The sequence below is a fragment of the Colletotrichum graminicola genome (assembly GCF_000149035.1).
Source record: "Colletotrichum graminicola M1.001 genomic scaffold supercont1.5, whole genome shotgun sequence".
Lineage (NCBI taxonomy): Eukaryota > Fungi > Ascomycota > Sordariomycetes > Glomerellales > Glomerellaceae > Colletotrichum > Colletotrichum graminicola.
Genome location: NW_007361009.1, coordinates 397,064 through 534,229, shown reverse-complemented (window position 1 = coordinate 534,229; position 137,166 = coordinate 397,064). Strand labels below are relative to the sequence as shown.

Here is a 137,166-nt window from a genome sequence, read left to right as displayed (position 1 = left end):
TGCGCGTGTCCTGTCCAAGTCTCGCTGACTGGTGTGCGTGTAGCTTGCATGGCGGAGTCTCAGACTACTGTCGAGTAGCCGTCAGTAATGGCTGACTGCGTCTCGACTTTGACGAGTCGACCAAACTGAAGGGGGCATGTCGCTTAATCCAACGTCAGCAGCGAGGAGCCCACCGCCTGAAACCAAGGCCTCGAGTCTCACGACATACACTTTGGTGGTGGTGTCAGTCACTTCAATGGCACCTTGACAACGCAGCCAGCCTTACCAGTACACCGACAAGTTAGGCTCGTCTCGGAGATGATGCCTTTCGGTGTGCTCCGCATCGTATTTACCCCAGGATTCAAAATCCCCCACACGAAATTTTGAGTGCAACGCCCTGGGAGGGGGAGAAGGGGGGGAGGCCTCCGCAAGGTTCCCAGACGGACTCCGCCCGCCGAATCGAACTGGTTACGAACACGCCTAAGCCGGAGGGGAACATGGGCCTGCGCAGAGCCTATTTCTCCGTTGAACTCGTTGAAAGGCTTATAAACTTGCCTTGAACATCCAGGCAACGCATCCACAACCTCACCCATGCCGGGGGGGGGGGGAGACTTCAGACGAAGACGGGTGGGGGGGGGCTTTGCCGCCCTTCAGATTATGGGTACATCTGCTTTTCTTGAGTAAAATGGGACGGAGTACTGAGGATAGCGAAGGACAAAAGTTTCTTCTTGTCAGCGTATGCTGGGGTACGAATACGTAGCATTCGAAGAAAGAGCGCGCAAATCAGCGTCGGTCTTTTTCTTGGCAGAGCATCAAGATGGTGAAACCCAACGGCTGGCATCGTAGCAATGGCTGGTGATGATGGCCGGCGCACCGCCGTCTCTGGCACTGCCATAAGCGCTCAAGTCTGGGGGGGGTGGGGGGCGAGGAGGAATTAAGGTTAGCCGGCATCTCCCCGAATGCGACTTGCTGCCGGGATGCATCCTGTCCCGCACCCCCCGGCATCGAATTTGACAGAATGACCGTCTGGGTTCGGGGGTTACGGCGGGTGCTACCTTGGTCTTTTTTTTTTTCGGTAACCTGTCCTACATACAGGGTGGTAGGGGTAAGTTTTATCGTCCTAGTGATGTAAATCTCCACACAGGATTTGAGCATCCTACCTATCTCTATAGAAATCTATGGTGGTGGTGATAGGTAATGCGTAATAGCTAGATGGCTTTGACAGCTGGCGGGCTGGAGGGGGGGTACCTGACAGGGGCGATAAAACTTCGGCCGGATATCATAGTATATCACTGGCAAGCCGGGATTCGGGTTGCGGGAGCCGCATCGATCGGCCACACGGTCTACACCTTTGTCCGCTCTCTCCCTCCAAACCTGACGTAAACTACATCGGTCAAGATCAGCACAAATGGCGGCCGGCGGGAAGTTTCACGAGGTTTCGCAAGGCCGTGGTACGGAAGAAGTCTGATCGGCGAATGCCGGGACCCTTGAAGCGTAGGTTTGTACGACCTGCGTGCATGGCCTTGCTGCCTCCGAGGAGTTGGCGAACACGGCCTCCAGACCGCTGGGAGTACAACCGTACACGCCCTTACGCTACAACAAGCCTTCGCCGACTGTACAATGGGAAAAGTGAGTTTGCTTCTTCGGCCGAATCCGTTCCGAAAGTTCCATAGCAGTGTGGTTGAGACGATCTACGCCGTGTTAACTCTTACTGGTTCGGCACTGTGGATCATCCGAGTCGAGGGAACTTTTGGGCAAACTTTTACCTTTCCAATTACAAGGTACGTGGGGCACGCCGCACGACGAGTCGTTTCGCTGCCCTTTACTCTGTACAATAAACCAGCCAAGCGCAAACAGATGGAGAAGCGGGCGGTGGCTCTGTACAAGAGCCCGCTATCTACATCGCCCACCCCTTTTCCGGACCCGCTGCTGCAGCACTACCAGGATACCCTCTCTTCGGTACCGCTGTCGTTTCTTCGTTCCCAGAGCTGAGCCCCCCTGTGTAACTAGGCTGAGGCGGAAGGAGGATCGCCGTTCGCGGGAGGGCTGTCAGCAAGACTATAAACGCGTGGTTGGGTATCTAGTCGCTTTCGCTTTCGCTTTCGCTTTCGCTTTCGCTTTCGCTTTCGACAACACAACCGTTCTGGTTCGACGAGGTCCATGCCACGTACTTATTCTTTCCAGGGTCCATGCCACTTTGTCCATGCTGACGCCAAGGCTCTGGGCGTAAGAACGCACTGTACCCAGGAGCATGCATGCCGGTCTGCCTTGTCGGCGGATGGCCACTAGCAGCATTCAGAGTTCATCTCGTGGTTACTGGACCATGCTATCTGGATCTAGACTCTACACAGACTTCTTGGCAGCGGGGTCGAGATCGGGGAAGACTTGCTGAGGGGGGGGGGTCTGACGGACTTGGGGGAAAGGACAGCTAAGAATATGGGCCAACTACCGCGGTTCCACTGTCACGGACTCGGCCCAGGGGATCGGTTAACCTTCCAGGCCTCTCCTTGTGAGTGACTATAGAAACAACTACCGCAACAGTGGCTCTATGCTTGTCATATTGAGAGGCAGCTCGGAGCCAACCATGACGGGCAGGTGAACTGTTGCGCTGCCGCATGGTGTTTCCAAGACTGTGTATAGAATAGTAATCCAGGGCCATGGGGGCGCAGTTCCGTCTACCTAAAAGATAACCTGTCAACAGTCGAGAACTGCATGACCCACTAGATGTACGGACATCGCGAAGCGGCTTGCTACGGATGTTGCGTAACGAATGCAATACACGAGGGAGCTTAACCTTTCTGAGCGGCACAGACCCTCTCTCATACTCGACCGGGTCTATGTTTGGCTGGTGGCTTCAGCGTCGGCGCTGTTTTGTTGCCCTCGAAGGTAGAGGCTCCGACTTTCCCCCCCGTTTTACCTGTTGAATATCTTCGACTCCATTAGCATCAGAGTGCGGCCTCCATCTAAGAGCCTATACAACTCTAGCCTGACAGCGAAGCCTTACTCTAACCGGCTAGCACATACATATCTTTGCCCATTGGCCCAAGGTCGTGGCAGCATTCATGGGGACGGGAGGCCACGCATCGAAGACGTCGCTCAAATTCATCAAAATGCTATAGAGTCGAAATGATAGCCCAGCCATCTAGAATCCTGTCGCCGACACCGCGATGAAGCCGGTGGCCTTGCCCTCGGCTGCCTGCCTCATCAACTCCTGGTAAATGGGATCTTTCGTCTGGTAGTACTCCATATCCCTACACCAAAGTTGTCAGTCATCAACGTGCAGATACACACCCGCTCCAAGCCATATGGGCTGGTTTTTTTTGGTTTTTATTTTTTTTTTTTGGAAAAAGAATGGGAAAAGAGGGGGCTAGGATAACACTAACGCCTCGTTCGCAAACGTAATCTCGTAAACCACAGTCCACGGCTGCGAGCCCGGAACGTCCGTCAGAACCTGGCACTTGCTCGCCTTGGAAGCGACGATGTACGTCTGTCCGTCTTCCTATGGGTCACGAGAGCATCAGTCTCCGCACATTGCCTCCTTGACAGGGGGAAGGGGGTGGGCTCTCATCCGGCATACCTTCTTGCAATCGTTTGCAAAGTTGCTGAACCTCGTGATGGCCTCGTCCCGCTTGACGTCGTCGGCGAGAGCGATGAGTCCGATTCTGGTGAAGGCCATGTTTGCGATTGCTTTTGCTAGTGGTGATTCGTGCCGGCGATATGTGAGGTCTCAAAGATGACGATTGGACGGGTGTGAGATGGATTTGGATGCTTGCTACGTGGCCAAGACCACTCGAATTCAGGGCTTCTCTTCGTTCTTATATGCGTTCCCAAGCTTGGCACCCTCCCGATATGGGAAGTCGTCGCCGGCTCGGCGGGCAACCTACGTCTCATCATGCCGGAGGGACAACGGAGCACGCTTCCCATTCAAGGCCGTCCTCCACTCGAGCCAAAAGTGCAAGCCAGGTGGCCGAGCCCGCGAAACGTCAATCAGCCGAGTTCTCCCCACAAAGCAAGTTTGGTTCAAACTCACCGACGGACACGTAGGGGGTGAGAGAACTCCACCGATCTCTGGGGGCCGGTGAATACGTTGGTTGCATGAACGCACCGCCGGTCGAGACTAACCGAAGGGCGGAACCATCTACCGAGGCATGAATAACAATGCCAGCGCAGAGCCCCTTTCGCCACTCATGGGCCAAGCCAAAGATCGGTAGCGATGGGAATCTGCCCCTCCCTCCCCCCCTTTTCGCCCCTCAAACTGCGAAACGGTGGCAGGCGGAGGAGACCTCAGACGTCGGTTGTAGTCAGGGATCGGCAGCGGAGCATATGCCGATTCGGGTCGCGGGTTTGCTTCAGTTGACGTGTGGGGAAGTGGAAAGTGCCGGGCAAATCCCGGTCTTCCCGCGGGCGGGGGAGGCGCAGTCCGGGGCCCGTGCATGACTACCCCGGCCTCCGGCCCCCGGTGACACGATCGTGGCCGGCCGGTCAGTCCAGAAGGCGCCGCCGACCGAGATCTAGCTTTTTCCCTGGTCCATCCGACGAGAGTGGAATCGGCGCCCGTTCTCATACCGCCTTCTTCCTCATAATCGGTTTGCTCAGTTACCACAAAAACAGACAAGTTACTGGTCAATCTTTTGTTAATACTAAATTAAATGTAAACATCTTGCTTTTTGTAACCATCTTAACAACGCCCCAAAAACAGATATCCGCCAAAACACTGGACTCATTATATCATACATACCCCCCTCTCCCCTCTCCCCATACATTTGCTTGCACCACAATCAATGTACCATCTGATTTTTTATCATCTCCGAAGCCATGGTAGACCGCTGTGCTCTAAACCAAGAACTGGATGTAAAAACAAAACGGCCTCGTCCCATTCTGTTGAACTTGGGGGGGGGATTGGAAATGTAAGAGCTCAAACTCTTACGTGAAGTCCAGCGGCCAAGGAGACCTGGGAATCCCTCCCCTCCGCTCTTGGGGGGGAACAAGGTAGGAAGAGCAGAAGAAACGCCGAGTTTTGCCGCTGAGAAAACGCTTCGTCAAGAATGATGCAGTGGGATATCAGATACTCGCTAAATCCAAGCCGAAACGAAAAGGTGTCGGATAATCCCTGCGCAGTCGACGCGAGGAAACAATGTGTGCACGTGCACGAGAGCGAGACTAGGGCCACGAGGTCCGGCCATTACTGGCTTCCTCTACGCCGTCTCTGGTCTCTGTAGTTGAGAGAGTAAGGGCCAGGACGTTCCTGACGAATCGTTCTTCGGTCCGGAAGCGTGGACCTCACGTCTTGATAGTACCCTGGGTGAGCCGGGGCCGGTCCCGGCTGGAAAGACAACGGGGACCGCGGGGCGTAAGCCGCCTGCGACATATCTGCTCCGCTCGAGGTGTAGAGGCCGTTGGGTGGGTTCGGACGCAGATAGAATGATGTGTCTTGCTGAGTGGTGTAATGATGCTGAGGGGGCATGCTCGGGACAGGCTGCATCGGACGCATCATCTCCACCGAGCTCGGGGGTGGGTAAGCCTGCATCGGGCGAGACTGTATCGACGTGCCAAAGTCCGGCACCTGCATCGTCTGCTGGAGAGGGTTCGGAAGAGACTGTTGATAGAAACCGTGCCCACCGGGATGCTGAGGCTCGGCGGGCGCAGCGTGACTGGCCATCGGAGAGTGGATTCGAGATGTGGGTTGACTGTAGCTTGTTGGAGGGTAAAAGTCCGAACCAGTGCTGATGCGAGGCTCCGGACGACGGCCATGAGCATTGGCCATGTCACGGAACATGCGCGAGCGGTCTCGGTTCTGTGCGGACGATCGGTCTGGTGGCGGAGTAGCTTGGCCATCAACCCAGCGGCAAGAGTCAGACTCGTCTGCTGCTTGCGAAGAGACCGAAGCAGGAGCCGACGGAACTCGGCCAGTGTTGGCGACTGAGGCGTTCTGCGCCTTCTCATTGGCAGCAGTAGCAGCAGGATCCTGTAGGCGTTTGACCACTTCTGGGTGAACACCCTCGACGTACTCGATGAAGTCCTTGAGGTTCTGCACCTTCTGGCCCAGCTTCTGGGCATGTTGCTCAGAAGCGTCTGAAGCGCTTGGGAGCAGCTCCCTCATCGCGGCAACAATTTGATCAACCAGAGACTGGAGTCTCTTCTCTGTGCCTTTCAAAGGAATGCCGGTGATCGGTTGCAACAGGTTGAGGAGCTGCAGAGAATCGTCTGTGGTTCGGCGGACAGTTAGCAACGCCTCGCTAGCCCGTCGAAGCTGGTCATCGCCGGCTGGGTTTTGCTGTAGCTGCTCATAGAGCTTTTCCAATTCACTGGTGTGCGCCTGCGCGCTCTGGCGGAAGGAATCTATCAAGCCGGCCGGCGAAAACGTATGAACGGACTGTGCCGGTGCTCGGCGAGCCATGACCGGCGTGCCTCGCGCGCTTGACGCACGTGACTCCTCGGGCAGAGGGCTGCGCCGCAGCTGCTGAGTAGAAGATGAAGGCAGAGTTCCCTCATGCACCGGACTGTAAGAGTTGGGGGCCAGAGAATGAGACTGGCGAGGGTTGTGGCGGTTGCTCTGGATGATATGTACCTCCGGAGCAACGAAGGAGCTCGTTGGGGCGCCCGGAACTGGTAACCGGCTAGCCTGCTCCTGATGCTGCGACTGCATCCTGAACCCTTGAATAGGTTGAGGGGCAGTCGCCGGAGGTTGTTGAGATGGTGCATAACCAGCGCGGGGATCGTTCGACATATGTGAGGCTTCTGCCTGATGAGGGTGGTGGGTAGCAGACCCGGAGTGCATATGAGAGCTGGCCTGACCATCCGCAAGCCGATACGGCTCGTAATAGTCCGTTTGAGTTCCCTGCCTCGCGGGCACGTGTTGCTGACGCTGAGGCATGGGGAGTTGCTGCTGCCTCATCTCCGACGCATGTTGCGGCGGCATCTGCAGAGGATCCCAAGCATTCTCAGAACCTCCCGGGATGTTATGCGTGGGCCACAGTGGTTCTTGAACGTTGCCATCTGTCCGTTCTTGTTCGGGATGCCCAGATGCAAAGTTGTCGCTTTCGTTCTGTGGCATAAAAACAAAATTGACTTGCAAATCATTGTCCGCCATCATGTCGCCAAACTGAGACTCGTTGATGCACAGGTCGATGTTGTCGGGAAACGCGTGTTCGAAACCGAACGCCGCATCAACATTGAAGCCGAAGTCATCATCGGATCCAAGATCTGACCACGCAGACGTGTTGGATTCGTATTGTACACGCTTGGGCGAGGGGAGTTGCTTTGCGATGCGGTTGCTATGTTTTGGCGCAAAGGATGCAGTGCGGATGAAAAAGGGTTTGGGCGAGATCGACTGTTCACGAACCGTCAGCTTGGGCTTATAATCTCATGTGCCGATTTTCTACAATAAGCTTACCTTTCGTCCAGTAGAAGACTTGTAGATCGGAGATTCGGGGTCCCGGATTTCAATGGCAGAGTCTCTCCGTCCTTGAAGACGGTAGAATAGGGGAGGTGGAGAGTCACCTCCGGCCTCGGAGGGGCTTCTCGACGAAGCACAAGATGAGGCAGAGGGAGTCAAAACCGGGTGTTGCAGCTCTGTGTGAACTGACAGCGCCTCCCATTGGGCTGTGAATAAAGAAACTCGGCTTGCGGGGTCCAGATTGACCCTCGAAAGGTTGCCTTCTAGCACGACCTCACGACCAACGTAGACGCAAGAGCCAGAAATAGTTGCGATGCCACGATACCCCATCTGAGGAGGTTCGGAGTGGGAGTGACGGAAGTCCAGGTTGGGTCCGTACAGAGTGAGCAGAAAGGTTGTGCCGGACCGTTGCTCGCTGTGAGTGGGAATCCAGCACACTGCTTTCAGTAGCACGAGCATGTACTCATTGTTTCGAAGGTTGAGAATCTGAATTGCATCTGCGAGACTCTCTCGTCCACCGTCATCGACGATCGCCACCAGGTCTCCACGCTGGTAATCGCGGCCGTCCAAAGATTGTCCATCATTGAGGAGCGTACCATGAGCTGGCTGTATGTTGGTGTTCGTGGGCTCGCCGGCCATGAGTGTGTGCCTTGTGGACTCCGTGGACATTGTGCTTTCGATTGTCGTTGCTGACAGATTATGTACTTGGATTTGGTAAAAGTATAAAGACTGAATGAGCCTCGAACCACGAAGACTAGCACCACCAAGAGTCAAGTTGACTTTCGGCCTGGCACATTGCTTGACAAGTTTCGGCGTCGGAGAGTGCGTCGAGGTGGACCTGTACTTGAGCTGGATAGAAGAGGTTTCCGATGAAAAAAGATAACGACAGGTGGCGAAGCAGTATGCTATTGTTGAAGAAATATGTGAGGATTGTGACAAGAGGGACTGTTGAGGAAGTGATCAAGTTTATAAGATAAATGGAAACAAGAGAGAGCCGTGAACACCCTACCGCCTGGTGGACTGCCTAGAACCAGATACTATACTTGGCGTCGATTCGGGTCCGATACCCAGAACATGGATCATGGATTATAGCTGCAGCGGAAGCCTCTCTGCATTTCCGATTGTACTATGTATGCTTCCGTCTGCCAACCCTGGTGGACGCCCTGCCAGTCCTTGCGTCCGTAGGGGACAGGGGTATGGGGGTGGATTCTCAAAAGTCCAGAAGCACCAAAAGGCGATCTGCTAGGTACACAAGTAGGGCCGTAAGACACGAATCCTTGTCGACAAGAGACCAGGGATGGTGACGGGGCATGTCGGGACGACCAGGGTATCAATGCCACGGGTTGTCTCGGACCCTTTCTCCACACCCAAAGCAAAGTCGTTCGCTGCGAATGTAGTCTGCCTGTGCCTCGATGCTGCGTACCCGGCCCCATCGTAGTGGAGCGTGGCTTTTCAGCCAACTCGTATCATACACCTTTTATTTTGTCGTTTGCCTCCCAGATCATCGATAATGGTGGACATAAGAAAGAGCTTCAAGTCAAACGTCTCGGGAGAGGAACAGGCGTCATCTGCGTCAACCGCTCCGGCTTATTTGGCGCCATTGACACGGTCCCGGGTGGTGAGAAAGTCTTCGTGACAGCTCACAAAGCACTTGTTCAGTTGCAGACAGAGACTAGATTCAAAAGAAAAGTCAAAAACATAAAAAGGATAATTCTGAGAACTGATAGGGCAAGACATGCTATTGGCTGTGGATCATACTTGACGGCGCGGGCATGGAGAAGCCGGACGCCTGCCAACCCTCCCGGACCACTAGCTTCTAATCGGCGGCCCCGCCAGAATCACGAGGGGACATGCGTCTAACCCTCCTGTTCCCCTTTTCTTTTTATGAAGTTATCGGGGATGCACGCGGCTGGCTTACCGGTAGCAGATCGGCGTATGGCGCTAGCACTGTCGCGATGCAGAACTCCAATGCTTTTCCGTGGTAGGACGGGAAGACTGGCGTAGATGATCACGTCGCCGTCCTGGGCTGAAACCGATGCTGGCATAGCCATCTTGTGGCTTCATCATTTCCCATACTGGCCACTCCGGTCTCGCTCCTTCATGATGGCCAATAATTTTGCTGGTGTGATGAAATCCGCGCCTGCTCGTGCTCTTTGTTGAGTCGATTCATAGTGAGAGGTGTATCAAAAGCGGTCTGTGCCTTATATAATTGTGTACATGCTGTCGCATCGCAGACGGTGTGGCAGCATCCGTATGGAGGCGTGCCCAGAGATCGTCTTTACTCGCGACAAGAAAGACGAGAAAAAAGAAGGGATGTTGGTCTAGCTGACTATTGCCACCTCACCGTCCCTCCTTGCCTGTCTTGGAGTCTGCCTCACTTTTGTCCTTGTTCGCTACTGCGCCGTCATCGGGCATCTTGCCGAACTTTGTCAGAATTTTGGCAGCCCATTCTTCGAATTCTCGCTCAGCAGCCTCGTCCGTCTGAGCAGCTGCTCCGCGAAGGCTTCTTCGGGCCATTTCTCTCAGGTCGTCAACCGAAGAAACATCAAGTGCCCACGAGGCGCCTCCTGTCATCATCATGGCAAAACTGACGACGTTGAGTGTGGCCAGATTCAAGGCCTCAAATGCAATCATGCCTCCCTCAGGGTTCCCTTGCTTGCCTGCCGCGTAATGGCTGGGCTGGTAGAATTTGGGAAACGCGGCGAGCTGTTTGCGTACCACGGCACGCCGCGTGACCATGGTTGAGAAGAGGAAGAAGCCGGCGCCGGCGAAGAAGAGGCCTAGTTGTTTCGTCGCTCTGGCCTGGAAAAGGGAGGATGTTGGCTGAAGTGGTGACCTCGCCGACCGAGAGTCGGAGGACTCGTTGCTGGAAGCCATGGCTGTTGGAGAGTGTTGGGCGAGCATCGAATCTTGTCCCCTAGATTGCACTAACGTGTGTCAGACAGAGCATCCACAGTGGCCTTCACAAGAAGGCTTACCGGGTTAGAACGGCAGGGACCAGCCGGTCAATTGATCAAGACAGGAGTCGATGGAGTCGCGGTTCCTCGGGCAGCTGAAGTTCGCGTGCTGGGAAGAGGTAAAGCGGAGCTGTGGGAAAGGAAGTTCCCGCCACTAAAATTTTGGATCCTTACGAAGAGTGGGCCGCGCCATCTTATTCGACAAGCGAGGTGTCCTCTTGGCTAAGTGCATACTTTGTTTAATCAAATAACACCCCACCGAACGGATGCATCACCGGGGCTATCTGACTTATCCGACTTCACCTTGTTTTCGCATTATCACCAAAACGCTTCTACTCTTGGTAACGCATATCCTAGTCGTTCCAAGTCCGGTGGGGGGTTTTTTTTTTTCATTAAACCCGCATCGAAACCTTTTTGAATGCTGGCAATTGTGCACTATCAACGCTGTTGAATTGCTAAACTTAGGTGATTACGGACGAAATGCATGTCGGCCCACTGTCGACACTACATTACTTGCAGCGGAAGATGCGCTTTTGACTAGCCGCCCTGGAAATGCAGCACGACGACAGCTACTCAATGGATCACACCACAACGGTAGAACGGGAATCTTGACTGCATCCGCGACAGCCAACCGTCGTCATGACTGCATATGACATGGGGAGCATGATGGCGGCCAACTCAAATATCCTGCTCCCTCCTTGGCGCCAAATGCAGCCACTTGACTGAAGCCCTGGTCGAGCAATGGCACACGCCGCTCTGCCCCCCCCCCCCCCCTGGTTATCATGTCCAATCAGCATCTATGACAACAAATACGACAAGCCTCCTCATCTTCAGATGGCATACCAGTAAGATGATCGGATGGCTTCCCCGGGGCCTGTCCACCTACCTTTATGAAGACATCTAGCGAATGAACTGGTGTTGCCATCTCATACTCCCATTCACTCAGCACCAGAGCAGTAAAAACATGTGCGAGACAATCAAAATGACACATCAGACGTCAGTTTTCGGTTACATAAACTTGCACGCCGTCGCCGCCCTTTCGGCCTGCTACCTCCACAGCTCGTGACCTGTGCTGTCCTCAGAGTGGCTATCTGCAAACAGGACATGACACAATGCAAGCTTGTCTCGGCAGCGATCAATTGTCCGAGATCTAGATTGCTAGATCGTCGATGGCATTTGACAATGCTTGAATGCTCCATCGGTTCTCCATCTCACCATGCCATGGGGTCCCGACCATACGTGCGCGATGAGGTATGCCAGATCCAGGCAGGCAATCGATCAAACATGATCAATGTTTGCTAACAAACCTCCTGAGCGGTATCTGTGAATGGCTTATCGCGTCGGCTAAGATCAGAAACTGTCTGTACCAGCTGCCTGACGCGGGCTTACAACTGTCCATTCACTTGGGCATAACAGAGCTTCTCGGTCCCTGTCAGAAAGAACAGTGAGATGACAGTGAGCTAAAGCATACTCGAAATTACCGCACCACTTCCGCTGGCGTGACGATGACGAGATGATGAGGTGGTCTTTCACAATGTTGTTACGTAGCGCTTGGCAGGCGTTGGAACAAACAGTGCACGAATTGACTCAGGTTCCAGCAGATGACCAAAATACCGGGCCGGTACCGTGTGGCGTCACATGGTTGGTCGGCATCATGGACGGTTTAGGGAGGTGGACAAAGTCTGTCGTAATCACCTTGGTGAGAAGTGACATTAGGGTGAGTCGCGGAGTAAGATGCAGCGCACCACAAAAGGAATTGTCGGCGGGGAGTCCTCGGGCTTCGCATATAGAGAGTGCAGCAGGCTTGCCTCTTCTCAACATGCCCTGTGTTGAAGAGGGCGCTGTCCCGATAATCAGGCACTTGGATCGAAAGTTGAAAACCAGGAACAGCAAGCCACAGTCGGATTAGATGAGAGACATTTGTTGGCACACAGCTATTGACGAGTTCCAATCCGCCCAATCTGTCTCACATCACAAACCCAATCTCGTCAGAAGGCCATTGTCTTCTTCATTGTCAGGGGTAGATTCGGACGATCTTCCATCATGGGAAGGACGACTTGCAGCAGAAGGTCTTTTACATGTTCAAGCAAGGATGAGAGTCCTGCCCTGCGGTGTGCATCCGATCGTAGAGATCTCAGCAGGCGGGCAGCTGTGGGACCTACCAGAGTTGCGACTCCGAAGTCCCGTCATATATCACATTTTCCCAAGATCTAGTAACTCAGCCAGAAAAGGCAATAGTCACGAGTCAAAAACCAATGACAATGCAATCCCGCAGCTAGCATGATGTTTCTCCACCTCGGTTCGAGGAACACACTCCCTCCCCACCTTTGCTGAGAGTTCCCAGCGGCTGAGGGATTTGAACAGGTGTCTGCGAGTCGTCTCAACGTGCAGCGCATGTGGACATTTCTGCGATCGCCAAGGCGCGAGCTTAGAGGTTCCGCGATCGCTTTACCACATTACTGGGTCACGGATCTGATTGCATTGTGCAAGATCAGTGCTGGTGGGCCAATGCGGCCTTTGTCCTGGATTGGCAAATGACGCCGGCCAGCAACTGTTGCTTGAATGCCTCAAACTATTCGTGGTACGGATACCTTGTACAGAAAACGGTTGTGTTTGTGTGGCACTTTTAGCAGCAATTCTGGGGTTGTAATCGGACGCGGGAGCAACCGCGTTGCCGAAAGAAATTTGCTGATATGGTTCCCATCCGGCCGGAACGGCTTAATTGGGTACTCATCGGACATGCAATCACGACTCAGCATCGTGCACAGATTCAACAAGCAGTTTCCGAAGCGGCACGACACCACCCAACTCGGCGGCACTCTGTGCACGGACTGGAGTACAAACGGGAGGAAAGGGATGGATGGGTGCGGAACTAAGTCGCATTTGTTAGAGACACGCCATGGGACCGCACTGGATCATAAGCAACCCCTGAGGTCCAGGAGGGGAAACAGAAACTTCGTCAACTGTCATTTTCCGGCGGCAAGAAAAACAAACGAGTACGCAAGAAGAGAAGCAGGCTGGCTGGCTGGCTGGCTGACTGCTGAGATGTGATGAAAAAGAGGGACCAGGTAAACAGTGAGACCAGACGTCAGTGAAAACCGCGGTTCCAAGATCGAAACAGACCAGTCCTTAGCGTCACAGACCCCTCCCCTAACCCCGCCCTGGCGCCGGCGGTGGGAGCCCCGGACCCCCGGATACACAGACCCGCTTTTATATCATATGGGTCAACGGAGGTGTCAAATCAGCGGCTCGGGTCGGGTGGGACGGCGCGGCTTCCAAAAGCGACGTGCACACGCACACGCAACACAACACACACGGTCTCAGCACTGTGTGCACTGTAGAACCACACAGTAGCACTACCTATGGTACGGTACGGTACGGTATCCGTACCTACCTCCTCCTATGCAAGCAAGCACGCGCCACCCATGCCTACCTAGCCTAGGTATGTCATCCAACCCCCACTTCTAGTCATCATCAACAAACACAGCGCGACTTCATCCCAATCATTTCCCCAGCCACCAACTCGCAATTACCCGATACCATACCATACCTAGGCACCAACTCTATGGAGTAAGTAGATCGGCCCTGAGCTTGAGCATCATGATCATACTTTGGCCATCTGAATCTTAGCATCCCCCCCACTCTGGCTGTTCCACGCCCGCGTTTTTCACACGTCCATCTCAAGGACCCTGACGACGTCTCTCAACTCCAAATACCTGCCAGCCGACGGACCATCCACCTGACCCAACTCAGACGCAAGCCAACTTCTCGCCACAAGATTAAACCCCTGCTGGTACTCTTCTTGGCGGGGACCAGTCAGTCAGATCATACCTCTCCCGTGTGCCACGCCGCTTTGCAACACGCTAGCGGGGGAGCCTCAGCTGTGTTCTAGACAGCCGCCAGGAACCACAACCCACCAGTTATTACTTGGATCGCTGCGCATCATCCCGAACCACGTTACATCCTGTACGGCGCAGCCAAATCCTCAAGCCATGGGTAAACCAAAAAGCGGTAACGCTGCGAAGACGAAAGTCGGGGTTGGGACCAATAATAGCAGCAACACTAAATCAGCCACGCCCTCGACCCCCGGTGCACCACCCGCTTGGCCCCAGTTCAAGCCACCACTGCCAGTTACCCATCTGGTTCCCGACAAGCTTGGCCCTTGCCCTGATAAGGTTGTTCTGATCCGCAACTTCTGGCCAAAATCCCTTTGCGCTTCCTATGTCACCTTCCTCAGGGGCCTGCCACTCATCACTACCCCCGGACGGCCCAAGCGGGGAGATGCGGTGAGGGTAAACGACCGTTTTCAAGTGCAGGATGCTGCCTTTGCCCGGCGCCTTTGGGACGAGACTGGGCTGCGCGAATCTCTGGGTCAAGAAGACGTTCAGGGTTTATGGTGAGTGCGCTGCCTTCTCTTCCTTGCCTTTCCTGCCTCTTTTGGCTCTCTTGCCCTAGACAATGCGTCCCATGCGCTTCCGGCCAGATCAGCCCGCGTCAGCCCGCAAGCAACAAAAATACTTCCAAAAAAGTTATAATAAACATGAAACTGATACGGATGAAAAACCACATCTGCGCCAGAGCATCCTCGTGACGGGATCGCTGTGAGACTTGCTGACAAGGGTTCAATCTTCTTAGGGGCGGTGAAGTCGTTGGTTTGAACCCCAATATCCGCATATATCGCTACTCCAAGGGCCAGTATTTTGATGCACATTGTAAGTCTCATAAACCCTATCGTTGACCTGTCATACGCCACACGCGCCCCATGCGCCCAAGGCCATGAATAATCTGCAAGCTACTGGGCAAGGCCTCCGTTATTGCCTAGCTACATTCAAGAGCAGTGGCCGACTTCGGCCAGTGTGCCACCAGCAAAAAGCCACGAGCATCTGTTTCTCTCCCTCGGATGGTTGAACTCGAGCGGTAATTGGCAATGGAGGGACAGAGCTCGCCGGCGTTTCCATCGCGTCGTCCATGATGACATTACGCCGTACCACTTTGTCGTGTACCGACTCTTCTGAGGCTAGCAATGCCGGTGTGCCTGAAGATCGTTGCAAGACATCCGGTTTCGTTCAAGCGTTCGGCCCTGAACGGTGTTGCACACCAGCTTGCGCAAAAAGGAGCTCGCTCGGTCCATATGTTTCCTCCCTTTTCGTCACGGTTGCCTTCATCGACCCGTCCATATGGACGCCGAACTCGGAGCGATATCCGAGTCATGCATGTCTTAATCTCCTCAGGCCCGGGACAAAGGTCTCTTGAAGACGATCATGACTTACAACGCCCCGTGGAGAAATCCTGCAAGAATCTGAGATCTGTACTCATTATTCCTTGAAGACGATGTTGGGCCCCACAGCAAGTAGCTGAGCCATTGATTAACCATGCGATAGTCATATTTGATATATGACATCTCATCCCCTCCGCTCAGTCCTCTTCGTTTACACTCATCCTCACACCGCGGGCTTTTATCCTAGTATCGAAAGAACCAATCGATGTATGGTACAGACCCAAGCCCTGCGAATCGGTCCATGTCGGTCCACCCAAAGGCGTTGTCCTTTCGGGTCATGGCGGAGACTATCCGGGAGCTGCGAGTCCGATCCAGTGAAGCCACTCGGCATCTCGTGTCGCCCTCTCTCCAAACAAGAAACTCAGCAACAAGCGTTCTGGGGCTCACTCTCTTTGACCTACGGTACCGAATGGTTCTCTGGTCCCTCGGCTCAGCCTGCTTCCTTCTACATCCTTCACTTGTCTTCTGTGCAGGCTTCCCCTTCATTTGCAACATCGTCCCAGCTAATTTATGAACCCCCACGCAGATGATGACTCCAACAACGTCTCGCTCACACCCGACCCGTCGGCTGGGCCTGTCACGTGTAAGACAACCTGGACGCTGCTACTTTACCTCACGTCCTCCGTTGAGGGCTGTGTCGGCGGCGAGACCGTCTTTTTCCCCAACGACCGCCGTTCCGCCAAGGAAGAGATCCCGGTCGCCCTCGAGACGGGAATGCTTCTTCTTCACAAGCATGGCGACGACTGCATGCTGGTAAGTCTCGTCTTGGGCGAGAAAAGAAAAATCCTATATCAACATACGTACTCGTAATAAGCCTGTGCGGCCTCGACCGTTGCCACCATAGTCTCTGCTGTAGCATTACCTATCCTGTACTTTTCCCTTTGCTTTTGGTGGCGTGAAACATGGATCAATCGCGGCCATCGCAGCTGTGGCCTCGCCTCCCCCAATCACACTTCCCGATCCAGCCCACCAACCTGTCCAACCCCCTCTCCGCGTGCCGAACAGCATTACCCCCCCTTCCCCTCCAACCCGACCCTGTTATTTTTACCTTCTTGGCGGCTCTGCATACTGACACATATCCCACTCATCAACAGCACGAGGGTCGCGAGGTCACCGCTGGTGAGAAGTGGGTGCTGAGGACGGATCTGTGCGTTAGGAAGTGAAGGGCTTCGGCGATCTACGCCAGGCATCACGCAACACGGGTGGTCTTCCCCATTGCCTGTTCCGCCTTCTGCCCGCTCAGACGTGGAGAGAGATTGCAATACATTGATTGCCGGTTTCGTATCCGCTTCTCTGGTACGCCACCCGACCCCCCTTGGATCACGACGTCGGTCTGTTCCCCCCTCCCCTGTTTGCCCGTTTGTTTGATCGACCATAATCGACGGGAACTGAAAAAGAGGCCTGGAGGATTTGGAAGACGTGTTCTAGAAGAGGGAAATGAGTTTCAGGTCGAGCTTTTCCACCCCCCGGTCCGCAATGCACACCATCAAAACAAACAAGGGCTTAACGAGACGTTCCCCATCGCGTGAGTGCAAAGTAATATAGACAGTCGTTCGAGTGATGATGCGTTGACATGGGAAATCCCGTGCCAGGAAGAAGTCTTCCCCACCCTCTACCCCCCCCCCCCCCCCCCCCCCCACCCCCAAAATCTGCCTGCCGGCCTTCCAATCCTGCCGCCGCACCGGTCGTGGGGCATTCCTTTTTGATCGAAGTGCGTGCCGCGTCGATGGGCTTGACCCCGGCATGCGCTCCCGGGTGGTTTTTTTTTCTCCCCTGCTGATGCTGCCAATACTGGCCGTGGCTTGCGTATTCTGTTGTCGTCAGTTCCGCTCCTCTCCTTATTCAAGGCTTGCCCCTCGTAGGGGTCGCACAGGTACACGATTTCCTCCCACTCAGCACTCGGAAATGCCGGCTCGAATGCGGTCGCTCCGGCTACCTCCCGTCGGTTCCCCGGGCGGGCGCCGGGTTTTGGGAGGGGGGGCCCTCCCGTCGAGACGCAGCGCGGTGTGGACTTTCTGTCCAGCAGCTCGAGCACGAGGGTGGCCTCTGACGACGCCGAACGGTGCTTCTCAGGTCACGTTGGCATGGGAAACGGGCCAATGCCGCGTCACGAAGCATGTCTATTGTGCAATTTGCTATTTTCCCGTGTCTCGTAAGAATAGGTTGCCTAGCGGTGTGCGGGCATCAAAAGCCTGGGCGGGCGGCGCCCCCATCCCCTTATCACCCTGTCTCCTTCCCAACTTTCCACGATTAATCAACTGGGGCCGCGGGAATGACCTATCGAACGCCCCTGTCGCAGTAGAAAAAGCTCTCGTTGTTGCGCCTCCTTAGCCCATGGCGCCGCTCATCAGCCGGTCCATGGCATCCATGGCACTCTCCTCCTCAACATGTATCTCCTCTCCACCAGTAGCGGTGGCGTCCTCGGTTGCTGCTTGTGAAACCTCGCCATCGTCTTCCTTCGTGGGGCTCTCGAACACCTCCAACAGGTCACCCCGGTGGACCACTCTTCCCCCGTCCAGCTGAGTCTCCTGCTGCACCATGTCTCCTTCGACGCGGCGAAAGGGGTAGGCCTTCTTCGTCATCGGCTGAGCCTCGGGGTCGATGGTCGGGTTGATCTTGACGTGTCCGGTGGCGATGCGGCCCATGATCCAGTGGAAGATCCAGGGGAAGCTAATCAGGGGCATCGATTGTCGCTTGTGTTCCTCATCTTCGTACTCCTTTGCGAGTGCTGCATTGACCTGCTCCTCGGTGACTTTGTACATTGCAGCCACAAACGGCGCAAAGTCGTCATAGTTCCTGCTACCGGCCTCATTATAGCAAATCTCGCGGAACCTCTGTTTCAGTGCCGCCGACTCCCGGCCAATGTCCTCTTGCTGCTTGTAGTCGCTGCCAACTCGAGGTCTTGACAGTACGAAGCCGGTCCAGGCTTCGAACTCGGTTTTCACGTCGCGATAGCTCATGAGGCGACGCATGGAAGTGTCGTATTGTCTCTTGACCTTGCGCGCTTTTTGGAGTAGATCGTCTGTAAGCGTGAAGCGATTCAAGATCCTGTTGTCGAATTTCTTCTCGTACAGTGGGTCAAGCGCCTGGTCTTGAATCATGTCATAGATCTGGCCGATAGGGCTTAGTGACTTGTAGGTATTCTTGCGGTTCATAAAATGAGGCCATCTCTTGGGTTGAAGGTACGGCGGAAAGTCCGCTGGGTCTGCAGTCTTGACATAGTCAACAGCCTTGGAGTGTAGCTCCGCTAGCTTTATGCCTGTTAATCTAGTTTAGCATCGTATATGTTGGCCTCGAGGGAAGGACTCACATTTGCCATCTCGTGCCCCCGCTTGGGATTGATCGGCCTGTGCCAAATGCGCAACAGCAACCAATGCCAGGCAGTCGTTCTGCATATATCGAACGAAGAAGGTCCTCAGGTCCGATACCTTGACGAACCCGCGCTTCAGCACAGGGGCCTTTGACGCTACATAGTCCATTGGCGGCTGGTGCCACTGCGGGGGTATGAGAGCCGGGTTCCAGATAACAAAGAAATCGTCGCCGTCGAGGTCTCCCCCTGAAAGCATGCTGGGCACATCTCGGTCACCGATACTGGGGAACACAACGACATTCTTAAGGTGACGGAGGGCGGGAACATCAACCGCTTCCACGACTCGAATGTCCCCCGGGTGGAGAGATGGATTACGCCCGACAATGCACACTCCGGTGACGCAGTAGAATTTTCCATCGTCGGGGTTCGGGATCTGTAAGAAGATTTGGGGAATGTCTTCAATATTCCGTGTCTCCCTCCCTTCTGTTGCTTTTGAGTGACCTCTCAGAGTTCCGGTCTCGTCGAGACATCCAAGAAGGAAAGCGCTCTGCTCAACAATCACCCGGGCCTTCTCCTTCAACAGCTTCACGGACCAGATTCTCCAGAGGTTTAGAATCGTGAGAACAAACGGCTCTTGCACCTCCGTATCCATGAAGCCCCAGCAGACGAGGTCCTTGATTGTCAGCGATGTCATGTTCTCGTCGACGTACCTTCCCAGTAGGCCAGCAGCCGCAACCCGGTCACGCATTGCTTTCTCGTAATTCTGAACCTGCTGTTTAGCGAGCTGCAAGATGGGCTCGCTTTCGACCCCGAGAGTGGCGAGAATGGTGATTGTCTGACGATTCAGTGTGGCAACTGAGTACTGCGCAAACCTGATGATTTCTAGTCCGTTGAACTGCGCCTTGAACTTTTCTTGTGAAGGTCTAATGTGGACTTCGAGACCCTTCGCATCTGGCCAGACTGCTAGCATGCCTTTGCAACCACCCATGCGGAATTGAAAAGCTGACGGTATGCCGACTGATTCCTGGCCCATCTCGTTGACAACCATCTCCGCCAATAGTTTCGAGATCTTGCCTACGCCATCGCTGAAGCAATATCCGCCCCTTTCAATGTCCTCTGCTTGTACAATCCGAGGAACAGTGACTCCTCGTATCTCTCTTGTCGTCGAGAAACATTGACCGATGCGTGCGGCGTATTTCGCGACGTTTCTGATGTGACTGAATTCGCCCATCCATTGCCGAATATCATCGCAAGTAGTGTAGGCGGTCGGGCAAAAGAAGTAAACTGCGCATTCCCGAATCTGTGAGTTTCCAAACGCCAAGAACTCGTAGACACGGTTGCCAATTTTAATCCCTTGCTTCAAGACGCGGTAAATTCTGTTGAATATCTCGGTGCCGGCATTGTTGTAGACTTTGCCCTTGTAGAGCTCATCCGTGAACTGGACTCTGAGGAAACGATCCTGATAGGAATTGTATTTCCGGAGGACCCTGTTTGAAGACTCGACGTTTGGCGAGCAAAAATGCATTGTCGATGGCGTAACCGTGATCTTCCGGATAGTCGTGCAATAGTATGGCATACTAGCATTGGGAAAGAAGAAACGAGCGTCTTCATCTTCAAACATTTTCATAGGGTCCCATACCCTCTTTGCAAGGTCTGCGAAATATTCGAGCATCCACTTTGCCCTGTCCTTGTCCATACGAGACAATTCATCGATGAACGCCTGAGTGATAGAATACTCCGACAGAACGCCGCGAGAGATGCAGACTTCCAGTTGGTAGTAGACTTCGAAGTTTAGATGATCAGAGGTTGCTCCTCGAGACAGCAGCGAGTAGTTGGTCGATGACTTATCAGACGTCAGCGTTGGTGTTGGGAGAAGCGTACCCAACAAGGGGAGGCGCGGCGGAACGGATCTAAAGTGGCTCAGGACTGTGGTTGCAACGTTGTAGGCCTGCAGCATCTCCAGTACTTCATCAACAGGGTTTCCAGTGTTCTGGATGACGAATCTGAAAGTGGTCCAACGGCCGATGTTGATGAAGTTCGGGTCGTCAAAGTCGGCCTGGAGAGTCACAGGAAAATCTCGAGGCAATTGCTCATCATCTAATATAGCGGTTCGTCGCTCCCACATGTCCAGGCTTCCCCAAGAAGACGTTCCCGCGGCTATCTGGCTCCGCTTACGCCTGTTCGCTTTGGTCCAGAACATCGGGGGGAGCTCTAGCGGAATTACTAGTGTCGTTTCGTTTCCTTCAGTGGCTCGAAGTATTCCTGTGAGGCGAGCGAAGTCAACAGAGCACTTGTGGTGACTGGCGTCATCGTCTTCGAGGTTTTGGCCACCCTGGTTTCCAGCAACCTGGGTAGGTTCTTGTTCCCGAGTGTAAGTGTCGAAATAGATGGAGAGATTTTTCTTTGAGAGATTTACGTCGATTCTTACACCAGAAGTGACAGACTTGAGCACCACCATCTCGTTTTCCTGAAGTCGTGAGCCGAAATCCATGCGATCTGCCTGTAAAGAAATCCTGGACTTGAGCCATATGTCGGGATTGGAGGGACTCTTGACCAAACCCTCGTACGTCTCATGGGGTGTCTTGAATTCTCTGAGTGAGACCTGCACACTCTTGCTTTCGCCATATCTGACGGTGTAGGCTTTCGAGGACCAGAAATCAAGCTTGGGTGGAGGCTCGAAGCGGACTTTGGCGAATCTGTTTCGATCACCATTGCGGTTCTCGTCGATCTGGAGCCATGATATATTTCCATGCCGTGCGAAAGAATCGTAGAGCTCGGCAAGGGTCAGAGCAGAGGGAAGGCGAGAGATGATGATAGTGAAGTCCGGCCTTGTTCTCCAAGGCTCTTTCTCAGAGGCGTTCATGATTTGAGGATTCATGCTTGCTGTTCCAAGTCAGAGACGCCAAGTAACGCGGGTGCAATGAAGTTGAGGAGAAGGTTGTCTAGGATTTGGAAGGTGTGAGTTGGATTCATTGATTGGGGTAAATGGATGAGAGGTGAGAAGTAAGGGATAGAGGTTGAAGTGCGGAAGGAATGGGGTGAAACAAGATGAGAGTAGCTAAAGATGGAAGGTTGAACGAAGGTGAAGTAAGCACCTGCCGTAGATGGATCGACAACTTAAACGCATATGCCAATGAGGATTACCTCTCTGATGGGAAGAAATGGGACGAGCCAAAATGTTATAAGTGACGCCAGTTTCTTACCAGGTACAGGTACGTACTTGATAAAGACTGACTTTTCTTCTCCCTCCCCTCTGTCTCTTTTCTACCTAGTTGCCTAGTCATACAAAATAATGGATGGCCGTCGTTGCCCGTTCCAGGGTAGCCGTTTCCCATGCCAATGCAGCTAGCCGCATACTATCTATCTGGCACTTTGATTGCCATCATTCACCGCCTCGAAAGTATCTGCAACACTACCTACCGCCGGATGCCTGCTTTTGAGTGCGGCAAGTAATTTTAATTGCCCAAAAAGCTTGTCAATCAGTTTTCCTTCGTATTAAGCCCTCCTGGAGCCTAGTAGATAGACCTGCAGTGAAACGAGGCTTCTTAGTAGATGGAGCATTGCCAAGCATCGTCTGAGCAGAACAGTGTCCAGATGGAGTGCCCACTTCATATTGAGAATGAACAAGCATGAAAGGTTACTTGCTATGAGTATCGATACCGGAAACAGAACAGATGGCCCCCAGACTTTTGTTACCCGTTTCCCTATGCTTCTACCCCCGCTGGATGCACCGGCCATGAAAGGCATGCAAGTATGTATTGTGCACTCGTCCCCTTTTTGCACACGGACCGCTGATGGTTTATGATCTTCGTCCCTAAGGACCGAGTACATGAGGCAAGCCCCTTGGTACTCCTTCCCCCCAGATCGTCGATCCAGCTACCACCAACAATGCTTACGATATTCCGGCCGCGGCCATGTTGGGTGTAGACCAAAGACAGCGCGACGGAGCCATCTCGTCTAGGAGCTCAAGTTCGTCCTTGAACCGGGGGGGATATCCATGATCTTACCAGGGTTCATTATCCACTTTGGATCCAACGCCCGCTTGATTGACTTCATCACGTCGAGCGTGTCGGGACCAACCTCGAGGAGAAGCGAGCCCTTCTTACCCCAGCCGATCGAGTGCTCGCCGGTACAAGTTCCCTCCATTTCAATAGCCCGCTTCACCATGTTGTGGACGCACTTCTCGACCTTCTCCCTTTCTTCGGGGATCGTCCGGTTGTAGATGATGCTCTCGTGGAAGTTGCCGTCCCCGATATGGCCCAGGATGCTCGCGAACAGCCCCATATCGTCCATCTCTTTCTTGCTTACTTCAATTAGATCGGCCAGACGGCTGAAGGGAACCGCAACATCCGTGCTCCCTGCGAGCTGTTAGTCCACGATGCCTTTGCGAACTTCAAGCCCGACGACGAGACTCACAAACTTCTTCGCCATCCTTTCGCAGCGCCAACATCGACCATAGCGACTCTTTGCGCGCAGACCACAGCAGCTTCTGCTCCAGGGCATCCTTGGCGAACTCAAAGTTGCCACCCTTGTGGTTCTTGGTGATCTTCTGGACGAGGCCGATGTTCTCCTTGACGCCGGCCTTGGTGCCGGAGAACTTGAAGAACAGCGTCGGGAGCTCTTTCCAGACGCGGGGAGCCGTTGCACCGCCCATGTTGACAACTTTCATCTGGACCTCGTCCATGATTTCCATGGCCGCCACGGGAATACCGTTGCGCATGACCTCGGCCGCGGCAGCTGCGGCATCTCTGATGCTGGGAAACGTAACCACCGCCACAGAAAAGTCTTCGGGTACAACCGTGAGCTTGAGGGTTGCTGCGAATATGTCAGTACCTCGATAAGGGGATTCAGGCTGGAAGTTGCATCGGCAAGTGCCGGCCGCGCAAACGGGAAGGAGCAACGCACCCTCTGTTACCAGTCCCAAAGTGCCCTCGGATCCAACGAACAAACTGTTGAGGTTGTAACCCGCCGACGACTTCCTCGGCCGTCGTCGCGTCTTGACCACAGTGCCGTCTGCCAACACAACAGTGAGGTTGATTACCCAGTCTTTCATGGTTCCGTATCTGACCGCATTAGTACCCGAGCAGTTAGTACCGATCATTCCGCCAATCTTAGCACTCGGGCCTTCCCAACGGGTCAGTCATCGCGATCTCGGTATCAGGAGCACGGCGTCGATCCCTTCTTACCTGGGTCGATGGGAAAGAAGAGGCCGCTCTCTAGTTCTGAGAGTTTCTCGTTCAAATCCTGCCATCCAATGCTGGGCTGCACGACGATATCCATGTCCTCCTTGTTGAACGAAAGGATCTGGTCCATGAAGGCGAAGTCAACGCTGATTCCTCCGTAAGGGGCCGAAAAGTTTCCTTCCAAGCTAGAACCTCCCGAGTAAGGGATGATGGGAACGTTGTATTTGAAGCATACTCGGGCAATCGTCGACACCTGCTCTGTCGAGCGCGGGTACGCGACGGCGACGGGCAGGCCGTCAGGGTTGGATGATGACCACTCTGAATATCCGTGAGCGTGCAAGTCTTCCGGATCGGTGGAGATGATGTCCTCGCCGCCCAGCTCCTGTCGAATTTCCTTCAAGGCCTGTGCAGAATGTCAGCAGCCGTGATGCGCTACACAGTACAGAAAACAACCAACCTGTTCCATCTCGTCTATCGTGGCGTAGTTGATTGGACGAGACTGGCTATCTGGGGAGAGCAGACCGCCGCCGCCCAGGGGGAAGAAGCCAGCACCGACGGAGTTGTTCTTGATGGAACTGGCGAGACCCCATCCGACAGTGCCTGTGGCCAAAGCGACTGCCAAAACTGACCTCCCACTCCAACCGGGTGGCGCGTTGTTGGCCGAACCGCCGGCGTTGGCCTGAGAGCCGCTCCGATGAGTGGCCGTCGCCGAGAAACTCCGAGCGGCACGGGCGGTAGGCCACGCGAGCTGGCCCCTCAAGCCATGGTCTAGAAGGGGCCTCGCAGCGCGCCTGGCCGACATGCAGGGGACGAAGGACATTTACACCAACCAATGCAGATGCGGCTGCTGCCTGTTATTGGCTTGCAGACTGACCGGGGTACGGTGGGTTACGCCGAGGGGTCGCGTGTGTAAGATGGGTTGCGTCGGCGTTGGGATTTATGCAGACTTTTTGGTCTTGGTGATGACAAGAGCCAGATTTGGAATGTCGGGGTCCGATCACCGCGAGCCTTTGATTCCAGCCTTTTTGAGACGCCGTGACCTAGATATATATGTCTGGAAAACGAGTCCGGTGGCAGTGCGCCGTAGCTGTCAGGCGGGTGTACAGTTGAGTTTGACCTGTGCCGTCGATGTAGAGGTGCGAGCTCGGTAGAGAGGAATAGAGGGAGGGCAAGAGAGAGAAGACGAGGGAGGCGTTTAAAGGTGTTGGGAAACGAGGGTAATCGTCTACGATAAGAACCAAAGTCTACGGGCAATGTCGCAATCGAACATGGCGGAGGCTACGCAGCCAAAAGGTTGGGGCAAGTGGATATGATGAACAGCGACGGGGCCCTTCTCTTTAATAACGATGCTTTTTGCCCTCTCTTCCGTGGCAGGAGTCGAGAGCGTGACCAAAACATCAAGTATCTAGGGGTACTGTTTCCCTCATTCGGAACATGGTGCAGCAAGGGTAGATGTAGCGTGCGGACAGACGACCACATATTAGCCAATCAGCACACCGGACGGGTAGGGTATTGGCCCAAAAAGTCAAGAAGCAAGAAGGCGGAGGGGCCCGCAAGGCATGATGAAGCACGGCCACCAAGCAAGCAAAGGCGACATGCCTGAGTCGTCAGCGAGGGTGTGGAATACTGAGCTGGTGCTCAACCGAGTAGGTACCTGGGAGTACATAGTTTAGTCTGCTAGCGTGCCAGCCTAGCTTGTAAGCTCTCGGGGTGGAGCAACCAACTCTGGATGGTTTCGTTGCAACTTGCTGGAGACACAAGAAACGATATCGGGCCTGGTCGCTTGAGTGCTCGTGCAGTCGAGAGGAGGGCGGGTGGGGACAGTCACAAAGCTGGAATATTCCGAAATCGTTGTTCTCCCCGGCGAACCGTCCATCAACCCGGTCTCGGCAGAGACGGCGGCGGCGACAACGGCGACACCGACGACGACAGAGTGGGCTCAAAACCGCCTCAAGCTCTCGCTTACCTACCCTCTGCCACTGACCAGTTCTCGATGACGATGAGTGGCGGCTGCTATGACCCCAAACCCAAACAGGGGAGAAACAAACAGAGGGAGGGGGGCGGGGGGCTGTCGGAGTTGATGCGGGAAATATGGCCAGGCCTAAAAGACCAGGAGGCCAAGGGACGATGGCAATGGAAAAAGAAGACGACAGACGACATAGGCTTTCATGTCATCACCAGAAAGCGATGCTGGGTTGCGGTGCAGGTGTGAACCCCCACTGGTGGGGTGGCTTGGGAGCTTTGGGCACACACACAGCCTTTCACAGTTTACTTTCGAGAAGTCAGCCGACCCGGAGTCAGATTACCAACGACATCCCACCCTCTCGGCCGACCTTCACATCAACGTGATCAAGGCCTCGGCAATGCTATCCCGACAAAGGAACCAACTCGAGAGAGACTCAAAAGTCTGGTTGTCCCGAGATGGCATCGGCATTGTTGCTCTGGGCATTCTTGCGCTGGTGCCAGGCAATCAGACGCAACCTCCGTACTTCTTCTCAATCAGCATAGTACCACCCCTCCCTCCCAACGGCGAGCCAAAGGGTGGGACAGGGGCCTAGAAAACCCAGACTCTTCCCGTGACCACGGGTTCCGACTTTTGGTGAGCGACAAAAGGGCCCTGAGTTTTGATGAAGCACCGGCCTTATCGGTGTAGACTCGGCAGTGGGGCGGGCTCGCTTGCGCTTGAGGGGTAACAGCCAACGGTGGCCGCCGCCGACTCGAGGAGGACGCAGGCCCGTTGTTGGTCTCCGGTCGAGCACAACAAAACCCACTGACCATGGTTGCTGTCTCGCGGCACTGGGGCAGGCGCGAAGCTTACTTGGATTGTCGGAGTCAGCTGTCCACTGTCCACCGCAGCTTTCTGCGCGATGCTGGCGGAGATGGACTATCCCATCGGGCATTAGTGAACACGGCGGCTGACCATGCCTGCGAGGCTCCTCCTGCCGGCGGCCACCTGGTCAGGGAGAACAATCTTGCTGCTGGCTGCCGCCCACTGGTAGCATCCAGGAATTCCGCTTTCCGGCAGAATGACATAAGCTCAAGAATGTTTCTGATATTGCGAAAAGAGGTGGTAAGCAGCATGGTCGCTTTCTGACCACAGAAAATCGCTGCATGTTACCCTTCCGAAGTCGGTTTACCCAGCGAGGCGCCCTCAGTTGCATGCGACGTGCGGAACAGGTCGCACACAATCGATACCCCAGACTGGCCGTCATACATACGCTGCTGTAAGACAAGTCGATGCAGGTTCGGGTCTCACAAAGTCAAATGACCCGTTGAATAGGCGACGCGACTTCTCGAGCAGCACCCTCACTGGCCCCCATAGCACCGCATCCAACGTGTTCGACCGCGACGTTTCGTTCCAGAACTGTGCGTCCTCTGATAGTATGAAATGCTACAGCAAGCTGGTCCAACGCCCGCTCAGCCCTCCCGACGACCGACCTGCCCAAAGGATTTTCAGTGCGTCACTAGGCGCTTGCCTCCCATGCTGCAGCGTAACCCTCCCTTGCTCCGCGTCCTGTAAACCCCGACAATCGATGAGATTCGATCATCGGCGGCCAGGCTATGCAGGTTAGAAAGTTGCTACGCAGGTGGGCCTCCAAGGACTAACATTAAGACAAAAATCGAATGGCCAAGTTAGGAAAGCCGACGAGGAATCTCCCAAGTTGCGGTGACGAATATTCCTTCGGCTCCTCTGGCTCGTGCGATTCTCCAGGCTGAAGCAGCGGTTCGATACCCCCCCCCCCCCCCCCCCCCCCCCCGGCTCTAATTGGAATTCGTTGCCCAGAGAGGCCGCAATAAGCGTCGAGGTTGGCCTACGCATAGCCAATGGCGCGCCGTCACCGTGGGACGAGCGTTCCTCGTATCTGTCGACCATACGGATATGGATATGGCTTACACATCCACTAGCTGCACGCCGACGAATCTTTTCACGGCTCAGAGACCTCCTGAGCAGGACACCACCAAGCGACCCTTTTGTGCGACGACACAAGGACTCTTGGCCCCTTTGGCCCAGCTCTTCACTTCTTGGTGGCTTTCCGGCCTTCGGCCAGATGCATCCCTCCCGTCAGGCTGAGAAGAACCTGCTGGCAGTCGCGAAACATCGGGTCGTCTATGCTGACCATTGCTACAAAAGTGCTAGACAAGCAGCTCCCGAGTTCCAGGCTAGGCCGCAATCGAGGGTTTCCAAGCCTGCAGCACCCCCGCCCCCGCATGCTCCGGAACGAAGAAAGAAAGAATGGGCATGTCTGGGGCACCGGCACTGGCGTCCCCCGGCGCGCTCTCACTGGCTGCCAATGTCTCAAGTGCGGCGGTAAGATGCACTCGAGGAGTTTTCACGGCGTGGGGTTGGTTGCCGGCGCAGAGAAGCTCAATGTCCGGCGGGGGGGGGCAATTATTAGCGCCAGGCGGCCCCGTCCTCACCGGAAACACCACGCGGCTAGCAATGTTCACCTGAGGACCTACGGAGTATGTATTGAGATATTCGTATGGAGAGCATGGCACCAGTGGCTGTCTACTGGTAGTGGCTATCTACTAGTAGTGGCTTTATTAGGAACGAGGGACAGACAACAAGGGTGACCGTTGTCAAAATAGCGCATGGCCATAGCACAGCAGAAAGCGTCATCTCTGCTGAGGGCGTTTTGGTAGTGTGGGTGACACGGCGGGGTTAGGGGACCACAAAGGCGGGGTGTTCCAACGTCACGCCAACCCTCCGCGCTGAAGCATCCCGAGAGGCTCCTCGGTAAGTGCCCCAATATCCGATGTGGTCCGTGTCGCATAGAGACAATGGATATAGACAGGCCAGTAAACAAGACCATAAGAGTCCAACATCACGAGCGGCTCTTTGTAACCCTGCCGACCGTCCCAGAGCTACGGACCAGCCGTGTGTTTGCCCAGGCACGGGAGAGGGCTTCACCACGGCACAGGCCGATTTTGATTTGTGACGACTTCCGGCTCCGCAGATGGAAAACTCGACAGCCGTCAAGAAATCCTGGGGAGGGGGGAGGAACTGAGGCATGTCTCGAGCTGATGCATCACGAGGAGCTGCTGCCGCCACCACCACCACCACATCAGGGGCAAGCGGCAAGGGGCAACGGCGCTCGACCCCTCACCCGAGGTGAGGCAAGTACCCGGGGACATCGTAATGTAATGACCAATTCCGGCGGGGGAGGGGGTGGAGAGAGGAGAAAACCCCAATGACTGACAGTTTCGGAAAAAAAGAAAGAAAACAGCTGGGTGCGCGAGCTACGGACGTAAGTACTAGGTCAAAAGTCTTGTTACAGCAGCATTAAAAAAAAGCAACCCAATCAGCAGCTAATACTATCAGCCAGATCCATCAATCCAAGGCAGAATGAGTGGGGATATCCTGATTCATGTGACAATACTTTTGACCTACATAGTACTGTAGGAAGGCGGCCATGCGGACTGCCGGAGCAAGTCGGCGTCATACCAGCATGCATCAACGGGCACGAGACCGCCTGGTATCCCCCTTCCCCCCGCGATGGACGCGAGGCGGGCGATTTCAGAGGGAGGGGGGGAGGGAGGGCAGGATGTGGCCTCGTTCCCGGCACGATGTAACTCCAGCCCAGTTCAGCCCATGAGCCTGCTGGCTTGCAAATTTTTACCTTATTTTATTCTCTTTGCTGGGCACTGTCATCGATTTGCTAGAGTACCGCCAGGTTCGAGGCCGCGGGGCGGTGCGCTTGCCGCTATTGCGCGGGGGAGGAGTCACAAATGTGACCGGCGTCTGGCCCTCGATGGCCCGGACGGGTGGCTTCCCCGGGAGAGAAAGCATGGAAAGCGACTACTGCACGATGCGGAGTCGTCCAGGAGAAGGGGAGGTCTTGGGAGGCGAACGGACCATTCTGCCACGCCCCCCCTCCCCGCTGGGAACAAGGAGGAAAAAGCAAGCCGCGCGCCGTCGGAGGCTCACCCTCCCCCAAGGCCGCTGTTTCCTCGAGGGCCTAGGCTCGGAGGGCGACAGTTAAGGGCGAGGAGAGCCAGCAGGGGCCGATTGGGATGTCGAGTCGACACGAGTGGCGGGCCACGTTCCTGGCGCCCGGACCTGGGGCGGTGATCCTTCCATGCAGGCCGGGGAAGGGTGGATGGTGGGCTGGGCGGGCTCGGTGTGGCTGGAGGAAAAGATCCGGCCGGGGTGCCGTGTACATGATGACGGAAGACGATGCCCCCCTGTGTAGACACCAGAGGCCCGCCTCTTAGAGCCACGGGGTCTAGTCCCCCCCCAATCGGCGGAATAAGCCACGCTAGTCATTCAACACACAAGAACATCACGTCCACCAGAGACATGCATATATGTGGGAACTCAATAATTGGGCGGAAGAGTGACCTTCAATGGCTTGGTATTGGCCGCAATACAGCTATCTGCCGGGTAGTCAAAGCCGACAACTCTAAAATCAGCCCTGGACTCCGTTAATTTTTTTTTCGATCATGCACAATCCCATTTGCCCGACCCAAATAACCGTTTTCGTCCTGGACAGACATCACGAAAATGCGTCAGGCGGCCCCCATGCCCATCTACGTATTGACGACAAGGGGACCCTGAACGCACGCAGCACCAATCACTCTCATAACTCTCTTGAGAAGAGAGAGCTTAGTTGCCGGCGAGGGCGTTGGCGCGGCGGCGGTCACGCTCCTCGGCGATGGTGAGCTTGACACCCTTGCCCTTGGGCAGGGAGATCCAGGGCTTCTCGGAGCCGATGACGAAGACGTTGGACTCGCGGGTGGCGAAGGTGTTGTCAATGGCGTCCTTGATGTGGACGATGTTGAAACCTCCGTCGTGGCGCTCACGGTGGGTGATGACACCGACACGACCCATGTTGCGACCACCAGTGACCATGGCGATGGAGCCAGTGTCGAACTTGATGAAGTCCTGGATCTTGCCAGTCTTCAGGTCAATCTTGACGGTGTCGTTGACCTTGATGAGGGGGTCAGGGTAGCGGATGCTATATTCGAAAGGGGCACACGTCAGCAAAGGGGGGGCTCCGTAACGGGGGCGATACATTACAGCCGTCGGATATTTGCAGCTCCAATCTCTTGTTCGTTATCGGCCAATCTTCTTCTTTTCAACGTTGCTTCCGCTTCCTCCCGCGAGGGGGAGTGAAGACATGTTTCAGGAAATAGACGCAACCAAGAGTACTTTGGGGGTGATAGCGAATCGACCAAAGCTTGATCCAACGGCTGAATGATGTCTGACAGAACAGGTGATGACTCACGTTCTCGCATCGTGCGTGACCAAGAATGGGATTCCACCGCGGCCGAGCTGGACGCGCTTGACCTTGCCGAGCTTGTACTCGGCCTCCTCGGCCTGGATACGGTGGACGGTGAAGCGGCCCTTGGTGTCGTAGATGAGGCGGAAGTTCTCGCCCGTCTTCTCGATGGTGATGACATCCATGAAGCCGGCGGGGTAGGTGATGTCGGTGCGGACCTTGCCGTCGACCTTGATGAGGCGCTGCATCATGATGGATCTGGTCTCGCGGAAGTTGAGCGCGTACTTGAGGCGGTTACGCAGGAAGACGATGAGCGGCAGGCAGTCGCGGAGCTTGTGAGGACCGGCCGAGGGGCGGGGCGCGTAGGTTCCGGACAGCTTGTCCAGGAGCCAGTGCGAAGGCGCGCTAAGGCGCTTCTGGTGCTTCTTGCTGTGAGGGCATTGTCAGAATTCTTGTTCGTTGGATTCCTCGCCGGCGTCGTCGAGATTCTACAACCCTCCCCCGTACGGCGGCAGGAATATTGGTCTCGCATTCGACATCGCCATTGAATCGGCGTAAAAGGGATGAGGAAGGGGATAGGCTTGATCAGACTTACAGTCCCTTGCCCATCTTGTCTGACTGCCGGTTAGTCTATGGGGGTATCTGGTCGGTGGGTGTGAAGGTCGAAGTCGAGGATACTCAAAATTTCGATCTCGAGACTTGAGAGTGCAGCGACGAGAACGCCAAATTTTCTCTCGTGCTAGGTTTTTCGAACCCTACGGCCTTCTGTGGGCGGCAGGTGGGTCACTGGACGGGCGGGGCTTCGATAATCCGGTGCTGTTCAATAGCCGGGCTAAGCGAGGTGGTCCGTGCTCATGAGTCTCAATCAATCCGCGCCTGGAGCACTGTCGAAGGCCGCACCGAGTTGGTTGTCGGCCGTGGTGGGGCAGGAACCCTTTGCAGGAAACCGGGACAGAGGGGGAAGGAGCGGTTACTACACACATATTCCCTTCACCGTACCAGCTTTGGTGGGCGACTTACTCATGGGTTTTGACAGGGGAATAACAGCAGGGGAACACGAGTGTCAAGTACAACCATCTATCCGTAGCGATTGGTGCTCTAGCTCACAATGGCTTTATCGACACTCTCCACTCGAACAGCCGATTCAAAAGCCCTGGAGCAGTGATAATGCAAGAACTCACGCTCTTGCATAGAAACGACTGTGGTCTTTCTAGTATCCCAAATCTCTTTTTTTTTTCCTTCTTTTTTTTTCTCTTTTCCCTCAGCCCTTGCCCCGAGGTAACTGATTATGCGCCATGTCTCCGTAACGCGGGTAAGGAGATCCCAGTTTGGTATAAGTTATATGTCCAGAAACGACCGTTGAGGAAGCAAAGCGCCCTCTGTCCCCCATATACGCCACGCAAAGCAAACAATCCGCGACGCTTTTGATTCTAAAAGTTCCATGTAAAGCCCGGCGTCTCAAGAAAAAGAAGAAGAGAAAAAAAAAAGTCCAGACGGATGCCTGGCATATGTGCAAGGCATGTAGCTGGACCAAGTAGGTAAGGATAACTCCAGTCATCCAGGAGATTCTTCGAGTCATCGCACGGCGGAAACCGCAGAAGATCCCCCATCCCCGATTTCCGATTCCCGGTGATGTTCAGGGTGACGTCGAGTCTGACGTCTGATCAGGCGCATACCGTGCCGAGTTGCCAACCTGCGAGTCGTCCAGCAACAAGCGGGAAATGTCCATCTCACCCGCGCTGCCCATGAACGCGACTGTTGTGGTTTCGCCAAAGTCAAAGACCTGCGGAACAACAGGCAGTTCTCCGTTGTCGAGGACGGACAGTGGCCACCTGGGCAAGTCCTCCTTAGAGTTGACTCGGTTTAATGTCGCCTCCATTGGGGGAGGCCGGTTCGGCTGTAAGTTGTTGGTGATGCTCATGCTGACCGTAGGCTCAAGCGTGTCGCCCCCTCTGCCATCTTGGGGTTGGAACAGACCCTTTTCAATCTTGGCATACACACTAGGGTACTTGTTCCGCACTCTGTCCCTGAGATCCGTGGGTTGCCGCCCTGAGAGGCTGAAGCGCTGATCTCTCTGGATCTTGGTCCAAGCAGGCCCGTATTTGTCCAGGCCTTCTAGTATCTGTTTATCATCTTGGTCTGTGAATGGTCGCCTTTCGCGCCTATGAGACTTCTTAAATGGCCCATGAATGCCTAGCTCGGCCAAGTCTTCCAGCTTCTTCCTGTGCGCCCTGCTCTTTTTCATTTTGGGGAACGCGTCAGAGTCGGCTTGTGGGATCTGCAACTGGTCCCCCAAGGCGGGTTCTTCCTGTGCAATGAGTATGTTTTCGGACAAGAGCCCGGTCTTCGCCTTAGCCTTGGCCTTCGGTTCCATCGGAGTTGTCGGCGGCACGGCAAGAGACGCAAGCTTGGGGTCGCTGTTGCTCCTACGCAGCTCGTTTGGACAACAGGTGCGGAAGCGGTCCTTGAGATCACCAGCGGTGCGGTCGTTGAAATTGAAATCGGGATCCGCGAGGATGTCAGTCCACTTGCCAACGCCATGGCGATTGACTCCCAGAAGCAAGTGATTCGTCTCGGCTTCGGACCATTTCCTCCTCGGCTTCATGGCCTTTTTCCTGGTTTTGCTGTTGTTGGCTTTCGCATTCTTGCTTGGCGCCGGCTCGGTCTCGGTGGGTTTCTCCGTCTCCTTGTCTTCCGGCACAGGCGCGAACTCCCGCATGGGCTTCAGCTGATTGCTCTCAGGTTCGTTGAAGTCGTTGGAGGCAATGGGTGGGAAGAGAGCAGCGTCGGGAGGCGGTTCGTGCAAGCCGTTGATGATGGGCGGCATGGCCGGCATGACTTGGGGCTGGATGGGCTTCTGCTTCTTGACCGGCTGTGGAAGTTGTACAAAGTCGTCCTTGTTTGTGATAGTGCGGTGTCTCTTCTTGGTGGCCGTGTCGTCCTTGCTGTCGGGCACCTCATCGAGAATTTTGCTTATAGAGAAGGAGGAGTCTGCCGTGTCTCGATCTTCGCTGAGGAGCAGTCTTAGCTGCAAGTGCGCAGTGCCGTTGAATGCGCCCCGATCGAGCATGAACTCATCTTCCTTCCTCTGCTCCCGTCCCAGAAAGCCGTCGTCGACAGCTCCGTGACTGGTGGCGAGAGACGGGGCGTTGGACTGATCTTCGCGATGGCTCGTGTCAGGCTCGAGAGGAAAGGGTCGCTCGGAGGGACGGGAGAAGGCCAGGCGAATGGGCGGGAGATCAGCGTGAGCGAGCTGCGGCGTGGTGGAATCGTTCAGCAGGTGGATGAGGCGTGGCTCGATGTAGGCCATCGTGGGCGAGAGGAGCCGGAGTGGGCATTTGGGTTGAAATTGGAGGCAAGGGAATGGCACTGGCGAAGGTATGGGAGGAAGCAAAAGGGGCGAGGAGAAGGAGAGAGAGAGAATTCCAGTGGTGTCGAAAGTGGAAGTAGGGCGTGGAAAGCTTAGAGTGGTGAAAGAGGAGAAGACGAAGAGGAGGGCTCAAGCGGAAGAGACGCGGAGTCCAAGAATCGAGTCTTCAACAAGTGCAAAAAGGTAGGTAGGTAGGTAGGTAGGTAGGTAGGTACTCAATCAGGTAACAGAGAACCTTCGCAATGACTGACCGAAAGGCGGAGGCAAGGGTACAGCAGCTAATAAACCGGCATGCAACCATTCCAGCGGGCGGCTTCACTAACACGCCAATCCCACACTGAACAGCAAAGATCCAGGGCCCTTCCCGGAGAGGGCATATGCCTGCCTGCGATGGGAGGAGTTCCACGTGAAGATTTCTCCACTACCTACGGATACTCTGTACCTACGGTACAAGAGCGGCAAATGAGACTAGCGCGGTTGGGTAAGCGGTATCTACTGCTACGGTCTGGCGGCGACGCTGTGTGTGCCAAGGTGCCAAGTAACTCTTCTACCACCTTGGGTACTTTGAGAGTATCGTTGGCTAATACCCCGTTCGCATGCTACCACGAAAGACCAAACGGCTTGCACTCGCCTGGAAGCTTTCAAGACAACGCACTGATGTCGATAGCCCCTCTCCAGTCACCTCCTCTCCCCTCAACCCCAAACGAAAGCCCCTGGGCCGGATGGCGAGCTTCTTGCAACCGGCGTCTGGCCAAAAGCATCGGCCGACAAACATTTCGAGGGACGGTAGCTGCCTAAGCAACCCAACACGAACTTTGCTCTGAGCAACCTGGAAGTGACACTGATTGAATGGCTCACCGTGCACACCTCTCGTCCCACCTCGGGTTCATCGCACTGGGCCAATCCCCCCCCCCTCTCTCTCTCTCTCTCTCTCTCTCTCTCTCTCTCTCTCTCTCTCTCTCTCTCTCTTTCTCTCCCCTGAGCCTGATTTGGGTCACGCACAAGCACAACCTCAACCCGGCCCAGGGGGAAGGTTCAGCAAGGAAGGTATCAACTACATGCGCCGAAACCCCCATGTCTCAATGAGAGTTGCAGCAGCGCTCGACTTACTCCCAATACGGATGCAAACATTCTATACAAATCATCCACCAGCCTGCCGCTGAGTTAAAATTTTGACAATTTATCGGGGCTGGATTAACTGTGCTGCTTATTGCCCTCCACATTCCTTTGGCTTGTCTCGTCCAGGGAGTATTCGCGACTGCACAGTTCTGATCTACCAACTTTAGTTCCTCTGTGGATCACTCGACCATCCCGGGCCATCATCTCCAACCAAGATTTGCATTTGTGGTTGTTGCACCACTCATACCTGTCCATCTGCCCACCAACCTTCGTTCACAAACACCATTCAGCTGTTTCTTCATCATGGCATCTGCTCTTCCAGCCTTCCCCCGGCTGGTGTTCACCATCTTCGAGCCCATCTCACTGTACGTATCACCCGTTCTTCTCACGGCGCCGTCAAGCTGAAGGTGCACATGTTTCAAGCGTCGGTGGCTTCTTGGGACCAGTGATCAATCCGGATTGGTTTATATCCGAGCAGATCGTTGGGAGCGCGGGCTCGGTCGTTCCGCCCATTCCGGCGTCTGATAATGACCGTCTCGTGGCACTCCAGCTTGGCAACCTCTACCTACTCCTGGCCATGATCGGCCTTGCCGTGCTCAATCTCACGAGCGAGATCAAGGTTGTGCGCGGCTACCTCGTTGCTCTCTGGGTAGCCGACATTGGCCACATCTACGCCTGCTACCACTTCCTGGGTCTCGACCGATTCCTGGACGTTACGCATTGGAACGCCATGACTTGGGGCAATGTGGGAGTAACGGTGCGACCACCTGCCGACCCTCCATGAGCTGCCTTGCTAACCACCGTAGGCCTTCCTCTGTCTAACAAGGACAGCGTACCTTCTAGGGCTCTTCGGCCCGGATGGTTATGCGATGAAAGCAGCAAAGAAAAACCAATGAACATGAATGAATGGATTGCGGAAGGTATGTTCTCCGGGATACCACGGTGTTCTGAGTTGTATGTGTAACCTTGTTTCTGAAGAAGAAAGCAGAAAAGGCAGGGATGTGGGAGGGGTTGTCGATATGAAGCGGTCGGTCCGGCACCACGAGTGAGCCGCCGAAGGAATAGATCTAATCAATCTAAAATCTTCTGATGCTCCGTCTCATATCGTGTAGGCTGTCTTTGCGTCATGGAATCGGCGACAAAGTCAAGAAGACAGCGTGTGTGCTTACATGGCCAGCCATTCCTATTGGGGTAACCCGCCGGAAGAGGCAATAGCTTCCAACGGCCCACGGAAGAACCTTAGACAAACAATGAAAGACCCAATGGCAAGGCGAGTGCATTGGCAAACTCAAATTCATTTTTTTTTTTACCTTAATAATCAAATAACCACTCACTGGCATTGTGTCTATGATGGATAGACAAGAAGCGTGATTGATGCCCACCCAACGGAATGGGCTCAGTCTTGTTTCAAGTAAGAATCCTCCCACAGGAGGCGCCAACCGCCAGGTTCCACCTTCAACGGCCGCCTAATTGGACTGATAGCAGGCACGACAATTCAAAAAACAATTCAAAAAGAAGGCGGTGTTCTCTCCGGAACATGATGCGTTCAATCTATTCGGACCAGATACCCTGTGCACCTGTTGCGTCAGAGAAAAGAGAAAAAAAAGTGCAGAGGGGTTCTGCAGAGTTGAGAGCCAATTGGTTATTCAAACCTTAAGCCCCTCCCTCTCGAGCTAAGCATTGTGGATACCTCAGGCAGGGATGTCAACGCACACCTCCAGCGGCTGCCAACACCTGAATGCGCAAGGGTTAGGGTTAGACCACAGGGGAGCTTGTTTACCTTGACAGATATTCACCACCGCGTTGGTGACGCGACTCCTCTGCGATATTTCTTGCACGAGCAAACTGAAAGCCCAGAAATGGTCCAGACGAGAGCGGGCCGCGGTGCCTTGGACCAAAATGTTATCGACGTCGCGCCTTCGGCAAGGTTGACACGACGCCGTGCAGGTGTTGACGAGACGGCGGGGGGACGCGCACCGGCCATCAACACCACCATCATCGCCGAGGCCGCAGGCGCAGGCGTGAGCGCAAAATCCCGGCTGACTCGGGACAAGAGCAGAGCAGAGGTCCCTTCGAGCGTTACTGAAGAGGAAGTGGAAGAGGAAGAAGACGTAAATGGAGAAGAAGAAAACGACGACGACGAAGAAGAAGATGGGAGGGAAGCAGACGAAGGAATCGAAGTCAGGAACGAGCCGCCGGCTCGTTTCAATGCACAACATCGTGTCCAGGGCAGCATGAGTCCGCCGCCGAGTGAAAGTGGTGGGTCGTCCGTCATCTGTTGCACTTCTCATCGAGACGTTGTGAGACGCTGTGGTTGACGGCTGACTGACGCGGTGACAGAAATGGGATCGCAGAGCGTGGTGGGGGCTCAGAGTTATATGACGCCCAGATTCGCCAATGCGGAATACACGCGGTATTCAAGTCCGTTTGCACACCCCTCTTCTCATCCTCACATCACGAACGCTCATGCTGTCTTAGGTGTCGCCCACCCACCAGACCCGGTGCCACAAGGCCACGACGAAGGCAAGATGAAGCCGCATGGCGTCCAAAATCTTGCCGGCGCAGCAATGACTGACCGAGTCTTAGATGCAGTGCGTCTGCCAGGAATAGAAGACGATGGTGTCGACGACCCGTCCGAGATGGGCGACATGACGCGCCTGTCCCAAGAGGAGGTCAACGAGAGCCAGTACAGAGAGGAGGCGGAACTTAAGGAGAACGCCCTCGATGCCCTTTGGCACACCTCCGAGGGGCTTGCGAAGCTGCTCCGGGATCCGAAACCCAAAAAGCAGTCCTGGCACAGGCTGGTCGACGTGCTCCGCCGGAACTGGTTCAGCACCAGGGTCTTCTTCGCGGCCGAGGACAAGCTGTTTATCGACCTGCCCCGGACCGTCCGGCACATCAGCGAGGAGAATGAGACCAAAGCGCGGGCCGTCATCGTAGGGGCCAACGCAGCGGCGCTGTTGAACGCGCTGTTAGAGGCGGTGCTGGATGGCCAGGAAGACGACCTCTTTGAATTGCTCGAGCTATTGGACGGAGGTTTTCCGATACCATTCTGTCCCAACGATAACTGGGACCATGACATCGCCGAGAAGGACGTCGAGCTCGCGCTTGACATCCGGACGCAGAGACTCGTCAACAGGCTGAAAAGCCATCGAGACGAGCGGCAGAACCCCGCCGACGTGCTGGCGGATCTCTTCTGCACCGCCGAGGCTTCGGACGATGCCGAGGAAGCTCTGCATAACGGACCCTACAAGGGTATCGAGGGGCGCCTGGCAGACCGTTTTGGTGAGAGGGCCAGGGCGATCCTTAAACTCGTCAACGGGAAGGACCTCGCAGAGGCCATCCAGACCCTAGAGGAGAGGTTCCCTCTCGGAGGACCGCTCGACGGGCCCCATCAACACCGCGACGTCGCGGATGGTTTCGTCACCAAGATCTCAGCATGGTGCGGCAAGATCATTGACGATATCGATCAGGGCTTGCGGGGTTTACCGTCACCGCCGAGGCAGTCTTCGCCAACGGATTCCCTGGCCTCGTCTGCGGCGCAGGAAATAGTCCGCAGAGACGTGTACGTCGTTTCCTATCCCGTCCACCCCGACGACCTGAAAAGCTAACGTGCCCCGCAGACACGAAGACATACTCTCGCGGGCAAACGTGCACCTCCTCGCAACGCTCTCCCGACAAAGGCAGCTCTCGCAGGCGACACGCTCATCCCCGGCCTCGACGAACCCGCGGCGAGGCACGACCCGTGAACCGACCGTCAATGGCGGCGGCGGCGACGGCGATCACGAAGACGACCGTCGCCGCGAAGCGTCTCTCGCGCCCACTGACATTGAAGGTATTCTTGCGGACCTCCCCAGCACCGCAATCTCCCGCAACAACAACACCCAGTCCTCGTCCGCCGAGGCCGCTCGTAGAAGCAGCCCCGGCGCCCCCGCCCCCGACCCCGTCAACGCTCCCTTCGTCCGCTCCAGCTTCACCCCCGTCAACGGCGCCAAACGTGCACGCACCCAGGTCGACGACGCAGAGGACGACTTCGAACAAGATGATCGCGAGCCTGACCCACAACGCCGCGCCAGACTCGACCGCGACCGCCGCGACATGCCGCCGCCCCCGTCCCGCCCGGAGAAGCGCGTCCGTCTGCCGTCCACCGCGCCGCTTCCGTCGTCCTCCGCAGGACACGCGGACCGCGCGCTGCACCAAAACGGCTCCGCGCCCCTCCTCCCGCCCGCGTCCTCGCGCGGCTCCCCCCCCAGCAGCACCAACAGCAGCGTCGGCTCGTTCCGCGAGCTCAGCGAGATGAACCGCCGCGCCTCCTCCCGCGGCCCGCAGCAGCGCGTCCCCTGGTCTGAGCGCGACACCCGCCGTCTCATCCGCCTCATCGAGTACCACAACTGCCTGTGGGCGCGCATCGCCAAGCGCCAACTCCCCGAGCACCGCCTCGACGACCCGGGGCCCGAGGTCCTGGAGGACTGCATCTTCGACCACCCGCGCGACCAGCAGGCCATCCGCGACAAGGCGCGGAACCTCAAGGTCGATATGCTAAAGTACGTGCCCCTTCTCTCCATACCCCCCCGATTTCGGCCAAGGTCGTACTGACGCATCCCGCAGAGCCGACCTCAACCTCTACCCCGGCTTCGACGGCGTTGCCCTCGGCAAGAAGGAGCGCCAGGTTCTCATTAGCCGCGGCAAGAACCCGGACCGCACCGAGGCCGACGTCGACGCGGACGGCAACCCGACTCACACCGAGTACGTGCCCCTCGGCGGCGACTACGAGGGTGACGAAGGGCAAGGAGAAGCGCTCGATGCTTGAGGTGGCTCGCCCGACGGCTTCCAGTCGTCTCTTTGCTACCTCCGGCCCCCCCGCGTCTTCGTGCACCTCCTCCGCTTGCCTTTCCTGTTGCGAAGAAGGACGCGGCGGCTCGTCGGAAAGGCAGTAGGCGACGGGCGTAAATAGGCAGGCAGGAATTTGACGCATGCAAAGGGTGACAGGATCGGGAATACAGGAGCTTCGCTCGGCTCCAGAGACGTTCTCCCCGGGGGGGGGCATGGAATGGCTGATTCTAGCATCACTCAGAGCGAAGCCAGCATTGTCAAGCATCGAGGTTATTGTTCCCCTTTTCAAAGTCACAGACTGTTGGCTTGGGTTGTGCAGCAATTTAGGGGGGGGGAGACACGTCCACTGTGAATGAGAAAATCAAACTAAACGGAATATCCGGTCCCTATAAAAAGGCTGCTTTACAGATATCAACCGGCGTATCTTGCTTAAATCGCCGTTGCCAATCTCAACCCATCTCTACTGCATCTCTCACGTCCACCCGCTGATATGAACACAGGACTCTCCCCGTCAACCTGCTTTTCAACCAAGCTTGGCTGATTCCAGAACCTGCTAGACTCCGTCTACTCTTTCTGTCCTCGGGGTCTCGAAGGTCGTTAAAAAAGAAAAAGAAGAAGCAAAGCAAGACAGGAAAGAAAAAAAAAAAGTCTGGTAGAAATACCACCGCTGCTGACTCGGGAGCGGGGCGACGTATTTTCGGTGTGCCAAAAAGTACAGTGAACCTCTCTTTCGTGTAGAACCAGGCGTCTCGGCGGTCATCATACCACCCCCTCCCAGGTTCTCGCTGTAGAGTCGGAAGCGCTCATAGACCATGCCAAGCGGTCGGACAAGCAACGTCATGGCAAGAAAGCGTCCGAGGATATCAAAGGGTTTTCGTCATGCGGGGCCGGCCTGAAGATACTGTCGTTTCGCCGTATTCTTTTAGGTGCCTTCCAACCGTAGAAGTTCGTAAAAGTATGTGACAAAAAACGGGGGTATGCTGCGCGGGGCTCTCGAAATCTCAATAACAATGACAACGACAAGTGCACAAAAGATGCGCAAGGCCAGTATCGAAAAGACTGGCGCATGTAGAAGAGAAAGGGTATCTATCACGTGACCACAAGGAGACCTTGCGGGTCGGTTCGAAAGCATTCTATCGTCGACGGGCATTCGGGCTGTTCTTAAGTCGCGAAGTACGCCAACCTTCATACCACTGCTCCCTGCTGGCTTCGCGGAGTTCAGCCCTCCACTCGCTGAAGACGGCGTCCTTGAGTCTGGTGAAGTCGCAGTGCTCCTCGTTGTAGGGGTCGGCGAAACCCCAGGGGAATCGGCGCCCCAGGACCTCGGGCTCGTATAGATCAGGACTGATGATGGAGAGCGGAAGGAACGGCACCTCGTCGGCTTTCGTCTCTTGCTTCGCTTTGTGCTGGCGGATGGACGCGGTGGAAAGTCGGTTTGAGCAGGGCGAAGCAGGTGTGCCTTCGCGTCCCTGAAGGGGAAGTAAGTCCTCGTCGTCGGAGCCAGCCCGCTCGTCCTCCGATGCAAGCTCTTCCTCTTCCTCAATTCTGGTCGAGTCGTCATCCTCGTCGAGGCCCAATGCTTCGAGAGGGTCCAGGCCCGACTTCTTGATGGTATCCCAGACAGTCTTCTTGAGGATGTTCATATGCTTGGTGGTGATTGTGTCGGACTTGGCAATGACAGGAATGACAGTCGTCTTGCCGTGGAGAGTGCGAAGTACTTGCAGATCCAAATCCTCGTCCAGGCCGCCCTGGATGCGATCGAGAGGTGTATACTTGCCGTTGTGACCATTGGACACAACAGCGCCCTTCCCCGACGCCAGGTTGCGGTCGAGGCGGGCAGGGTCGAGAACCATGAAGACGGCGTGGATGTGGGTATCTTGTACACCAGGCGATCGGATCACCTTCATCTCCTCAGTGAAGGTCTCTTCGAACTTGCTCTCCAGGAAGGCCGACATCTCCCTAAGCTGAAGATCGACAACGTTCTTCTCGAGGCCTTCCGAATCCCAGAGCGTAAGGCCGACTCGCTCGCCGTCAATCTCAGTCTCGAGGTAGTGAGGGATGAAGTTGCCAGAGGGTGGTGACCTAGGAGTCGTGTCCTCCTCGATCTCGGTCCGGCGAGATCTCTTCTTGGGCGGAAGTGCGAGGGCAGTCTTGAGAAACTCGAGGAACGAAGTCTTGCCAGCGCCGCGGGTGCCAATGACGAGGATGCTACGGGCGAGTTAGCAGGCAAGCTAGAGCGACGAGGCACGCATGGCCATGTCTCACGTCTCGGGGGTTGGGGGGGGGCGACTCACTTGAACGGGGTGGGATCCTTTCTTCTCCGGACCCTTCTAGGGCTGTTGATGGTGCTGATGGCGCTGCTAGCGTAACTGTATCGGCCGCGGTGCGTCATGCTCTCGGTGCGAGCGTACGGGTCGTAGGCGCTGTCGGGAACCGGAGGCATTGGCGGGACAGATCCCGCAACGCTGCGGCTGGGCTCGATGGACGGCCGGGTGGAATAGGCGGTGCCTATGGTGTGGTCGGGCATGATGTAGCCCCCTTCAGAGCGGAGGTCAGAGGGAATCGAGTTGGAGAGCTGGTCATTGGCGTTGTAGAACTCGGGAAGCTTGGGAGGAATGCGAGAGACAGCAGCCAGGCGCTGACGTTCGAGTTCGCGTTCCTGCTGTTGGCGCTGGGCCTGGGCCTTCTTACCACCCTTTCCCAAGTCGCCGGACTTGGAGCGTCTGAGAAGCATACCGAAGCTAGAGCGATGGGGCTGGCTCATTATCTGGGGTCCTCGGCATAAAAAAAAACGTTTCAGAGTTGGAAACCGCGAACGGAATCGTTGAATGGTATGCGCAAGTACACGACCAGCTGCACCGTCAGTCGTGCTTGTTCTTTTGGTTAGGGGTTTCTGGGTATGTTGCGTGCGAGCGGCTCCCAAAATGGTGTAGTCAAGAGGATCGATCAGTTCGCTGTGTCGGGTAGCGAAGCTGCAGGTCGACAATTGACGTGTCCGGGAGAGAATACGCTCGGTCTTGGTTCGTTTTTTGGACGCTCGTGCTCGATGCAAGTGAAGAGATTGAGGTTTCCTTGGGAAATAGTGCAAAGGGGGGGGGGGGGCGATGGCTGAATAAGGCAATAGCGGGAAGTAAGAGCGTCTAGTACCTAGATCGAGGTCAGCTTCCAATTGACGACAAATTGGGCCGGACGCAATTGCCAAGCACGCAGACGCCCTCCTCTCTCTCTCGGCCAACCGCAGGAAGTGAAAGCGGGAGGTGCAGGGAGTTACAGCGGGTGCCTCTGGGCGGCGTCTGCGAGACGAGACGTGGCAGGGAAATGGCAGCGGGAGGCGTTTAGGGGTGGGAGGGAAGCCAATGCCAGCCAGGACGGAGCAGAGAAAGGGGAGAGATGGAGCAGGAACTAATGCGCAAGTCAAGGCAGCTCCGAAGTCGAGCTTCAGGGAGGGGGCGTGGGTGTTCCCAGTGCCCTTCTTCCTCCCCGCGTGGCTGGGTTGCGATGCACGACCGTCTTTTAGGCAGGAGATCTGCCGTCCAGGAAGGGCGTGAAGGAGGGGCGGGTTCGCAACAACAAGAACAAGAACAACAACAACAACAACAACAACAACAACAGAGGTGGGGAGAGGAGGGCAGGAGGATGGTGGTGAGGGAGGAGACGGGCGCGAGATTATGGCCGTGATGCGCACTTACCCAAGAAAACAAGTGCCGGGTTGATGAAGAAGGCAGGCAGGCTAGTGTGGATGCGAGGTCGCTATTGAGAAGCTATAGACGCAATGGGCGCGAAAGCAGATGCAAGTGGTTCGGTCCAAGAAGCAAAAGCCAGACGTCAGACGAATGAATGGGCGAGGGGAGCGAGTGTTTTCTGCTCGAGCGATGGATGAGGAAGATGGGATGAAAGATGGGTGGCGGCGTGGGGAGGATCGTGTGTGGGTTGGGTTTGCGCGGGCGCGCGTGCAAGTGTGAGAAGGCCGGGTACCTCGCACGATGCCGAGGAGGGATGGACAGAAAGTTCGGGCTGGATGTCGACGAGGGGGAGGGACGGCGTTGGATAAGTAGCTTGGTACGGAAAGGAAGTATCCGTAGGCGGGTGAGGGAAGGGAAACGAGCAGATAGGCATGCCAGAGGCCAGGCGGGTCGTGGGATAGGAAAAGAAACAAGGAAGAGTCAGTCTCGTTGGTTCACAAATGGCAAATGGGAGACAGTCTCCAGATGGATGCGTAGTCGAGACCTCCTGGACCTGGACCGGGGGATCGGGGAGCGAGTGGGAGTGGAATATGACGGATGGCCCAATGCAGCCGCACGATGGGCGATAAGTGGGCAGGGCGAGGGGAAGCGGGCGGGTTGGATGGGGCGCCGCGACCAGCGCAATTATGCCAGTGGAGGTGCACTACATATATACGTGCGCAGTATACCAAGTACACGTGTAAGTAGGTAGGTATGTAGGTAGGTATGTAGGTAGGTGGCCTACATACAGCCGGCACAGATGGAAACGGGGGTCGGTGACTGGCCTTTGGTTACCTAGGGAGTATTTGTACGAGGTGAAGCAAGATTACGTGGTTGGAAAATTGCCAATTGCATCGACGGCCTTTTGTTGCTTCCTTCACCTGTCGGGTTTTGTTTCTTTTGTTGAGGCATGACAACGACAGCCAATGACATGTGAGGTGGTTAAGGGAACGGGAAAACAGCAGCAGGGCAACTGGCTGATGACATTACCTAGATCGGTAGGTAGGTCCCCCCATACTGGATCCAATGTCCCGTCCAATTTGCGCCGGCGACAGACAGACAGACGCCTGCCTGCCTCTCGGTCGGGATGTGCTCTGCTCTCTGAAGCAACACCAATCCGATCCTCTCATTGGCCGGCGTCGGGAAAGTAGTCCGCACGCAAGCACAAGCACCCTGCAAGTGGCGCAATTCCCCCGACGCAGGTACAGACGGGGCAGCGCCAAACTGGGTCGAGGCCGATGTACCTACCCGTTCTCCATCAGCCTCTGGGTACGGTACGGAGTAGTTTACCTACACTACAGTCCCTACCTACATGTACTACCTAGGCACGGTACGTAGCCTGTAAGGGTACCTAGGACTGTAATGGATGGACCACGGAGCAAGGAGAGAGCCCCTCAAACCTCTCCGCATTGCGTGTAACGCCCCCTTTCCCAGAGGACCCTCCCCTGTGAGAGCCAAACTACTCCGTAGTAGGTAACGCAATCGGGGGTCAGGGTCGGTGACAGTGACTCCCCCCTCCCCCCCCCCCCCCAAAAAAGGGCTGGTCTCGCCAAGAGCCACTCACTACGAGCCACCCCCCTTCCCGCCCCTCTCCCAGAAACACCGTTTGAACTCTGCTGGCTGGCTGGCTGGCCTGGCCGCCTTGACGCAGAACTAACTGGTCGAGCCGCTACTACCAAGTATGACACGACTTTGGACCGACATAGTGTACGGTAGACCATTGTCTGCTAGCCGGAGCCCAATACCCAATAGGTACCTACGCTAGATGACATGGCCATGGGCATCCGTGTAACACCGTCCAACAGATGCCGAATGCGATGCGATGCGACGCGAAGCCTTCGTGTTCAACCGGACCTGTCCCCGGGGCCCGTATGGCGGTGACCAAAGCCCTCGAAATGGGTGATTTATCGGACGACGGCCAATACATGAGACGGGGTCATGTCGGGGCCGGCACATGGAGGGACGGTCCGTCTGGTGATGGGAATGACGATGATGATGATGATGATGAAGAGCCCGCCTGACTTTCCCACACCGTCCTCTCATCTCAGATTGACGGCCAGAACCGTGTCACTCCCAAACATGACTTGCTGCAGCTGGGCAATCTTTCCCTGGTAAAGAAGAAAAGAGAGAGTTTTGGGTGCACATCTCGGATGCAGATACCTACCTACAGTGGGGTGCCACAAGTCCTATCTGCCCTACCCATACCGAGTACATATTACTATGTATGTAGGATACCTGCCTGCCTGTCTAAGCTGCAGGGCACGGATGCTATTGTCTTGTCTCCCGAATACCCACCGGAAAGGTTGCATGAGACTGACATTCCCAACTTTGCGGTGCAGTCATGGCCATCATCCATCCCATCACGACACCCAGACTGCCGCTCTGCTAATTGTCACGGTCGGTCCTTCATTGTCAACAAGGCTCACTCACAGCCTCCCTCTCCTCGACTCGTCCCCGTAATCTCTCACTTGCACCCCCCCCCAAAGCCGTGACATGATCTCGCTCACCTCCCCATCCGCCCTTTGTCGGTTCCCATTGCCCGTGGACCGGACCGTGGATCGCCGACGCCGAAATAGCCCTTGTTTCATATTGACCACGCCTTTTTTTTTTTTTTTTTCAATACCCTATCATCCCAGAAAGATTTCCTTCCAAATTGTCCGAGATCGATCGTCGCTCCAAATTTTACATTGCCCTAGTCTGTGGAACAATGCATGCACATAACCTCGGTTCACTGGCCCCCCTTGTTCATGCCAACTTCCCTCATTTCCCGCGCGGGGCCTTCTGTTGGTGGCCTTTGACGGTGCTTCGCCGTATCCCATGAGCTGTGAGACGAGCCATGGCTAATCACCTTCACACAGGCCCAAGCTTAACCCGACTTCATGCAGGTCCAGGACATGGACGGAAAGTGAATATCGAGATCCCTCCCCCCTTCTCTCTCAATCCCTCCGTTACGCAGCTTACCCAGGCGGCGCCCTCCTCGGCCCGATGTCATGTAAGATCGACTCGAGGTTGAGCTACGACGGCCTGGCCAGAGATGCCATGCCGCGTTGCTGTGTCCACGTGGAATCCACGAACCAGCTGTCCAGGGCTTGGCGGCGCCAACCTCTGCACCCGCTGGCGAGTAACACGGCCACACAATGTCTCGAGGCGCCGCAAGCTAGCCAACCACCAGGGCCGGGCCGATCGCAGCGGACGTGCTGGCTCAGCTCAGCCTTACGCAGATGAGCCCGCTGACGGTGTCGGACAAGGTACAATCGGCCCACGAACACCGCCTGCCTGTCTTGCTTTTGCCAGGGTGATGTTGCCCAATATGCAGAATGTTCCGCGGGCCTCCTCTACTGTGAAGCCTCGCCGCCGCCGCACTCTCACTCGAGTCTGTAGTTCAGTCTCGTTCCAGCCATCGCGTCGACGCCATATTGCATGATTGTCTATTATTTCTCGAGGCCGGACTGCGGCTCCTCTCTTCCGTCTATGCTTTCAGCACGGCCAGAGGTGTTGGTTAGTCAATGGTACGTTGTGGGGGCCATATCTGCCTACCTCTATCATATCAGCGGCTGCTATACTCCCGGCGGAACGCAAAGTCTTTCCCCTCTTGAAGACTGCCACCTGGGGCGGTTTCAAGACACATCGCGTGGGGTTCTCGTTTTGCACCCTTCCAGACTGCTTCTTCTCTCGGAAGGACCGGCAAGCAACGTGACCATGGATCCGCGCCTCTCGACATCTTTCCTGTCTATCTCTCGCGATTAGGGATGCTCAGTGTCTCGGAGAATGCGATCCCGGCATATCCCCAGAGCGGAGGGTGGGCTCGCCTGCTCCGAGATGTTGGTACCCATTCTCTTGCGGCTATCCCCAGGACCCTGAGATAGGGATCGAGGAGCCCCGCTGAGCCGCAGACGTATGACGTATGCTCCTGCGAAGATGTGAAGAAAGCCCTGGTCCACCAGGGGCGGATCGTGTATCCGTCGCTAGCAGACGGGCCGGAGAGTAAGCACGGTGAGGCAGGCGAGTCAGGAACGTATGCCAACTCTGTTCCGCGTCGCTTTCACCGCTGGGCGCTTCTCCAGTTCCAGTAGGCGAGACTCCTCGTCTTCGTTCGTCTGCCGTGGTTGTGGCTGGGGTTGTGCCCGGAGAGCGGGACCATGAGCCCACACGACGACGACGACGACGCCGTCGTCCAGCCTTGTCCAGCAAACACCTTTGTCCACGATAGCCCATGACGCATCACGCGACCGCCGTGGCACCCAGGGCCTTCATGGACACAAGGTTGCAAGAAACAATAGCGAAGAAGAGGCGATTTCGGTGGTTTCATGTGGGGCGGCAGTGTGTCGGCCTCACCGACCCGTTGTGGTTCCGAGGGCCCGGTGCCCAATGGGCAACGGCGTCGGGGCGAGAGTTTGCTGATGCTCTCCTGCCTAGCATCGGTGTGTGTGTGTGTGTGTGTGTGTGTGTGTGCGTGTGAGTGTGTTATATTCCTCTACCGTCCCTCGCATAGAACATCCCCGTATACCAATGCGTGTTTAGAGACACGAAAAACGGCGGAGCACTCAGGGAAACGTGCATCGTCTGCTGTAAGTCGTTCGAGCTGCCCCCCGGGGTGATACTTCTCCATACTACTGTCGTGTATGACTCCAAAGCGGGAGTGGCCAAAAAGGCCAAGTATGTACAATCCTCATTGACGGAGACCTTGCTCCTCGGCCCTTACTGATACCCGTCCGACGGCGTGTTCACTTGTAGGCTGTCCGGTGCCAGAACGAAGTTTCTATCGTAATCCGCCAGGGGACCATGGATGATCCGGCTCTACAGACTACGCTGGTCTCCTGAAAAGCGGCTGTGGGGGTCTTGCCGAAGTAAATTGCATGTCCTTCAGCGGTTTATTGCTGATGATACTTACTATTTATATTGGTCGCAACTGTAATCCATGGACGTGTATAGGTAGAGGCAGAGTATAGTTTTGAGGTGTCCACCATAGCCTGCCATCGTCCTGGGAGGTGAAGGATACGTCGCCCCGGGGGTGAAGGGATAACTTCGTACATGGCTGGGACCCCGCCGAAGCTGACAACCGGGTCGGCCCGAGGCGACCTGGCGTTAGCCCCTAAGCCATCCTTACTGTTTCTTGAATGCCCCAGGTATCGTGGATAGTGATGTGCGGTTAGAGATGAGGACGGGAGGAAGTGTGTCTCAGCCAAATATGGAGGCATTCTTCCGCAAGGGACGGATATTGAGCCGCTCTGCGTGAGCCAAGGCTCACCTGTTCTGTGCAGCAACGGCCAGAAACCATCGAGCCTCTTTGGCCACGGCTCGGTGCGTCTGGATACCTACATGTCCTATTTGCTGTTGCCTTTGCCCCCTCCACCCCTTGCTCCATCATGCGGCAAGAAACTCGGACCAAACGTGGCTTTTCATGATAAAAGAGTACAATAGAATAACATATGAGTGGTATCTTTCCTGTATCGACATAATATCTAAAGGACTCTCGCGGCGAGTCTATAAAACCGCAAACCCGTCAAATGTAAACCGGACCGCCGGCTACCGTAATTCTATAAGAGACACCCACACACACACACACACTTCTACCCCCCCCCTCCCTCTAGGAACGTCTATCCCTCAAACACATTATGCTGCAGCTCGACCCCAAAGTCCTGCGCCATGACCTTCATCCTCTTCTCCATCTCGTCCTCCATGCCGCCCCCGAGGCCGAGCCACTGCCTGATCTTGAAGAAGTAAAAGGCCACGTCCGTCAGGGCCAGCACGCCCTTGAACAGCAGGTGCCGCCAGGCGTTGCCCGCGCGCTGCGCCCACGGCAGGTTCGGGTCCTGGAACAGGCTGCGGCTCGCCCACTCGCCCATCATCTTGACGCGGTTGACGGGGCTGCCGAGGTACTGGTTGTTGCCCTGCACGATGCGCATGTTGCGGCCGATGAAGATGAGCTCCTTGGGCCACTTCTCCTCGTCCGCCAGCATCTCGCGGATGCCCTGCTTCATCTGCTGCTGCATCTCGTAGTGCCGCTCGGCCGGCGTCTTGCCCTCGAGCTCCTTCATCAGCCGGCTGCCCGTCCGCTCGTCGCCGCCCTCGTACGGCCGCAGCAGCGTCGCCGTCGCGAAGACGTCCGCCGCCTTGATGCCCCACTCGCCGGTGATGCGCTCGATCGTCTTGTTGTCGAACGTCATGAGCGCCTTCCAGAACACGCCGTACTGGTGCCGGAACTTGTCCGACATGTACACGTACAGCCCGTGGTCGATGAGGACGAGCTCCGCGCGCCCGTTGGGCAGCCGCCGGATGAAGATGTTGCCCGGGTGCGGGTCGCAGTGCACCACCCCCCACTTGAAGATCTGCGCTGCGAAGAGGTCGATCATGGTCGTCATGACCTCCTTGCTCGATAGGCCCAGGCCGCCGCGCCCGCGCACGCCTTTCCACTCGGCGCGCTCCGGCTTGATCTGCTCGGCGTAGGGCCGCTCCCGGAGCTCGCGGCGGACCGTGGCCAAATCGGGCGGCTGGAGCTGCGCGCCATTGACGCCGGGGGACCCCTTGCCGTAGCCGCCCATCCAGCGCCCGTTGATGCCCTGCTTGTCCCGCAGCCGGACGCCCTCGATCCACTCCGTCACCATGACGCGCTTCGACGACAGCTCCGCGTACACCTTGGGCACGTAGACCCTGCCGCGCAGGCTCTTCTCCGATTGTATGAGCTCGCGCATCGTCTCCGAGTTCTTGGCCTCGTTGAGGAAGTCCGTCTCGAGCTCGAGCCGCTCCGTGATAAAGGGCACGAGGCTGTACAGCGGGAGATCAAACCACTTGCTATAGATCCAGGTGACCGTCTTGAAGGCCCACAGGTCCCAGCTGATTTGCTTGGCAATCTCCCGCTTCTGGATCTTGATGGCCACCTCGCGGCCGTCGGCGAGCCGCGCCCAGTGCACCTGCGCGACGCTGGCGCTCGCCCTCGCGCGCCTCTCCATGACGCCCTTGCCCTCTTCCCCGCGGAAGCTGACGCCGAACACCTCCTCGACGCTCTTGCCGCCAAAGTCCTCGCGGATGACGGCCTCGGCGTCGGTCCAGTCGTCCTGCGGCGCGTCGTCAAACATGCGCGCAAACATCTTCTGGAACTCGGGCGGCAGCACGGCGCTCTGCATGGCGATGGCCTGGCCGATCTTGAGGTACAGCCCGCCGTTGTGCCGCAGCAGCTCCGACAGGCGCTCGGCGTTGCGGCGGTGCAGGTCCTGGACCGAGCCGCCGGTCAGCGGCTGCGGGCGGAAGTTGACCTTGTAGTCGAGGGCGACCATGAGGCCCATGCCAAAAGTGCGGAGGGTCCGGCCGAACCCGGAGGCGTAGACCTGGCGGTCGAAGAGGTAGATGGAGCCGCCGACGGCTGAGAGGACGAGGAGCCGGCGCAGCCATTTGCGCCCTCGGGGATATGTGCGTGCCTTGCGCGGTGCGCCGAGCGAGGCGGGCGAGGGCGGGACGAAGGCTTGGCGGTGGTTGCTCGTGCGTATGTTTGCGGTTCGTGTGTAGGAGAGGAATCGCCGCGGCGTTGTCTTCGTCGTCGTCGTCGTTGTCGTCGTCGCCGTCGGTACCGTCGTCGAAGTACGGAGCAAATGGCGCCCCGCGATAGCGGCGGCGGAGGAGGAGGCAGAGAGGAGACGTCTCTGCTGCGCCGGTGCCCTCGCGGCAAGGCCAGCTATGGTTTGACGTAACATAGCTGGTTATGGATGGTATGCAGAGGGGAAATGAAGCAGAAGCCGAACCATCACCCTCGATTCGGTTGGAAGGAATGAAAGCCGAAGGGGGGGGGAGAAAAAGTTGTAAGCCCGAGGTGGGTACGTACACGCCGGATGCGCCGCTGGTTCCAACGCGATCAATGACGATGGTCGAGAGACACGCTATCGGCCGTCGGCGAATCATGAAACGCACCGAGGCGGTCCGCTCCTATCTGCTTATCGCCGGCCCCGCTTCAACCTTTTTCGGCACCGGTTGCAGGTGTCTACCTCGGCCCTCCCGCGACGGGCGACGACGTTGTGATTCGGTACGGGATCAGTCCGAGCTAGCTGTTCTAGTAGGCGGCTCGGTATTCTATGTATAATGATGTTCACGGGCGATGTGTGGAACAGGAAAGTGTTGCCAGCAACCTCTCCAAGAAGCCTCGACTGTCATCACGAGCCATGGGCCGTGTCAGTTCACCGGGTATTTGGGGCTGTCGGGTCGATATCGGATGTTTGCTTAATCCCGAGACCAGCGGGATCGTACGCAGGTCCGAGTCCATCGTCTTCCCGCCAAAACATGCAATATTACGACGAGGTAATTACTCGCCGGGGGTGCGCCAAATAGTGACAGCTACCTACACTACGAAACTGGTGCTGTGGGGCGTAGAAGCAGTCAGCCAGACAAATGCCAGCAGACGATCGTTGGGGATCGTCATTCATCACCAGTTCATCCAGAATCTTGAGGGAACATCACGCATCAACTGCCTCCGCCCCTGATCGGCCCTGTAACCTCAATGACCTCAGCCACGTTTTCGTAACTGGCGACGGCTCTGTCTTGGGATCCAGAGGTTCGCTGACAGGGCCAATCAGACTTCCGTCCGAAGTGCTTGTTCTGAGGCATGAGGGATCGACTTGGTCCGGTGCCTCAGATCAAGTGAAACAAAACTGAGATTGGAGATTAGAATTGCCCCAAAACGACGGCCAGTCGCGCTCGTGCAGCCTGCCGTACCATGAACCAAGGAACCAAAGCATAAGGAATGAGTGGTTTGAACCAGCCTGGCCCCCCCCATCCCTCACGCAGCTTAGCGACGGCTGTTCCCGCCACTTTGTCGATGCGCGCCAAAGGTACCGGCGTACCTTCATCTGAATTCCTCATTGTCTGACATAGGAGGGCGCTTGCTTGTCGGGCGACCTGGGGAGGGGGGAGTTGCATACTCAATACCAACAAGGAAGGGGTTCTGTGGCCCCCCAAAAGCAACAACTTTGCAGCGATTCACCTTGACGCATGTATCGGCTGGTGTGACGTTTTCGTTTGGGCTGGAGGGGGTGGTTACATATTCAAAGTTGTCGATGTCCAACATGACTGTACTGTGTAAGCAATCGCATTGATGCCCGGCAGGCTGGACGGCATTCCACGATAGACGAGGCTTCTTTGGATGCTGACAGTGTAGGCAATCGTGTATGCCGCTGCCCAGGAGTGAGAGGTCTGGGTGAGGGGACAGAAGTCGATACATGGTATTCCGGGGTTGGTCTCAATTGGACTGGTCGGCTACACACTCTCACCTGCTGGTGCCTCGCGCCAACGCGGGTTGACTACCACGCGAGAGCCATACAGCAGCAGGGCATGTCTCAAACACTGAACACGGACAGCTGTCTGTTTGCCGTGCGGACAGCCAATTCCCCAGAAAACGTCAAGAAGAGTTGGCAACCTTGACAAGGTACTCGACATCGGATCTCGCAGCGGCCCTTGCCGGCCATTGACTTTGCTTGGCGCCGTTTGGTCGTTCGAGGAACAACCAGGCATCATGTACGGGGCAGAGACAACAACCTGCCGAAGCACAGCCAAGCAGCCCGATACCTTACGAGACACACGCGCACCTCAAGAAGGCGGTATGGTCGAGGCCAAGCGCAGTGCTGCTCCCCAGCGGCGTGGTAGCTGTCGCACTTGATCTTTTCGTCGTGACGGGTTATACAGCGGATGGGCGACGTTGACCGAAGCCGGCGGTCTACTGGGCTGGGCTGGGCTGGACTGGACTGGACTGGACTGTCGGGGATGGATTGGCATGGAAGCCAGCGGGACACGCATGGCGAACAACCTTGGGGTTAGCTTCAGAATCCGAGACGGCGAGGCGCCGTGTCACAAAGTTGCTTATAGACATGAGGTCCAGATGCGTCAGATTCTCCCGTCTGGATGAGGCCCACCCGCTCCCACAAAGGCGGGAATCACAGGGCTTCCCATTGGGTTTCCCGGCGAGACGAGCCCCGGAAGGAAACGAAGGGCTCAAACTCACGTCCAGGTCTCTCTGATGAGTGTTTCGCCCCTCCGCCATGGCTCTCTTTTTGGTTTACAGAATTGTCCACTAGGTAGCAGACTATCCGTACTAGGGACTACTAGGTACTACGGTAGGTAAGGTGAAAGTATGGTAGCGCACGCACGTGGCACGGCTTCGGCAGGTTGGAATCCTGAAATAGCGAAATAACCCAGGATAGCGTTGGCATGCGTTGTTGCCGCCAACGGAACCTACATAGTTTCCCTGCTGTAAGCGGGGGGCGTCCGGTTTCGACCCAGAGCGTGGCCATCCATACATGCATCTACAGGACATGGTTGCCGTTTGACATTCGGCACTGCACTGCGGGTCGTTGCTTTCTGTCCCGACACGCTGGGGCAAAACTGCGAATAAGCAGTCCGCGGGCGACGGTAAATGAGCCTCCTGTACGCAGTAAGGATACCCGCGACGTAGTCGGTCCACGATTGTCAGGTTTGTAGCAATGGTTGATTGCGAGTCGACGGTGAGCGGGTGCAAGTCTGTAATTACAGTGTAAGGATGCATGCGACCAACAACGACGTTGCGCACACTACGACGGATACTCCGTACGGAGTACTACTCCGTACTATCTACGGATACATGGTAGGTAGTATGCAACAGACCCCTGGAATCCACGCACCCACAGAGGTTCCACTTACTCCTGGCCGACAAGGGGCCGTTGATTCACAATTTCATGCCTCTGCAACAATGGTTCGAGCGATGAATCTAGACTGTCGTTACAAATCCCTTGCCCTTTCACAAGCCCCAAGAAGCGGCCAGCGTGGGGGGGTACGGGATGGGATGGTGATGGGTTAGAAACTCGCCGACGGGACTCGCTGGCTTACAGGATAGGTGCAAAACCTCAAAGCAGACGTCTAGACGATCCTACATTGTCCACTGCCTGGCTGTCTGCCTGCCTGCCTGCCTGCCTTGAGCACTTGGATGAAGAACGAGAAAAGGGCACGCACCGCGCATTCCCTCTTCCATCGCGAACCTCACTCATTCAGCTGAGCTTTGATGAATCAGGGTCGATAGGTTCTTGAGGGCTGCATCGCGACCTGCTCGATCGAGACAAGTTCGCTATGCCGGCGTCGGCGTGTGCGATGATACCCATGGCCTACACGTACTTAGGTCCCTGAATATCCGTACAGGCAAGCAATACACGATGTATATGTCTGGTGGGTGCGCGCGGCGTGAAATACCGGGTGCGAAGTGATAAGCAGGGCCCGCCATGAAAGCACGCGATTGCGCGCATTCGGTTTTTGCAGATGGCCGGCGGGCCTGCGTACCATTACGCTATACTCCGTAGTGTGCGTAGTAAGTCCGTACACTGGACGAAGATGATGGGGTCTGGTTGGGCGTGGACGAATCTTGTCATTCTCCATCCATCGTCGAGGTGATATCAGCCGTGACCCAGGAAATGAAAGACGCCAATGGTCGACCGACGTCTTGTTGGTCTGGGTTCCAACAAGCGGCGCCGCAATGCCTCGTTGCCGCTTTGCCGTTATGTCTTGTGTTCCAGCCAGTCCTCGGTTGTATTTGATGTCCTGTCGATAACCAGCCGGGCGAGAACAAGGCCATTGTGCAGGACGGTAAGTATCCGTACCCGGTTTTCTCATGCTCGCACCAAACCAGGGCGTCCCGGGTGGAGTCACATGCTACCTACAGGGTGACAGGGGTAAGTAAAATACCCCTATGATGTTACCCCCCATAACCGACATCATATAGAGGGGGAATGTTCACCAAAAGTGAACTTCTGCAGTAGGGGGATGGACGTTAGTTACCTAACCGGGGTATTTAACTTCGGCCTGGTACCATTGTACCTATATCGATAGGATGTATATGGTATGTATTGCACTGCGTAGTTTAGGTACGCTACTACCCAAGGTACATCATACCCATGCACCTACCTAATCATAGGCATGTACACATTACTCCGTACACATGTCCGATACTCGCCTACGGAGTGCTTGTAGCGCATCTGTCATCATCGAGGCACACTTGCTCCGGGCCCGATTCAGTCTCGCAGACGAGCCATCATTTCTACACAATTACCGTACGGGAACCTGCCCAAGTAAAGACTTAGCCACAAGAACGGGCATCGCAGAGTAGGTAGGTAAACTGAGAAAGCCGCTGGCATTACATTCCATGGTAGTGCCCCAGCCACAACCAGCTACGCAATGTCTCTGCTCCCCATGTCTCTCGCTCTGGCTCTCTTGATCTCTCGCCTCACCCCACCCTTTCCTTTACTTGCGCGCACACCCCTGGTCCCGACCCCCCCCTCGTCGGCCTCTCTGTGACCCAAAACTGTACACCCTCGCTGCATCCACGGCTGGTGACCCACCTTTTCTTTCTCGCTCCCTCCACACACAAGTCATCCACTCTCCCACTCTCCTACCCACATCGTCTTCCTCCCCAGATCGTGCGTACCTTTGTCTCCTTCTCCCTCTTCCTTTCTCCAGGTCGACACGAGGGAACTCGATCCCACTTCACTTCGCACAACCTCAACCTCAACCTCAATCTCGGCTTCAACGTTGCATGCACCCTGCACTCACAGGCCACGACCGAAACTCCCCGCCCATCATTTTTACTTCGTCCTGTTCGATTTGATTTGTACCCTCGACCGAATCGCCAGCAACTTTGCGACATTGTTTCAGGCCCACAACCAACGCCCGCCAGTAATCACGTCCCCGAACAGCACTTGGGAACAAAGGAGCAGAAGAAAACGGCACTGAAAACAAGAAAGAGGGACAGGAACCAAACCGCCCCGATTGTCATTCTTTGACATTGTTGTTTATGTCACTGTTTTAAACCATCTCGACGTCTCCTGCCGAACAGACGATGCCGCGCGACGCTTTCATATCGAATTAGCCAATTCTCGACTTCCTCGCGACGACACCCAATCTCTTCGGGCGCAGCCCACACAATCCCCGCCGCGTCTTGACGACGCCGGCTTCCCGTATTTCTCTGAAGCAGGTTTCCTCGACGACGAACCGCCATCATGTTGCGACCGGCGACCCCCATGTCGGTCCTGCTCTTTGCGGCCTTCGCCCTGCTCCTGCTTTCTACCTTATCCACACCCATCATCAAGCCAATCCCACTTGGCAGCTTCAAGGGTGCCAACTTTGGAGTCTTCGGTGTCTGCAGGGCCAATGGCAAGTGCGAAGGCCCCGAGATTGGCTATGACACCAGTAAGTTGACCGTCGTGGCTCTCTGTTCAACCATATTGATGACCACAAACTAACACCTTATCCAGCCAAAGTCTTTGCGGCTGCAGACCACAGGGGCGCCTTCGATCTCCCAGACTCGGCCCGAAACACACTCTCGGCCATTCTGATCGTTCACCCCATCGCTGCCCTTACGACGCTCATCATGTTCATCATGGGGGCCGTCGCTCACCTCCACTCACCCTCTCACTCAGCGAGGTACCTACTTGCCGTCTTCATCTTCTCCTTCATTGACTTTCTCATCTGTCTCCTCGCCTTTCTGGTCGATGTTCTCTTGTTCGTCCCTCACATGGCCTGGGGCTCATACATTGTCCTTGCCGCCACGATTCTTGTTGGAATGAGTGCGCTCGTGGCCTGCGCTATGCGGCGTATGCTGGTCAGCAGAAAAGCCAGGAAGAAGCGCATCGCAGAGAATGCCGAAATGAGCGGCGAGAACTACTACAACCGCGAGGCTCAATCCAAGCCCGCTGTTCCCGCCAGCCCGCAGCCGACCATGCCCGTTGTAAGCGGTGGAAATGGCATGGACAAGATGCCTACATATGCCTCATTCGAATCCCAGAAGGACGACCAGGTCAGCGATGAACGCATTCCCCTGACGTCCAGGAGCCCCGTCAATGGTTTCCAAGGTGCTGCGGCTGCGATGGATGCCCCCCCCTCACGATCTGGATCTGTTCCGCCTCACCAGAGAGATCCGTATGGGAACCCAATGCCGCCACAAGACGGCTTCGGTCCCAGGAGAGGGCCTTCCCAAGAGCGCATGAGAGGTAGAGGCGGCCCGCCGCCTGGCGGATTTAGAGGACGCGGCGGCGGTGGTGGCTACGGCAGGGGTGGGTACAACAACTACGGACCGCCACCTCCAGGAAGAGGCGGTTATGGCCCTCCGGGACGAGGAGGCTACGGTGGCCCCCCTCCTGGTGGTCGAGGTGGATACGGACCGCCACCCCGTGGCGGATTTGGCCCGAATGGCATGCGAGGCGGACGGCCGCCTCCGCCGGGCTACCAACCTGGCCCCGGTGGGCCTGGACCCTATGATCGCGGACCAAGTCCGGGCAACGGCTATGGTGGTCCCCCTCCCGGTGGGCCTGGGCCCTACGACCGCAGACCAAGTCCGGGCAACGGCTATGGCGGTCCCCCTCCCGGTGGCCCATACGCCGCACGTCGCTCCATGGACATGGCTCCGGGATATATCAGTGCAAACAACAGCACAAACCCTTCCCTCCCCTCCATCCCCCAGCAGCAAGGCTATGAGACCTACAATCCAGAGCGTACGAGCTTGCCGCGAGCCGAGTCTCCCCCACCTCTCCCTGGCGATGTACCGCCCCTAATGGCCGGTCAAGCGGTTGAGATGAACGCAGTGACGGGAAGCCCGTCTCACGCACCGACAGGTTTTGGCCAGTTCCGAGACAGTGACGCTGATATCGCGGGCATGGTTGGACTACAGCAGCAGAATGGTGGAAATAGAGCCCCGCCTCGGAGGCATGACACATACATGACTGAGGGGAGCAGGTACAGCACAGACGAGTAAGCCCACCAGATTTCTGCACATGTTATCTGTACTAATCCGGAACCCATAGGGCATACCTACCCCCACGTCAAGCTTGGAACCAAAATGGTAACGCATCGCGCATGGCGTCCCCGCTGCAACGTGGCGAGCTACCTGCCCGTAGCTCACCTGCGCCGGCGGGCAGCGACTACTATGAAGACGTCGATCCGCGCTTTGCGGACGCTCCGTCTTCGGCCCCGGCTTCCAGAGCAGGCGCCCCGCCGGCTCTTCAGGTACCTCTACCCGCGCCCAACATGTATGATGACGCTCATGCCGATGCCGGTGCACGTAGCCCGGGCGCCGAGTCTGACCTGTCAAACTTCACCTCGATATCCCAAAGAGGGATAAACCCAAGGTGGAACCCCGCTCCTCCGATACCTGGGTTTCATCAGCAGATGCCGCCACGTCGGCCGGTTCAACAGCGACGGCAGGACATGCTGTTGAACAACAACCCCGACTTCGAACTACCCGGTAGCCGCCTCGGGCCCCCATCCCGAATGGGAGGCAACGGTATGATACCCGGCAGTGCGTACCCGCCGGGCTTCTAATTACTACAACTTCATCTCTTTTCACTCAGCCATAATCGGGCCCGTTCTCCTCAGTTGAGTCAACTCGCCGCATGTATACACCAGTCAGGGGTTGCCTGGCATTTCATTTCTTGACTCTCCTTCAGCAACGCGAGCCGCCATTTCGAGTCAGCGCAGGCTCATGATGTTTATATCCTCATGTCCTTCAGCCGATACCCCAAGCAACATTCGATTATGTCCTGCCCAGTACATACACCCGACTCGTCAATTCACTCAAAATGAGCACTTCTCTTCTGACACGAGCTTCTTTGCATCTAAAGCGGTGGATACAGCGGAGTTTTCCTTTTTGGCACTCCCCAAAATTTCTCTTAAAAATCGTTTAACTTCAAACGTAAGGACAACTTGGTCCTTTTTCTTTTTTTCATGATGTGGCCAGAGGTTATGTTATTGGGCTCTCTCGACCTTATTTTTTTTACGAGAGCAGTTAGCTCACTGATTACCCCCGGTCTCTCGACTCTGATCCTGAAACGAGGTATGCGGGATGTGGTGGAGCATTGTTGAGGCACGACGAAGCTATCTTCTCGGCTGTCGTCAACCTATTACCTGGAAGAGCCCGGTGTGTGGGGGAAACGATTACAAAAGATGGTTTCAGGATGGTTGGGCTTGGTTCTTGAAACGTGCCTTGGATTTCTTGCATGTGGCAGTGAAGGCATTGACGGTTTCTTCTCCAGTGTAAAGCGGAGTATATTGGGCGCCTTCGCGTCGATTCACTTGGGCCGCATTGCGTGTTGTCTTGAGCGCGGGTGATCGCGGAACAACATAAGTAGTGGCTGGAATAATCCAAGAGATGCTATATTCGTCCAAATGATGACCTGAATGGCGACCCGCTTATGTTTCTAATCCAAGAAGTCAAATTAGCGTTACGGCAATAAAAGGCCATGCAAGCGAATGCCGTTCAGGCGTCACAGTCGTAGAGCCTCGTATGGGTATCGGATTATGATCGCAGCCAACTTACTCATGTCCTGCAACGGGTCAGCAACCCTGGAGCTGCTCCGCAGACAAGGTTACACGACTAACAACTCGATCGTTGATCTAGATGCAGATATATGAGCGATGGAGAATCCTGGCCACTAGCACATTCGCTGATCAAACCAACACGAAAGTTACAGACTAATTGCACCCAGCGACTGTATGTGTGTGTGTGTGTGTGTTGCACCGTCCCTCTCCCGGCCAATCTGCAAACGGTCAATTGCCAGACGAAGGAAGAGGCCGGCTTGGCAGATTGTAGGTGGTGCCTCGGGGCCTTGACATCTGGCCTCATTCCGGATGAAAGCCGCCGAGGTTGAGCTTGGACAACGGGCGTGCAGGAGGGGGGCAACAAGCCGGATCCTCGTCGTCCAGTCGGTTGCGATTGGCCGGGTTAGCTAATCTGTGTCCTCGCAACAGTACCGTACTCTCGCCGCTCCCTTGTGGCGGAGACGTTAAGGGAGGGGCTGAACGGCATCGTTATGTCCGTCTCTAACTGGGTGTCTGTGGTTCGAACGGCCATGGGTGTAGAATGGCTGTAGGCATGCACTGTCCTCGTGGCCCAAGAACAGGGCGATCCTCTGTCACATCTCGAAGGCTATGACAGACGATGGAATTGGCGGCTCACTCGGATAGGCTTAATTTGCATCAAACAAGGCCGCGGGCCGGCCAGATATCAGGGTCTTGGCCTAAAACCCCTTGGGACGATGACGCCTCACACCAGACGAAAAACCTTAAGATGACCAAGCTTTGTTTCTTGGCCGCGCTATAATTATACCCCCTGTGGGAAGAGAGATGAACACAAGCTTCGGGCGTGAGAGGGGACCAAACAAATGCATTCTAGAGTTTGGCTTTTGTTAGGTACAGCCAAGCAGTCAGATTTGTTGTTCGTTTGTCGCTGGGTGTGACGTACATCTGAGACCGTCGGCTGGCGCTTTTTGCCACCCGGTATTCAAATATGCCTGTCCTAAACACTAGGTAGAAAGGTTCTCTCATTGGACTAGGAAAGGAACAAAGGCACAGGGTGCTCAAGGATGGTGCACCCCGCTCTCGCCGCCGTTGGGGGATCGAGTGAGTCTGGGACCATTTGATCGGACGGTCGTTGTGGCGTTGCAAGTACCATTCGGTCAACGAAGCGTCTGTCCTCAAGGTTCTGAGGGTGTGCCATGTACGGTGTTGGCCTGGCCATAGGCAATGTTTGGCTGTGGAGGCCATCGAATCCTCTTGACGGGTTGTCGGGAAAGTTGAAGGACGTGTGTATGTGCTTGCGGCAATGATCCGGTACTGACAGACCGACCGAATACAAGATGCGAGTCGGCTGAAAGCAGACAGTAGTAGAGAAGACGGCTGTCTTCCGAGGTATCTTGGCTATGAGAGATGGGTCGTGGACGGAAGGTGGAGGACGTAGATATCCATGCATAGCTTCGTTGCACTCGCACTGGCGCCTCAAGCTCGGGGTTCCGATACCTGTATTCAGAACCACCTCACTAGCATCCGACATCTTTTGATATTAGTATCGCACAGGAACCTCCCCTTCAGAAGCTCGGCCTTTGACGGCAGATGCAAAGCAACATTTGCTTCGTTTTATATACTGTGGTAGCCTCGAGAATTACACCCCATAGTGTCGACATAAATCACGAAGAGCTGTGTCGGTATTCTTTGTGAGCACTTCAACTCTCGTAGCCGGTCCTCTCCGAGCTTGGGAAAAAAAAAAGGCACCGAGGCCTTTGATGTTGGCGAGATCTGGGGGATTCTCGAAGGACGTCCACGTGGGGCGCTACAAGTGCTGTTGCAAAATCTCAAAAAAGCCTTCTTCGGGTTTCTTGTTGATGCTAAAATGTGGGTTTTGCTTTCATCGGCCTGTTCCGGCTGGCAAGTGTGTTGTTTTGGAAGTTTGCTTTGGCGTCATTCGATCTTATATACCTTGATGGCGATAAGGCGACCAGTGTGATTCTTGTCTGTTTTATTACTCTACCGGTAGAACTTATCAAACTATTTACACACCAGAGAAAGCGAGATAGGGCGATAGGAAAACACACCGTCTCGCTCTTACCCCCTTCGTGCATTCTTGCAAGCCACCCACACACTTTTGGGCGAGGCACCAGGAAGGAGCCTACAGTCGGTTTCCTGACGAGGCCACATAGCCGCCTGCTGCGGCTTCACTTCACCTGTAGATCGTGCCTTCCTGTCCAGAGGCCGCCAACGGGCGTCCCTTCCATCCGGCCTTCAGCCTGTGGTCTTGCCCATCTCACACGAAATCCTACTTTCCACATCATCGGCCCCTTTCTCTTGGCTCTTCAACCCCATCTCCTCCTTACAAACTCCAATATCTGAACCATCATAATCTCCATCCTCGACTTGCGGTTTCTGTCAGTAATCGGCTTGCTCTTGTCCCATATCCATCACCTTCTCGACTTCCGACCGACATGACCTGAAGTCGTTACATCCAATTTCTTTTTTCTGGGCGTCACCTTCCACCGGCTCAACATCAGTTGTTTTCTTCATCCACCACAACGAACAGAAGCAGCACATCACTCCTTTGGATGCTCTTCATCTGGACCATATCCCTGTCTGGATCGACAGGAAATTTCATGCTTGGTCAAGCACGTATCCGTATCAAAGGATACACGATTTTGTTGGGGGCTTTCAGATATTGTGGACGCCTCTGATTATCAACATGGACCATCTATCTTCTTGTTCCTCGTCGACGGGAACAGCCACCTACACCCGACAATCTGTCAGCACCTTCCAGCAAGATGCCCCCAAGCAAACCTATACAACGGCTGGTACCATCTACAATCCAAGCAACTCTCAGCCGCTCCAGCCTCCCGTTCGTCGTGGCCGCGCCCTCAAGTGGCCTCCCGTCGGCGCTGCCGCCTCGGAGCTCTCCCTTTTTCCCAAGTCGGTTCTTGCTGGCTTGCCTCTGAAGTCTCAGAGCCTCACCCCCAAATCCACAAGCCCACTCCCCCATCAGATCCCCAAATATTCGCCTCTTCAGCAGAACTACGACCGGGCCATCAGCCCCGTCACCGACAACAGCCGCGATTCCCCGAACGATTCGGATGTTTCAAGCCTCCCCTCCTCTCGCATTCCATCATACACCATGAACAGCAGCCAGGTATCCCCGGTTGATGGTGTCATGTCCACCCCTGCCGTGGGCAAACGTGTTGATATAGAGTCGAGCGACGACGAAGATGAAGAGAGCACTGGCGAGAACCCTCTCAAGAATTTCACTGTCAAGGGTCTCCAGAACCTAGCCTCCTACCCCAACCCGAACCAGAAGAGGGCGCAGAAGACGCTCCTTCGTGCTCGGCCGGGTGCCACTCCAGTCTCGTCCACCGGCAACGTTAATCACACGGCAACTCCATCCTATGGAACACAGTTTTTCGATACGCCCGATATGGTAAAAAATGATTCCATTTCCCCGGGTCTCTTCCATTCTGCCAAGACCGACCCGAATGCCGTCCTCAAGCTACAGGTCGATCAGAGACCGATTCGAGACCTTGACATATCCTGGAGAGCCAACGACGCAACGCCGTCCCCACCTCCGTGTCTCTTCCCTGCTCACAATGTACAGAGAAGCATACCGCATTCTACCTACAAGTCCACTCTCGCGACTGGCCCAGGCGCCCCTCGCCCACTGACCGCTGGCCCTCCAGGCCAACGCCAGTATCGAACATCGACCTTCGATTCCAACATGAAGATGCTCAATTGCGGGTCCAAGGCTGATATGTCCTACGACGGGTCAGTGAACGATGACATTCACCCTCCTGCCAACGCCGTGCAAAACAACATATCGCTTAGTGCGTTGAGACTTGCCGGCTCGGACACGCCTGATCAGCTCAAGTCTGGACTTCATTCGCTTCTCTGTACCTCGACTCCTGACACGGACTATTCATACCAGGGGTCCGTCGAACCCGGAAAGTTATCCGACGTGGACATGAAGAAGATTCTCCAATACATCAATCTTGGCCCCGCCGCTGACACCAACGCCAATGACTGCAAGCACGGATATCGTCAGCCAGAGCCTAACCTTCATGTAACCTTTGGCGAAAGCTGGTTGGCAGATTACCCCAAGACGGATCGCTCTCGCCTGACGAAAGGTACGTGGACGATCGCGGAGGACGAGCTCCGACGACGTGTTGAGAGAATCAATCAGCTTTTCTACGCGGGCACAGGCGAACTTGGAAAGTCTTTCGAGTCTGTGGTCAAGGATGCCGAGTTCAATAACTTCAAGCGCCAGGTCGGTGTCATCGGAGACCGACGGCCCAAGGCCAAGCTGGAGAAGGTTGAGCACACTCCCATCTCGATTCGACAGGCCAACAACATGACGAACAAGGAGGCGGCTGAGCCTTTAGTTGCCTTGGGTGTGTCTTCTGTATTGAACCATATCGAGGGAAAGTACCACAGTCCACAGTTTTACCAATGGGAGGATCCCGAGACAAGCAAAGTTGACGAGTCCGTGGAAGGACGCAAGTCGGTTTTTAGACATTGAAAGAAAAGGATGGAAGCATGGATTGGGCCGAGTTTGCAGTGGCCTTGGGTTCGTTGGTGTCGCTGCTTGGATGAGGACCTGGTTTGGCCCTCGTGTGCATCACCTGAGAGGATGGTCTTGAGAACGGGGTGGATATCGAGCAAGCAGCAGCAGTTGCCAGAGCACAGGTTAGAGGGGACTTGAAGAAGGAAATTGTTAGTGAGTTTCCTAGATTACGACAACAAGGCGGGGCATTAAAGCTGGCCCGTCAGTCTTTTCCAGTTTATTATTCGCAGATAGTCACCCAAAAGTTTATATATCTTCAGGCTCGATGAGAACTCACAAGTGAGCATGTTTGTGAGCAGGCAGAACGTTTACGTCGGCGTCAGGCTCGAACTCCAAAAGCAGACAATACCCGTTAAATTTCGATTTGGGCGACCAAACCTTGCTGAATGCACAGAGAATGAAGAGCAATAGTAGAGCAACAGAAATTTGGCTGAAGAGACACGGTCGATTTATGGCTTATCGTCAAGTTGTCGTCTAGCTGGCCTCTATTGTAAGCGTTGAAACACAAAAAAAGAAGAAGAAGAAGCAAAAAACAGACAGATACACTATATCAAGAGGATCATGCCACTCTGGCAAAACATTTTTCTAAGAGATTAAGACAAGATTATAAACGCGCTGGGCGATTGAATGGTAGAGCCACATATGCATGTTCACAGAGGTGAGGTCGGGACTTGGTCAAAAGTGATTCACGTGACTGGCCCCACCATGTTCAAGGGGTGTGGGACCTGACTGGCGTTATCCCCAAGGACACGGAGCCATCTTCACAATCCACCGACGCCGACCGACCTCAAGCAGTCCGCCAAACACCGTTGCCCAACATGAGCTACGGCAAGAAAGATGAAGATGCCGATTTGGGCCTGGTGAAGGTGGACAGGACCCAGGTATTTCAAGAAGGTGAGTTTCCGAGAGAATTATATTACACTTGCCCATACCGCTCCATCGCCTACCCCTTCGAGATTCGTGCGGCGAGCAAGCTGGCTAATCCCAGGATCAACAGCTCGACTATTCAACAGCTCCCCCATCCAGCCGCGAAGATGTCGAATCCTCCTTACAAAGATCGCCCTTCTGCTCTACACGGGCGAGAAGTTCCCTACCAACGAAGCGACGACTCTCTTCTTCGGCATCTCGAAGCTGTTCCAGAACAAAGATGCCAGCTTGCGACAGATGGTCCACCTTGTCATCAAGGAGCTGGCCCACTCGGCCGAGGACATTATCATGGTTACTAGCACCATCATGAAGGATACTGGCGGCAGCACCGATGCCATCTTCCGGCCCAATGCCATCAGGGCCCTGTGCCGCATTATCGATGTACGCTGAAAGCTGTCTTGAGCTACAAGGGAGGGAAGGGGGCGCCTTGCTAACTCAACCTCTAGGCCACCACAGTCCAGTCCATTGAGCGAGTGATGAAGACCGCCATTGTCGACAAGAACCCCTCCGTTTCTTCCGCGGCCCTTGTTTCTTCGTACCACCTCCTCCCGATCGCCAAGGATGTCGTCCGCCGCTGGCAGAGCGAGACACAGGAAGCTGCCGCTTCGACCAAGTCTTCGAGCGGCTTCTCCTTGGGCTTCTCCTCCTCGAGCGGCCAATTGCCTGCCAACAACTCGACCATGCCTCAGTACCACGCCATTGGTCTGCTATACTCGATGCGCATGCACGATCGTATGGCGCTCGTCAAGATGGTCCAGCAGTTCGGTGCCGCCGGCGCGGTCAAGAGCTCTGCTGCGATCGTCATGCTCGTCCGTCTGGCCGCTCAGCTCGCCGAGGAGGACCCGTCGCTCAGAAAGCCCATGATGCAGCTGCTGGATGGCTGGTTGCGCCACAAGAGCGAGATGGTCAACTTCGAGGCTGCCAAGGCCATCTGTGACATGCGGGATGTCACCGACGCCGAGGTTTCCCAGGCTGTCCACGTCCTCCAGCTCTTCCTCACCTCCCCTCGTGCCGTCACCAAGTTCGCCGCCCTCCGAATTCTCCACAACTTCGCCTCTTTCAAGCCCAACGCCGTCAACGTCTGCAACCCCGACATTGAGCTCCTGATCTCCAACAGCAACAGATCGATCGCCACCTTTGCCATCACCACGCTGCTCAAGACTGGTAACGAGGCTAGTGTCGACCGCCTGATGAAGCAAATCTCTGGTTTCATGTCTGAGATCACGGACGAGTTCAAGATTACCATCGTCGAGGCTATCCGGACCCTGTGCTTGAAGTTCCCTAGCAAGCAAGCTGGGATGCTTGCTTTCCTCAGCGGTATCCTCCGCGACGAGGGCGGTTATGAGTTCAAGCGCGCCGTGGTTGAGAGCATGTTCGACCTGATCAAGTTCGTTCCGGAGTCCAAGGAGGACGCCCTAGCTCACCTGTGCGAGTTCATCGAGGACTGCGAGTTCACCAAGCTCGCAGTTAGAATCCTGCACTTGCTCGGCCTCGAGGGCCCCAAGACTTCCCAGCCTACTAAGTACATTCGCTACATCTACAACAGAGTGGTTCTGGAGAACGCCATCGTGCGTGCCGCTGCCGTCACCGCCCTCGCCAAGTTCGGTGTCGGTCAGAAGGATCCTGATGTCAAGCGCAGTGTCGAGGTTCTCCTTACCAGATGCTTGGACGATGTCGATGACGAAGTCAGAGATCGTGCCGCACTCAACCTCAGACTCATGCACCAGGAGGATGAGATTGCAGAGAAGTTTGTCAAGAACGGTATGCCCGTGACCGAAACCCTGCGAGAAAACCAACCAATACTGACCCCTTTACAGACAGCATGTTCTCCCTGCCGTACTTCGAGCACCAGCTCGTCATGTACGTCACCTCAGAGGACAAGTCCGCGTTCGACAGCCCCTTCGACATCTCTCAGATCCCTGTCGTTACTCGCGAGCAGGCAGATGCTGAAGACCGGACGAAGAAGCTCACGGCGACTGCCCCGTCTCTCAAGCCACCCAAGGCCGGCCCCACAAAGGCTGCGGCGAGTGGCGCGGAGGCTGCTGCATCAGCAACCGCCGTTACTCAGCGTTATGCCCAGGAGCTGATGCAGATCCCCGAGATGAAGGAGTTTGGCAGTGTCCTGAAATCGTCACCTGTCGTCGAGCTTACCGAGTCGGAGATGGAGTACGTCGTCACTGTCGTCAAGCACATCTTCAAGGAGCACATCGTGTTCCAGTACGAGGTCAAGAACACGCTGGATGCGACCGTCCTCGAGAACGTGTCCGTCGTGGCGACGCCGTCGGAAGAGGAGGAGCTCGAGGAGGTTTTCATCATCCAGGCCGAGAAGCTCGCCACAAACGAGCCGGGCAAGCTGTATGTGGCCTTCAAGAAGGTCAACGGAGAGGGTTCCATGCCAGTCAGCAGCATCTCCAACATTCTCAAGTTCACCAGCAAGGAGATCGACCCCACGACAAACGAGCCCGAGGACACTGGCTACGACGACGAGTATGAGGTGGCCGAGTTTGACCTCACGGGCAGCGATTATGTTATTCCCACGTTTGCGAGCAATTTCAATCACATCTGGGAGCAGGTGGGTGCAGCTGGCGAGGAGGCCGAGGAGACTTTGCAGCTCAGCAGCATGAAGAGCATAGCAGGTGAGTCTTTTTCTTTGCATGGACGAAACGTGATTGGGGCTAACAGAAGTACAGAGGCAACGGAGCAACTGGCCAAGGTCTTGTCGCTGCAGCCTCTGGAGGGTACGGATGTGCCAGTCAACCAAACGACACATACCCTCAAGCTGCTCGGCAAGACTGTTGGTGGTGGCAGAGTGGTCGCCAACGTGCGGATGGCTTACTCGTCCAAGTCTGGTGTAACGACGAAGATCACGGTTCGCAGCGAGGAGGAAGGTGTGGCGTCGCTTGTTGTGGCATCTGTTGCTTAAAAAAGAAGACAGTTGTTCGGAGTTTGTGGGATCAATGTAAATGGTCGGATGTTCCAAGCAAGCAAAGATGTACGCACGGCAGTCAAGGAGAGACGAGTACGCTTTTATTACAGCCGACTCCATCGAGCAGTCAACGCCGCCGTTGCCTCCGCAGCCATAGTAGTAAAAAGGGGGGGTGTTAGCATTTCTGGGCGCGCATGCTCGCGCGTTACAGAAGACTGGTGGCTCGTATATCTAGAATGAAGACACGAAGAGATATTTACAAGGTGGCTCCCGCGGGATTGTACTGTGATGTAACACGATGCTGTTAATGTAATCAACCGTGAATATCGTTGGTCTCAAGCCCTTTACCATGTCTGGAAGAAAAGCAAACTCAAAAGGTCAGATTTCAACAATGGTAACCAAATGCGTGGTGTGCAACCCAACCCCTGTCATGAAGCTGTCATGAAGATGTCACGCGGGTGTGTCAAGCCTACTACTAACGGGGCGTGTCAGTTGGGGGGGGGGTTGGCGTTGGCAGTGGCTGTTTGGTTGTTCTAGGGCTGGAATGGGCTTGACAAGTGGGGACGGATCATAAAGCTCAAGGTGGAGGACCGATGCCCAAAGGGGACTAGCGAGCTCGGGGAGACGGGGAGAAAGGAGAGAGAGAGAGAGAGAGAGAGATAGAGAGAGAGAAAATGACGTTGTGGGTTGACGGGCCCGCTGCGTGTGCGCGGGCCTGCGAGCTGTCCAAGAAAAATTTAGCTTGAGCCGGGTCGCGAGCAGAGCGTCGGCCGGCCACTACCACCACGCGACCCTGGGTAGCTTGATACCACATGTCAAGTTCTCTCTTCTGTTGCTCGGAGCTGTTCCTCAAGTTTTTCTGTCGCTTGTCTCGGACCATTTGAAGTGTCTCTGTGGTAGGACTTGACCATTCCCGCACATATACTACCCTCTGTCCTTCTCTGAATCTTTCCCTCTTCGCAATACTCCAACCGGTCTACCTTATCCACTATCCCCACCCGAATCTTTGGCTGCCTCGACACCCCCCCGGTTTGAGGTCATCGTCACCGCTCCTGAAGAGCGACGGTTACGTGAACATCTTGGACCCATCGACTGGTTCTACGGCGTTCGCTAGCTTCCCCGGAGCCCCGCTCAGATCAGAGCTTCCGATCCGCCAAACAGCCGAGAAGAGAAAAGAAAACAAGAAGAAGAAAAAAAACCCCGGCACGATACAAACCACCGTTCGCTTAGCAAACTCGACTTGTTCAGCTACAACATCAACACAACACCACACGACGCGCGTAAGGAAGAACAACCGCACGCTCTCGCCCGCGATGGTTTACGTGCGCCAGGATCGCCTTCCGGCGCTTAAGGAGTACAAGTACTCTGGCGTCGACCATTCACTGACGTCAAAGTACATCCTCAAGCCCTTCTACACCAACGTCGTCATCAAGATCTTCCCCATGAGCATGGCGCCGAACCTCATCACCCTGACCGGCTTCATGTTCGTCGTCGCAAACATCTTGACGCTGCTTTGGTACAACCCGACGCTTGACCAGGACTGCCCCAGCTGGGTCTACTACTCGTGGGCGATCGGCCTGTTCCTGTACCAGACTTTTGACGCCGTTGACGGGTCGCAGGCGTAGGTCCCCCCCTCCTTTCCCCTGAGCTTGCTGTTTGAGTCGGAGCCCGTTGGAGGAGAGACGTGAAGCTAACGTGGACTTTCCGCGACGACAGCCGACGAACCCACCAGTCCGGACCTCTTGGCGAGCTCTTCGACCACGGCGTCGATGCGCTAAACACCTCGCTCGAAGCCCTCATCTTTGCCGCTTCGCAGAACATGGGACAGGGCTGGATGACCGTCGGCATCCTCTTTTCTTGTAAGTCTCTACTTGCGCCCTCCCCAATCACTCAGCAAAGCTAACAGGCCGTTCTCACCAGCCCTCCTCACCTTTTACGTCCAGACGTGGGACGAGTACCACACCAAGACGCTCACCCTGGGCATTGTCAACGGGCCTGTGGAGGGCGTCCTCATCCTCGTCGGCGTCTACGCCCTGACGGGCTACTTGGGCGGCGCTTCCTTCTGGCAGCAGTCGCTCCTCCGCACTTTCGGCGTCTCCGACAAGCTGGGCATCCCCGAAGCCGTGTACGAGCTTTCCTTCACGCAATGGTACATGGCCCAGGGCGCGCTCGTGCTCGTCTTCAACACCGTCGAGTCTGCGCGCAACGTCATCAAGGCTCGCCGTGCGCGCGGCGACCGTTCTCGCGGCGCGCTGCTTGGCCTGCTGCCCTTCTTCGGCATGTGGACGCTCATCGCGTCGTACCTGTTGCTGCACCCCACCATCTTGCACTCGCATCTCGTGCCGTTCGTCTTTTTCGCCGGCGTCGTGAACGCGTACTCTGTCGGACAGATGATCACGGCGCACCTGGTGAAGCTCGACTTCCCATACTGGAACGTCCTGGGCCTGCCGCTTGCGTTTGGGGTCGCCGATGCGCTGGGACCCAAGCTGCAGGAGTACTTTGGATTTGGCTGGCCCAGCGCGCTGGGCGACGACGTCTACCAGGTCGCTTTCATGTTCCTGATGCTCGGCATGGCCATTGGCGTTTACGGCAGCTTCGTCGTGGATGTCATTGTCACCATCTGTGATTATCTTGACATCTGGTGTTTGACAATCAAGCACCCGTGGGTTGAGGGTCGGGACGGCGAGGGCAGTGCCCAGGTCGACGGCAAGAAGTCCCAGTGAAGGCGGAAGGGGAACCAACCTTGCTGCCGCCGGGCTAAGCTAAGCTATGTTGTTTTTCAACCGGGGTGCGTATAGTAGCTGGACCCACGACAGCGGCCGAGACGAGGAGGTCAAATCAAATCTCCAGCATATACGGAGAGCTAATTTCGTCCTGCGATCGTAACCAGCTGCCGAAACGAGGGAGAGGTAAAGTCTCCGGCCAAGGTCGGGCGCTGTCAAGCAGAATTTCGCCTCAGCGCGTCGCCCGGCTTGTCACCGACGACGACTCTCCGTAACAAACATGAACGAGGCCACGGGCTATGGAGGAGAATGAGTATGACCAAGCACACGACAGGAACAAATGATGATTCGGAATGACTGTGGGCGGAGGTTCGGGGGGGTGACGAAGTGGAGTCGGAGAATAATGATGTGACGGGAATCCTACGTATGGTGTTTATTTCTTTCCGCTTCAAGTTGTTTATTGCTGCTACTGCTCCTGATGCCAATTTTCTGCTATTGGTCTTGTTAGTATTTGTGCTTCTTCCACTATCTCTTCCTCTTTTTCTGTTGTGGCAAAGCGGCATATTCCAGGAGTTTGGGCGTATGCGCCGGACGCGACGAAGGAAAGGGGGCGATGGCTGGGCTGGTGGCGTGAGGAACACACAATGATATTCAGGAGGAACGGCCCTGCCTGTATTACAGTCCCCCTTGCCGGGCTCACGGCGGCGGCGAGGTTATTTCTCTTTTCTTGTCGCTATCCGACGCGCAGAATAAAACAATAGATATACATGAGATACCACCCGCCCACTGTTCCAACCCTCTTTCTCTCGCGCCCCATTCAACCGTTGAAGCGCCTGCCACCCTCCCCCCCTCTCCTTGAGCGCTGCCCCTCGGCGCCGGGTTGCTGTTCGGGCCTGGTGCGCCCCACCTGCCGACCGACCTGGTCGTGGCTCGCAGGGCGGGGAGAGGCTCCGGAGAAAGTGAAGAAAACAAGAAAGAAAAAGATTCGGGGAACCGAGCAGGTCGGAAACTCAGCCGCCCCCTCCCCGCCATGTTCGAGAGCGAGAAGACAGGAGAGAGCTTAAAAGGCGGCCGAGAACGATGCTTCCCTCCCCCGCCCCCTTTTCTCTCACTTTCCCCAACGTGGCCATGGATCGAAAAGATGGAGGGATCGCAAGGAGGCGAGAAATACGTAGTGGTTTGCGTAGTACCAAGAGAAGAAGAAGAATAAGAAGACGCGGGAAAACAAAACAAGAAAAAAAGGAAAAGAAAAAAGGCAAAATTGGAAATGTTGGGACGAGAGAGAGAGAGCGATAGTTGACTTTCCCGGTGGGGCCGAGGGGGAAACCAAACCAAACAAGCCAGCAACCCTATCAATAGGTGGTGTACAGGTATATATTACTCCCCCCGGGTCATGTACACGCATCGAGGTATGTGATCCAGGACGGTTCCTCCTAAGGTCGCTCAGGTACATAATAATAGTGGCACAGTCGGGCCATGTAAACGTACGACCGCACCGCGAACCTCGCTCGCCACCCCTTTGTTTCTTCCTTTCTCCCCGGCGGGCGGTGGTTAGTTGGTTAGTTGGCTGGCTGGCTGGCTGGCTGGTCGGTCGCAGGTCACCCGGTCAGCGAAACCCGCGCCGCCGCCGCCGCCGCCGTCGCCTGCCGCCTCCATGGACGGAAGCCTACTGGTGATTTCCACCCGCTTCCAAGGTCCCAGACAGGCAAGGCAGTTGATGAAGGGTGGCTTCCCGGTTCCTTTCTCCACGATCTCCTTCACCGCTGGTGTTATCTGGAACCGTGGAACGGGAAATGACACTAGCAGCCAGAAAACTTGCCTTGCTAACCATCCTGCCTCCTTCCCCATCGCGCGAAGAAAGATTGGACGGGGCACGAGTTCATATGTTTGGACATCGACACATTGTATTTCCAACAACTTCGATGAGGGAACCGTACTCAAATGACACGTTCCAAATGGATCCCCCTATGCCTGTAGGCCTACAGGCCGGACAGAAACTTTCCAACCAACAAACCCCCCAAGAACCTTTTCCCCTGAACGAACGCGTATAGAAAAGATAGGTGTGGAGAAAAGAGCAGACCAAAACAATTTCCCAGAAGCATCCCATGCAGTTTGCTTACCACAGACACTCCCGAGCGTATCAAGGGGATGGCTTCTCTGCTCCCCGGCCCAGACCGAGTGTTCCCTTCTCCCTTGCCCCCCCCTGCCCTCCCCCAATAATCGTCATGCTCTGTTTACTCCGGCCTACGGGCAGACAACTTCTTTGTTGTTTGGCTCGTGTTGCCGCCGTTGAGGCTGTTGGTTGTGTTTCCCCGTACAAAAGACGCCATTTCGTCTAGTAAGCTTTTTTTGTCACATCGCAGGTACCTTTGAGCTCCCAGTATTGCCCATCAAATAGCATAATACAGAAATGGCAAGGATGCAAGATAAAAAAATTTGAAAGGAAAAAAAAAGAAAAGAAAAAAGAAGGGAAGAGTTGAAGAATATGCCAGCCCGATGTCGTCGTTATCAGGCGTTGTTGTATCAGGCGTTTCCCCCTCCGTTTGACTCCGTTTACCCAAAACGCCGAACCTGGTCGTTTGCAGGTCTCATTTCATTCCAGTGCTGCACATCGCTTACAAAGCACCCACATCGAGCCCCACCCGCCGAGAACCGCGGGCTAGAGCAGCTCGTCGCTTCCGCTGGCGACGCTGCTCTGGATGGCCTCGATGATGGAGCGCTCGGAGAAGACCGGGCCCTGACCGTCGCATCGAGCTTGGTTCTTCAGCCGCTCGCTCACGTCGCCCACATCCACCAACCCCCTCTTGAACAGCGGGTGGCTGATGATGAAGTCCCACGTAGCGCCGGCGGCGAGCAAGCGCTCCCCATCTGACGAAATGGCGACCCGATGGCTGGGCGTCTTGTTGTTGTGCGGAGCGAGGAGGTCGGAGTAGAAGTCTTTGGGGTTGTAGTGCATGGGACCCGTTGTCCGGGGCTCGGGGGAGGAGCTGCTGTGATGGCCGTTCAAGGAGGAGGTGGCGCGGAGGATTTCGTTCTCGGTGCTGATCTTTTGCATTTCACGCTTGAGCCGCTCGTTTTCCGTCGACTTTTGCTGTGCTTCCGCCTCGAGGTTCGCAAGCTTCGCCTCCAGGTCTTTGACGTGCCTCTCCTTGCGTTCTCGGAATGCGCGTTGCCTATGGCGCACTAGTGTCAGTACCAGTGTCCATTATCAAAAGACGCGAATGTTGGACAAGAATCGCGGGTCAACCAATACAGAAGAAGAAGAAGAAGAAGAAGGGAAAGTGTCTCGTCGGTGCATGTGGAAGCAGTGGTAAACGGGGGGTGCAACATACGCAGCGCGGTTTTGGGCCTTCCTCCTCGACTGGGCGGGCGTCAGGTCTTCATCGTCCGAGTTCGACTGGCCCCGACGGGAATGATCGTCGAGAGGTTCCTGCTTGTGGAGGATGACGTCGGGCTGGGCCTTGATCTGTTGCATCGAAGGAGCACTCATTCCGTTGTGCTGTGTCGGCTGGACGGGCTGTTGGACGGGCAGCCCATGGTTCGGAGGGGTGGGGGGGCCAGGAGGGCCGGGGAAAGAAGTCTGCTGTGGGTTGAACTGGGCAGCAGAATAGTTATCAAAGGCGCTGAAGTGTTGGTCGTTGGGATATTCGGCGTAGACGTCCTGCTCATGTCATGATTGTGTAAGTGCAGGTCGCAGTAGGCTAAGCGCCAAGCGGGCGGTGGGTATTCGGGAGGGCAGGACGGGAAAGGAATTCGATGACTTACCGGTGGAGATGTCGTGTTGAAATCGTCCGAGCCCGCCGAATTGGAATGGGATGGCGTGAGCGGCGGGATGCCCATGAACTGGTAGGGCTGGGTTTGCGCAAAGTACTGGTGAGAGAAATCCATGATCGCGAATGTGCTCTGGGTAGGTTGGCCGGCACTCGGGGATGTGAGGAATAATAGAAGGGGGGGGGGGGGGAAGGGTAGTTTTGGAAATGGGAAGCGGATAGGCGTGTCCTGATGAGGGTCTAGGTCCAGTCCAGATTCAGAAGAAGGGAGAGGGCGGCGGGAGAGCAAGCGTAGGAGGGGAGGGGGGTGCGCAGACTGGTGAAGGTCCAAGGTCGAGGTGCAGTGCCGGTAAAATGATGCTGCGGCGTTCCCAGTCCACACCTGGTCTAGCGCCGTAGCGGTGACAGGGCGATATAAACTACCGGTAGGTAGACGGCTAGCACTGTCTCAAGGGTGGTGTGTTGGTGGATGGGTGCTGCAGAGCGGAGACCTTGTTGTAAGAAGGCGGAAGGGTCAAGGGCGTGGTGTCCAGGCACCTAGTGCCCTATATATGTAGGCTCTGTAGCGTACACTACGTCCGGCCGCCTTGTCGAAGGGAGACCCCGTCCGACAGAGGCCAAGACCCTCTCTCGCGTATACTAGCTGTACCTACTGTAAGTATCTTTAGGCAGGCATAGACATGACAAGAACACAAAGGCGGAGGGTGGATGGGCCAGTAGCGTACGATGGACAGATGCGGCAACGGCAGCGGTAGCAGGCGGGACAGGACGGACAGAACAGGACAGGACAGGGCAGGGCAGGGCAGGGCAGGGCGCCGAGTAAGGTAAGATGCACAGGCCAGGATGTGCCGGGGCGGGCCAAGGGACGTGGAGACAGACAGAGGTGAAAAGCGACGCTAGATTTGATTGAGAAGACTTGGGGAAGACGCGAGGAAGCCGAGTCGAGCGGGCCTGCGTGCCACGGGCTGCGTACCAACAGACAGCGGTGCAGTCGGTCGAGGAAGGCTCCAAGTTGCAGAGCGAGTCGCAGGCAGAGCCAGACTAACTAACTATCTTAGCTTGGTGGAGGAGAGGTCTAGACACAACAATACAGGGCTGGACAAGACAGGACAGGGGTCCGGTAGGACAAACCGGTGGTGCCAGTTTCGAGAGCTTGTCTCAGTGCCGCCAGTGCGCGCTGTGGGGTGGGAAACGGTATGGGAGTTTCTGCATCGATGGTATGGGGTCCGGAGGAAGACGGAGGGGGGGCCGATTGCCTCAGGAAGCCTCTTTTATAGAGGGCCATACCTATCTGCCCACCCCTCCCTTTAACCAGGTGAGCCCCGTGAGAGACCATGACAGCCTGAAAGTGAGTATGAGAGAAAGAGAGAGGTGGGGCCAGCAGAGGCGTCCAGACGAATGACGAAACAAGGGCGTTCAAGGGGTCCTTGACCAAAGGAACCCAGCAGATCCATCCACTACGGTACTCCGTACAGTTTGTCGATATCAATCATGGCCGAGCGAACTGGATAGACCTTGCGCGGCCGGGGTTTGGCACCGCACTCAAGCCCCATAGATGCGAAGCAAATGCAGGTCAATGGGGATTCTTTTTTTCTTCTTCTTTTTTTTTCGACCTTTGGATTTCTTGGCATACGCGCAACATGGCTCCAGCTGTCATCCCGGCAAAAGGCTGCGATGTACAACCTAAATCAAGATAAGAGTGCATAGCCACCGGGTCGGATGCTCTGAGAGAAGACAGCGGCGGCGGACCTTTTGGACGGATGGGAAAGACTAATATTCCCTTCGATGCCGTCCGTGACTCGTCTGAGTTGTCGGGAAGAGAAGTGAAGCACGAGGGAGAGATGGCCACTGACTCCAAAGACCCCAAGGTGCCGAGATTGCCCACGTCTGGGATGGAGAAGGATTTGGCGGCGGGGGTAAGCTTGCTGTCGATGAAGCAAAAACAATGGCTGGGTTCAAGTTTGCCAGCACAACGACACATCTGACAGATGGCGGGCCCCTGAACAGAGTTGGAGCCTATTGACGGGACTGGCCTGGCTGACGACTTGGTGGTATGAGGTGTTCAGGTACGCCAAGAGAGGGAGGTGACGAAGCGTGATTTCGTTTGGCGACGGACGGGTGGAGGGGATAGATTACGACGGACGTAGTCGATACGAATGATGCGAATGACGATGACGGGGGAGGAGAGCTGAAAAGAAAAGGAGGAAACTGTAGGCCAAATGTTAGCAGTGAGTGCTGTGATCTGTGTTGGAGCGTTTAGTTGAGCGATGCAGACGGACTCAAACATGCTTCACTGCCGATGACGGAATGACAGAAGTGAAGCTTGCAAAAAGGGTGCGTCGAGTAGGTAGGTATCCGGCCAAGCCTGGCTCGGAAAGGAAAAAAAGCAAGTGTTTCCTCGTGGGAGCAACTTGCCTTGAGGAGGGATTAGGGAAAGAGTCAGCTACAGGGCGAAACATGATGATGATGATGATGATGACGATGATGACGATGATGATGTTCCTTACACATACATGCAAGCAATCAATCCGTCCGTCTTCTTGCAGCATCTTCATCACATTTGCGAGTCTTGTTGTCCGACGGTTCTGTCTCTTCATCCATGACACTCGCACTCGTACCTATTGTCCCTTCTCCAACCGCACCTAGGTAGGTAGTTGGCGCATCGGCCGTCGCATTGTTTTGCAGCCACATTCCGTCCGGCCGAACGTGTCATTTGAAGGGTACCAGCCTTCCGACATGCGTTTCTGATAATTCCTGGTAATGCCCCGGTAAGGGTATCCTCTCCTACGCTGCTCTATCCCCCTAATTCCTAGGTGCCTCCTCCGCTACCAGGGACGGCAATTGCTGACAAGACGCATGTACTCGTGGCCGACACATTGGGTTATTGCCGGACAGCTCACCCCGTGCCACCTGAGGGTGGGTGACAACTCTGTGTAGCCACCCCCCCCCTCAGCTGCTGCCAGGGCAGAAAATGTTTAGGCAGTGACTAACTTCGCAGCCAAGTCTCCGGCATCCTTGGGAACATCAGCAGCTTGCCCAGTCCCCCCTGCACATGGGAAAGAAAACAAAAAAGTAACCTCACAAAGATGCCTGTTACCCAGCCTTATCCGGACACCATACTAGCCGTCCTAGCCGTTTGCTGGTCGCTCTCGAGACCTCCGCGACGCAAGTCAACAAACCTCTTTGCGGCCGCCTCGTCCGCACTTCCCTCCTCGCCCTGTTTTCACCATCAGCCGTCTCTGCCGTCCATCGCCTCCGCGAACTCAACTCGTCGACCCTGTCGTCTCATGCTCCAACTCAAAGCCCACCCATCCTCCTTCTCTCGCAATTTACAAAGTACCTAGGTAGACTGCATCTTTACCGACACTTGCTCGGAAACAGATCTCCATCGCGCCGGTCCATGCTGTCCATCTGAGCCGTCGTTTACCGAAACATGGTCCCGGTACGGGGGGAGTGATCTACGGGACACCTCCATGTCTGCCGTTTCCGCCAAACACCCTCCTCCAATGTAGGATGCCTCCAGTCAGCAACTGGTCCGCTGACGCCGCCTGGACAAGCGCGTCGTCGGATCAGAGACCAGTTATGCGCAACCGACGCGTCTCCCACAGCTTCTGTGAAGTTGTTGTCTTGCATGTACGCCGATGAATCAACTCTCCGTTGCTCCCTATCGCCACAGCCTCGGCCACTGTGCTTTACAGCTGCATCCACAATCTATCTCAAACCGCACATTGCTTTCCATGCACGTGGGCAGAACTGCTGCTGAAAGCCAAAAGCTTGGACGGACGGTACTCTCTCACCGACTTTGTCTCAAGATTGCCGTCCACACACACACACACACACACACACACACACACACATGACAGAGCATTCCTGCCGCGTGCCCGGCGAGAAGGATTAATACTTGCTTGGGTGAATCAACCACCGAATCCCTACCGGTTCCCCGCAGGAAAAAGCCCTGTTTGTCCATCGCCCACGTCTGTCTTGTCTGAGACCCCGGCGCTCATGGTTTAAGACTGGCCCTGGCAAAGCTTAATAGTTTAACAAGTCCCAGTACAGTTCTCGTGTCCCCCTCCCCCCCCCAACGACTGCTCCGTCACTGCCATACTCACCTTTACCGCTGTTGATCGACTATCCCCATTCTGTGGACACCTTTACTATCGTTTGATTTCGGCTACGACAAGCCCTTCCATCGCTATGAATCGATGACGGCACCGATGCCCGGAGGAGGATGGGACCGTGACTAGCAATGTCCAGGGGCGGGGCGTTGACCCATCCCCGTTGTTATCACCACTAACGTACTGATCGAGGCCGAAGAACTTGAATGGCTGACCACCCTTGTTACAGCGGTGACAAAGGAAAGTCTGTTCATTGTCTGCCAAGCTAATAGACCTTCAACGAATCCTACCATGACATGGCTCCAATCACTCGGCGGCCGGGTCTAGACGGGTCACAGGCGGCGGAACACGCAACAGGTAACGACGGATGCCGTTCGAGGGTCCGTCTACCGCAACAAGTTGCTACGTCTTATTGTGGCCCAAACGGACACCGAATATTTGACCTATACCACCTTTTAAAAGACGAACAGTACTGCTCCCGTTCGAAAACAGACTCCGAGACGTCCCGCTTATGTGGTCCTCATACGAAAATAGCCACCAGCAACAAAGCGCTTATCCTTTGAATATCGTTCATCATTCAAACAACCCCGATGCCCATCTACAGTACCTGGGCCCAGAATGCCGCAATCGTGTATGGTTTCTGATGTCATCTGTCGCTGTTCTCATACCACGGCTTCCCCGACCGCTCAACCGGGATCGGACAATCTGACTATTACAACTTGCGACTGTGATGACGGCAAGTCGACTGAGACGCGCCTCTGCTAGTTGAGCATACGCGCATAATGGGTAGCACCCAGTCCTCTACTTCGACGTAAGACACAAATTTGGCAGGTAAAGGGAATATCAAGGCAAATACGTGCCAGACACCACTTGACAGGCGCCGTCGGCCACAACCATCTGCACTAGATATTAACCAGCGGCTTCCCTCCCAATTCCACATTCGATAGCAGCGGTAACATGTAGCTCCAGCTTTGCTTTTCACCAGGAAAAACGCGAGCCCGCTCCAGCCCCTAATCCTCCGCGCGCGGCTAGCGCGACAGACCTACGGTAGGGCTTATTGCGGGACCTAATTTTAAGGGGCGTCAGCGCGACTTGCATCTCGCTTGGCGGTGCAGCTGGGACGGAGGAGATGAGAGGTTAGGCCAAAGGCACGCCCGCCCGCCACGGACGCTTTCCCGCTCCTCTCTCTCTCTCTCTCTCTCTCTCTCTCTCTTTCTTTCTCTCGTGGAGCTACTGCCTGCGTAGACGCACATACCGCTCCCGTTCCTCGTAGGATCTCGCTAGTCATCCTACGGCGAGCAGAGCGGGCGTTCAAGGCAAGACGGCCTCCCTGCCATCACGACCTATACGTGCGCGCCCCCTCGGCCACCGTCGAATCGGCAGCTTTGACGGACGTACTATAATCTGACGATTTAGTCAGCTCCAACTCGTAATTCCTATGTCGTTTGTCTTGGTGGTTGCGTATACCCCAGGACGCCAACGACTGACTGGCTGGCGTTTGGTTTTGGGCGGCGACGACACTACCGAATTGGCCGATATTCGAACGACAGCGGGATCACTCGGTTGGTTGGTTGGCTAACAGGAGGCGTTGCATCATGCTGTACCATGGCCATCGCTTTTTTTCTCAACGTCTGGGGAACCAAGCCTCTTCTTCTGTTGCCTTCAATGGGGCCAAATATAGCCCAGCCAGTGTTCCGTTCCATTGTTCGATATTTGGTAGCCGCTTCATACCCTACCTCTTTCTGTTAGCCTCATTCCTTCCTTCCTTTCTGACGCAAGGGACGCAAAAGTATTTACGCTGTTGCTTGTCCCTGGCTACGAGGAGAGGAACTGCGGCGTGATCGTAGGGTTAGAACGATTACGACCAACCCACTTGTCCATGGGCTTGCCAGCCTCGAAAAGCCAATGGACATCGCCCCAAGGCACGGAGGAGTCCGATATTGGCCCAGTATTCCTCTACGCAGAGACGCTGTGTCTCTATGGGCCTGTTTTCTCGCTCTGCAGCTGTTCGTGTCGGACGGGCTCCTCAGCTTCGGCGGTAGAGATTTTATGTACGTTTGTTTCCAAGGACCCTGTCCAAACTCTTTTTTTTATCGGTTGGTCCGTCGATCTCGACGTATAAAATCATGCGAGATAGTCCTCGACGTGTGCAGTTTCCCCAGACGCCGCTGCAGCATGCGCGACCTTGACTCGCTCCCCGCATTTCTATGCGACCCGGCACTTCCTTCTGAAGGGCTGGAAGACTTTGTGATGCTGGTTCAGACATGATGGCGGATTGGAGCGACCTCGGCGGTCGCACACCATGTCTTGCCTCTGAATCCTGAAGCCGTTCTCGGGACTTGTGGTGCAGCAGGTCACGAGTTAGAAAGTTTGACTTTTAGTCCTCGTCGTCGAAAATGACCGACTCCGCGGATGAGCCCCGAACCAGCTGTCTCACTGGGGATATATGAGCTACAAAGCTCATGCCCTCTCACCGTGGACCGGACTAGGGCCCTCCTACTATTTTCCCAGTCTGGATTTGCTCTTCCCAAAACGGGTTGGAGACCGCATCCCGCTCGTATCGGAACCGGAGCGCACTCTCCCGTATGTATCTAGGGGCCGTCCCAAGTAATTGGCCGAAAGAGGCTCTCGCTGGACACTGATGCGGTATAGCTTGTTCTAGCATCCATGGAGGAGTGTTCACAGAGTATTCCATCTGTTCTGGACATTGACCAGGCAAGTTCACGTGCTGGTCTCGTCGAGTACCGTGTGCCCAGGTCATTTTCTGATGGACCATCGAGTTGTGCCGGTGTCGAACTTATTGCGAACGGATAGCGTGGACGAGAGAAGAAGCGCACAAGCTGCTTAGCTTCCATAACAACGGTTGTACGGGCTCTGAGACCCCTCAAGAACGCTTCGGTTTCGCGGTGCAAGGTCTCACAGAGTCGCCAGGTGGCCAATGAACTGAGGAGAGCAGGACAATAAAAGGAAACGTTTATGAATCATCGCTTCATGCATTTTCCGTTTGTACAACGGTGATGTCTCATGGTGCAGAGATGACCATAGACTTTTTTTCCGCCCAGGCCATGTTTCCAGGACCAAGACAAACAATATAAAATAAAAGGGAAAATAATTTAATGTCGGTACGTCGCGAAAGGGTTGTGCATGGCACCGGTCTCGTCCGCCATAGCCCTTAGCTTGTTCGGCCTCCGCAGGCACGTCTTGGACGTGAAGGCTATGCAAAAAGGCGGGCCTGCGAAGACGACCTAGAGGGTCGTGGCCATTTTGTAGGGCGGCGCGGTAAGGACGAGACCCATCGTGCTGCTACCGACGCCGAAGCCATGGACCATCATGGGGAAGAAGTTGTTGAAACCGTATCAAGGGCCCTGAAGATGTTCATGGGGACCTGGCGTTTGGCGCATGAATAGTCTGTCAGAGGAACAAGGGCGACTGGGTCAGGAAACTCACAAAGATATACGTCTTCATATTCGTCAATACAAGGCGCGAGCCTTGCCACACGGTCGAGTCGGTAGGCTGCTGCACGGGGTCGACTTCGATACGGGCCACGGTGAACCACCACATTTCCTCCATCATCCGGAGAGGGTCTGAGCGAGCACGAGACCGGAATGGCGGAGGGCAGTGCGGATGGTGAGTTCTCTGCGGGCGTACCAGCATTACATGAGGTAGAGGTCTGGATGACTCGGGTGATGAGCATGTTGGTCGGAGAGTTCTCAAGAAATGCAGGCTCGTCGTCCATGTTAATGGCCTTCTCCGAGGCGACATGAGGCGCTTCGTTTCCTTTGGTGCCATCGTAGACTGCGGACTCCCGGCCTGGAAGCACATCATACATCTTGTCGTTCGCCATATCGAAGTTGTGAATCAGCAAAGGAAGTGGGCTTGGTGATGGATAGAACGCCCTCTTCTACGAGAACATGAAGGAATCGCGCTCTTATACCCCCATAAGACGTTACCCCCCTCCCCGTCACCCCGCATTTCATCCCACGCCGCTCCTGATTGTCGACAGAGATGGAGATGCTGAAGCTGTAGGGGTGGCCTTAGTGGAGCTCTGAGAGGTTTCATTCGGTCCTCGACATTAGAATCATGGCCAGCCGGTGCTTGATTCGTTGGAAGAAAACCCCCGCCGTCCATCGTGGGTCATCATGGAGAAACAAAAGACGCAACGTTGCTGAGACTTCGGGGCGCAGCCCGTGATGGCGGAGGTGATATCACGGTTCCGTTCAAGGCCCTCAGTCAGATTCTTGCCGAGCGGACAACCAAGCATTGGCAAAGGATGCGTATGGAGAGGCATCTGTCTGGGATGTCAATCATTTGGCGTTAATTTGCCAGCCGAGAAGCTGGCGATCTTGCTAAAGGTAGCCAAACCGGAGGACTTGACCAACTTGAACACACGCTGCTGACACACAACCCGTGGTAGACCGGGGGAGGACATTCGGTGTTCCATTCTGCCACTCCTCGCATCACTTGGAGTTTGACATGGGCGTTGAGGATTCGCTTTGACCTTGGCTCGATGAAGGCGGTTTCAGTTGGATACAGGCAATATTGCCCTTGTTTCTTTTTGTATTGAAATTAAACGTTGCTGACATGTGTTAAAAAAAAGAAACTCTAAAAAAACTCTTGTATGGTTGAAGATGGAGCTTGGATCCTGGTGCTAACCTTGTAGGTTTCATTTATTAGTCCTGTAAAGTCTTGAGGGGTCACTCGCGTAAAACTACAACGACGCTAAGTAGAGCCTACGCCGGGCTGAGGCACTGATAGAATCTACGGACAACACAGAAATTTGAACCACACGTGAAAATATGGACAGAGGAGTTGTATGGTTGCCATTTCGCACGCAACATGATCATGGAATGCTGTAATATGACGCTAAAAATAAACTGTCGCAGTGGTCTGGAAGGAACAACTTCTGGATGGCATGGAGCTGAGAGGGTTAGACAATCAGACTGAACTAGGAACGACGCAGACGTATATTTTTCGGATGATGGACAAAATGGCAGAAGAGAGGTAGCACGGAATGCAGATCTTATGAGACCTAGATGTCAGCAAAGATCAGACACGACCGCATCTCGCATTCTGTCTAGCTCCTCGTTGAACCAGCAGCCCAAAGGGTTATGGCATAGGCAGAGTGCCAAAACTGCTTGCCGATTTGTTCAAAGAAACTGACTAAGCTGCGCCTCGATAGAAGTGTTGAGAGGCGTGGAAGCAGACCTGTGTGCCCTGCCTGGCCCCCGCCAAATGGACGCTTGCTTGACGCCGCTGGCTGCGGCATGGTAGTATAGAGCAGACGAACGCAAAGAAAACGCCAAGAGTGCAAGACACGATTTCATCAAAAGAGGAGCAGCGATGTCTCTGGAGATGGAAGCATGAAAAGGGTCTCAAGCGAGAGCGAGGTTGGGAGAAGAGCAGTGGAACCTAGACATGCCCCACTTCTGACTCATTGCGGGACTTTGTAGTACCAGTTGGTTTCTATCTAGTCAATCAGAGCAGCAAATCTTTCAACAAAAACAACCAGCAATCGTAGTGTAGCGGTTATCATCCCAGCCTTCCATCATTGCGACAGCTGGGGACTCGGGTTCGACTCCCGGCGATTGCATAATCTTTTGTCTTTTTCTCAAAACTATTGAAGCAATAGAAGATGGACAGAACTGGTTAGTGCACGCTTGTGCGCCTTTTATGTTCGGTTAGTCATAAATCAGCCTGCCCAGAACATGTAACCATCCTTCCTTCCCTTTCCTTCCCGCCGAGACGTAAATTGGCAGGCGCTACACTGAGCTTTTGTCGCATCCAACGGTGAGCCCAACACCATCTAACTAACCTACCAGTGTTCAGTTTCCGCGGATGAGCGGTTTTGATCCTCTACCCAGATTATTACAGGCGGCTGGCTGATGGATGACTGCGATGGCCACATGCAGTTGCCGCCCTCGGGTGCGCCACCTCTTCAGCTCCGTCTCAAGCGACGGCTGTGCGTGTGCATAGCAGCCCAAGCGATTTCTACGCGTGAACGCGTCCAAGCCAATCCAAACTGTTTCTTCGCCACTCTTGAACAGGCTGTTGCTCAGAAGAAAGGCAAACCGCCTCACAAGCCAACTTTATATATATATACCAGGTGATGGATGATCTCACGACTCACAGACGCCACCAAGAGGGAAGGAATGTATATGTCATCGAAGGGTGCTGGCAGTATGTAACCCGATGGCTTGTAACCCAACCAACACACGGTGGCACTGATTGGTTCTTCCCCAACCACATTCAACCGTCTCTGCATTCTTCTTGCTCCATATGGCTGTCCCTTTCCTGACGTTGGCTTTCTTTGCAGTCTACAGATCGTCGCGTGCGCGCCACCCTAGAAAGCTAATGCCTTGACTTTATCCAATAATATACTACTTTGTTGCCGTCACCATGTGGTAGAGTAGAGCCTTCATCCCGTCTTCTAGCCCTTCCAGAAGATTGGTTCCGTCGCCTCTCAGGGCTCCCATACCTACATAACAACCCTCGTCTCGAAAAGAAAAGAAAGAGGGAAAAAAAAAAATGCACGGTCATACTCTTTCGGGTGTCCGGTAATTAGGTTTCTGTTGGTCCAATGCCCATCGTGGCCCCTGCCAAGAACAATCCAAGCAGCTACTGCGTAGGACAGCGTTGGATGGCGTTTCTATCCCATCTGCGCCTCCCCCGGCACGCACAACGCTTCGGCCTTGGCTGTCGATCGCTGTGCCTGGACCGCCAGTTGTGCGTATCGCTGCCTGCAGACGCAGAGCATGCAGGATTCTTTGCTGTGGCTGTTAATTGTTGCCCATGGGTAGCCTAGCAACCCGCAGTTTGCAGGCCGACTGACATGTTGTTTGTGATTTCTTGGTCGTTTGATATCCATTGACCTCTTCCTCTCCTCCTTCTTCTTCTTCTGCCTCTCCTTCTTTTCGGCCACCCAATGGCTGGCTAAGAAGGACACCGGCGCCTTATCGAGTGACAAGAATACCAGTCAATAAATAGCACTTGGCACCCAAAGGCCCGTTCTCTCGCAAACTGGCCAGATTGTAGACAGTCCCGATGGACACCTCCGGACCCCACCACCGGATTCGGTGGGTCTTCTCGTCAGGTTGCCCAACCTGGCAGTCCGGCGGAGGGCAGCTGTGTCCGGACTCATGCACGACGAGGCGATGGCCGCATGGCTTGCTTCGCATCGACCTGGCCGCAGACAAACGCCTGGTTGAGCTACCCAGAAACTAGCCTCAGTTGCATCTTTTGCTACGAAGAATTCGCTCTAGGATTGCTGACCGCGAGATCCCGGGCTGCCATGCCCTCGAAACGGCCTACACATTGACCCACCCTGGCTTCGACCAACCAAGTGTTGGGTCTACCACCGTCCCTGCTAAACATGGGGAGGTCGCAAGGTCCTAGACACCTGCGCGATGGCAACTACCTAGGTAATTTCGGGATCAGCCTTGCAGAACCTCTGTTGCCAAGTTGGTTGCACCGTCATGCAGTTGGCCCAGATGTGCCACAGGAGAGTTATAATGACCCGTAGACCGTTCTCAACGGTTGGGCGACCTCATCACCATCTCACCTCACTGGGCCTTTTCTGATCCTCTCCTTTTCACACACTGACCAGCCGTAGCAATGGAGCCCGTTATGGCAAGGTCGACTTACACGAGGACCATAAGGCCCCCATATCCTCTGCAGCTCTCCCCAAGTTGCATGAGATCGCCCATGGCCTTCAGTCAAGCCGATATCTTATCTCCACGGGCCATGGCCAAACAGGAGAAGGACCTCTGTCTCCCGGCACAGGAGTCAATATACATCCACAGGCCCCATCAGGACTTCTGGGCCGTCCGCTGCGCCGAGAGCCTCGATGGTCTGATGCAGGCTGCCGGCTCGTACACGCCGGCCCAGCGGGCCGCACACCTCCAATTTCTCTCCGAGATCATCGTCCCCGCCATGGGACCACACCCGTCCGCTGCCCCGGCGAAACCATTGTTGACCGCTGACGGCTCCCCCTTTGAGCCCGCCTGGAACATCACCGACTCGGGCTCCTCCTTGGTCCGCTTCTCCTTCGAGCCCATGGGCCGCCATGGCGGCTCCACATCGGACCCCTTTGCGCAAAAAATCCTTCCCGCCATCCTCCCCGCTCTGCGTATGGTCTCCCACGGAGCCGACACCCGGTGGTTCGAGCAGCTCATGTCTGCCCTGTTTCTGACGGAATCGGAGACAAGAGCAGCCCTCGCCAGGCTTCCCGAGGGCACCCGCCCACCGACGTCGTTCCTAGCGTTCGGCCTCGACGGGGACAAGACGGTCTTCAGGGCCTACTTTTCCCCCATCCTCAAGCATGTAGCCACGGGCGACTCGACAGAAAGCATCACCTTCAACGCCATCCGCTCCCTGTCCCCGGGCGGCCCCGACCTCGCCCCTTCCGCCCACGCCACGGAGGAGTACTTCAAGAACGCATCCTTCCCTATTCCCGTCGAGATGATTGCCCTGGACTGCATAGACCCGGCCGCGGGCGCTCGCGCCAAGCTCTACGCGCGTACGCGGTCAAACGCCTTCAGCGTCGTGCGCCATGTCGTGACGCTCGGCGGCCAGATCAGCGACGAGGCGACGCTGGAGGGCCTCCGCGGCCTCCGCTGCATCTGGCACCTGCTGCACAACGAGCCGGAGCCCTACAGCGACGACTTTGACAAGCAGCCCAAGATGGAGAACACGATCCACAAGGGCGTCTGTTACGGCTTCGAGCTCAAGCCCGGCGCCGAGTGGCCCGAGGTCATGGTCTACGTGCCGCTGTGGCAGTACGCCGACAGCGACGCCGTCATCGCGTCGAACCTGGCCGATGTGTTCCGCTCGAGAGGCTGGCCCGTTGCCGAGAAGTACGAGGAAACGATACGCCGCAGCTTGTAAGTCTTTGTTGTCCCCCTCCCCGCTTCGGACGAGGACGTCGAAACTGACCATAACCGCCGCCAGCCCCCGCTCCAAACTGGAAAAGACCACGGGGACGCACTCGTACATCTCGTTCGCATTCAGCAAGAAGAATGGCGCCCACATGACCATGTACTACTCCATCAGGCCCCAGGACTCGCTGGTGGCTGTCTGAGGAGAGGGGTAAAAGTGCAGCCGTGAGCGTCGACGTATTCTGTCGTCTGCGAGCAACTGGCATTTCCGTTTCTGTGTTATAATACGGCCGTCTTCCGCTCAAAGCCACGGTATCGTACAGCACCGCGACCTTTCCAGAATAAGAATGTGTCTCCCCGGGATCGGATGAGCCGGGCTAGTGTAATTCGAAAAGATCGAGTGGACGGTACAAGGCAAGGAAGACAGCTTTCCTCTTCTGAATAGAAAAGAAAATCATTTTTTTTTTTTGTTGATTAGGAAACACCCAAGTAAACTTCCTACAGCACACAGAATTGCCACTGTATCGAGACTCGTCAGCCGGACATCAGAGCGAAGACGAAAGGGCCCTGCTTTATCCTCTCTCCCCGCCTCTCTCCTCCGGGATGAATGTTTGATTTCATGCCGTTATAGTCAGCCATATGTACGAAGGTGGGCGGTGATCGAAAGGGTACGCGACAGTGGTTCCCTCCTCTCTCCCGACCGACCTTGATCGATGTCTGTGCCCCGCCGTCCTTATGTCCGATAGGTTTCGGCACCGCCGGATTGAGATGTGGAGGGGGTGATGGGCTGAGGATCGGCAAGTCCGGAAGAGGGGAGCATAAGGAAACAGGTGGTCCGGGGGTATGTCCAACCCGGCGTGGGCGAATACAGGCAACAGTCATATCGCAGCACTTCACAAAAGCGTCATCCGACGTCCGTTCGGTAAGGCAGATTCTCAATTCAAGGAATGTGGTTATTTAGAGCCTATCGGTATAGTTTTTTTTCTTTTTTTCAGGTTTTTTTTCTTCTTTAAATCCCAGACACAACGACAACGGTACTTGTGCATGTTTTGGTTGTCGAGCCATCTGGATAACAAAGTTGTTATTTGGGTAGAGGAAGAGAGTGTGGTGTCTGGCATCGTCCAGCACACATTCCGCCCCGGCTCTCAACGTAGCATACCTAACGTCTCGATGTGATTGTAATGAGCAACAAAGACAAAAGTAAATCCACCCTGACTTGCCAATCCGTTCCGTGAATAAATATAAAACGCCGTTTCTTATGAGTTGTGTAGTTTCCTCTCCTGTCCAATCTTGGAGTGTTTTTGTGTGTGGTGTTTCGAATTTCTAGGCGCTGTTCAGTGCCCAGACAAAGACGCAAAGTAAAGCAGAAAACAGTCAAAGGAAAAGTGGTATCATCAGTTTGGTCTCGCAGTTGAGTTGCCGGTTTTTGTTGGTGTTGTTATTGTCGCATTTCCAGATCGGATTTGCTTCTTCTTAGACCTGAGCGGTCTCGGTCTTGCAAGCATCCTCCTCGTTATCCTTGTAAGGGGGGAGGTCTTCAGAGTCGGCCATGAGCCCCGACTTCTCCTCGACGGCAGCGGCCTCGCGGTGGACAGACTTGCGCGCGCGGCGGCGGCAGTGACGACGGGCGAAGGGGGGCTGGCGGCGGACGAAGACACGCCAGAGGCAGACGACAAAGGTGCCAACCATCATGCCGATGCTGACAAGCCATGTTAGTGGAGCTCGGTACAGGAAAAGGAGCGGGGTTACAAGACCGGGGGAAAACCATGGGAACGAGAAGGGGGAAATGAAACACTTACATGCTAACGCTGACGCCAGCAACAATGCCAATGAGCACGGGGAACAGGATATGCGAGGCGACGTTCTTGGCCAGTTGAGCCCAGGTGTGGTGGTGATGTCTGACCTGGCCGTTGTGGTGGCCGTGACGGTGCTGTCCGTGCATAGCTCCGTGGTTCTTGCGGCCGCCGCAGTGCTTCATGCGATGCATCTTGTTCAGGATGGCGGCGCGCCACTTGCAGTAGAAGGTGGTGCAGTCCTCGGCGGGAGCCTCGACGTGGTCCTCCACCTCCTCCTGCTCCTCCTCCTGGCGAGAAGGGACAGAGGTCTCGGTCTGCTCAATGTTGGCGATCATAAGGTTGCCGGTAGGGGACTTGATCAACTTGACGTTGACGTTGGGAATATCGCTGACGAAGCTGTTTCCAACCTCGATGATCTGGAGATCAATCTCAACGAGCTCGAGCTGCTGCTCCGTGTCCTTGGCAACGGGGCGGACACCTAGGCTGTAGCCCAGCTGGGGAGTGTTGGGGCTGGCCTTGCGAGGATGCTTGGTGGCGGCCTCGGTGAAGTCGGGGATCTGGGGGGCACGGAGAGCCTTGTACCACGAGGCGGGCTTGGGGTAGAGCTCAAAGTCGTTGACAAGGAGGTGATCGACGCCCGAGGTGTCGGTGTCGATGGAGAAGGTCAGCTCGAGGTGGTTGTTGATGTTAGACATTGTGTGGTAGCGGCCGTCGTAGTGACGCATCGCCAAGGGGCATCCGGGACAGTCGACCTTGACGCGATGGCTTGCGAGGCCCATCTCGATAGATGGATCCTCGAGCCCGAAAGGGAGTGTGTTGACAATTTCGCTGTCGGCTTGAGAGATTTCGGGAACAACGATGAAGGCTTGCGTGGCCTTAATCGCCAAGCTGGCGGCGGCGAGTGATTTCAGCAGCATCTTGCCGGTGGTCCGATGTTCGCTGACGTAAATGGTTCGATAGGTAATAAATCGACTGTCGTGTCTTCTCTGAGTTGAGGTTGATCAATGGGAAGGGGGGGACAGAAAGTGATGTCGAAAGATGGTCGTGTGGAAGGAAGGAAGGTTGAGTTTCGATCGATGTCTGAGTGGGAGAACAAGAGGTGCAATGACATGAGCGAGTGCCGAGTGTCGTGTCCCAGGGGTCGAGCAGAACGGGGGCCATCCAGAGTACGTAAGGCACTGTTAGCGCATCCCTGGACAGGGCAGTTACGCAGTTGAGGAGCGCCTTACGGGCCCTTGACCCATTAAAAAGATGGGGATCGGGTGCTGCAAGTGGTGTTAGCCTGTTGGAGGCAACGGGACTTGGGCCACTTGGGACACGCTAGGGACCGTCGGGACATTCGGGACAGTCGGGATACAGGGCAGACAGGTTACTAGTGTGTCCGCATCGCCACGCTTTGGGGAGGGGAGGGGGCGATTGCACACTGCGCTGAGGGATATGTTTTCGCCTCAGGCATGAATGAACCGGATGATTTGCTGCACATCGTCCAGCCCGATTATGTCATTCGACCCTTTTGGAACTGACCTTCTCCCGCATTCCTCAGCTCGGGTTCAGTCCCCCTTCCTTGCCTCCCTCCCCCCCCTTTCATTTGTTGTCTCGTCGTCCACCCAACTTACTCATCATGACTCTCAAGAATGCCCCTCTCGACTTATTCCCTTGCCCTTTCACCAGTCCTGGCCACTTTGATGCGTAAACCGACTAAATCCACTATTAACAAGACGCAACTCTCTTTCTTGCCCACTTCGGATCGTCCTCAAATGCTCTTACACCATTATGGCGTAGAACAACGTGGCGGGGGCTTGTAAACGCTTAAAGAAAGACATAACACTGTGGCCCCGTCCGCCCAAACCGGCACTTTCGGCTCTTCTGCTATATTCCTTTCGCTTACTCGATGCAGCTGGGTGTTCTTGCCCTTCCGAACCACCTCCCTACCTACCTTGGCTCAAAGAAATGTCAGGGCATCCCAATCCCCAGCCGCCTGATGCTTCCTCCCTTCATATCCTTGCACAACATTGTGCTCACTCCCCTCTCTCCAGTAAACCAGCCAAAGCACCTTCTCTCTCTCTCTCTCTCTCTCTTTTTTTTTAAGCTCCGAGCTCATGACGTCTATGGCTTGGGCTCGAGTCACCATGCTACGCAATCACATCATGTTCGACACCGGAGAGGCGATGGCAAACTCTAAAAAAGCAAACATGGCCAATCGTTCGATATGCATGAAGGAATGGACGGGCGGCCGGGTTATTGAGTCGTAATCTGGGCCATTGCTTCCATCTCCTGCCAAGCCACGACGTGACCCAGGTCAGGGGTGCCGTTTCGTCTGAAACCCCGTCGCCGTGTCATCGTGATACACAGGTCATCAAAGCCCACTGAAGCACGCCCTTCCTTCCTGCCCAGGGCTCGACGCCAGGCTGTGTAGTCCCAGATAGGTGGTTGGCCTTTTTGTGTTGGAATGACCGGGCTTTGGCAATCCGTCTCTCCCACAATCAGTCCAAAGGAATGTCTATCTGTAGCCTCCCCTCCACCGGCCGATGGGGCATCCGTACATACCACCGTCGTTCAGACCGGCTTCCGGGCCCCACAAACGCGTAGTCGAGGCCGACGACGCCACTCGGCCCCAACGTCGTCCTTCCGGAGGCGTGTCGGAGCTGCATCGCAAATCCACGACTGAGAAAATGCCAGCATCCTGACGACGCGGTCTAGCCGTAATGTGTAGACAGTGACTAGACAACAGGGCCTTCAAAGAGCAACCCCGCTCTCCTGTAACCACTGCCAAGGTGCCTCCGGGCCAGTTCAAACAGCATGACTTTGGATTCGAATTACCGTCTGGGCACCAACGCCCGGGGCGGCGCGGTCGGCCGGTCTCGGAAGCAACGCATTGCGCGATCCTGTGTGTGCATGAACCAGTCATCAGTGTCGACGATTATTAGCTTCGTGGAAGCAGTCTCCAGTTCAACCCTTCCCGCTTCTGCCGGGCGTGCTCTTCCTGGCCCAGCCTCTCGACGCGGCGCTGGCATGATGTCATGTCCTCGCGATTTGCAGCGCACAGGTGTCAGCTTTGACGCCCTCTACACTGAATGCCCTTCCAAGGCATGAGCGTCTCTGTCGAGTCCTTTTCGGGGGCCTCGTGACGCTTTGGATATCGGCCGTGATGGCCCTGACGAGGTCATCTCAATCAGACACAATGTCCCGCGTCCTCAAGGCGATCTGAGCCGAGGCTCCCCGTAGAGCTCCCAGCCTCACGAGCCTGGACATTTTAGCCTGGCCCATGGGGTTTGGGTGTTGGTACAGAAGCCATGATCCAGGCGGCAGCGGATGCGACCCTCTTCCTCCCTCGAGAAACGGGATGCCTCTTGTTCCGAGGCCGTCTTGCACCCAGGAAGAGTGTCATGCAAATCTGTAAGCTTGGTGATGACGGGGGAGCAGATGGGCTCGACGAAGCAAACCAACCTTGACTGATTACAAATGCGGAGGCGCACGACTGTGAGAAACGGGGTGTCCCCCTCCTCAGACGCGTTCGGTGGGTAAACTACCCAGACCGTGCCGGTGAAATGCCCGACTCGCTCACAACTCAACACTGCCGGTGGAAAAGTATGTTGCCGGAGCCGTCCCTGCTCCCGTCGGGACTGCCAAGAGCGCCGCGGCCTATCGTTGCCAACGTGAGATATTCGGCCTGCAAATACCACTGCAGCAACAGGCAGGGGATTCGCGGGTGATTGCGAGTTGCCCCCCAAATTCCCTTGTGGCATGATGCCTGCCTCATCTCGTGAGCTGGAACGAGATGCAGATGTCATCGGAATGGCAGGTATCCGTGTCGACGGCGATTGATGCATGGAACCGGGACTCTCTCGCAAGCCTTTCTTCCAACTTGCGACTCTGCTCAAGCCGATCAAGCGTACTCCCATACAGGCTCGTGATAGCCTCCAACAAAGAAACACGCTGGCTCGGGCGGAAGGGGCCGGAGAATGAACACGTGCGGGCGGAAAGTTGTCTTCTAAAGAATCTTGTGGGGGACAGGAGATGGCAACGCACCGGACGAAACAGAGAGGCACGGCCGCAATGGCTGGCCATCCATCCAAGGCGTTTCGATGCGTCAAGTCGCCACCCGAACTAGACGAGCACATTGGCATGTCCATACACTCAGCTCGGCCCCTTTACTATAGATGCTTTGTATCAGTCATATTATAGCAAATTCTTCAAGACCCCACACCACGAAAGAGGCGGCCCGGCATGTAGTATACTGAGTAGGTTAAGTAAATCCTCCGCGTGACGTTACGACGGAAGTTATCCCGCGCGAGAAGAAGACTGGGCCTCCCGCATTGCCAGCTGTCTCGGGCATATTCAGCGTTCCACTCGGTTGCTTGGGTTTCCTGCGTACCATCTTCCAAATGATGGCTTTATGCGACCAATCCACTCCTCGTCGGAATGTTCGCTTGGGTTGAAGCGCTACTCCGGGAACCGCTGTGTGGAGGGCCACGCCCGCAAAACATGGGGAAAACGAAGTGACTTAGCGTCTCCCTCCTCCCTCACAACAGGTCGACAATACAAGAGCGTGGAAACAGTAAGTGAACTGGCTCTGCTATATGCGTCTTTGATACCCCAAGGGATAGGAAGAGCCTGAACCCCGCGTACGCCACTCGTGGGCATCTGCGGGGGACGATCGTTATTGAGATTCATCTACCACGTCGCGAATAGATGGTGCGCTGCCCACCGTGATGTCGAGATCCAATATTTGCCAAAGCCGCCTCCAACCCGGAGACTGGTCGGCAGTGCGGGGCCGGAGGGTTTGATGTTAATGACCGACCGACTACGGAAGCTAGTGTGCGCTGTCGTTTATGAGACAGGCCCACGAGCTAAGCAGTCGAGGGTATGTCGATGCCAACCCCCCAGTATTGTAGTGCCGCGCATGGGGCTTGTCAAGACATTTGCTACGGTCCGCTTTTTGGCCGTTTTCTTGGAAGCGAACGACCTACTAGTGGCGAACAGACATGACGGGAAATGAGAATGATGATAAAGTGGCCTACAGGCCGCAGATTGCTTCCACCAAAGAAGGTTCGACGGGCCCATCGGCATACTATTGTTTCGTTTCGTCCCAATCTTCCACGTGTGGAGGAGGAGACACGGCAGTGCAAAACGGCCAGAAATGTGAGCAGTGGATGTGTTCTTCGAGTTTGTGGATATATGCCTTTCCAAAAAGAAGACAAGGCTCCTTCAGACGACTGCCTCGCGGCGTCGAGCCGCGCGGGAAAGGATTACCAAGACCAAAGCCGTGTCTGAAGTTTCTTAAACGCAAATAGTCCTGTGCCTGATTGCCGCATCACAGTTCGTGCCGGAGATCGGATGAGTAGCAGCGCTCTGTTGGTTTCCGACCTTGGTACACAGCAGATCCATCAGTCATCAGTCGTACGGTGGCCTGGCGTGCCTGGCACGTCTGGTCGGATCCACTGCGTAGTAGTGTGCAGTGCAAGCGCCACTATGCACAACAGACGACGACGACCATGTCGATCGTCGGTGTACCCTGATGGGATCATAGAAGGTGGATCCATGTAACAGGGTTATCTCTTGCAGGATGTACTGGCTAAAGCACCCAATTGCGGCTCGGGCGACGGACGAAATGGCTTAATCACAAGCCCCTGTTCCATGTCTGCAGCGTGCATGTGACAGCTGAAACGCCTCCCGAACTCGAAATTCGAACTGTGGTCTGTATGAGTTGATGGATATAGTCGCTCTAAACCCCCGTAAGCAGTCTAGTGCAGTTCACCCGATACATATGTAATATCACGGTACGGCAAACCCGATACGGGGCACCTCTGACCTGGGGGAACGTGGGGACCGAGTTGGTAGGCGGCGCCGCGTCGCTAGCCAAGCCGCTGGACATAGCTTGCTTGGTTGCTGCACCACGAGAAGGATTCGTGATTTGCGAGATATTCGACGGGAAGAAGGCGACGAAAGGCGCAGAAGACGTGTCGTAAAGTTTTGTGCATGCTCCGCCAGAGCTGCAGGCCCACGTACTTGGTAGGTAAATAGGTAGGTAGGTATTGGGTAGCCATGCTTTTCGGCACGTTTTTCCTTTTCTTTCCTACGCGGCAGACATCAGCTCAAGAAACGTGTCGTTTCAACTCGTCCCTTCTTCTTGAAGTTCAAGGTGGGCGGCGGTTATGGTTGCGGTGGTGCAGATGTTGCGGGCGTTGGCCGATGGGTGGACGGAAGCGAAGATCTGGCTCCCGCGCAGGCTGACCCTTTCCCATGATGCGAGAGACGGATTCTCCATAAGGAAACAGATTGTGCCAAGAGAAGGCAAACCGAGACGCTCAACAGCGGCACCTCTGGTAAGTGTATTTTGTAGAGAAAGAGCCAAAGAAGGCTGGGACTTGCCGCAGGTTGCGGCAAGAGGATGTTCCGACACTGGGGCACCGGTACTGTTGAGTGCCGACGGTGTCCCTCTTATTTGACTGTCCCCGGGCCGTCGAGTACCCAGCTTGGCCACTCTCCTCCCATGTTCTAATGTCCTATACGGATACTCCTTCCTGGTAGTCAGTCTCTAGCGGTGGGGATCTGCCTGCCGCCATCACTACCACCACTGAAAGGTGAAAAACGCAAAAGACGCGATCAAGACCCGGTCAGTAGATATACATCGTATCTAAGGTACGGTTTACGGATACTTGATGATGGATCCCCCCAGATCGGGCCATCTGGGCCGCGCTTACAGGGGTTAGAAGGTCCTGCGGCGCGTGCTTGCGCTAGTGTTTCCGCTTGGGCAAGCCCCGCTCGTCATTGGCCCATCAAACTCCAAAATGACCTATCTGGCAGCTCCGAGGAGGCAAGGGGCCACCAGGATCAAGCAGGCATGAATGACTCTATTCCCACTTTCCTTACCTTACCTTACTATTCTAAGCTTAGGTAGGTGGTAGCCGAGGGGGGAGGGGGCGGGTTGACGTAGACCGAACTGAGCTGTGCATGTCGCACTGCACCGTCCCACTCGCTTCACCACCATCACCCTGCCCCCTTTTTCTTACCAGCAACACTCGTTATGGCGGCAGCAGTCACAGTCCCGAAACTGGCCCGTGCTTCCATCATACACGTATCCGTACTACTACTACTATGCAAACTACCTACGGTACCTACTGCCGGTACTAGTGTATATTGATGTACCTACACTACGGAGTACCGTCGGTGGACCGGACTCTCCGTGCTAATACCTAATTGCTGTGTACGGATACAGGTAGCCGGCGAGGAGCAAACCTCGGCGGACGTCCCGTCAACCATGACTGTCGGAGCGTGTTGAACGACGGTCCCAACGCCTCTTCAACAAGCCGTTTGCCCTGCCCAACCGCTTTCGTCCTAGCCGTCGAGTCTCGGTTTGACCTGGGGACCCGACGGTAAATGAACGAGTGACTATCACGTATCCGTATACCGATGCTAGTTTATCATTCCCACGCACGTGCTGCAAGGTATACTACATACCTAGTACACTACCTTTGGCAACTCGCCATACATGGTAAATCATCGCAACTTCTACCTGCATGTGTGATTCAGATAGCAGCAGGCATACCGCTTTCGGCGTCCTACCGATCTTCCGGTCCAGACTGCACCACAGACGCACGTCAACCAACCATCGGTACCATGGTAGAGACACGCAAGGGTCAACGAACAATACATAATACTGTTCAATATACGGATACTGCGTACAACGAGCATCATACTTGATAAACTTGATAAATAAAAAATCAGATCCCGGTCCCTTCGCGTCCCTGCTAGTGGAGCCGACTTCTTGCAGTCACGACTGATGATGGGCTGTCTGTCTGTCACCCAGGCCTGGGATGCAGTGCACTGCTACTACTCATCTGTAGTAGGTAGCCAGGACCCAGCCCCGGTCCTCTCCTGACAAGTCTGCTTTTCCTCTTGATCTCTGGGGAGCCACCCCCCTCCTCGCTTCGTCTCTATACTCGCTTGCCCCCCCCCCGCCTCGACTCCTCTTTCAGACCTCTTTCGTCCTCCTCACCTCCCCTCTCAAACACTCATTCCGCAGGTGTGTGGTTGCGAGTAAGACTCGTCATAGTTTGTACAGGTCGCAAGCCAAATCGAAATCACCTTGTACCGAGTTATTTCGTCAGGACCGCCACGACAGATAGACCCCCCGGATAAGCTCATACAGCAAGCAGCACGCCTTCCTAGACTTTTTTTTTTTTTTTCTCTCCGAATATCGTTGCGTCGACACGACCGTGTGTTGATCCTTTCTTACTTTTTCTTACTGCCGTCAACCGGGTCTTGAAGACATCCAACTACCGACAACTTTTCTCTCTCTCTTTCTTTTCTGTCACCTTATTCCAAACAAGGCGAATCGACACCTGCTTCTCAACCCTCACTTGACGCCCTTCCTGCCTTCTTACATCAGCACTTCTTCGTCCTCCCCAAGCCAACTCTTCCACGAGCGTTCCCCACACGGAGTCGCCTGTCAGTTCGCACATCAATTCTAGCCTCGACTACCCCACAGGCCTGCTTTTTCGCCTGATTGTCTCTTGATCTTCACATCTTCAGACGTCCATCACAAGGTTCCCCCAGAGAGTTGTTGCCTTCCCGACGCCGGACTGACCCTGCCCGTTCCGCACGTCTGAAACACTCTCAGTCCTTTCGCCAGCACCTCAAGACCCAGTGTGTGTCGTGCACCCATCCGCGCTCGTCTCACCACCAACGAGTTCTCTGCTCTCACCCGCTGCCAGAGCTGGCTGCACTCTGCCCTTGCTGCCATTCGTACGCTGACGACTGCATTGGCCCGTCTGTTCGTCGAACCATCTGGGCAGGCACGCCTGTTCCTATTTCGAGGTCCATGTCATCACCCTACTGCCACTTCTTGTCATCACGGCCACTCACTCATCCGTCATATCGCACCCAATCTGCTGTCAAGATCCGCCCCTGCTACCTTGTGGCAGCCTCTCCCCTCTTCGTCCACGGCAGCGACGACTTTTCCTTGTCGGGCGAATCTCGTTGGCCACAAGGCCAAGTCTCGAAACACTAAATGTACGTGGTCCCTTTTGGGAAACCCCCCCTACCCATGGCCCCGGCCGTCTAGGTATTCCTTGCTCTGGAGGGGGGGTGGTCAATTTGAAGCAACCCTCCCGAACCGCTGGGAACCTCCTGGGCCTATTGCTGGGCGGGTTCCCTCAGTGGCCGTGTCGCTTCACTCTTCCATTCTACCTTCTTACTACTCTTTTCAGCCCCCTCGCGCCTTTTTCCCCATGCTAACTTTGGACTTCTCGACGATAGATCGTCGGCTGCGTCTTTTCATTCTCTGCTACTCTAATTAATCCATCTAGCCTTTTGACTATCCTGCTACCCTTGTGTACGCAGTTCATTCATTCTCCGCCCTTTCTGTTCCATTTCTTTCTTTTCGTCTCGGTCGCGCCACTCGACTGCCCATTTTAGCGTCATTCTCGACTTTCGATTCTCCCTAATAGGCCTGGGTCCTGTTTTCGATCTCGAACAGTTATACCGTCTCCTACTGCAGTTGAGCGGCTATTCATTTGATATACCCTATCGCCAGTCGTTTCTGTCCGCCAAGCTGCGTCGATTAGCTGCAGTCGTACTGATTACTGCCCATTCGAGTCTATACGAGCTTACCTCAGGCAATCTTCAAAGCGCCGCAATATCAATTACCCAACCTTCGGACGTCCGCAGGAAACACGGTCATCGACGATATTGCACAGCGAATGGTCCACGTGCAGTGCCTGGACTTGCAGGCACACTGAAAGGAAGAAGAAGACCGAAGCAGGAAATCGGAAACCCGAAACTCTGATGTCGCTGGACCGAATTCACGAGTACTAAATGAGTCAACCCCAATATGGAAAAGATATGGATCGACCGCCAATTGCAGGATCCGTCAGGCGCGCGAGAGAGCGGGCCGAGGCCGGACTCCCAAGGGAACAGAACCCGCCGCCGAGCGTCGCCAGGTTCCCAATAATGGAAAATGATCCAGACAGCCCTACCAGTGTCTCGGAACAACAGCAGCCATTCCAGCCACCGTCCTCACGTATACCGAGACCGCAACCACCGGCGGCACTACAGAACAAGTTTGGAGGGGCTGGCGTTGCGATATCCCGACCGACACAGATTCCGCAGTGGCCCCTGGGACCGATTTCGTCTCCCGCAAGCAACCCCGATGCCGAACCCTACAGGCCCCCTCTGGGTCGCGGCCCGCCGCCACCACGGCCGCCCCGCCCAAGCAGAGTACCGTCCATCTTGGATAGTTCACGGATTCAAGATCACACTCCCGTGTTTCAGTATTTCCCCCAACCCGGACGCGAATCCGTCTACAGCCAGGATGGCCAATCCGCCCCGCCTACCCCGACGTCGAGACACACGCAATCATCGATTTCATCGGTCGGATCGATACCAGACTTTCCCCTGCCTGCTATCGTCCCGCCCATCGCCGCGCCGCCGCCGGTAGTGCCGCCAAGACGAAGTTTCGGCCTGGGCCCGCCGCCATCATCGCGTCGAGGAGATTCATCATTTTATTCGAACGCCTCGTTTGTTTCCCCGATTCCCGAAGAGAGCCCACGGTCTAGGTCTCATACCTCATTCGCATCCAGCGCCGCGATGCCAGAGAGCTGGGGCAGCCAATCACCAGGATACAGCGAAGCAGACCCCGACGACTACTACGATGATGCGTATTCTAGCGAAGACGAAGACAGCCAGATGAGCCGGGGCAGCGGTTCGCCGTATGGCGACGTAGGCGACGAGAGCAAGCTCGTGAGGAGCGCAAGTGTGGGCAAGATGTCGAAACCGTCAATCGTGATGCATCGAGCACCGAGCGGCGGGGATCCGTTGCCGCAGGACGTCCAGGGGCTACCACAGCGGCCGTCGCCCAGTCCCATGAAACTTCCCGTCAGCCCGTTTGATAGTGGAACGGCGTATTATGAGGGATCCAGCTCATCCGGAACAGTCCCCACCATGGCGGGCGGGGGTACTCCGGGATCGCTCACGCCCAATGTGATGCTTGGTGCCGTTGGTGCTGCCAGCGCGACAGACCTGGCAGAAACGAGGAAATTCACACCGTCTCCACGGCCATACGACCGCTTATCAGCCGTTCGGCGTCCGCCAAAACTCGATATGGATTCGGTCAGAGAAATGGAATCCAGGGGTAGCATGACCAGCTTGCCAGACCTCATCAAGCGTGCGACCCGCTTAGCTGCCCTGATTGATCGCGGACGAAGGCCTGCGAGTCGATTCGAGCTGGATGATGGGACTTGGCCAGACGAGAAGGCCTTCGGGCGCGAGGGGGAGCAACCGATCTCCACCATTTCTTGTAAGTTGGCCGCTCGAACCTTTGTGCGAACACGACGACTAACGTCGTTCTAGCTGTTGAAAAGCACCAGTCAGGCCTGTCTGACATGCTGGCTGCATTTCCTCCACCTGCAGCTACTACCCCTAACCCCCCGAACTTACCGAACAGGGGCAGCTGGTTCAGACGAACCTCTACTACCGGTTCGTGGCCGCTAGCACCGGGCAGTCAAGGCAGCACTCCACAGCCAGTGACTCGTGCGATGGCAGCAAGAGGATCCCCGCTGACCAGACTCGAATCCAATGATGAGGAGTCGTCGGCCAGGCGTCGCCGAAGATGCTGCGGCCTTCCTCTGTGGGCGTTCATTGTCATTGTCGTCATCGTCCTGGGCATTGTCGCGGCGGCCATTGTCGTCCCCCTCGAATTCCTCGTCTTCCGACGCAACCGGGCCAGTAATCCTCCAGCGGAACCGGCTTTGTCGCAATGTCAAAACCAGCTCAAGTGCGAAAATGGCGGGACAAATGTCATATCCCAAGGCATTTGCTCGTGCATTTGTATCAATGGGTTTACCGGGCAGACTTGCACCGTGGCCGGAGCAACGGGATGCACCACCACCAGCCTCCAGGGGAATGGTACCCCGACCAGCTTGAGTAATGTCACTCTCGGTCAAGCGATACCGCGGCTGCTTCAACAAGCTCAGACGAACTTCTCAATCCCGCTGGACGGAACCGACATTTTGGCCAAGTTGAACACTGAAAACCTCTCATGCATTGCGCAAAACTCGCTCGTCACGTTTGACGGACGCTCGTCCCGCGTAGGCACCGATGACGGCGGTATAGTTAACAATGCCGCCGTCCCCGTACAGATCATTACCCTATTGCCCGGGCAAGCTCTCACCCTCACGCTGGGCGTCGGTGTGCCTAGCATCCTGCCCCTCCCATCGCCAGACATTCAGGGCGGATTCACGACCCTCACGCGTCCTTTCCGGCTCACAACTATCAGCGCCGTCAGCTCGACCATGCGGGCTACGATCCCGATGATGTCCCCATCACCGCTGCCGATATCCTCTATATCGCCGCTGCCGATATCTTCTTCAACACCGCTGCCCGAGACGACGACGACGACATCTTCGGTGCCCCCTCCGGCAGTACCAACCGTTCCCACCACGACTACGACGAGAGCAACGACCACAACAACCACCCAGGGGCCGCTCGTCCCCTCGATCCCATTGTCTTCTCCACCACCACCCAGGCCTACATTTACGGTCACTGAAGAGACGCTTGATTTTGCCCGCGTTTCGGTTCTCCTCATCTTGGAACGGCAGACTTTGACGGCGGCAACGACGGCGCAGTCCCTCCTGCAGCGCTTCTTCACTACTGCGGACCAGGGTAGCCGGCAACAAAACGGTGGCATCACACCAACTCAGGCCTTGAACGTCACTCTCGGTGGAGGGAACTCGGTGGACTTGATTAACTTTCTCATCACCATCCCCGGGGGCATCCAACAGGGCAGGACGGGCCGCTGAAGAGACGCCGGACGAGCTGGCCGAGACGGCAGAGCGGGAACCAAAAACCATGGCTGTCACCGGCGTGCCGACATGTGAGGGATATGTATATAGATATGACGCTTAATGAGGCGGTAGGGCGCTCCTTGCAGAGTGTGCCTGAGCAGTGTGAAATGAATGTAGGCACGCCGGCCAACCATATTGTATAAAAGATACCAGTGTGTTTTCTTACTGAGAGAAGCGGAGGATTTTTTGCGAGCGAAGGATCTCGTCTTGTATGAGTAACTCGTCGCCCAGTCGGTGCTGCGACTGTTTTGGGAGCCCAAGGAGGCTGGTGTGTCGATACCATTGTTTTCAATCGAGATATAATCATGTCTGCAGCACGCGCAAACTCTTGTTTACAACGATTAATGCTTCTCATTCGGGTGGTACAAGGCCAAGTGGACTAAAAATGTGATGTTTACGGCGTTGGCCGTAGAGGTTTTGGGGATAGATAGCTAAGCGCCAAGCGACAGACAGCGGTTCAGAATTACGAGGAAGCCCAGAAGCCGGGCTCCAACAGAGGAACCGACAGCCGAGCGAGAATACCAGTACCTGCATTGCCGACGAATCTTCTCCAGGCCGCCTTTGAGAACGTTTCAGTTCTTTCCTCCGTTCAGGCCCGACCCATTATGTTAACGAGAGCCTCTGAGAGGCAGGGAAAAATGAGAAATCCCAAAGAAATCGCTAGTATCAATGCAGAAGCCGGCGTGCCAGTCCGAGTCTTCAAAACGCAAGAAAAGACCTAATCGTCGGTCTGATGGTGCTTTCGGGGTCGAATACATTGTCGCGGCGGCAATCCTCAACACGCAAAGCGGCGCTCCTTCGCATCGGGACCGGATCGTCCCAACTCCCTTCCAACTCCACCAGCGTCAGTGAAGAGCTACTGGCTGGAGAAGAAAGAAGGGTCATTGAATGGACGGATGACTCCAATCAATCGAACAACATCAAACCCGGGGCGTCTCCGGCCCCTTATGGAGGGGGGGGTTCACGAACCGGACACTTATCGTGTCGTGGATAAAGAAGGGAATCGGGCGTTGCTGGGCAGAGAGAGAAATATATGGTTAAACGGACTGGGAGTAGTAGCCTAGACTATAAACTGCGGCTTTATCTACGGGTTTTAGGCTTAGAAGTTGGTTTAGAAGCAGGAGAAGGTTAGCTGCACGCAGTCATATATGCGTCCGATGTCCAAAGGCCCCGTTATCGATGGCTATTGGGAGGTTTAGACTTTAGGATGGAGGAGACAAGTGGGACATGCAAGACATTCTATCGAGTAACTAATAGCAGCAGCTTCAGACAGTGTTGTAACAACTATACTAGAAACTGTACCTCATCATCCGTTGGAAGTCGTAGAACCAAGGCAAGCTAGCAGCGACAGCGAACTGAACTCGAACCCTCCACGGTAGTTCTTTGATCAGCGGCCGACCAGTAAGCAATAACTCCTCCCTCAAGGTCAAGCCCTCGGCCCATGCCTCTATAGAAAGGGGATTATCTAACCCCCAATTGAACCTACTACCCGATTTGACAATAGGTTTTAGCCAACCCTGCGCCGCCATAACGAAGGAATTGGTTGCGTCAAACAGCAGATGGCCATGTTGATGCTGCCCCTGTCTGAAGTGGTCTACTAGCCCATGTACCAACTGTCGCATTTCCTCTTCGGCCAGGTACATGCTCAGCCCTTCAATCACAATCACCGTTGGGCGGTCGGCCGGTATATCCCGGTACCAACCAGCTTCTGTGGCCGACAAAGCTTGCATCTCGTAGGTACTGCCGTTTCTGTTGACAAGAGGATCCGGCACCAGCTCCTTGCGCAGCTCGACGACGTCTGGTAGGTCAACGTCGATCCAGCGCAACGGCATCCGGGAGAAGTATTGCCGCAAACGCAGCGCGCGAGTGTCCAAGCCGCACGCAACATGCAGCACCGTGGCGCCGTTGGGCGAGTGGGCATGTAGGTCTAAAAACTCGGACGTCCAGCGGTCAAAGTCGCGGCTGCGCAGGACCGCCCAGGCCTGCATCCAGCCAGGCACTTCCAGACGGTCAAAGTCATAATCGATTCTCGTCACCATCTCGGCTGCCCAAGTGTCCCTGAGGATCGGCGACGGGCTGGCGGCGTCGATGGCTTTGGACACCATTGTGCCGAGTAGGGTCTCCGGCACGCCGGTGAGGGTGGGTTTCGTTTTCTTGCCGGATGCCATTATGACGGTTTCTGTTTGGAAAGTAGGAACAAGGAACAAGGAAGTGAAGAGTTTCGTTTTGTGTCTTGGCGATAACCACTTATTCACAAACCTATGCCGGAGCTTTATATCCTAAGTCAGTGGGGAGCGCCTGGCACTTGGCCAATGGTGATTCAGCACATGACTATATTGTTGCTCAGACAAGATACCTTTTTACTCTTTGCTTGTTTTCTGCATCTCGAAAACTTAGTTTTTCATTCTTTGGACCGAGATAAAAGCGGAACATGACCCACACAATATGCTGTTTCCCTGCCCCAAGCCGTCTTCCAGGGTTAGCAGCTTGGGTATTCAGAGGGTTGGCCGTCATGTCATCTTCCAAGTGTCAATTGTCAAATGTCATACATGATTATATGTATCCGTATGTTGTATGTCGGCGTAAAGGCCACCTAACTTATAAATCACGTTAATCTATTGGCATTTCTCAGATGTTACTGCATGCGATGAATGCGTATTGTCTTGGTTAGGCCAACCCAGGGCCCACCTGCTCGCTCTAGATCGTACCAGACTTCGGAGGTATTATCGGAGCCCAAGCTATACGCACCGTCCTCATCCAAGTCACTGTCAGTGGATGACCGATAACATCCCTGGTTCGTTCACACCGACATTCCAAGATATGATATGGTTATTCCATAATGTAAGGCGTAGCAGAACATGCCGCTGCCGACACCACGTCCAGGACCGGCTCGGCACTCGTACAAGTTACATTGGCCAGTCATTCTCGATTTGGATGACGATGCAGTTAGATCCCCTCCTGACACGGAGGGCTGTCTCATCATTGGTGGCATCAGACACAGCACATATTCTTACCTTCAAGCCAGACAACCTCCTGTCAGGTGGAGCTCCTATCATTGATTCGGAAATCGCAAACGTCTTACCAGAAGGATCGAAATTCTGTCCCCCCGGTGCGGGGTTCTTGCCGCCAACACTTCATATCAGACTGGTAGACGGTCTGTCAGATCAGGCTGGCTGATGTGGCTTGTAGCATAAAACTGAGTAAATCCGGGGCTGGAATTCTCCTGGCCTTCCGTCCCACCGGCTTTGGAACGAACCGTTTTCCCTCACGTACCGCAGTGGGGCCTCCAGACGCTACCTTGTTTCCGCGGCGCTGGCCGCTCAATCCGAAGCCCCTGAGCCATTTGTACCATGGATCTTGACGACCAGCTAGCATACGTTGATCACCCGCTGTGGGCGCGGTTCTTGCGCTGGTGCACCGTCTACCCGAAGAACTATGAGACGGACGATAGCCAGCTGGTGCTCCTGTCCGAAGAAGAGCGTTCGCGACTGGAAGACCTCCCGGATTATAAGTCCACTCCGCTAGAGGACCCTAACCAAGATATAAGAATCGTAGAATTGCTGCCCGGCAAGTTCAACGACGATATCGTCATCCAAATCCATCACATCGGGCTCACCCCACCGCCTCAGAGAGGAAAGGTGTGGAAGACGACGTTGGCCGAGGTCAAGGGGGAACTCCCTCCGTTGGTCCACCATAATCCCCACAACCAACATCGCGGTAGCTTTCGCTAAATTATCGCTAACCTCGCGCTCAAGATTGTCCATCGCAGGTTCTTCTTCAGAGATATAAAGACGGGCAAAGCCCAGTGGGAACACCACCCTCGAACCAAGCTCCACCCGCGAAGGACCATTCGGTACGGAGTTCCACCAAAGGACGCGTCTTTTCCGCAGTATGGGACGCCTTCGTACGTCTGGGGCTCGTCTGCAAAGACGGCCGTCATCACGGTTGATCTTCCTGACAAAGAGGGGCAGGCCCGTCTGGCCGTAACCGAGAGCCTCATCACGGCTCCCAGAATAAGCGAAACTTGTGGATCGATGCCATTTTGTTTGAACCAGTCTGACAACCTTGAGCTGAGTCAACAGGTTTCGCGGATGGGCGAGATTTATCTGCATGCCTACACGGGAACGGCCTGGCTGGGAACCGAAAGAGATGGAAGCACTCATGCTTTCGAGACTTTGCGATACTTGGGCGACCAGGTTGTGAGTGAGGGGGGTACAGGCTTGCTATTCCCGGCACCAAATACACAAAGGAGGAGCAGTGGTACGATCCAGACTTCGAACTGCCGTATTCGGAAGAAACTTGGAATGCCATCATCTCGTTGATGAGGAGGCCATGGTTCAACCGGCTCTGGGTTGTTCAGGAAATACACCCAGGAGCGTTCTTGCAGGCTGGTCACGATAAAATAGCCCTTACCTCCTTCTCGGAGGCGCAGTATTGCCTCTACTGTAAGACACAACTCCCGCCCGGCATCCGATGGCAGATGGCCCAGGTAGACGGCACTTTGTCGCGATTCTGGACCATGGCCCTACCCAGACTACTCTACCGTGGGGCATACAAAGAGTGTACAGACGCCAGAGACAAGATGTACGGACTGCTTGGACTTGCTCCCAGCAAGTTTGCAAAGGGTATCAAGGTCGATTACGAGGCAGCCAATACCGCCGACAACGTCTATAGGATGGCAACTCTCACCCACGCCAGGACAACACAACGTTTAGAGCACTTCCACAACTGTTTTACCCCCAAGAGTGAAAGGAAAATACCTGAAGGGCCTTCATGGGTACCGGATTGGTTCTCTGAGTGCCCGGGCGAGTCGTACATCCCCTCGCAGTTTGTGACATCCACATCGCGCGCTCACTATCGCCATTCTGAAGGTCGGTGTAGTTGCTTAATGCGGCCTTGTGCTTCTTTCTCCAAGCCAGCTGTACATCAGGTACCGCACTGCTTTGATATCTGCAACTGCTGACTTGTGCATCGTTCGTTAGATAACCCCAATCTTCTCAAACTGTTAGGTGTGCGCTTTGGAAGCGTTTGCCATGTCACCGAGCCATTGCCCCCACGACTAGAAGATCGCCGAGAAGCGATTCGTCACGTAAGACAGTGGCAACCCGCCGACTTGGATAGCCCAACATGTGGCCCCACAGGCGAGCCTTTACGAAAAGCGTATGCAATCACGCTGGCCTCCTATGGGTTGAGAGAACGCGAGCCCGACTGGATTGTGAGTTCGGTGACCGAATGGGCACGGCAGGACTTCGATGATGAAGAAGCTCTCTTCCGTAAGCCGGCAACAGCGGAGGCGTCTTCTGCAGAATCACAAAAAAGTCGCTCCTCTTCATCTCCTACCCCAAGACAGGATGTTTCAGATGCTTTGCAACTTTGTGCCGACCGTCTGTTCTTTCGGACTGACGACGGCTATATAGGGTTGGCGCCTCACAACACCCAACCGGGAGACATTGTTGCTGTCCCCCTTGGCTGTCCGAATGCTCTCATCCTCCGTCCGAGCGGCACGGATACCGATGCGGAGAATGAGAGGGAGGAAAGCAACACTTTCTCGGTGATTGGCGAGTGTTTTGTTTACGGGCTCGAAGATGCCGTGGCACTGCTTGGGCCTCTGCCCAAACCATGGCTAGGGATTGCAGCCTGGGGAATTGGCGACCGGCGATTTCTCAGTTTCGTCAATACCGAGACGAAAGAGAGGACGGTGGAAGATCACAGGCTGCTACCCTTGGATGAATGGGAACGATTCAACAAGAGCCCAACTCCAGACGATCCCACCTCGTTCGACTTTTTCCGCCATAAGAGCACGGGAGAGGTTGTCAACTATGATCCAAGGCTGGAGCCTCAGGCCCTGAAAGCAAATGGTGTTCCACTGACGTGGTTCTTCTTAATCTGAGCCCTTCTTGGTTACACATGATCCTAAGAACAAGCCTGGGGAGTTAGTGGATTTTGGGGCTCTCTATAAGTGTTAGAAGTTTAACAAGTTGGCGAAGTGGTCTAAGGCACATGTGGCAACTCACGAGCTTCTAAAGAGCGGGAAATAGGGTAGCTGAGACACTGTCTTTTTTGTAAGCTCCCAATGTAGCCGCCCCTCTAGGCGGAGCCTACGTGTGTAATGTGCTGACGGTTAGGGAGAAACCATGAAGACTTCTGTAAGACATCTTCTGCTCGGCCATGCCGGGCTCGGGAGATGCTCGTGCTGCTGCCGTCTGCGGGCGACCTTGACGTCCTGAAGGTCGACGTGGTCCAGCTGCCCAAGGGCGTGTCTCCTGGCTACTTGCGCATGTATGCTGGGCATCGGAACGGCGAAGTGCGTATCCTAGATCCTTGACAGGGCGCATCGCTGGCTCCCGTGGACGCTGGTGCGGAGGGCGACGTGCCTTCTGCCAACGAAACCACTCTCTGTAGCTGTTAGGTGTATCGAGGACGTTGTTAGGTAGGCTGCCTGGGTACAGTCGACCATGATTGTTACAGCTAGGCAATGCCTTTGGTAGTGTCCCAAGACCATGGGTCCTCGGCCAGCGTGGATGATGAAAAACCGAGTCGTGGAAAAGACGTCGTACCTGTATCCAGTTAGCTGCATCGACGATCAATCGCGGTTCCCCGCCGGTGCTTTCCTCATCCATCTCACTGAGCACCAAGGCCGACGGCCTCGGATTGCTGATTGTCGGTTTGTTCTTCAATTGCCCGTCTTGGACTCTCTGTAGCATATTCCATGTCCCCATCCCCCTCCGAATCGTCAAGCCAGGGCTCGGAAGTTGCGATGTGCGGGAAACGGTTGCGCTGGAACAGCATTTAGATCAGCGTGCCCCCCCCCCCCCCCCCTCTCTCTCTCTCTCTCTCCTCTACAGAACCTTGGTGAGAGGTACTTTAGAGACACACGAAAAGCGAGGCCTTGGAAAGTAAGCCAAGAGCAAAAAAAAAAACAGAAGGAGCGATTCGAAGTTGATAGGGTTACAGGTGGACGAGGTGTGTTCTTGGCGGTAGGGGAGGTGAATGAACATCGTGGAACGGGACCGATATGGTCCTGGTCCCCTGCCTGCCGGAGAGTGACAGGGTTGAGAATGGCGGCATACGGCATGGGACAGGGGGTAGGGATAGGGGTAAGGGGCAGGGGACATAGCCTGGCCATATCCATACCTCTGAGGGCAGAAAACACTGCCTCATTGCCTCTAAGAAGTAACGACTGACAGTATAGGTGTGGTATGTAGGTAGTCTCTTTGCTTAGTACGGAGTAGTATCCACTCGGGCGGAAGGGGTAAAAAATAAAACAAAAAAAACAGGATACCTTTTACCACCCACCCACCCACCTACCTACCTACCAGAGCAGGTGGGCCTACTATGTACGCAGCTGCAGATGCCGTACTATAGTACTACGTATGTAGTCTTTGATTTGGCGTGGGCCGTTATCTCTCTCGGAAGCAAGGGAGAGCAATTGGAGGAACCAGAACATGTCAAACTTGTCAGACTGAAATTGTCCGTCAAAGTGTCATCGTGTCTTTTGAAACCCATCATCTGTTCTGCACCCTCGGGCCTCGGGCTATCTTCTCTATCGCCTACCTATCCACATTACTTACCGATGGACCGTAGTGCTGAATGTCCTGTCTGTCATCCATGTCCGCAGCGCACAGAGCCTTGGCTTCCCCAGCCTCGAATGTAAGAAAGAGGCTTGAGACGATTCCGAGAGGAACACGAATCTGTCTTGCCAGAGCGGCGCGTTGCTGGTTTGGATCACCATCAGCACGCGTCGCGTCGTGCACAGCGCTCACCACGGGCGCGGGTAGCCTCTCTGGCAAAAATCAAGGTGGCCTCGAGCTCTAGCCGTCCGTCCTGTCCATTCCATCTTCGTCAAGCCAATCAAAACCCTCCTCGCCGAAAGGCTAGCGAGAGCCACGAGCGACGCCCGTTGAGGCTGTGAAGCTCGGGCTACGAGCCATCCCGCCCTTGATCGAAGAGATGCCAAACTATGTACCTTTCCGCGCAGACAGCTGCCGACGACTACCTCTTGCAAGATTTTCCGAGGTTTCCCACATCGGGGCCCCCTTCTCCATGTAGCAACGAATAACAACAGAACCCCACTCGCTGGTCCAGCGAGTGAGTACAAGTAAATGGTGCAAACCTTACACCATGCGGCGGTCGGACTGTCCGTCCATCCATTGCGACTCTGGGAGGAACTTGGGAACTTGATTGACTGCCTTTTGATTGACCTGCAAGCGGATGGGCTGCGCATCCCAGGGGACCCCTTCCACTGCTCCTCTAGCTCTTTCCCCTCACTCTCGCATCTTGCTCTCCTACTCACCTCTCACTGCGCCTCTGAGCCCTTCTTTCTTTCACTCTCACCTACCTTCATTCTCGCCTGGTCTTGCCTCGTTCCATTTTCATTCATTCCTTCCTGCCCCTCGAGGGCATCAACTGGCCTTCCGCTCCTGCCCCTCACTTGCTGCACTACCTCGTCCACGTTCAATTGTCGTTCACTTCTTTCCACCCATGCTCACACAGTATTCTTAGTCACTTTGATTTCGATACCGACCTTCACTTTCTTTTTAGAGCTTATCTGTCGTTTGCATTTCCACCTCACTCTCGGCTCCCTGCCATCAACCGGCTTGCTCAGCGGCCTTCAATTCCTTTCCCTTTTCTCTTGAAAGGCATTGGCCGGGTTCGGGTTGAACTCTAGGCGGCTGATTGGCGACATCCTCTCCCCCGTGCAGGTTCATCTCATCTCAATCTCCTTCGTCATCTCCATACGGCATCACTCCGTAATCACGCCCGCCCATTATGAATCACAGCCAACAGAACCAACACCCGTCAATCGAGATTGACGGCGCAGCATATCCCTCCGACTCAAACTACTCCCCGGCCAACCACCTTTCCAGCTCCATCATCAATGCCGCTTACCCGTCAGACTCGTCCTACCGGCCCTCGGACCCAACCATGCCTACCGACGACAAGCTCGCCATGCCCAACGCCCGCTATTCCCAGTCGTACAACACCGGCTCCGGCGCAAGTAGCAGCAGCAACAATAACAACAACAGACAACTAGTCTCCCCCTCATACCCCCCCAGCGCCGCCCAATCGCCCCTGGGCTGGGCTCATTCGCCAACTCACGACCCGTTGCTTGGCCACTACTCGCCCGCGCGTAGTCCGGTAACCCCATGGAGCCCGGACGGCATGTCCGCCGCGAATCCCAACCTGCCCCCGCCGCCGCCGTATGATGCCTCGAGGACGAGCACTGGCACGAACTCCCCCACGCCTCGAGACCATGTGTCGCCCAACTCCTCGGAGCGCGCCCTGCTCGGATCGCAGCAGCCTCACCAGCAACGGAACGCGGCGCGTCCCCCAAGGCCTCAGAGCACCCACTTCGAAGCGCCACAGCATTCGCCTGCGCCAGCGGAGGCGCATGTCGCGGGTGCGCCGCCGGAACAAGGGGAACGGGGCGCGCCGCATACATACTTGCAATCTATGACGGGCGGTATGCCGGCCTATGGTAACAACCCTGGACAGCTTGGTCCCGTGGCGCAAGCGAGACGGCGGCGGAAGGTGAAGCTCGGCATTCTCGTCGGTGTTCTTTGCGCCGTTCTGTTGTTTCTGGTCGCCTTGGTGTTGGGTATCTTGCTCGGCGTTGTCAAGTTGAACAAAGACGAGAAGTTCGTACCTCCGCCGCCTCCGCCACCTCCGCCGGGCTTTGGGGACTTTGGGGGCTCTTAAGGAGTGCAAAAAATGACGCTAGCCTGAGAGAAGGCGACTTTGTCAGGCGGCCTGGTCTTCTTTCCCGCGGCTTCTGGACAGCATCATTTCACCGATACCCCACTATTGTATTCTCTCTCATTTTTCTGTTTTTTTTTCTTCTCTCTCTCTCTTTGTATCCATTATCAGACACTCCATGGATTTGCTGATTTAGACCATTCGAGCGTCGCCGAGGCTAGAGGAACGAGACACGAGATTCCGGTGTTTAATGTTATTGTGAACATACAGAACGGAGTACAGTCATACGAGCAAACGAACGGAAGGGGCAGAGCGCTGGTTTGTATACTACCGGTCTCAATATTGAAAACAAGGGTCGGGCTACTGAGAAGGCCGACTATGAGATAAAAACGATATGAAGCGCCATTACAAAACGTCGTATGAATTCTTTTTATCGGTAAATCCGGCTTGGACGAGTCGGTTGAAGTAATAGTATGTGACTTTCGACCCAGTGAGCTCGGGGATCTACAGACCAGCTGCCTGGAGGCGAGGCCACGACTGCTCTGGCGAGGCAGAGTAGCCTTCCTGCGCGTGGAGGGGCGATTCTCTCGCTTGGCAAATCAGAAGGGTGCGTGGGAGGTAGGGTTTCCCTTTTTCCACCGTGCTTTCCAAAGGGGCGCAAAGCCCGTGGACATGATATCATGCCGTTCATCGGCCTGGCAGGCCCACACCAACCAGAGAGACGGGGAAGCACGGCCTTTAGGATGAGAAAGGGGATTTGGTTGCTTGGCCATCCATGCTCTCCAATCCCGGTATTCGGCTCAAGCACCGCCGCGTCTGATACGTCCGCCGCTCAAAACAGTTCACGTGCGTCGTGATCACGGTGAACCCGGGTCTCGATATGCTTTTCCAATAACCGCATCAAAGTCACGACTGGGTGTCTATCGGGGTCAACAGTATGGTCTCTGAAAGATGATTTCCGAATCCTACAAATGAGCAATTTGGCGGTCCTACATATGTCACGTGACTATACTGCTACTACTAACACCATGGCGTTCTCCAAGGCTCGGTCGACGTACAATGGACCATCTGGCGATGGCTGGCGGAGGTAGATATCTTCCAGCCCGGTTGAGGGGAACACCGAGAGCACGTCGGGTATAATCCTGACTTGTAGTCTTGGGATAATCCGCTGTCATCTCCATCTCCCCCTTGGTTCGACGCCGGGAGGGCCCCTGGACTGCTTGCAAGGGCCCAAAGAGAAGGGGTTGCTTGCGGAAGTCTCCATGACGAGGGACCGGAACTAAAGACGCTAGCATTTATAACGCCCAGGGGTTTCCCCACGCCACTCGGGAGCTAACGATATACAGGCCCTCCGAGACCAGGAGGATCGAACCCGGTGTTCATGTTTCCATCTCGGATCAGACTCTCCCACACGTGTGTCTTGATACCGGGGGGAAGGGGGTTGTGCGAATGAGGGAGAAATAAGGCCCCTCCCGCAACCGACGTCGGTCTGACGGACGTTGGGACACCAGGGATCCGAGACTGAGGGCCGGCAACCCGCCACGACCGACCTGAGATATTCGGGGCGGCAAAGCGGTACCGGTTCCTGTACGCCACCGCCGCCGCATCTGCGGTCTTGCTTGCCCTGCCGGCGTTATTAAACCCTTCTGCAGATCCGAACTCTTCCTGGAGGAAAACAGGAGGAACCCCCTCTCCCCAACCCCCCTTCCGCTCCAGACAAAGAAGAAAAGGTTTCGTAACATAGGCTCGTCGTTGGTGCCCTGTCCCCGAACGTGACCAGGAAGGCTCGGCTCCGCTTTTGTACGTAGGAGATACCCCACCGTGAAGGGTCCCCGGTCACCTTCGGCACCGGACAAGACCTTCGAGCCTGATACCCATACTGAACAGGCGGGGAGAGGGGAGAGGCGGCGGATGGAAACAGAGCACATGCTCCCCCCCCCACCTTTCGGCACACGCCGTCCACGGGTTCCCGGATATGCGCGCCCGACGCCCAGGGCAGGACCAGGTGAACCAGCCAAGCCAAGGAGTGAGGGGGGTCCCGCAATCGCATATCGAGAATACGGTGAGACCGAAGGCGATGGGCACACGGCTCTTACATGTAAACATTGGTTTAGCCCTTTCGTGGAGGACGCGATTTGACATGACCCGAGCGAAAATGGGTCTTGGGGACGACGCGCAAGTTCGATTCGTACTCGAAATGGAACGTGGGATGCGAGTTGCAGCAGTCACATGCACCGACGTCACATGCACCGACGTCACAGCACATCACGGTCGCATTACTCAACCACTATCCATAAGGGCTGGACGCGCAAGTTTTCGGTTGTAGAGGTCAAGAATACTGTCAATACTCGCCTCTTGGGGAGGAAAAAAGGCCTCCACCCCACCACTGCTCCACTCCCCAGCCAAGGCCACAGCTGCTGGTGGCTTTGATACCTTTACAAGACTACCATTGTGCTTCTCAACGCCCACGAGCCGTGTCCCACGGCAGCCTGAGCATTCTAATTGAAACTCCGGCCCCCTGAAAGTGCTTTTGTGTTGTCTCCGTTCCTAATGATGGAAAGGCTGAAAATAGAAAAAGAAAAGGTTATATCGGCGATGGGTCTTTGTCCGGAATCGTCTCTTCGTGATACAGAAGCATAAGAAAAACGGATAAGATGAAGAGGAATTTCAAATTACACATGCGGGCCAGTCTGCATTTCTTTGGAATCCTGCTGCTGCAATCAATGCTCGAGAAGAAAAGGGGCCATGCTGTCGTTGACGGAGAATCGAAAAGTCATAAAGCGTACAAAAGGCCGTATCGACATCCAAAGTCGAAATGCTATAACGCCACGAGGCTGATATCGAAAATCGTGAGATGTGTTTTGCCGATGGAAACAAAGTCGTCTTGTTGTAAAAAGAATATTCCAGATGAAAAACTTGTGCCCACATTGCCAGGTTAGCGAGGATGGGATAACGCCTGGGTCGGCTGAATACATTGCTGCCGGGCACCGCGCTGGCCCCGAACCACAAGTGAGCACTCTGTACGCAGCCGGGACAATACCACGTGTGTTGGGGCTGGGAGGGAAAACATCGTCGTAGCCGGTGGTGGGCCCAGCCCGAAGTACGAAGCTCAATAAGAAGAAGGGCGAGCAACGTTTGTTCACAGGATAACGCATCGGTGGCCGTCGGGGCGTTTCCGCCTTCGGTTCTTCCGCTTGGCGAAGCTCATAAGGCCGGGGTTCTTCTCGTTTTCGTGCTCGTCGTCTTCATGGGCGGTCTGGTTCTGAATCTTCTCATCCTTCATGAGAAGTTGACGACAGATATCTACGAAGACGGCATCGACGTTGGCTGGAAACCGAGTCAGCTAGTTGCCACCAAGTAGACTTGACGCGTCAACCCGTCATCGACTCACTTCGTGTCCTGGCGCTTGTCTCATAGTAGGGTGCATCCCACATCTGCGAGCACGCGAAAGCTCTTTGTCTGGGTACAGATCGCTGCTCCTCCAGGTCGGCCTTGTTGCCGACGATGACAATGGGAACGTTGTCGTCGTCCTTGATACGGGTGATTTCCTCGCGCAGCATCTCGATCTCGGTCATTGACGAGGACGAGGTGATGCTGAAGACCAAAATGAAACCTTGGCCAGACTTCATATACAGATCACGCATGGCGACTGCAAGCAAGGTTAGGGGAGACGATTGGCGAGGTCCGTGTTCTGCTTACCGAACTGCTCCGTGCCTGCAGTGTCAAGGCTGCGTCGATTTGTCAGATACGTTGCCTCAAGGCGGCGAGCACAGCGTTGCTACTCACATTTCCAAGACGACTTGCCGTCCCTATGCATGAATCCAGTAAGTAATTCGTCGTAGTAAGCGGTGTTTGAATAAGATTAACTCACGTCCACCTGGAGCTGTGTACGGTAGGTGTCCTCAATGGTGGGATCGTAACTCTCGATCCACTCATTGTGGACGAATTGGGCTATGATGGCGGTTAGTTCGCCGAACCATTGATAGCAAGCTGCTCCGAATGATGCGCACCTGTCAAGCAGCTCTTTCCAACACCTCCTAGAGGGGAATCAGCGGATTGCGCACATGACGACATGGTTTCTTTGTCGCCGACTCACCAGCGCCCAGTACCACGACATGGAGCTCACGACTAAGAAAAGGGTCAGCTTGCACTTCTCTCAATGGCAACCAACGGTAGGGAACCAAGCGGGAGCTTACCATGACTGGAGATGTCTGTTGTTCTGGCGTGACATGACGTCTCGTGGAGGGAGCTGCCGTTGCACAGTAAGACTGGCTCTGTGTGTGCAGGATGGACGGGGTTCGAATGAGATGGAACAACGAGGCGATTTGGTCGGTCAGAGGGGTTTTGACAGCTGGTCGTCTTCCACTGAGGAAGGGCGGCCGGGCTGGTAGTAACTTCACAATCGGCGCTTCATGCGGCTAGGGATAACAACAAAACAACAGCAAGGTTGGATAGAGCGATGGCGAGACGGGTGCTTATGGCAGAGTGGTACTGAAGTCCAGAAGCCAGGTTGCGGATTCGAGGCTGCGGATTGCCGTGCAAATCCTTCTGTATCGGGGGTGGATGGGCGCGGTTTCCAGAGATGCAACAAGGTACCTGGAATGGACGAAGTAGAATGGCGGGGGTCCGGATGCAATTGTAGTTGGAGCGCAGGAGGGTCGAAGTTTGAAAGTCGGGGGCTCGGGTCAGGGAGCTCTGGGTCTGGCCCGTCCGGATTGATTGGAAGAGTGGGGACAATGAGACCAAGGGGGGCTAGGAGGGGGAAGGGAGTTTGACGGGGAACGGGGGACGAGCAGAAAATACAAACGCAGATTTAGCGATATGCGGGTTATCTTTTTTTCTTAATGGGGGAACAAGAGAAGAAGGAGAGTGGGCAGGAGTAAGAAGAGGAAAATGAGTGAAGAGGAGGAGTAGGAGGAGTAGGAGGAGGAGGAGGAGGAGGAGGAGGAGGAGGAGAAGTGGGAGGAGAGGGAGGCAAAAGAAAGAGAATAGAAAATGGACCACCACGGCCGCCCGGGGCAGGAAGAGAGTCAAAGTTCCCAACCAGTCCCTCTCTTTATTTCTCTCTCTATTCTCTTTGGCCACCCACCCAATTAAAGGCCGCCAGTGCAGCGGTTTGTTCGTCTTGTCTGCAAGGGCCTCGTGTGGCCAGGGTGCGCTAGGTAGATCGAGGTTGGTACTTTGTACCCTGGGCGCCCACCTCCAGTAACAGACCCCGTAAGCAGCTTGGTAGCGGTAGCGGTAGCGGTAGCGGCAACCCGTTGTGGGCGTTGTAGTAAGGGCAGGGACAGGACAGCAAGGTTGGAACGTCAAGCATGGTATCGTTCGTACCTACCCAAGGGAGTCGCCATTGACGAGTACGTACAGTCACTTGACAAAAGTCTGGGCTCAACCAGTACCCTCCCACTGGCGGAGTGAGCCTCTGTCATGTGACTGTACTTGCCTCCCAGGTTCAGAGGGAGGCGAACGAACCACTGCAGACCCAAGCGGATAACAGTGCACTACCAACTACGAGAGATGGATGACCAACAGAACATGGGTAGGTGGGGGTGTTGAGGTATATTTCTCTCTTCTTTGCTTCTTTTTTCTTTCTTCACCTCTGTTATGCTCTGCTCCCTTTGCCTCTGCGTTGCCAATACATGCCCGTACATGTAGACATAACTAGCCGTATTTGCAAGCACCACCCGCGGCGCATGTCAGCTTGGGTTGGTGGCTGTCCAAGGGCCCACCCCAGAGCAAGCCCACTAACTACCTAGTCAGTCGCACGTCTAGTGCATTAACCTTTCCTCAGCTAGCTTCATCTCCGCTTGCCGACTGCCGGGAGATACGGACTACTGCCGCTAGAAATAGCCGCTTGGGGGAAAGCAATGGACAGGAGACTGTGAAGCAGGCGAAGCAAAACACAGTAAAGCGACCCAAGCATCATGCGGTACGTGTATTGAAACCTCTTGAGCTTGTTCTTGCCCTGGAACCAGGGTAAAGCGAGGCGGCAGCGGGACGGCCACGCGAAGTGATGGCTACGGTCTCGCACTGCATACACAGCCGCCGTATTACATGTTACCGCTCTCGACAAGGGTGTCTGTTTGGCGGGAGAGGCAAAGAAACAAACAACGAATCGCGGCTGAGGTGAGTCGTGGTAAGTATCCTAGGCTTACAAGGCTTACAAGAAAAGTCATCTAGGCGAGGCGTATACGCTAGGTACGTGACAGGACGCGATGCGATGCGATGTAGGTGATACAACTGGTGACTGGTAGACAGATAGGCGAGTAAGGAGAAAGGAGAGAGGCTTACAACGCTGACGACTTGGCGGAACCCCGGAAAGGCATGTTGGTATGTATATCCTTGGCGACAAAAAAAATCAGGGAAGAGACGATAGAGGGCGGCTGTCGTATAGACGGGAAGCATAAGCTGGGCCGCTTTGGTACTTTATCACACGAGGAGGCATCAGCAGGCGAAAATGAGAGAAGGAGGGTCAAGAGTCTAAAAGAGGATCTGGAAATGAATGTCTCGCAACCTGTTGCTGGGTGTCTCCAAATATTAGAAGGGCTGACGCTACTGTCGGACGCTTGCGCAGTAGCTTCAACGTCGTTGGCGATCCCTGATCGTCTTCAGGCTGCGAAGGGAATAACACTCCTAAGCTGAAGTCGATGCTGGCCAAAGTCATTGGCGTCGTGTAGGTAGGTAGAGTACACGTGGTTCAATGTTTGAGCGTCATGTCGATGCGGGGGCCATTGTCAGTCCAATGTTCGTCTAGGGTGATTCGAGGAGGTAGTGCGTCCCAGCTCCAGAGGTTTCCAGCTTGGCCTCTCGGCTTCCTTATTCGTTTCCTCTTTCTGACCAGACATGAAAGCGTGCCGTTCAATGTGAGACCATAAAGATCCAATGGACACCGAAGTAGTCGAGTTTAGGGTTTCATATGGCACCCTTGGTAGGCGAGACCTCGAATTCCCGGCGATTAGAGAAGCAGGTATCATATACTAGCTCAGACGACGGGTACGGGGGTCATTGAGGAAGGAATGTCCAGAGTAACAAGCCGTGGGTTGATTACTGTTGGTTGGGCAGCGGATGGCGGAAAAAGGAAAGATGGTGCGGTCCCATCTCTTGGCCGCTTGAGGTTGAAGCCGACTGGATCGGCAAAGTCGTGTTGTGTGGTCTCTGCGAGCAGCCCATCGTGTCTCGGGCCCAGGCGCGCTATGGCCTAAACAGAAGTGCTGCGTTTGCCTCGGGGGGGGAGCGAGTGAAAGACGGGGCTCGATCCGAATCTAGCAAGTCTGGGTCAGGCTGCTGCCGGTTACCCAGAGCAGGACTCGAGTGGGATGCAGTGCGCACGTACATACATATCCGTAGATAGGTAGTACCACAAGCTCCTGCATTTGGCTATGGGGCTCGTGGTCGACCATCACATGTGGTGAGGTCCCTCTCCCAACTACCATGTGCCTCCAGTAGAGTAGGTAGTCCGTGAGCAGGCGGACTCATAGACTGAGGGGTTACAGCGGACGGTTTACGGACTCTCGAGGTGCTGCTGAACCTCTCACACGATAGAGACTGGGCTGCAATGGGGACCTGGCTGCTCTCGAGCCCTTTGTTTGGTTTTTGGTTGTTGTTTTTTTATGTCGGCACGAGATGAAGCGGATTTCAAGTCGTAGTGGATTGTCGAGAGGAGGCCGTGTTTTAGCGCACTTTGTTTCTGTTTCTGCTGCTCCTCGTCTCGTAGTTCTGTGTGTGGACACTCGATGGGGGAGAGGGGTAGGGGGGATATGCAGGTGCAGGTGCACGAGTGGATAAAACGGAAGACAAGAATAGTGTACAACACAGAACGCGATGCCGGTGGTGAGGTGGAGATGGGGACAAAGATGCAGATGGAGAATGCAGTCGAAGCAGAGACGTTAGTCGTCGCGGTGGAAAGTACGCCTCACTCTGGTATCCCAAACAGGAGACTACGGCTACCATTCCTTCCCTCTCCTTTCTAAGGCTTCTGTTTCTGTATCTAGGTACTTCCATCCATCCTTCTTTCCTTCCCAATGCACGCCGAGCGTCATGCTCTTTCCCTGATCTAGGTAGGTGTCCTATGCGACCTACTTTACCTACCTATGTCATGCCATGCCGTCGTTCCATCCGGTCTCAAACGACTGACTGTCACTGCGTCATTGATCCAACTCCAGTTTTTCCTTCCCTGAATTACTAGCCCAAGTACTTTGCACTTCTTCAACCGCCACCGCCTGGCACCCACGAGTCGCATCTCTTTCGATGCCCTTTGTCGTGCTCTTATTGTACGAGGGTTAGCTTCGACCATGGCTCATCTTCCCTCCTCACGCAATGTCCGACTCCCACATGTCCCAAGCTTTGGGAGCCTCGCATCACCGCTCTCCTACCTAGTATCGTCAGAACATGGATGACAAAGGCACACTACGCTCGTGCCATTTCTCTATAGAAGGCCACGGGCTCTGTGTCCTCCACACCTTTCTAGCACTAAACTTGCACCTCGCACGCACGCATCACATCACACTTCTGCTCCGTCTTCAAAGCTTCCATCCTTGTCTCCCACAGATACCTGGCCAAGGACAAGAAGCACCTAAGCAATATAACGCATGCAGGTGCCGTGCCATTAAGGAATCCGCCCTGCAGGTTGCACTTTCCCCTGCATTGCAGCCTGTCGGTGTCAACCCAGGGGTAGGGCTTGTATACACCTTGGAGAAAGGCCGAGTTTGATGTCCGATGCCACGCAAGCCATGAGGGTTCTTCCCATCATCAGTCCTTCGGCAGCCGCTCTTCATTCATTTCCCCGTCCAATGACTGCGGGTAACGAGTATCGCTTCAACCAGAACCGTAGTTACCACCCCTTTCTTCTCCCCGCCTCACCCTTCGAGTTCTCTCTTGTTACTCAAGAACGTCTGCCAACCAACACAAACCGTCAGCATGGCTCTGGGATCCACGAGATTTGCCTGCAATGAGTGTGCTTGGGCGACGACAGTTTACAGGTTTATCTACATGTTGTACTCTCTTGTGCACCTTGGGAGACGCGTCTGCTGACCGTGAGTCTGGGCTGAGACGGTGGCCATGATCATCCATCAACCGCTGAGTGGTCTCCGATCCCAACCGTCGTAGCGTCGTAATCGTTTCTAAACCCCTGGCCCAATAATAGCCAACCATTCCGCCAGCTTACACTGAACACCCAGGATGGACGACTATGTTAACCAACTCCGAGCGAGCCTACATCATATAACGATTTGGAAACAAGGCCCTCGATCGTTCATTCGCCAATCATGTCAAACAACAGCACTTCTTAGCCATCGATTTGTTCTCCAAGGATGGAGGGGGAAAACTCTTCCCCTCCTATAGCCTGATGTCAACCCCTCAACGAACATGAGCCCCTGCATCTAGGACCTGCAAACCGACTGGTGGGATCCTCCCTCTCGGAGTTGGTAGGCGATTCCCTTGAATGGCCGCTCTCCTGAAATGGACAGGCTTTACTGAAACCGGGCAACCGGTCTGCTGGGTTGCGGACTTGGCAAAGGGCGTCTAGACCATGGTCTGATTCGCATCCCCTACTTCGCACAAGCCGTCAACTTCGCTTCCACCATACTAGATACGCCGACTATTTTTTACTAATTTTTTTTTAATTTTTTTTATAATTCTTTTGCCCCGGTTGTTGCATTGTTGCCGGCGTATATCTTCCAATAATCCAGGTAGCGTCATCATCATCAACAACGGTTTTAGTCCAACCGCCAGGTCGAGATGACTCTGGGTCATGTCTCTGTCATCTCACCTTCCCACGTGGCTGAGATGAGACCGAGTGAACCACTAGTACAGTCACTTGACAAAAGTCTGGGCTCAATCATCAGTGGGAGCGTAGTGGTGGTTGAGCCCAGACTTTTGTCAAGTGACTGTACAGTCCGTCTTTGGGGTTTCAGGCAGGAACTGTAAATCCTCTGATCGCCCAGGCCAAAGGCAATGTGACTATAGCCCAATCCGCTTGGTGCTCAGCCCCCATCCTTCGGCTCTAAATCTTGGGCTTCATTTCGATAATGACGCTCATAATTAGTACTCGGTTTGATAACTTGTTGCTGACGCCGATGCCGAGGCTATGGAAATGCTCTATCCTTTCCTCTCGTCGGTTAATAACCTCCGAGGTAGAGATGAACTGCTACAGGCAGATATAACGCCGAAGAGTCTCGCTATTCGGGGTGCGGGGATTCTTAGCGATATGATTCAGGGGACCTGCAATGACGATATACAGCATACTACTTCTCATTAACTTTTGCAAACTTAAATATTATTGCCTGGCATGGCGCATTTCAATTATTGGGGGTTTTTATAGGATTTGGCTCACACCTATCAAAGGGCCGATACCTCATCTGGGTGCACAGTCCTACCTACTGAGCACAACTATGCCGAGTGCCTTCGCAGCCTGGACCATGAGATCTTTCCGCCGAAGACGCTCCGCACGACGCCGGTAAGGACGATTCCTTGGGCGAACGCCTCAGACGTCCGCCACCACACGACGAGCACAACGAGGCGCTGGTCTTCTCTACGTCACCATGCCTTCTCGGGCAAACCGTCGTTACCTTGAATACCTCGCCCATTGGAACTTGCTTCCGACGCAGCGGGCCACCGCTTGTGTGTACGGCTGATGGCGCACGCCGCATGCCTCATATATGCGCGCTGTCTACACCACTATCGCCGCCTCGGTCAAGGAAAGATGAATGTGACAACATGCCCCTCTCGTGGAATGAGGCTCACACATGTCTTTCAGAATCGACGCGTCTACTCGGAGTGCGGATCTAGCACTGGAAATCCATGCACATCGCGTGGCATGCCTCCGAGTCCAGGGCCCGGTCCAGCTAAGCATGTGTTCGGGTTATGGATCGCCATGGAACGTACTATGAACCAAGGGTGCGACAATTGCCACGTGAGGTTGGCGGTCAATTCAGATACGAGACGGTCGGATACGCGGCTCAGTTCGAGATACCAATCATATCGTCAACAGGGGAAATGCGAATGCCATACTACCTTCCTTGACTGGCCTGGTTGAGTACCGGCGTTGTGAGGAATGCCGCCGTGAATCACAATCCCCACACCATCTCTTCTCGTCAAGATAATGTACCTCAGAGTTTGATGCCAAGCCGCAGAAACCCAAGCGAGGACACTACCTAACTTGGTTCCAGAAGCAAAGGAAATGGGCAAATTTTATCAGACGAAACAGCAGCGTGGGCCAGAACTGATTGGGCCTTCATCTTGAGGACCCACCGCATCCGGCATGAAAGGTCGCGCCGCCCGAAGCCCTAATTGATATATGCATAATTCAGGAGTTCTATAACAACAACTGGTCTGGTGGTGTAGTTGGTTATCACGTCAGTCTAACAGCTCGAGGCGACTCGAACTGGGCACACTGAAGGTCTCCGGTTCAAGTCCGGGCTAGATCATACCATGGGCGATTGGTTTAGTGGTATAATGACCGCTTAGCATGCGGTAGGTCCAGGGTTCGATTCCCTGATCGTCCACTTTTTTGCCAGTGTCGCTGGCTGTCGTGATGCCGCCATTCATTTGCTGATGCCTTTTGAATGAAGCCAGTCTGGCTCGTAGTGTTGGGATGCTGAAGAATGCAAGTGATGTTCGTGGAAGGCGCAGGTGTGACGGCTGTGGTGAGTCGGTTTTATACATTTTATATTGTCAAAAGGACCATATGGAAAGTGAATCGTGAGAATTGTTTTCTCCAATGTCGATGCGTTGATAACTCAAACGGTTCTGATCCCGTCAACCCGGTGTCGTTGTTGGAAGCTAGGTCTCTCTTCGCAGAGGCCAGGAAAACCCCCCTCGGCCGGTCAGGACAGCAGCGTAGTCGTTGAATGTTCTTCATTCTCTTCCACTCGAATTCAGATATCGGGAGTGCAATGACCCGTCGTTGAGTGCAACATCTTCAACGTCCTCTGAACCGGCTGAGCCCGCGCCCGAGAAGAACCGTCGTCGTCGAGCCCCCTCGTCTCTTGTCTTCCCCTGTCTCCGCCATGTGGGTTGCGATTGTATACGTCCTCTTCTGTTTCTCTGTTCTGGCTTTACACCTCCTGAACTTGGTGGTCTGTAGTGGCTTGGACCGTAGCCACTTACGAGCCGAAAGTCATGGCATTGTCGTCTGGGTGGCCATAGAGGCTAGTCGCGGCACAGATTCCCTGTTTCCCGATCTGCCCCAATGAAATTTACCGCTCGCGTTGTATTTACGGTAACCCGGCCCAGACAGCTGTCAGTATGTTCACTTGCTGCTACTTGGTCGAGCCTAGAACTTGCCTGTCTCCACATACGAACTAGTATGCTCTTTTAGCTCACACCGACACTACGTCTTCTGTTGGTCTGATGTTGATAAAAAAAAGGAAAGATCATGTTCCTAGAGCGTAGAAAGGTCGAAATGAAAATGATGAGGGCCAAGAGATAGTCTATAGTTGTGATGAATATAGAAGAAGCGGGATTTTGGGGGAAAGGGTCTGCCACTAACTAGGAAATATGATGGCACACGCATGTTAGAAGCCGCGATGTACTATAAGAGCTTTAGTACCGCGCCGTCTATTCTATCGTCAGTTTAGGTTTGTACATACTAAAGTACTCGGGTAAATAGGAGAACCGGGTGGCCTTGACAATCCAGAACAGGAGTCTAGAACCTACACCTAACTCTCTACGACAACTGAGTATGAACCGGCTAATAGGTATCTACCCCTACGCGGACTCAGTCACGGACAGTCACCCAGTAAAACAATCAAAACGGGTCTCGGGCCAAAGGCCCAGTGTAAGGAAAGATGAGGAAGAAGACTGTCCTTGTAGGGTTCGGTGCCACGGCAAGACGCGGTCTTCACGGCGTCCAACCTAGATATACGTCGCGGGCCGGCCGCAGATTCAGAATGTCACTATTTGAACTACATGATTTCCGGGGCTTATATTGTATATACACGATAATAGCCTAAATACATATGTATATATATATATATATATATAGGTATAAACAGTAAGTACTGGATTCGGTTGGTCTGCCTCCGCCTCTAATTAGCTCGATAGGACTGCACTCTCTTCTTGACACGAGAAACCCAAAACTCTAGTCCAGAAGATTTCTGTGCAGAGACAATCAGCTATATCTCAATGTATTGTCCGTAGACTTGGTATGTAGCCATACTTGTGAGTCAACCGTCCAAGCCTCTCAGAGCAGAGCTAGCTAGGTCAAAGTGACCCAGTATCTACAGTGCCCGCATCTCAAAAGCTCTCGAAGAAGGACCAGAAAAGGATTCTCTTCAATGCATATACAATAAGCGCCTTCAATAGATGGCCAATGGTGACGACCACGTTTCAACACGGCCCCGTTCGAAAACAAGTGTGTGGCTAGGTGCAAGAACACCCGCCGGCTGAAGGGCAACACGGTACAAGGGCCGCTCTACAAGCTCTACCCTCCTACCGCAATTTTCCAGCCGAACAGATCAGGCTATTTCAGGCCTCGACCCCAATAGAATCCAGTACGCCCAAGTTTGTCCATATCATGTCAGACATGTCTCAAAATATTTGAGATATGACAACCTGTCCCGCGGCGCGAGTGTACCCAGAAGTTACATGGCGGCGAACATCGTGAACGGCGACGTCTTCGTATTACGCGCACCCCTGAATTGGACCAAGAAGAGAGTGAAGTCGTACGGCCGTAGTCGGGGCCGCATCGGTGGAAGTTACGCGCACACTGGCCCCACCCACCGGTTCCGGGCCCCGGATCGTCGACATGCAGTCATTTGTCGGAAAAGGCAAGATGAGATGAGGAGAAAGGAGGGGGATGGTCAAGGGAAGTCCAGACCGGCCACCACCGCCACGTTCCTGCTCACCTCGACACCCTCAGGGCGGCTAAGCGAGACAGATACCCGGGCGCCGTCAGCTGTCTGTGGCTACCCAGTACCATCCTCTTCATCCTCAACGGCCGTTTCGGACTGTCCATTTCAAGCTGCGTACATGACGCATTCAATAATCGAGGCGGCAGACATTGCTCCTTGGGACAATCACAACGTGTCAGTTTTCTCCCCAACCTACAACGCGGGCGGCTTTTCGCGGTTCCAACTGATCCCCCTTTCTCCAGGTACTTCCGATCCTCGACCTCTGCACACCACTACCTTGGCCCGCTTCATATTTGGACCATCAGCGTCCCCGAACCCTGCTCACCTGTTCTCACCGGTCCCGTTCCGTCCCTGCGCGCCGCCCCTCACCGGTGAGGTCAACCCCACCAGCCACGGTCCGTACTCGCCAGAACCTACACCCCTTTCACGCACTCCCCGGCGATCGACAAACCAACCAACCAGTCTTGGTCTGCACCCTTGCCCATGAAGGATTTCGATCAAATCAGAGGGTTCTTATCGGGAGAGTTAGGGAACGAGAAGAGCCGTCCCATGCCGCCGCGCCGCCGCTGGCGTTGGTCCTCGACCCCACCCTTCCAACGCGTTATCGAGTCTAAGTGACTGCTGGTGTATGCCACACGACACAGTTCGACGATGTCGCTGGCACGCTTTCATTCGCCCGCCGCCGTTTTCTGTCACACCGAGAACAAGTTGACCTAGAACACGTCAGAAAGGAGACATGGGCGCAACAACGCGCTCATGGACAACAGGCCCCGTGGGGTCTCTCCTAGTCAAGAAATCCGCAGCCTGCTTGTTTTGTTGGCGCTGCATTTGTCCCATGGCGCAATCTGTCATCGACCATGGTGCTTTAGGTCTTGATCAAGCATCTTATCGTAGTGGCTGTCTGGTCATCTGGAGCAAGGCTCGACATTCCATTTCACCTGATCACTTGCGGGATGCACATGTCCACGTCTCCAATACCCTACCATCTCTGGTGCAAACACTGAAGTCCCACCATCGTGCAAGTGCCGTCTCTAACTGTTCCATCCCCCGACGCTGCCGAATTTCTCAGAAACGCGCATCCCGAGACAAGCCAACGGGCGAAGCACACCTCGATGCGCGGCTGCGGCTTTCCTTGCAAATCCGACCGGCAGCAGCAGCGCCATCTATCTCACGCCTGCGAGTCCCACGCGTCAGGTCAGTGGGAGCCTTCACCCCACTAGCTATTTCTATGGCGGCCAATGACAAAACCTAGGAGTGACCCCGGCCAGTAGTTCAACCCGCCTCTACTCCTCGCGCCTAACTTATCCAGATACCCATCACACCTCTAGATGCTGCACAACCACCACCATCTTTGCTCGAAGTGGTTGTTTCGGTGCGTCACCTTGCAACCCTCGCAAAGCTGGTAGCTGGTTGCTGGCTATCTCCAAGTACACAACGACCCATATCGTTTCCGGCTTTGTCTTCTTTTGCCAGCGCAGCGAGCCATTGCTGTGCTGCGGGCGAACTTGATGGTTGCTGTAGAATATTGGCGCCAAACCTGGCAAAGGTGACGTTCTGAGGGGGAAACGCCTTTTCTCTTCATATCGGCGAATACCGGTCTGTGAGCAACTCATGGGATCTGTTTGTCACCCCGGGTGCTATCTACCGGGTGCCCCTCTCGGCTTCGCGGTCTCGGAGGCGGCTCCGCGTCTGGTATCGACCAAGCAAGCCTCTTTCAACGGCTGCATCCAGTACATCGAACAGAGAGAGTGTCCGCATATCAGTTGCTTAGTGATGCATCGGCCGTTCAAGATGGCCTGCCGTCAGTTTGAGTGTACTCGAATTATAAACAAAACTCACAGAAAACCAACGAGGATGAAGCTGGAATCTGGAGAGATCAGACGAGAAAGGGACTGCTAGATGGAGGGCCGCTAGATGGAGCACCCCGCCAAGGCTTACAACGGCGAGCATGTTGGAATGTGACTCAGGGCATGGTGGGATGGGAGCCAGGTAACCCCGTCCCCCCCTCCCGCCGAAAAGGGAAAAGAAAAACGAGGGGAAAAAGAAAAGAAAGAACAAATGCCAGGTCTTCTTTGGGGGTCCCAGGGGACGAATGCCCCCGTCGGATGCAGTCCAGATGCGCACGCCAAGAACCAGAGATAAGGAGTGAAAGGCATGTGCAAAGAGCATATGGAATTTTATGGTTTTAGAAAACCAAACCAAGAAAGACGATAGGAAAGAAAGTGTAAAAGCGAAGGGAAACGCGTCAGCGAGCCCGGCTGTAGCACTTGCATCCCCCCCTCCCCCCCCTTTCCCGCACCAAAATGTCACCATCGTTCTGACTGTTTTCTTTGGTCCTTACACCGTTTCTCATCTTTCCCCCCACTGCCCTCCCGGCCATTTCACGCCGCTCTCCCGGAGTGGGGAAAAAAAAGCAACTGGGAGAGTGTTTGTAGCGGTGGTAATTCCCCTCCGCTCCCTTTCTCCCCCCTCCTCGCTTAGATAAACTACACTACGAAGTACCTTACATTGAGCCCAGAGCTAGTTTAGGTAGGCCGGCAACCCCCCTAGACCAAAGCAGCGAATAAAATGAGACAGAAAAGAAAAGAGGGGGGCCATAAGATACGACCCCCAAACCAACGATGGGGGTCCCTTCCGAACTGGGCCGTCTAGTTTGTGCCTGTCTATCAGTGGGGTTCTGGCCGTCCACATGCGCGCCCACCGACCCTTACCTACCCGCCAGCCGGAGGAACGTGGGTCCTGGATCGTCATTTCGGGATCATCTCGAGGACGCAATAGTAGTACATAGCCATCGACGAACGACAGCGGCAGGGTGAGGGGGGGACCTGGGGGGGCGAAAACTACATCAGCAAAATCATGAACTCCTTTCTTGGCCTATGAGAATCCCATAAGGGGTATGTTCGCTCTCTCTCTCTCTCTCAAAATGTGAAGACAAAAACAAGAAACCGGCAGAGGAGGGGAGGGGAAACGACAGCGGAAATGATGAAATCAGAGCCAGCAGAAATGGGTAGGTGAAAAACGAAAAAAAAAAAAAAAACAAAAAACAAAAAACAAAACCGAAACGCGAGAATGCCGGGGAGGACGAGAAAAACCTCGTTTGGACGTCGTTTCCCCTATCCCAACCTCATGTGTCCCGCAGCCCAACCCATGGATGTGATGATGAGGTCCTTTCCGTCTTTGATGCCAAACAGTAACCCCGATAAATGCGAATCCGCAAAGTTTGCGTGCGTGTGCCAGACAGTTTCCATGCAGCCTTGCCTCCCAAGCCATCCCCACATCCATCCAGTGACGACAGTCTTGGCCTGGCCTGGGCCCTACGACACATCCTGTCCTGTTGGGATCAACATGTCGTCGTAACCAGGCGGCTTGCCGTTGTCCCATTTCTTCTGTCTTCTCATCCCCCTTTTAATCCGCCCCTTTTATGACCCATAACATGTGTTGCGCGCGCGAACGAAAACAATGATCCTCGACGTCCACTATCTTTTTTTTTTTTCCTTTCTGGTTTTCTTTTCATTTTCGTTTGGTTTTGCTTTGGGAAGGATGCTGTCGGATCGGATCGACTTGAATCCACTCGCTTCTCTTGTGCTTTTGAGTAACGTGTTCTCTCTTTTGGGTAAATCCATGCCATGCTCCCAGGGACAACACGACGCTTTCTCTCCACGCTCCGCTCACCAATCGCATTGTTCGTAAATGTTCCAGTCTCTCGTGACAATTTCTAACCCCGTTGCCTCATATCCTCGGGATGCCTCGCAAAGACATCGAAGAACACGTCGAACCAAGAAACTCCATCCTTGGGTCGCTGGTGCGGGGTATTTGCTGCCCAAAAGGCAGGAGACCAGATTCCCCAAGCCCATCTACCATAGTAAATATCCGATCCACACGCCATGCTGAATGAAAGGAAACCCAGAGCCGGCGCCTAACGTAAAGAGAGAGTAAAAGAAAGGGGGGAAATTGCTGCTGTTGCTAAAAGAGAACCTCCCTTGTCCACATTTTGGAACCGAAGTCGTCACGAGGGGAATGCCTACTGATAAACCTCCTCTGAACTCTTCTGCCAGCGTGGACGAAGGAAACCGCGTGACTCTGGTGCAAAGCGCTGCAAGTGAGTTGAGATAAGGTGCCTGCGGCGCAAGGCTGAAAGGGAATCGTGTTTAAGCCGGGATAGGAGGTAGGCAAAAAAACAAACCTCCCGAAAAAAAGAAAAAAAGGGGGGGGGGGGGGGGGTTTAATGCCGAAAATCAGAAAACAAAAATCAGATGCCAATGTAAATGCTTATGCGCCGAGCATGCCGAAGAGCATCGTCCTTGGAGCCGTGCAACTGTCGTCCGACTTGCCTTGTTGCCGTGTATCCATGCTTGAAACACCGTAACGCCAGAAAGTCTCGCAAAGTTGCGTTTGAGCACCAGAGAAGCAGTCGGTCCTAGCTCGTTCCTGGTGCTATCTACCCAGCATGTGAGGCGGCAGGTAATTCGAGTTGTTGCCGTTCATCAAGGAGCCGCCAGGTCCGCCGGCCGTCATGGCATTGTTGTATCCGTTCCAGACGTTGTTATTGTTGCCGCTTGCCGGGAAGCCGGCAACGGTGTAAGACTGGGTGCCAGAGTTGCCGCTGTACCGTCCCGCGCCGAGGCCGGGAGGAGCGGCGAGACCCGGGGGAGGGCCGTTGGTGGTTTTGAACCCGTTTGCGGACCCTGCCATCATGCCGCTCATTGGAGACGTTGCCGGGCCCGCGGTTTGACCCGACCTGACACCCAGGGGGTTCTTGGAGAAGCTTAAACGGATACCGCCTTTGACGCTGTTGTGCAGAGGATGACCGTAGAGTTCGTGGAGAGCCTTGGTGGCGAATGATACATCCTCAAACTCGACAAAGCACATTGGTCCGTTCTGCTTGGTTCGAAAGCAAAGTCTCTTATATCCGCGCTGCTTGGAGAACATAGCCTTCAACTCCTCCTCGGACGTGTCGATGGGTAGGTTACCCACGTAGAGCGTGTTGCAAGGCGGGTTCTGGTCGGCAGGGTTCACTGGCGGGAAGTTGTGGCGGCCGTACGGGTGGTTGCCTCCCATGGGGAACGGGACGCTGTGTGGGCCTCCACCCATGGCCGTCGGTGACATGACGGGGTGGGCCGACATCGGGTTCATCCCTTGCTGGCCATACTGGGGAAGTGACGACGGACTCGGTGTCGCGCTGGTGTTGAGAGACAGGCTGGCGAGACGGGAGATGGGTAGCTGTGGGGCAGTGGCCCTTCTCTGGGCCGTGGCGCCATTCTCCGCGTAGGCGACTGGATCCTTCAGCAGCTCGCCTGTCTCGTCGTCGTCGGCAGCGTCGTCGTTGATCAAAGACTTGCCAGAGATACGCGTTCGCTCGGTGAGATGGTTTCCGATGGGGGACTGGGGCGAGAACAGGTTCTGGTAGTGCGCGCTCGACTCCGGGTTGGGCAGCTCGCTGGAGCCATAGATGCCGTTCATGGGCGGCGATAACTTCTCGAGGGACTGGAACGTGCCGTTGAACCGGGAAGGTTGTCGCGAGGATGGAGCAGAGGACGCGGCGGAGGAGACGGTACTCGAAGACCCTGTCCCTGCGGGTTCGGCGTACCTCCTGGAAGCGGCCGGGCTACCTCCTAGAACCTCCACGATCATGTTGGCATCGTTGGAAATGTTGGATTTCCCGTCCAGCATGTTCTTGGCTTCGATTGCACCGTTGGCAGTCCTGAACTTCAAGATGGCGGACCGGAACCCCTTGTCCTCCGACTGATCCACAGGCAGCACTTCGACGTCGACCAGCTCCTTGGACCACACCACCATGAGGCGAAGTGATTCCTCCGAGGTGTTCAGCGGGAGGCGACGGATGAGGACGGACGAGGCGGCAGGGCCCGAAGCTGCGAAGGGGGTGCCGACGGGCTTGGTCGCATCGCGCTCGAAGGGGTTGGCGGAGGAAAGGAACGGGGGTTGGGTATTGGATGGCCTGAAAGGTTGCGATTGTTGTAGGAAAGCCGGCGCAGTCATGGCGGTCTTGGTTGCGGTTGTTGTTGGTGGGAAAGGGCTGGTGCGAGTCGACGTCATGTCAGAGAATCGGAATTGGATCGATGAGCCTGCAGATGCGCCTGGTTCACTTTTAGTCGCGGGTCATCCGCCAGTGGTGTGGTGCATGTGTTGGCGCGTGGTGCCTCGTGGATTGCGTTGGGATTGCGACGGAGAAAAGGGAAAGAGATGGATGCGACGATGGCGCCGGAGACGAGATGTCCGAGTACGTGGGTGCGATGATGCGGGAGTGATGCACCAAAAGGCGATAATTGAAAGAAAAAAAATTATCGAGTGTTGATGTCGGTTCTTGATGCGCGACGAGCAACAGGGTGAGAGAGGAACGCAGCCTGCTTCGTGTGGGCGATGCTACAAAGGCTAGAGCCTGGTTTTGGGGAAGGGGAAGGAGACGGAGCGTGGGAGGGAAGTGCGAGATGAGCTGTCGCAAGGTTATGTATCGCGCCTTAAGGTTCGGGGGGAGGGGATGAGAAAAGAGCAGAGTGCCAAGGTACCGCGCGAGGTGGTGGTGGTGGTAGTAGTGGTGGTGGTGGTGTAAAGGAAAGGCAAGGAAGGTGTGTTGGTGGAAAGTGTGTGAAGTGAGGGAAGACGAGGAAGAATGGTGTGTGCGCCTTGATGGGTTGGCTTGGGTCGGGGTGCGGTGCTGCAGCGCAGCAGTGCGGTGCGATGCGGTGCGGTGCGGTGCGGGTGCGTCAAGACAAGACAGGACGGACGGCTGGCTTGCTTCGCTTCAAGAGTATGGAGGGGGGGGGATGGATGGATGGATGGATGGAGCAGCAGTAGCAGTAGCAGTAGCAGCAGCGCATGTGGTGGTGGTGGTAGTAGTAGCGCTGTCGGTGCTGCTGCACCGGTTGCTGGTTGAGTTGGAGAGAGTCGGGTCGGTTCTGGGACTGAGAAAATGGGAGACTGGGGCTTGGGTACCGGCGCGCGGTGGACATGCAGCAGCATACGACAGGGTAGAGAGCACGTCTGCTGGGGATGGGACCTCTCGAAGCTTGATGGTGACAGGTACCCAATAGGACTACATCCACGGGTGGGTTGACTCGAAGACTAGAGCCGGAAGACTGACGACTAAGGCGGAGGTCGACAGCACCACTACCGCGACGGGAAGGGGGGTGTGGGGGAGCTCTGCCTGTCTGCTCTGGGCTGGGTTGGGTCCGGGTGGGACAGACAGAGCAGAGGAAGCTGGAGGGGGGGCACGGTCTGATAGCGAGAAGTGAGCTGCCGAGAGATGGAGGGAGAAGGAAGGGAAACGGTGTTGAAGCCTGCCTGGAACAAATGTCGCAAGAGAGCCTTGTCGCAACGTCGTCGACTTACCGTATCGTGGATTTCTGGTAGCGTCAATTATCATGGAAAGGTACGGGATAGCGTATGTGCCAATTGCCCTGTACACTATGTTTTTGGGGGGGTGGTACAGGTACTTTGGGGGGACCCACAGGACTTGGGCCGACGATGGGAATCGCAAGATACCGAGGGAGACGCCATGTACCAGACCGGTAGACCTCGACAGGCTGCGCGGCGCATCTTGAGTGGGATGGGAAGCAGAATCGGTGGTGATGGCTGCTGCACTTGGGTGGGAGGGGGCGTTGACGGTGTCTTCCTTTGGGGAAGGGGGTGTAAAGCGGCCCTTGTTCGAGCCTTTTAGATTCTAGTCAAGTCTACCTAGTCCAGTAGCGCTTGGACTTTGCACTGGTGAGGAGGAGGAAGAGTACATGTGCTTGTATCCGTACAGTGTACGGATAAAGGTACGTACAAATAGGAGCGAGGGGGGGACAAGGGATGTTCGTGCTGTGGGGTTCCAATTGCGCCGCCGCTGGAGCACTTGGGGAAGGCACGTATCGTACCAATCAGAGGCTGATCGCGTAGAGTTGGAAAGCGTACCTAGGTAGGAGGGCTAATGTACGGATACTCGCATGCTTTTTTTGTGTACATCGTACAAGTACCTTGTCTACCTAGGTACCTACTACCTATGTGGAGAGATGCGACCACCTCGACGAAGGTTCAGTATAACTCAAGGTAGCTTGTCACAGGCCTCGAGAGTGCGGCACAGCCCGCGATTGCGTTATCTGTCCCTCTGCCCGGAATTTCTGCAGACCGTCGTCACTAGTCCGTAGTCGTTTCTTCTTCACCAGTCCTAACCAATATGCAGGAGAGACGGCGGCTTGTATCGATGGCGTCTACCCGTGCCTGTGCTGTAACGCCCAGCGTGCTTTTGGTTGGTTGGTTGGCTGACTGGGGGGTGCGCGATGTTCCGGTGTGAAGAAGTTCTGCCGCTTCTTGAAAGAGGGGAGGGGAGGGTAGCAGAAGCTGGTTATTAGTGAAGGAGTGTGCCGTTCTCGCCAAGGACTCGCTGCCGTCGCCGCCGTCGTCGTCATCATGGCAGTACCGGTAGTGCCAATGGTGGTCGAGAAGGGATGGGTACGATGGAACTAAAGTGGAAGACAGAATTAACCCGAGAGCGGGCGGCCGAGCGGACTTGCGCGAGCAAGAGAGACGAGAGAAGGGGCCCCTGCTGCCCCTGCCTGCTGGTGCGTCTTCTTGCTGGACGACCTGATCCTTTGGTGGTACAGCCTCTAGAGGGCACAACGGTGCCAGGAGAGAGCGTGCGGATTGGCTGGGGCGGTGGTACCAATGCGACTGGGCTCAGGGGTCTCGTAGACTTTCGGCAATCGTTGGCACCGTTTGAGGGCTGGCGTCTGTGATGGTGTCGGTGTTTCTGGACTAGCCGGCCTGGCTGTCTGTTTGTGTTGTGTTTCTCTCTCTGACTGTCGTCAGTATGGCGGGGACGACGACGCTGCGCATGCGGTAAGCGTGAGGGTACTGTGAGGTAGGTAGGTACGTGTGTAGGCAATATGTGCAGTGGATTTATTTCTATTTTCTTATTTGTCTTCAAGGGGCTCCCCCCTCTTACTAAGGTGCTTCTTCTTTCTCCCTTTTCCACTTCTCGTGCGCTCGCATGCGACGAGGGACGGGTGTGTTGGAATGAAGCGGAAACCTCCCAAAGTAACTAATTGCCTGTTCACTTTGGAGTATTTCTGCAATTACTGGGCGGAAGTTGCCGGCCGAGTCCATCCTACCCGCAGCGGGCCATGTAGTGTACCTTGACAACTCGGATCGTCAACTACCTACCTACCTACCTACCTATTTCACCAGGAAGGTTGTCAACGAGGGGAAGAAGGTGAAGAGATGGTGCCGCCAAACGCGGGCGACGCAAGTGGATGCTCCTGCCCCAGTCCAATGTGGCAGCGTCGCACTTGCCCTTCCTGCCAACCTCGTTCCTGCTGTCCCAGCACCACATCCTTTCCCTCCTCGCCAATCTAAGTTCAGGGAGACGACTGCTGGGTGGAGTCGAGCCTTTTCGAAACAGGAAAAGAAGCAACACCATTCCGTAAAGCTACCTAGGTAGACCCAAGTTCCCTACGACTACGCCGTGTTGACCAACTGCTCGTCTCTCTCTGCTCATGTTTCTCTGCGGCCGTTCATTGCTTTTCCACGGTACCGCAAAGTGTCTGGCGGAAGGGGGAAAGGCCAAGGTGGGGGAAGAAAGGGGGGAGAAAATAAAAAGAAAGAAAAAAAAGGTCGAAACCTTGCGTGCAATCAAACGCACGTGGACGACAGATAAGTCGACAGAGAAGCATGGCCAGACGGACCCCTCCAGCACAGCACAGCACCGGCGCTGCAGTGAACGAATGCATTACCTATCTACGGAGTAGTGTAAGACGGGCAGGTGGAGAGGGCCCTACTGGTATCCACGAGGGTACGTACACTCCATACCTGCCTCACCCGCCCTGCATCGTGACCCCCTTCGGGATCCCGGGGTGGACGTCGCGAGCCTCCCCCATACGCCCTCGATGCGATGTGAATGCCGGCGCATACAGGAGTTGCATTGCTGAGGAAATCAAAACTCTTCAGCCCGCCTACCTGGCCAGCTGCATCGTAAGCTGCCGCTGAAACCAACGAGGATCGGAACGGGGTCACTGCATTGGGCTAGACAAGTGCAGTTCGCAGCTCAGCAACGCTCGGTGGCGCGAGGGGGGGGGGCATCGAGTGTTGGGTGCCATGGCCATGTACAATGCTTGTACCTACGTACTTACTTGATGTTCTCTTATGCCCTCATCGTAGCATGGAGCGCGCGTTGGGCAGAGACCCGGCTCGAACAGATCTCTCGGCTTTAATCTACCTACGCAAGAACACCGACAAGATGAGGCCATGTGCCCGTCATGCCAGCCCAATACGTATATGCAGGACCGACCGGGGATACGTATCCGGTGACATTGTCGGGGATCCACCGCCAAACATCTGGGCACCTTGACGCCGGGGACAAGGAACATGGTATCCGCACGCGAAGCAAGGGACCAGACCCTCTCGCCCGTGCGGAGCACTTT

The 137,166-nt window shown here is 55.2% G+C and overlaps 27 protein-coding genes and 3 non-coding genes across 30 annotated transcripts; 14 read left to right on the top strand and 16 right to left on the bottom strand.

The window, feature by feature from the left end:
• Positions 1–3,121: 3,121 nt before the first annotated feature.
• On the bottom strand, positions 3,122–3,655 carry GLRG_02519 (uncharacterized protein; the record flags this gene model as incomplete). The annotated part of the gene is made up of 3 exons (XM_008092528.1): positions 3,122–3,230; positions 3,363–3,478; positions 3,557–3,655. 3 exons carry the CDS (start codon positions 3,653–3,655, stop codon positions 3,122–3,124), a joined length of 324 nt encoding a protein of 107 aa, XP_008090719.1.
• Positions 3,656–5,161: 1,506 nt separating this feature from the next.
• Positions 5,162–8,014, bottom strand: GLRG_02518 (uncharacterized protein; the record flags this gene model as incomplete). The annotated part of the gene is made up of 2 exons (XM_008092527.1): positions 5,162–7,309; positions 7,373–8,014. 2 exons carry the CDS (start codon positions 8,012–8,014, stop codon positions 5,162–5,164), a joined length of 2,790 nt encoding a protein of 929 aa, XP_008090718.1.
• Positions 8,015–9,715: 1,701 nt separating this feature from the next.
• On the bottom strand, positions 9,716–10,252 carry GLRG_02517 (uncharacterized protein; the record flags this gene model as incomplete). The annotated part of the gene is made up of 1 exon (XM_008092526.1): positions 9,716–10,252. The coding sequence occupies one exon, from the start codon at positions 10,250–10,252 to the stop codon at positions 9,716–9,718; it is 537 nt and encodes a 178-aa protein (XP_008090717.1).
• Positions 10,253–14,324: 4,072 nt separating this feature from the next.
• Positions 14,325–16,773, top strand: GLRG_02516 (uncharacterized protein; the record flags this gene model as incomplete). The annotated part of the gene is made up of 4 exons (XM_008092525.1): positions 14,325–14,728; positions 14,968–15,044; positions 16,137–16,363; positions 16,705–16,773. 4 exons carry the CDS (start codon positions 14,325–14,327, stop codon positions 16,771–16,773), a joined length of 777 nt encoding a protein of 258 aa, XP_008090716.1.
• Positions 16,774–17,937: 1,164 nt separating this feature from the next.
• Positions 17,938–21,798, bottom strand: GLRG_02515 (RNA dependent RNA polymerase; the record flags this gene model as incomplete). Its single annotated transcript, XM_008092524.1, has 2 exons — positions 17,938–18,869; positions 18,921–21,798. 2 exons carry the CDS (start codon positions 21,796–21,798, stop codon positions 17,938–17,940), a joined length of 3,810 nt encoding a protein of 1,269 aa, XP_008090715.1.
• Positions 21,799–22,877: 1,079 nt separating this feature from the next.
• GLRG_02514 (glycolate oxidase) lies at positions 22,878–24,923 on the bottom strand (the record flags this gene model as incomplete). The annotated part of the gene is made up of 5 exons (XM_008092523.1): positions 22,878–23,278; positions 23,337–23,735; positions 23,826–24,044; positions 24,107–24,506; positions 24,561–24,923. 5 exons carry the CDS (start codon positions 24,921–24,923, stop codon positions 22,878–22,880), a joined length of 1,782 nt encoding a protein of 593 aa, XP_008090714.1.
• A 5,787-nt stretch (positions 24,924–30,710) lies between these two features.
• On the bottom strand, positions 30,711–31,935 carry GLRG_02513 (ribosomal family S4e; the record flags this gene model as incomplete). Its single annotated transcript, XM_008092522.1, has 3 exons — positions 30,711–31,062; positions 31,333–31,755; positions 31,922–31,935. 3 exons carry the CDS (start codon positions 31,933–31,935, stop codon positions 30,711–30,713), a joined length of 789 nt encoding a protein of 262 aa, XP_008090713.1.
• Positions 31,936–32,962: 1,027 nt separating this feature from the next.
• GLRG_02512 (MYB DNA-binding domain-containing protein) lies at positions 32,963–34,636 on the bottom strand (the record flags this gene model as incomplete). The annotated part of the gene is made up of 1 exon (XM_008092521.1): positions 32,963–34,636. The coding sequence occupies one exon, from the start codon at positions 34,634–34,636 to the stop codon at positions 32,963–32,965; it is 1,674 nt and encodes a 557-aa protein (XP_008090712.1).
• A 1,482-nt stretch (positions 34,637–36,118) lies between these two features.
• Positions 36,119–36,599, top strand: GLRG_02511 (uncharacterized protein; the record flags this gene model as incomplete). The annotated part of the gene is made up of 2 exons (XM_008092520.1): positions 36,119–36,180; positions 36,239–36,599. 2 exons carry the CDS (start codon positions 36,119–36,121, stop codon positions 36,597–36,599), a joined length of 423 nt encoding a protein of 140 aa, XP_008090711.1.
• Positions 36,600–37,674: 1,075 nt separating this feature from the next.
• Positions 37,675–40,625, top strand: GLRG_02510 (uncharacterized protein; the record flags this gene model as incomplete). The annotated part of the gene is made up of 4 exons (XM_008092519.1): positions 37,675–38,074; positions 38,156–39,380; positions 39,439–40,359; positions 40,424–40,625. The coding sequence occupies 4 exons, from the start codon at positions 37,675–37,677 to the stop codon at positions 40,623–40,625; spliced, it is 2,748 nt and encodes a 915-aa protein (XP_008090710.1).
• A 1,156-nt stretch (positions 40,626–41,781) lies between these two features.
• GLRG_02509 (uncharacterized protein) lies at positions 41,782–43,412 on the bottom strand (the record flags this gene model as incomplete). Its single annotated transcript, XM_008092518.1, has 2 exons — positions 41,782–42,856; positions 42,943–43,412. 2 exons carry the CDS (start codon positions 43,410–43,412, stop codon positions 41,782–41,784), a joined length of 1,545 nt encoding a protein of 514 aa, XP_008090709.1.
• Positions 43,413–49,967: 6,555 nt separating this feature from the next.
• On the bottom strand, positions 49,968–52,058 carry GLRG_02508 (ABC1 family protein; the record flags this gene model as incomplete). The annotated part of the gene is made up of 1 exon (XM_008092517.1): positions 49,968–52,058. The coding sequence occupies one exon, from the start codon at positions 52,056–52,058 to the stop codon at positions 49,968–49,970; it is 2,091 nt and encodes a 696-aa protein (XP_008090708.1).
• A 1,142-nt stretch (positions 52,059–53,200) lies between these two features.
• GLRG_02507 (uncharacterized protein) lies at positions 53,201–53,790 on the bottom strand (the record flags this gene model as incomplete). Its single annotated transcript, XM_008092516.1, has 2 exons — positions 53,201–53,424; positions 53,619–53,790. The coding sequence occupies 2 exons, from the start codon at positions 53,788–53,790 to the stop codon at positions 53,201–53,203; spliced, it is 396 nt and encodes a 131-aa protein (XP_008090707.1).
• Positions 53,791–57,368: 3,578 nt separating this feature from the next.
• On the top strand, positions 57,369–59,685 carry GLRG_02506 (pH-response regulator; the record flags this gene model as incomplete). The annotated part of the gene is made up of 3 exons (XM_008092515.1): positions 57,369–57,558; positions 57,624–59,115; positions 59,169–59,685. The coding sequence occupies 3 exons, from the start codon at positions 57,369–57,371 to the stop codon at positions 59,683–59,685; spliced, it is 2,199 nt and encodes a 732-aa protein (XP_008090706.1).
• Positions 59,686–63,367: 3,682 nt separating this feature from the next.
• GLRG_02505 (uncharacterized protein) lies at positions 63,368–65,185 on the top strand (the record flags this gene model as incomplete). The annotated part of the gene is made up of 1 exon (XM_008092514.1): positions 63,368–65,185. One exon carries the CDS (start codon positions 63,368–63,370, stop codon positions 65,183–65,185), a length of 1,818 nt encoding a protein of 605 aa, XP_008090705.1.
• An 863-nt stretch (positions 65,186–66,048) lies between these two features.
• GLRG_02504 (uncharacterized protein) lies at positions 66,049–69,080 on the top strand (the record flags this gene model as incomplete). Its single annotated transcript, XM_008092513.1, has 5 exons — positions 66,049–66,124; positions 66,228–66,538; positions 66,604–67,918; positions 67,975–68,793; positions 68,848–69,080. The coding sequence occupies 5 exons, from the start codon at positions 66,049–66,051 to the stop codon at positions 69,078–69,080; spliced, it is 2,754 nt and encodes a 917-aa protein (XP_008090704.1).
• Positions 69,081–70,396: 1,316 nt separating this feature from the next.
• Positions 70,397–71,806, top strand: GLRG_02503 (CDP-alcohol phosphatidyltransferase; the record flags this gene model as incomplete). Its single annotated transcript, XM_008092512.1, has 3 exons — positions 70,397–70,704; positions 70,800–70,942; positions 71,004–71,806. 3 exons carry the CDS (start codon positions 70,397–70,399, stop codon positions 71,804–71,806), a joined length of 1,254 nt encoding a protein of 417 aa, XP_008090703.1.
• Positions 71,807–74,465: 2,659 nt separating this feature from the next.
• Positions 74,466–75,694, bottom strand: GLRG_02502 (bZIP transcription factor; the record flags this gene model as incomplete). Its single annotated transcript, XM_008092511.1, has 3 exons — positions 74,466–74,979; positions 75,139–75,467; positions 75,572–75,694. The coding sequence occupies 3 exons, from the start codon at positions 75,692–75,694 to the stop codon at positions 74,466–74,468; spliced, it is 966 nt and encodes a 321-aa protein (XP_008090702.1).
• Positions 75,695–83,102: 7,408 nt separating this feature from the next.
• Positions 83,103–83,535, bottom strand: GLRG_02501 (uncharacterized protein; the record flags this gene model as incomplete). The annotated part of the gene is made up of 2 exons (XM_008092510.1): positions 83,103–83,275; positions 83,340–83,535. The coding sequence occupies 2 exons, from the start codon at positions 83,533–83,535 to the stop codon at positions 83,103–83,105; spliced, it is 369 nt and encodes a 122-aa protein (XP_008090701.1).
• Positions 83,536–85,199: 1,664 nt separating this feature from the next.
• GLRG_13077 lies at positions 85,200–85,281 on the top strand. The gene has a single exon. It is a non-coding gene; the product is annotated as a tRNA-Gly (tRNA).
• Positions 85,282–87,392: 2,111 nt separating this feature from the next.
• GLRG_02500 (aromatic prenyltransferase) lies at positions 87,393–88,767 on the top strand (the record flags this gene model as incomplete). Its single annotated transcript, XM_008092509.1, has 2 exons — positions 87,393–88,570; positions 88,638–88,767. The coding sequence occupies 2 exons, from the start codon at positions 87,393–87,395 to the stop codon at positions 88,765–88,767; spliced, it is 1,308 nt and encodes a 435-aa protein (XP_008090700.1).
• A 1,270-nt stretch (positions 88,768–90,037) lies between these two features.
• On the bottom strand, positions 90,038–91,277 carry GLRG_02499 (uncharacterized protein; the record flags this gene model as incomplete). The annotated part of the gene is made up of 2 exons (XM_008092508.1): positions 90,038–90,263; positions 90,364–91,277. 2 exons carry the CDS (start codon positions 91,275–91,277, stop codon positions 90,038–90,040), a joined length of 1,140 nt encoding a protein of 379 aa, XP_008090699.1.
• A 9,037-nt stretch (positions 91,278–100,314) lies between these two features.
• On the top strand, positions 100,315–102,907 carry GLRG_02498 (uncharacterized protein; the record flags this gene model as incomplete). The annotated part of the gene is made up of 3 exons (XM_008092507.1): positions 100,315–101,659; positions 101,713–102,545; positions 102,638–102,907. 3 exons carry the CDS (start codon positions 100,315–100,317, stop codon positions 102,905–102,907), a joined length of 2,448 nt encoding a protein of 815 aa, XP_008090698.1.
• A 1,587-nt stretch (positions 102,908–104,494) lies between these two features.
• GLRG_02497 (O-methyltransferase) lies at positions 104,495–105,373 on the bottom strand (the record flags this gene model as incomplete). Its single annotated transcript, XM_008092506.1, has 1 exon — positions 104,495–105,373. The coding sequence occupies one exon, from the start codon at positions 105,371–105,373 to the stop codon at positions 104,495–104,497; it is 879 nt and encodes a 292-aa protein (XP_008090697.1).
• A 1,182-nt stretch (positions 105,374–106,555) lies between these two features.
• On the top strand, positions 106,556–109,095 carry GLRG_02496 (heterokaryon incompatibility protein; the record flags this gene model as incomplete). Its single annotated transcript, XM_008092505.1, has 5 exons — positions 106,556–106,887; positions 106,975–107,404; positions 107,455–108,076; positions 108,188–108,478; positions 108,623–109,095. 5 exons carry the CDS (start codon positions 106,556–106,558, stop codon positions 109,093–109,095), a joined length of 2,148 nt encoding a protein of 715 aa, XP_008090696.1.
• Positions 109,096–111,974: 2,879 nt separating this feature from the next.
• Positions 111,975–112,904, top strand: GLRG_02495 (uncharacterized protein; the record flags this gene model as incomplete). The annotated part of the gene is made up of 1 exon (XM_008092504.1): positions 111,975–112,904. One exon carries the CDS (start codon positions 111,975–111,977, stop codon positions 112,902–112,904), a length of 930 nt encoding a protein of 309 aa, XP_008090695.1.
• A 3,136-nt stretch (positions 112,905–116,040) lies between these two features.
• On the bottom strand, positions 116,041–117,132 carry GLRG_02494 (Ras family protein; the record flags this gene model as incomplete). The annotated part of the gene is made up of 7 exons (XM_008092503.1): positions 116,041–116,228; positions 116,293–116,550; positions 116,601–116,629; positions 116,688–116,710; positions 116,773–116,852; positions 116,998–117,029; positions 117,098–117,132. The coding sequence occupies 7 exons, from the start codon at positions 117,130–117,132 to the stop codon at positions 116,041–116,043; spliced, it is 645 nt and encodes a 214-aa protein (XP_008090694.1).
• Positions 117,133–124,226: 7,094 nt separating this feature from the next.
• On the top strand, positions 124,227–124,324 carry GLRG_13076. Its single transcript has one exon. It is a non-coding gene; the product is annotated as a tRNA-Val (tRNA).
• Positions 124,325–124,330: 6 nt separating this feature from the next.
• On the top strand, positions 124,331–124,402 carry GLRG_13075. Its single transcript has one exon. It is a non-coding gene; the product is annotated as a tRNA-Ala (tRNA).
• Positions 124,403–131,185: 6,783 nt separating this feature from the next.
• On the bottom strand, positions 131,186–132,805 carry GLRG_02493 (RNA recognition domain-containing protein; the record flags this gene model as incomplete). The annotated part of the gene is made up of 1 exon (XM_008092502.1): positions 131,186–132,805. One exon carries the CDS (start codon positions 132,803–132,805, stop codon positions 131,186–131,188), a length of 1,620 nt encoding a protein of 539 aa, XP_008090693.1.
• Between the last annotated feature and the right edge of the window lie 4,361 nt (positions 132,806–137,166).